The 144,179-nt window shown below is 35.3% G+C and overlaps 1 long non-coding RNA gene across 1 annotated transcript; it reads left to right on the top strand.

Annotated features, from left to right (window-relative positions):
• The first annotated feature begins 49,682 nt into the window (after positions 1-49,682).
• LOC308346099 lies at positions 49,683-139,049 on the top strand. The gene is made up of 5 exons (XR_013967140.1): positions 49,683-49,747; positions 75,140-75,198; positions 76,739-76,856; positions 133,764-133,843; positions 137,667-139,049. It is a non-coding gene; the product is annotated as an uncharacterized lncRNA (long non-coding RNA).
• The last annotated feature ends 5,130 nt before the right edge of the window (positions 139,050-144,179 follow it).

Genomic DNA, 144,179 nt, shown 5'->3' with positions numbered 1-144,179 from the left:
ATGCTATACCTCAGCATTTGATAATAAGTGAATAGCTAAGTATGCCTAGAACTTAAATTTCCTTATTCCTAGTTAAGTTTTTTTTTTTTTCAACTCTATCTCTATTTATACTACAAGGGTTGTTCTAGTACTAATTGTAGTGATTGTGAGTATTTCCATGATAAAACTAGCACTTGAATTTGGCAAACTCTGCAATATGAATTATCTCATCCACAACCACTGAGGATTTAATGATTAGCTGCTTTCATTAGAATCCCAGTGAATCTGATTCAGAAACTGAGGAAATTAAAAAAAAACAAAACAAAACAAAAACAAACTAATATATATTATGTGTGTATATATATATATCACAGTATGTGAGAGACATCACACATAAAACTATAAAATTTTATTCAATTTTCATAATAGTCCTGTATTTAAGTTTTTGTATTCATATTTTTATGCACAAAGGAAACAAAGTTCAGAGAAGAAAAATAACTTATCCAAGTCACATAACATGTAAATAATGAGGTGAATTTGAATCTATCTTATTGTTAACTTTCCATCTGAGCAAGCAAATAATTTGTCCAAGGTTAAACTGTAAGCATCAAAATGAAGTTTCAAATACAGGATTTCAGATTCTGTATCACTTGCATTTTCTATAGCATTGCACTTTAGACTTTTTCCAGAAGTTCCTCAGCATTTTTTATGAGGAGAAACTATTTTTCAATTTCTAAAACCTTGAAGTTCTGAGTGAGGTATACTTCTTGCCAATACGGATATTTGTGATGAGTCTCAGAAATGGGAATTTGGCAACATTAATCAGTTTGAAGGTCTACCCAATATAAAACTTAGATCTCCTTTTAATATTTCTATTGTTTGGTTAAGTGTTTTTATTATATGTACTCTCATGTACATTAAAATGGCATACATATATATGTATCGTGTGTGTGTGTGTGTGTGTGTGTGTGTGTGTATCTACCTCTCATCTACCTTTTACCCATCATTAATTTAAATCTAGTGGGTTGACATAGGATAAAAATATAAATACAAACACATTTCTTCATTTATTTTTAAAGATTTTATTTGAGAAACAGAGACCAGGAGCAGGGAAGGAGCAGAGGAAGAGGAACAGAGAGAAGCAGACTCCCTGCTGCGCAGAGAGCCCAATGCAGTGTTGGATCCCAGGATCCTGAGATCATGACTTGAACCAAAGTCAGATGTTTAACTGACTGAGCCACCCAGGCACCCTTCAAGGTCACTTTCCTGAAAAGGATGATCAAAAAATAGTCCCCAATATAGAGTACAATATATTGTGTGCCCCAGAATTAACAGGGCCACATCAGGTATATGGAGCAGAAACCTCTAGGCAGGAGTGATTTTGGGGGTCAGGTAAATCGAAACTTCCTGTTTCCAGAGCACTCTTTCTGAGTTTATTCACAAATGGGTGTATGGTAAAGATAAAAGGTTTTGTCTCAATCCTTTAAGCTTTAAAGAAAGAAGATTGGGAAATAAATAAGGGAAAAACCGGAATGTGGACTTTTGGCAATCATGTGGGGAAAAGTGCAGATTTTATGAAGGAAAAAGTGAACACTGAGTGTTATATGTAAGTGAGGAATGACTAAATTTTACTCTGGAAACCAATATTACACTATATGTTAACTAACTAGAATTTAAATAAAAAACTTGAAACAAAAGTAAAGAAGGAAAGAAGGAAAGAAGGAAGGAAGGAAAGAAGGAAGGAGGGATGGAAGGAAGGAAGATACTAATACTATTGACAGATGAATGAAGAAACCAAGTCAGAGTTGGAAATTATCCTTGCCATACTGAATATGAGACAGTAGGTTGATTTTAAATTCCACCTGCTGTTGAGGAACAGATTCAATAATCCAACGCCAGTCTTTGTTGTGTTTGGCTCAATGACTGGATGGAGCTTGCACCAAAAACCTTTGGAGCTGGAAAGGAGTGGGGCAAAGAAAGCCTAGGAAGCAGAATCATTTCATCTATGCCCTGAAACTCCTGGTGTAATGTTACTGGCAAAGCAGTCACCTGATAAATATTTGTTGATTGATTACAACTTCAATAGAATCATGGAATTTGCATATGATAATAGGGCTAAATATTTCATAGGACTCATTTGGAAAAATGAAGGGTAAATGATGTGATTAAAGTTTATGAAATTTTGGAGGATCTGAATTGAGTGAATGCAAATGTCCTCATTAAATGCTTGATTATTAGTATGTTGAGGATCTCCTTAAACTTGAAAGAGACAATTCTGAATAAATGAAGGTAATGAGACTAATGATAAAAAGGTTAATACACCTTTGGATCAAAAGTGGCAGGGTAAGCTGGACATATAGGAAGGTTGAGGAGAATTGAGATTAAGTTGATGAATGACATATCCAGAGAGGAATTTAATATAATTTAATTCCATACACATTTGGAGACAATCCTATACCCACTTGAGTCTGACATTATGGAACAAAACAACATCCTTCTATAAATTCCTCCTCATTTCCCCTCTTAGGAGCTTAATGACGTCCTGAAATGATAGTGGTTCTGTCATTTCTCACACACTTTCAGTGAAGGACAACTATTTAGAAGGAGAGCACAATTATTCAAGGACCTTGTAACCAAGAATATTTCTCCTCTGTTTGGGAAGACTGTTGTTAGAATCAAGGGCACAGATTTGGAGTGTCCTTAGCCCCAAATCAACTGAACCGAACTGGAGATGAATGAAGTAAGAGACATTATAGCCAAATAGCTTTTATCCACAGATGGAGGAAGAATATAGATTTTCCTCCTGGGTGAATGATTTGAATTCCACTGGGTAAAGCATCTTTGATGAAGAGAGGCGGTAGATTATTTCTATTGCTGATCTAAATCTGTGTCCAACTTACACCACCAGCTGAATGTATCCCCTCCCAATAAAATTCACTTCATTTTGAAATTGTTTTGCATACAAAATACCCAACAACTTGTTGAACAAGTATTTTACTGAGTTGACCATTTTTTTAGATAGAAATGATTCAATTTTATATTAGTTATCAGGAAATGGCATAAAATAGTATTTCATATTCTGTTTAGTATTTTATTTCATTAAAACTAATTTCTGTATTTTTACCTTGTAAATCACTAAGGAACAAGGGAATCCAGTTTCCAAATATCTTCAGTAGGGTTTTATGTATACATTTTTTAAAGATTTTATTTATTTGAGAGAAAGAAAGTGAGAGAGAATGAGCAGGGGAAGGGGCAGAGGGAAAGGGAGAAGCAGACTCCCTGCCGATCAGGGATCCTGATGAGGGGCCTGTTCCTGGGACTCTGGGATCATGACCAAGCCAAAGGCAGCCCCTTAACTGACTGAGCCACTCATGAACCCGTATGTATGTGTTTTATACAGGTAATTTAACACACGACTGTTTGGGATATTTAATAGCTGAATAGATATCAACTATGTCCATATTAACAACCACTCTTGCTAAAAAGCATTTTTTTTTTTGGTCAAAGTTGTTTCATCCAAATCCCCTTTTAGAGCCCAGGTACTTTTATAAAAAATATTACTAAAATACAAAAACCTCAGTCCCAGGGTCCTGGAATCTAGCCTCACGTTGGGCTCCCTCCTTGGTAGGGAGCTTGCTGCTGCTTCTCTCTCTCCCTCCTGCTCTGCCTGCTTGTGCTCTCCGTCAGATAAATAAATAAAATCTTTGAAAAAAAAATAATAAAATACAAAAACTCCAGTTGGTTTGCAATTCTAAAAAAAAAAAAAAAAATTAAGACTGTAGTTCTGAACCAATATGTGTGAATAGCTTCTATTCTTTAAAACTATCTACAGGAATAGATTCTTGCAACGAGCGTTAATTGCTAGTATTTTATTTGACCTGACTGGACAACCAATGTTTCTACAGTCCAGTGTCAATGTGCCAGCACCCCCTGGTGGGCACTGTTAAAAATAAAATTTAGTTCTACTGATAAGAAAGGTTAAAGGTGTTCACTGGTACTCGGTTTATTGTGTGGGAGTGCCTTTGCACAATTCAGATAGTTTTGTGTTTCTGACTGAATACTGTCAAAAGAATACTATGTAACTACAAAAACCCAAGTTAGGATGACACCAGCTCTCATTGCCCTGAAATATCTTTGTATTTAAAGAGTTCACATGTGCATTTTTGTCTGTGCGTGTGTGTGTTTGTGTGCGCGTGCATGTGTGTGTATAAAGTAATATGAGTTATACATCATGTGTGCTTGCTCAGCAAGCATTTTTTATTTAGGTTTGTGCTATGTATTCTTGCACTTACAGCCAAGGTTTTGACTCTTTCCCAGAGTTATTGTGGGATAGAAAAAAGCATGGATTTCTGCATGAGACTGATTTTATTTGACCTCTAATTCTCTCAAATATTAGCATTGTGACTTAGAGAAAATTACTTAGCCTTTTGAACCTAATTTTCTTCATCTGTAAAACAAAAGTAGAAATACACACTGATTGTTACAAAGTGGAAATGGTCAAGCCTCGCCCAAATAGTTTAGGGAAATTTTTCCTAGAGTCCTCCTGTGGCATCTGTTCTTAACAATACCCATCTTTAAAATGCATAAACAGGGGCACCCTGGTGGCTCAGTGGGTTAAAGCCTCTGCCTTCGGCTCAGGTCATGATCTCAGGGTTCTGGGATCCAGCCCCACATTGGGCTCTCTGCTCAGCAGGGAGCCTACTTCCCCCTCTCTCTCTGCCTCTCTGCCTACTTGTGGTCTCTGTCTGTCAAATAAATAAATAAAATCTTAAAAAATAAATAAATAAAATGCATAAACATGTACACCTTTTTATCACTGAACGTCAACAATGATGTAAAAAAACTAAAGAGTTTTAAGCATCAAAATACATTATAGATGGTGCTCTATATGAAACTAAACACAACGTAAACAACTGGATATTTATCTTGATAGGAATAAATTTTCTTTTTTTTCTGTATTATCCTTGGTACCTGACATAAGTAATTATTGATAATTTTACAATAAATATTTATCAATTGATTGATAGAATGTGCAGGAGCTCTAAAAATAGTCAAGTCAAGAGCTAGAACCTATTAGTGAAATGACATTAAACTTGGCAGGGTTTATATAAATGCTTTTCTGTGCAATTATTTATAGATGTGAAAAAAAATCCCTTTAATAGTCACTCCCAAAATATTAGACTATCTCTATATGTATGACTAGTTCTTCAAATCTTGTCTGAATTAACAGGTGATTTTAAATGGTGAAGTAAAATGAAAAGGAAAACAATAAAGGAAAATGAAAGAAAATTTAAGAATACTGGGCAAGTTGTTTCCGGATAGCAAGTTTTTGAGAAGGATTGCTGAATGCCCCAAAAAGTTGGAAAAGAAGGATTGCAAGGCACAAAATATTCAAAGAATGCAAAGTGCAAAAAGAACATATGAAAAGCAATCTCCATTTTTTTGCAATTATGCTCTGTGATATCTGGAAACTATCTGGAACTGTTGTTTTGGTGAATGCACTTCAGAATTTCTTGGTTTCATGCTTTAGAAACAATCTGGTTTATGGTTCGTTGAACAAAGTAGATCTTCTTTGACCACAATGGTCTGTGGTGAAGGCTTCCACCAATGGATTCCAATGCTCATTTCCATTGGCCATGTTCTTAATTTACCATATGTGACATGGTATATTTACATATACTTTAATGCTTCTATATTCTCCTCACGGCTAGATGGGAACTTCCTCTAGGCATGGACATACTTTTTCCTTTTAATGCCATGTGTTATAGATAACCAGGTCAGATTTTTCCAATAAGTTTGCAATTATCCTAAGGCAGAGTTTCTCAAACATTTGTGGCCATAAAACCACTTAGAATGGTGTGAAAGAATACAAATGACTCGAATTCACCCCCAGAAAACTGACTCATAATTTTCCTTTGAAAGTGCTTGGAAATCTATATTTATAAGAAACAACCAAATTTATTCTTATAGTTATTTAAACATGGGCCTATTCAATTGATTTGATTCAGAACAAATTTACTTAAAGGGAATGTAAGCACAGACAACTCAATTTAAAACATCAAAACAAATACGAGATAGAGGTTACTTAACGAACAAATAGTGAAATTATAGTGGTCATTTCTTTCCTATAACTTTAAACATCCTTGTTCATTCCTTAGGATAATGAAATGAGCTTTTTTTTTTTTTTTTTTTTTTTTCAGTTTGAGCTAGGTTTTATGTAGGAAATGACAACTGATACCTTAATAATTTGCCTTTCTTTCTCTTATCTCATTTTATTTTTGGCTGAGAGAACATTTCCTGCTGGAATGAGAAATCATTAAAATGTCAGCAGTTTTGAATTTGTTAAATTTAGGTATGTAGATATCCTGATTCTGTAAAAATAAATAGATAGATTGTAGATAGATAGATGATGATAGATGATAGATAGATAGGTACGTAAAGACAAAGTCTATTACCAAATGTATGAGTTTTCAATTGCTGTGTCACAATAATACCATAAATGTAGTGGCTTGAAATGAAAAAAAAAAAAAATCATTATCTCACAGATTCCTTGGGTCGGAATTCCAGCAGATTTTTAACTGGGTCCTCTACTAAGCATCTTATAGAGTAGAAATCAAGGTGTCAGCCAACTGAGTACTCATGCAGAGTCCTGACTAAGGAAAAATCTATCTTTAAGCTCCCTCTGGTTGTTGACAGAATTTGATTCTCTGTGGTAATAGACTATGATCCCCACTATCTTGCTGGCTATCAACCAAGGAGCACTCTCAGCTCCTACAAGCCACTCACAGGACCCTGCCATGCGATCTTCGCCATCTCAGCAACAAAGAATTTCTTTTACGTCATTACTTCTTATTTTTCAAATCTCTCGGGTTCCCTTTTACTACCAGATGGAGAAATCTCTGCCTTTGAAGGGCTCATATGTTTACATCCATCTCAATCAAATAATCTCTTCTCTGTATCTTAAAGTCAGTTGATTTGGGACTTCAACTATATCTGCAAAATTTCTTTACAGAAATTATGAAGAGTAGGGTTTGATTGAGAATGGACATCTTGGGATGCCACTTTAGAGCTCTGTCTATCAAAGCAGCTAACACTTGGAGCATTTTTTCCATAGGCAGATGACTTAAAAATACGGAACAAAATCTAGCCCTAGAGTTTTACTGGACTTCCACAGTTTGTGTGAGTCAGAATGAAAGAAACAGTAGTTCTAAAGAACAGTTAAGTCTCACAGTGCCATGCTGGATGAAGAAATGCTTCTGCACAGGGGTATGTAACCTATTTATCAAGAATTCCTTTGGGGATCTAATGAACAATTGGAATTTATTCCCCACTTCCACAAATGTCTACATAGATTTCAGGGGTTTTTGTATCCCAAATTAAAAGTTTCTGACCTAAGTAAAAGTGAATGGAAAGAGAACATAATTGGAGCAGTTTAGTAAAAGAAAGGAGGAATTAGATGAAAATGGAGAAAAAATATACAAAGGAGAGTAGGTCTTTATGTGGTTTCAGGTATCAATTTATGATGCAGTACCAGAAATTGCATGTTACTCTTTCAGTACATGATGGATTTAAAGATGAGTCAAGTAAAAATGTGCAGTAGTTTATGGGGCACCTGACTAGCTCAATCAGTTAAGCGTCTGTCTGCCGCTCAGGTCATGATCTCAGGGTCCTGGGATCGAGCCCTACATTGGGCTCCCTGCTCAGCGAGGACCCTTCGCCTTCTCCCTCTGATGTTTCTCCTGTTTGTGTTTGCTCTATGTCAAATAAATAAATAAAAATCTTTTTTTTTTAAGTGCAGTGATTTGGAAGATTTTATTGACAATTTAAGTCGACTTTCTCTTATACAAGTGAAATTTTCACTTTCTGTATATAGAACATGAGATCTACTTTCTGAAACTTCAGCAATAATTGAATGATTAAATGTCTAGCGTGCTCTTTGGCTCATTGAAAGTGCTTTGCAAATGTGTATCTCCTCTTATTTTCCCAGGAGGCTAAGTGCTGGTTAGTACTAGTCCTGGAATTTTATGATGGCTACGTCTTTGCTTTGAGTTTAATGCCTATCTCCAGAGGTTGTCGATTTAATACCTCCAAGATATGTCCCACTAATTATCAACAAGAGTCATACCTTATTTTGAAGTAGTCTCTTTTCATTCTTTAAAAGCTTTGAGAAAGTAGAAAACATCATATGTAGGACTAGGTACAGGAGAAGGCAGAAATCATAACCAAGAGTTGTAACAATAATGTACCTGGCTGGCTCAGATGAAGGGCTTTGAGGGCACATGTTACCTACTTTACAATTGAGCTCAGGGCCTTCCCTATCTGCTTTTGTCTAAGTGCAAATATGGGCATGGTTTAGGTAGTCTTTTTCTCAACTGTAATTTGTATTCTTCTTTTAGTAATTTCAAATGCATGTATTTTACCTTATTTTACCTACTTCCTTCATTAAAAAAATAAGCAGACAAAAATGCATGTAAGTTACAGCTTTGGGAACTGGGGTTTAGAAAATGTTGATCAACGAAGGTTAACATAAGACTGGATTCACTAGAGGTGCTGGTTGTGCTGAAACATATATTTTAATCTAGCTCTCTTAGAAAACTTTTTCTAGCAATGATGAAAAAGAAATCCCTATAATAAAACAAAACAAAACATTGGCTTCCAAGGACTATGAGAATCAGACTGCCAATTTCTAATGACTGTGTTACCCCTCAGGATAAATCTTGTACCCAGCTAAATTTGTACTCACAATTTTTTTTTTTTTTAAAGGAGAAAACAAAAGACTGAATATAGCCTGACTAACAAGAGACTAGTTATGGAGAGAGAAAAATGAATTAAATCTTCCTTTGTTTGCAAATGACTTTATGTGTCCATTTGGAGAAACTCTTTCTTTTCTGTTTCTACCTTACCAGTTAACATGTAGCTGTAATTCCTCACACCCTCACGACCCAAAAGAATTATGATACCTTGGAAAGTACCTGAACCAGACATAAAAGACAGCTTGTTCATCGGAAAGAATTGCAGGATCTGGTTCTCTGTTTATAAAACACTTAGGCTCTAAGTGCTGAATTTTCTCATTATGACCAAATAAAATAAAATAAAATATCACGTGGAACAAAGGCAGGGGATTACGCTGGAGAAGTAGATCAAATATCCTCAGTGGATAGCTAGTGCCTGCCACCTCCAAGATCTATGTAGGAAGCTTTTATTTCTTTCTCCCGAGACATAAAATGGCAGGCCCAGGATGTGTGTTAATGTGCAACAGTGATTATCTTAGTTCATTGCTCTGTGGCAAATGCATGCCTGGTTTGTGGAAAGTTGAAAATTAAATACAGGCATCAGAAGGATGAGGGTGAAAGGGATTTGTTAGGTGTTTGCACTGAGATACTAAAGAACTCCCATTAAGTTACATGTTGTAATAATTAAAACATTGCTTTGAATTGGTTTCAAAACTTAAGCAGATCCAGAGAAACTAGAAGGGGAATTAGGAACTAATTACATTAAAGTACTGAAGATCAAATTCTCATGGGTTGGTAGCTTCATGTTATTGTTTCTTTAAAACAGGAAGGCAAATATTATAAGGAAATATCAAAGGATGCTTTTCTAGGGCTCTGCATTATTCATCAGTATTAAGTATTTTTGTAATAGAGTTTAATTGAGTTAACTTATCTTGATTTTAATAATACATACTGTACCCACCGTGAAGTTTGCTGCTCCTCTTAACAACAAAATGCCGAAAGACATTTATTTAAAACATCACTTCAGAAGTGTAAAGGCTGGATTTCAAAACAGTATTTTCCAACTCCAAAAGAAAGATGATATTCATATATGATGAGTAAATTTAATCAGGAAGCATTTAGTTTTAGCCTTTAATTTTCTTCTTCTTCCTGAAGAATAACACTGATATTTGATCAGATCAAACACGTTAGTGACCCCGTGCCTCAAAATGAAATGAAATTTCAGTTAATTTCCTTGTGATTTTGGAGCCCCCTCCTGTCCTCCCACACTGGAAAGGAAGACAGGGTGAGTAAGACTAGGATGACTCCCGTGCTGAGCACCACCTTACCACTTATCTTGCGGTTTATTTAATTTTTTAAAATTTTATGAGCTCTACCATGCTGTGGAATTTCTTCCATCTTGTGGGTTTTTATTCTTTCTCTAAAAGGTTGATCTGACTTTGTCACATAAGAGAGCAAGGCTCAAGGGTATTTTCCAGAACAACCTAAACTTATAGCAACTACGACAATTTGCCTCCAGGCTTTCACCTAGAGTAACACGACAGAGAAAGGCTCCAGCTCCTTGCTGCATTGAACAGAAACTCATTAACATGTTGAACAGAATCTACATTTCCTATGGCCTCCAAGCTAGTGACTGAGCATGTCAGGGATATTATAGCAAGCTTGTTCCTGGAAAACTTAATACACCCCAGATGGCTGAGTAGATCTTGAGTAGATCAAAACTCTTTGATGGCCCTGCCACACCTTTCAGAGACTAGAACATTTAAAACATCTCTCCTTCCTTCTCTTCTTTATTCAAGGTTAGACCGACACTGTGGTGTGACAATTGTCCCAATACTCCATGGCTCCTTTTTTATATTCTTTTTTATTCTGTTCTTTTTATTTTTTTTTTTCTTGATGTTTTCTCCAAACAAAGTCATTGCATGTTTAATGTGACCTTAAAGCCTTTCTCACAGAAATTGGACTATCATGATCTTTTATTTAATGTTATATAATAATATAATTTATAAGGCAAAGAGAAGGAAAACAGGAGTATTTTCAGGATTTTTTTTTATAGAATCACAAAATATTTACAGAATTGTATATTTGTACAAACAAAAATGGATCTAATTATGGGAAGAAGATTGAGAAAGTTCAGTTGTATCTTAGAGTGCCAGATCCCTATTGTGACAGCTTATTTTTTTTTTAATTTTTTTTAAGATTTTATTTATTTATTTGACAGACAGAGACCACAAGTAGGCAGAGAGGCAGGCAGAGAGAGAAGAGGAAGCAGGCTTCCCGCCGAGCAGAGAGCCCGATGCGGGGCTCGATCCCAGGACCCTGAGATCATGACCCGAGCCGAAGGCAGAGGCTTCAACCCACTGAGCCACCCAGGCGCCCCTGTGACAGCTTATTTAAAATTATGAGTGATTCTTCTCCTACTTAGTGGACTTTATTAAGTTCCTTATCTCTACCTTGGCAAACTAAAGGCAACAAAACCGACTAACAAAAGAGATAAAAGCATCCCCATCTAATAGGCTCTATTGACATCACTCTCTTCTTCATATAGAGAAAAAAGATTTTCAGAGTAATGTGGAAAATATGTTTTCCTGCTGAATACTATGCAAGATAGTGAGGAACAGAAAAAAAAAAACTTGTCAAACTTATTATAAAGGTAGAACCCCATTTATAAATAAAATTGCATAATTATAAATCCCAAGAGTTACTTAAATAAATTGACTTAAAATATCAGGTAACTCAGATTGAGTATAACAAGACTCTCTGGTTTTGTTTGTTTTTTTTTGCTTTTGTTTTTTAATGGATAGTTTTGTTAACTCAAGTTAAAATAGTTAATGGATACTTACCCACAGACACATGCAATTTTGGCATGCATTACTTTGTGTATGATTTGTAATTATTCTGTTTTTAAATGATACAAAATTTAGAAATATTTACAATTAAATTTGAGTCAAATTTTAGTGGAACATGAATTTATACCTTATAACTAGGAAATCATAGTCTGAAAAATCACTGAACTATTCATATGCATGAATATATATATGAAGATATATATATATATTTGCAATACATACAGCAAACTTATATATAACAAATATTTATGATATTTTTGATCACATATTTTCTGTTAGAGAACTGTGATCTAGGCGTATGCTCCTAGAGAGAGATAAAAATATTGCCTAAAAATCAATTAAAAGGGGAAATGGAAAGAGGAACAGTAATTCAAATGGGCATTTTGTTTGTATTTTGCCAAATAATTGTTTCTTTAGAGTAAATTGACACTGAATATTTATTATATACATTTACCAAGCCAAAGTTTGATAGATCTTTCTTTATGTCACTGAATTAACTTGATTTCATGTTACTGTGGAAACGGTTTTGACTCACTTTTAGTGCTTTGCAAAGTGGTATTCTCTTTTTCAGATTAGTTCTCTACACATAGAAAAGACAGATAGCAGAGTCTGACCTTGACTTCCCAAGTGTATATATTTTTAATTAGGACATTTTTCCATACTTAATAATTATTTCAATATTGAATTTTATACCTAGCATATACACACATGTACACACACTGCTACTGACTGGTTTTGATCAATGTCTGCTTGTGGTTGGGAAAATGTATGCATCATTAACAATGCTTCCCACTCCAAACGTATTACGTATTTGAAGAGTTGTTGTAATTTGCTCTTGTCTTTCTCTGTTTGGTGTGAAATCTTTACCCAGAAAGAACTAATCTATATTGAGGTCAAGTCTATCTCTAATAGGGAATTCTGCCCTGTTACAATGTAGGGCATGCCAACTACTGGAGATAGAGAGAAAGGGCTGGCAGGATTGTTCCATTATTGTTGATCTTAATCCATCATTTAAACTGCAGTAGGATTTATTGGGAGATTTGACAAAACCATACAAAACAAATTTGCTAAAGTATAGCATGGGGAGATAGAAATGGGCGTTGATGGGAAGAGCAAAAATAACATGACACAGTCACATTTTGATGAAATAAAATATGATTAAAACTCTTAATTCTTTAGTTATTAAACTACACATCCAGTGAATGCACAATGAAAAATGCAGTGTTGATGTTATGTTACAATTATATTTTTGAGTCTTCTGAACTTCTTAGTTAATAGATAGACATTGAAAGTACTGCTATTTATTGGTGCTTTTTGGCAATGACTCTGCTGCTTCCACCTTCTAAACCCTCACAAATGTACTGTGAAGATTTACATTCATAACAAGTATGGAACCCTGGAGGGAGAGTTGTAGCTATGAAATTTACCTCTCAAACCCATAACATATCTTTGGCAAGGAAATAAGTTACATTAAGTTTCCCCCCAGACCCTCCTCACCTTTGAGAAAAATAATGTCCTTAATTCTACCAAAGCACTAGAAAAGCTAGGACAAGTCCAAGAATCTGCCAGGAGGGGAAAACTACCAGGTGTTTAAATGGCAAACATCCATGGGATACAGTTGAATGCATAAAGATGAATGGGGATGAAACATTTAGTTTGAAATGAATTCAAGTGAAAATTAAGCCAGACTATGACTGAAATATAATTTAATCTGTTCATTTTGCTCTAGTTAACCCCCACATATAAAAATATGCACTGAGAAAACAGGAACACGGTATAATATATATTGTAAAAACATATGGTAAGTATCCAAAGAGAAGTGTCAACCTCAAAACCAAGCAAACATAGTGCTCCCACTGGACACAAATTAAACCTGGGAAGCTTGTTAAATCCATAGCCAGGAAAAATATGACATATATTATAGGAAATAGGAAAGATAAACCAAAATAGGGAAAGATAAAACAAAGTTGCCAAACCTCACAAGACATTATACCAATGCAGGTCCCTTTGTTCACAGATAGGTAATCATGTCTGTAATGGAGAACTACAAACTAAGGATTGGCATGGAATAAAATACACTATAGCTTTTCTTTCTTTGTTTTTGTTTTCCTTTATTTTTGTAAGGAAACAAATTATAAATAGAAGCATAATTGGAGGTGAGATGTGATAAAAGGATGAATCCTTTCAGAGATGATGCCTGTAGATTTTTTTTTTTTTTTTGTCTCTAGTGGCAAATTATTGGAGGTGTTAATTGTGTTGAATTTTCTGAGATTTGTAATTTCAAATATTTTCCTCTATGTCAGAATTTCAGATTTGGTGCATAGAAAATTTAGTATTAACTACTTTTTGAGATCATATATATGCATGTATATATGTATTGTATATAATTATAATATATACATAAATATAAATAAGGACAGAGAGAGGAGGAGAGAGACTTCTTTATTTTAAGAGGTTATCTGCAGCAGGAGTTGAGTTAATTTGAATTTGAAATCCTTTTTTTTTTTTTTTAAGATTTTATTTATTTATTTGACAGAGAGAGACACACGAGAGAGGGAACACAAACTGGTGGAATGGGAGAGGGAGACTCAGGTTTCCTGCCAAGCATGGAACCCAATGCGGGGCTCAATTCCAGGACTCTGGGATCATGACCTGAGCTGAAGTCAGACGCTTTATGCTTGAGCCACCCACGTGCCCCTTGAATTTGGTATCTTGAGCATAAGGCAGTCTAGCAAGCAGAATTCATTCCTCTTTTATGGGACTTCAGTGTTTCTTAAGACTTTCAACAGATTGGATAAGGCCCATCCATATTATGTACAACAGTCTACTCTACTCAAGGTCCACTGATCTAAATGTTGTTCACATCTAAAAACAACAACATCACAGCAATATCTTTACAACAAAAGCTGGGTTGGTATTTCACCAGATAACTGGGTACCAGAGCCTAGCCAAACTGATGCATAAAGATGACCATCACAGTTGCATAAGGATCAGATTTAACATTGTAAGTGGGATAATCTAGAAAACAACACTGTTGTAAACTTGTCACCTTTTTTTTTTATTTTTTAATTTTTTAAAAAGATTTTATTTATTTATTTGACAGAGAGATAGAGAGATCACAAGTAAGCAGAGCAGCAGGCAGAGGGAGAGGGAGAAGCAGACTCTTCACTGAGCAGAGAGCCCAATGCAGGGCTTGATCCCAGGACACTGGGATCATGACCTGAGCCAAAGGCAGCCACTTAACCGACTGAGCCACCCAGGCGCCCCAACTTGTCACCTTTAATCCATAAGGTGTCTATAGAAAGAATAGGTGTGTGTAGCAGAGAGAGGTAATATTTTGCAAGTATGTAGGCAATTCCCTACTTACATGGCTCAACTCATGACTTTTCAATGTTACAGTTATGTGAAAGTCATACATATTCAATACAAACTGTACTTTGAGTTTTGAGTTTTGATTTTTTTCTTGGGCTAGTGATATGTGATACAATACTCTCATGATTCTGGGCAGTGCCAACAAGCCACAGTTTCCAGTAAGCCACATGATCCTGAGGATAAACAACCAATACATTTACATCCATCTACACCCGCATGGCCATTCTGTTTTTTGCTTTCAGTATAGTATTCAATAAATATTATATGAGATATTCACTACTTTATTATAAATTGGGCTTTGTTAGAAGATTTTGCACAACTGTGGCTAGTGTAAATGTTCTGAACACATTTAAGGTAGGCTAGTTTAAGCTATGATGTTCAATAGGTTAGGTGTATTTAATGCATTTCCAACTTACAATGGATTCATCAGGACATAACTCCTCATGAGATCTGTATTTGTTCCTTGTGATACCAAATTTCACAAGCACTGATACCAAATTTCACTACCAATACAGGCCAGTAGACTCTCTCTGTCACATCTAGATTGAGGTCATTAGGAACTGTTGTGTGTTCTCCATTTTTTTGCTATTACAAGATGGAGGAAGAGTGTTTCACGTGTGATAAAATTATACAAAAAGAAGTAAGCCTGCATTTTTTTTTTTTAAGGTAGCCAGATATCAAGGATTTTCTGTTGTATCAGCCTGGTTAAGATGGTGGCATACATTTCTTATAAAAATAATCCATTTTTATTGTAAAAGACATGTTCTTTGGTGAAATTAAAAATAAAAAACAAGAAATATTAAGAAGGAAATTAAGATCAGAGGAGCATTATTTAAATTTCACTGCATCTTCTGATATTTGAATCAGCATATTAAATTAAAAATTGTTATTCTTAAATGTGACATAATCACAAAGACACAAATATGAAACTAGAAAATATACACATGCATATAAGTTGTGTCCTTACATTTAAAGACATAAGATTGCTCATTGCCCTTAATATCATATTAAAATTCTTCAGAAGTAAAATTAGATGATCATGATAGGTATTCACAGGAAAATCTAAACCCCAATTATTTTAGATTTATGTGGTTTCCAACATTATTGTAATTAAAAAATTATCTGAAAAAACAAACAGTTATCATTGACAAGATCCTATTACCAATTTACCCTTAATATCCAGAATATCACCATTGCTCATTTTAGTCAGCTTTCTAACCTTATAATTAGGAATGCTACAGATACTTCTCCCGACCTCAAAGTATTTTTTTAAAATGTGAACAATTATGTACAGTTTTATTCTGCATTTGCAAAAACTGATACAGTAGTTTTATGTTTGATAACATGTAATGGTTTTCAAAACATTTTATGACTAAATATAAAACATTATTGTACAAGTTCAGTATTAGTAATATATTTTTAAAAACTTAAACATGAAAGGTCTACTTTATATGTATTGATAGCCAGATCTTATATGTTGAAGAAAGTTTTTCATTTGTAATGGAAGAGAGAAAGCTAAGCTTTTACCTGTGATTTAGTTTCTGCCTTTTAGCTAGAAAAACAAAACAATAGAGCAAAAATACTTTTCAAAGTGGATTGGTAAAAATTATATTATACAAATTGATGACACATTCATTTTCCCATGGTATCAAATAGGTTTCACCACATCACATTTTCCATATATTCCTGTGTTTTTCGGGAGTTATTTTTCTTTAGGGGTGCCTGGGTGGCACATCAGGTAAACATGTGACTCTTGGTTTCAGTTCAGGTCATGGCCTCAGGATCTCAAGATGGAGGACCAGGGTCTGGCTCTACTCTCAGTGCAGAGTCTGCTTAAGACTCTCACTGCCCTTCCCCCACCTCCTTCTCTCTCTCTCTCCCTTCAATCAATCAATCAATCAATCAATAAAAATAAGTTATTTTTCTTAATTTTCAAATATCCTGTGCTTGATGACAGAATTTCTTGTCTTCAAAAATTGATATATTAGAATTTTACAAATTACATTCTAAGATCTTCTTATTTAGACTTCAAACATTTTGCATCATATTTCACTTCAAAATCCAAAAATTTTATTGTTTTGAGAAAAATTTTAATTTCCAGAATTTTGAAATCATTATGAAAATTTCTCCTTTAGTTATTGTATTACTAAAAATGTGACAGATTTATAGTAGGTTTTCACGTGCACATAGTTCTTTAGGAAAAGTGTTCATTTTTAAAGCTATTCATATTTAACAGTATGTATGTCAGTATTTCTTAAACTGTTTCAAATGCAAATATAATTAAAAATCATAATTGTGTTTTTCTATCTGTGAAACAATTTCTAAAATATAGTTCAAGGAAACAAAGTTGTTTAAATACATCCTTAAAAAATGATTCCATGATCTCTTGTGCCACAATTTAAAATTTCAGCATGTAAATATCACTGGCTCTTTTCCAAGCAATGACAATTCACTTTAGTAATAAAGCTTTTGCTTGGATGGTTAAAACCTCCTGTTTGACATAATAAGAAATTTAAGATGAAAATTAAATAATTAGAGAGGCCAGTATTAAATTAAAAAATTAAATGAAATTCTCCAGTTAAACTCAAATTTAATTATTAAAACTAAATTCATCATGAGGATGCAGAAAGTTGTCAGACAAAAACTGCACACAACTGAATTTGTAGCTGAACAAAATGTTGTATTTACTTTAAGTTTAGTTATTTGGATTCTGTATACCCAACATATGTGGCATATATAAACAGTATATTTCAAAGTATGTGACATGGTATTGCCAGTTGTAAATGTAAGTACAGATTTATCGTCATCAGATGTATTCTATCTAATATCCAACTTAGGTAAATTTAAGATCTCTTCATATTTATTACAATATTATTAAAATAAAAACAAACTAAATGTTCTATACTTTATCTATGTAACAATTTAGTTATAAATGAAATATCAAAATGATTTAGGTAAATGAACTTTTAGGGTGATAAAAAAGTAATTCCGTGTGGTACTTATTTGTTCTTTACCTTGAAAATTTCAATAAATAAGCTCAATAAATAAAAATGAAATAAATAAACAAAAGCTCAATAAATAAGCACTATGATCATCACAGAGCCTGCTGTTCTTTCTCAGGCCCTGGATATTTGTATTAATATTCCCTCAATTGCACTATTAAATAATGAGAGAAGTAAATAGGAGATTTTGGTTGTCTTTGAAAGCTCAATAAATAGATTTCAAAATGGCCATAAGGCAAATCTTCAAATTATACACAATAATTTCACCAAGAAACCATGCTTCTAAATATTTTAACTATCTGGAGTGTTCTTTTATGATGACACATCTCTTTTAAAATAGCTGTAATTTGTGCATACATTAACACTAAAAAAATTATATCCAATTTTATAACTAATTAGATATTTACTGTCTTTGGCTATTGACTAACAAAGTACAGGCATCTGAAAGTGCTAGAAGCAAGAACCCCTTGAAGGTCACCCTGGAGATCTGTGTCATGGAGATGTTGCATGCGTACACCCTACTACAGGTGGTGGAAAAACATGTGTCTAATTTTCCCAGGAAAAGGCTATTGAAATAAATTATATTTTGCTAGGTGAGTGATATGTTGACACTTTATAAGTAGCTGAATAGAGATGGAGAGAGAAGAACGTGATAGAGAGAGATGTTCAGTGAATGGGCTCAGATGAAGAATGCCTCATTCATGTTCCTGTTGTAACACTCATACCTTGAGCATGCAGCTTGCCCAGCTTCCTATACAGATAGGACTCTAAAACCTATGAGATGATAGATGGAGAAGTAATCTAATACATGTGACTCAAAGGTGCATTCTTGTTTAAATAACCCTAATGCAGTCTGACATATCCTTTAAAACAAATAGGAAAGAGTAAGATAATGAAATTCCTGATTGCAGTTATAATGTATTTCTCTATTCAACTAATTATTCTTTTTTTTAAGATTTTTTTTTATTAACATATAATGTATTATTTCTTTCAGGGATGCAGGTCTGTGATTCATCAGTCTTACACAATTTACAACACTCACTATAGCACATACCCTCCCCAATGTCCATCACCCTGCCACCCCAACCCTCCCACCCCCCTCCACTCCAGCAACCCTCAGTCTGTTTCCTGAAACCAAGAGTCTCTTAAGATTTGTCTCCCTCTCTCCTTCTGTCTTGTTTCATTTTTACCAGTAATGCAATTTCTGGGTCATAGGGTAGCTCTATTTTTAACTTTTTGAGGAACCTCCATACTATTTTCCAAAGTGGCTACCTCCCAGTTTATATTCCCACCAATAATTTGGGAGGGTTCCCCTTTATCTGCATTCTCGCCAACACCTGTCATTTCTTGACTTAATTTTAGCCATTCTGACTGGTGTGAGGTGGTATCTTACCCTATGACTATTTCAGGTCATAGTCTCCTTGACTTTTCTCAGTAGAGCATGGTTCTATTTGAGTTTGCGGTTGTGGGAAGTGTTTTGGTCCTTAATGCATCCCATTGCTTCTTAAATAAAACCGACCTATGACATAAAGAGCTGCTTTTATCATTAAAACAAGCAAAAGACAAAGAAAAAGAAAGAAAGTAGGCAAAGAGAAAATAAAGAGGGAAAGAAAGAAGAGAAAAGAAAAGCAGAAATCATGGAATCATGATCTATGGAACTAATACCAGGAAAAGTGTCCTAAAATAAGATACAAACATCATTGCCTTTAATTGTGCTTGAGCACTGTTTCAAAGTCCCAAACTAATCTGAGAAACAAAATATAAAAAACAATATAGGCACACAAACACACATTTACAGACTTTGACGAAGGGGGAAAAAAAAAAACCCAACTCTGAAACAGATGTTTCTTTTCCCCCTTTTGAACAAACATTTTACTGAAATTCTTCACACCAGATTTTACTAATTAATCTGGAGAAGGGAGTGACGGGTGCTGCTGATGCTAATCACAGGAAACAGACACCAAACTGCAGTCCATTTTTCCTGCCTTTGATAGCAGCATCTGGCTCCTTGGCAGGCTCCCTCAACCTTTGCGTTGACGTCCTAGGAGCTGCCTCAATTCTGTCAGTTTCCTGGGATGTCGCCGTTGGGCTGAAGCTCACCACAATCATTTTATTTCGTTGTTAATCACGCCAGATCTCAAGGAAATTCTTTCTTCTGTTTCTGGAATCATAGCAATATTGTATATAAATTCAACTCAACCATGTGTTTCTGAGATGTAATCCTGAGATGTCCATAGATGTGTTTTACTTCTCAAGGCTGAATTTCATCTTGGATAGGTATTGAATTTTAGCCTAGAAGGAATGGCCAAATGGAGGAGAGTCAAATACTTCTCAAAGTAAATCAATAAATTATTTAGAAGATCATAAGAGTGTATTAGAAACCCATTGATATAAAACCAAGCTGAAAAAGGTTTGAAGGAAAGTGAGAAAGTGCTCCTAAATTAAGTCTCTCCTGAATTACTTTGCTAAGGAAAAAAAGGACAATCTCAAAGTGGAATCAAAGCCAATGGATCAAGAATTAAAAATCAAGTACAGCGGAGGAATAGGAACATAAAATGGATTTCTCTTCTTAATTTCAAAATTCACTAGTTATAATTAAATTTAATATACTAGTGGAATTTCAGAATCTTTCAAGGGGGAAGCTATGCATAGCAAGTTAAGCTGCAAGATATTAGTAGCGATCTTCTTGGAAAGCTTGTGTTTGCTATGTATTTTATAGCAGATATTTAACTTACATAATTGATTTAATAACCAGAGCCCTGCTCATGCTCTCCGGTAAGAAAAGTAGTATGACTTAAAGGGTAATTAGTTATTAAGGATCTGAATATTCTCACATCAAAGAAGGTTTTAATTCTAACTTCAAAATGTGGAAATGCTTTTTAAAGAACGTATTTTTGCCTTTTTAGTAATAAAATGCATATATTTCATGTTATAAAATATTCACACTATATTTTAAAACCTAAAAATGGAATATCCTTCATTTTCTTTGCCTCACACAATCCCTTCCAAAAAGACATCTCCAATTGATGGACTGGTCAAAATCCTTTCTATGCATTTACATGTGTGCATTTTACACAAATGACTTATTTTTTTAAAATATGCATAGTTTCATGATATGTATGTTCTGAGACTTGATTTTTTGCTGAATTATATATTCTGGAAATATTTTAATGTCATTTCACAAAGACTTAATTGTTTTTAATGGTTGTGTCATACTCTGTATAATGAAGATCTGAAAATATATAATACACAATTCCCCTCTTTTTTTTTTTTTTTTTTCACAATTCCCCTCTTGATGGGCACTTATGTTGTGTCACTATTTCAAAGTTATGGGACAATATCACAATAAACTTCATATTTATATTATTTTGCACATGTGAAAATATTTAATAAGGATAATATTGTAGAAAGGAAATTTCTGAACTTAAGGATAGAGTCATCTAAATTTTTGGTGGATTATTAGCCCTTTCTAATATACACTCCATCAACAACAGAGGACTGTTCTTATTTTCACACATCATTTTTCAGCCATTTGAATTTTTTTCATCTAATGAGATACCTCACTGTGATTTTTAATACACGTTTTCCTGATTATGAACAAAGACATAAATATTTTAATTTTTTGTCATTTGTGTTTATTTGTGAATTGACTAATTAAACCATACTCATTTTTATTAGAATATATGTAATTTTCTTATTTGTATATTTGAATGCTATATATTCTGCATATTGTTTTTTCTGCATATTAATTCTTTGTTTATTAAATGTGGTACAAATTACTTTTCCAATTGTAATTTATATCTTAATGTTTTAGAAGTTCAATTTATCATAATAAAAGTAATTATTTTGGCACGGTCAAATCTGTTGTTTATTCCTTTGTGGCTTATTTTTTTTAAGATTTTTAAATTTATTTGATAGAGAGAGTGAGAGACACAAGCAGACAGAGCAGCAGAGGGAGAGAGAGAAGTAGGCTCCCCAGTGAGCAGGACCCTGGAATCATGACCTGAGCTTGAGGTAGTCGCTTAACCAACTGAGCCACCCAGGTGCTCCTCCCTTGTGGCTTTTGATTTTGGTTCTTTTTAGGAAGAAGTTCTATAATTCAAAGTTATGTAAACTTTTATTTTACATTTTTCTTTAGTAGTTGTTCGGTTTTTAGTTCTTTAAACCATTTAGGTGTTTGTTGTTGACCTGAGGTATGATTCTAACTAAATTTTTAACTAAATTTTTTCTTCATTATAGCCAATATTTACAATAATTGTTGACTAGCTAATAATATCTCAAGTTATTTTTGAGGTTCTCCCATATCTTAAATTAAATCCCCTTAAAGCTGAGTGTTTTACTTTATTCTGTTTCATTTGTTGACTTTTGTATTACTGTACCTCAAAACCATAATTTTGTAAAAATGCCTAGTTCATTGAGGCTGCCTGGGTGGCTCAGTCAGTTAAGCATCTGCCTTTGGCTCAGGTCATGATCTCAGGGTCCTGGGATCAAGCTCTACATCAGGCTGTCTACTCAGGGAGGAGTCTGCTTTTCTCTCTCTCTCTGATCATGCACTTTCTCTCTCTCTCAGTTGCTTACTCTCTCTCTCAAATAAATGAGTAAGATTTTTTAAAAGTACCTAGTTCATAAGTGTTTTAAATAAAATATTGTTTTTATCATAAATAACTTTCCATTATTGCCTTGTGTTTTTTAAATAGTCTCCACACCCAGTGTGGAACCCAGTGCAGGGTTTGAACTCACAACCCTGAGATCAAGACCCAAGCTGAAATTAAGAGTTGGATGCTTAACCAACTGAGCCACCCAGCTGACTTATTTTTTTTTAAGTTAAAATAAGAAGAAAAATAAGTAGGCTTATAAAATGTCTTATATTTTTATATCTTTAAAAAATCATTTTGAGAGAAATATTATTATTTCAACCAAAATGGTAAAATTAGAGATGGTGCAGTAGAAATTGGCAAATTCAAATCAGTATAGCTTTCTTTTTCCTTATGCTGAATCACGTCTAGCAAGCCAAGGAAAGCATGTATATATCCTGAATGAGTCTGAACACTTTGAATGTCAATCTATCGGCTTTCTGGCATTTTCTGTTCAAGTGGACATAGTTTCCTTAATTGCCATATTTAAAGCTAAATACACTGAGCAGTTTATGAGTCTTTCGTGCATGATTTATAAATTAACTGCTGAGCCAGACAACTATTGTCATTTTATCAATGATGAAATTTCTCTAAGGGTAACTCCTGGCTAAGAAGAAACTTCAGTGGATGTTATTCATGTGTTTAAGTATGCCAGAGAGAGATCCAAAATACATCCCTACTTATCACACCCCATTAATAGTAAAAAGAAAACAAACCATTTAAATAGATTTCCTTATTTTTCTTAGAGTAACTGTTTGGAATAATATATATTTATTGGGATAATTTGATTACATCAGTCAAAACTAAATAAGACTAGTCGTCTTGGGGGTATTTTTATTTATTCATTTTTTCATTCATTGATTCATTCCCTTGAAACACATTACCTGAACATCTAATATGAATGAAAATGCAATCAGGTAGTTATCAGGATTGAGACAACTATCCATATTTGTATGGAGAAGAAAACGCTCCTAAAGAGGTCACCACTGAATGTTAGAATATATTTCTTGGGGTGTTAAAATGGCTTGGAGCACTTAAACTCTCAACATAAACTTCTGCTCCAGTAGCCCAAAGGAAGTCCTCTGGAAAAGCTCCCAATTATTAAAGCCATTAGAAAAAAATAATGAGCAGTTAGGACAAGGGCATACTAAATTGATAATGGGATAATGGGGTATAAAGGGATCTGCCCAGAGATAGTGTGTGTCACACCCAGAAGTATAACTTTATGTATAGCAATACCTTGTTTTTATTGCATTTGACTTTATTATGCTCTGCATATATTACATTTTTTTAATAAATTAAAGGTTTGTGGACCTCATGTACAGCCAATCGAAAGGCACCATTTTTTTCAACAGAATTTGCTTACTTTGTGTCTCTGCATCACAGTTCAGTAATTCTCACAATGTTTCTAACTTCTTTATTGTTATTTTTTATGGTGACCTGTGATCAGTGATTAGTGATGTTACTGTTGCAGTTGTTTTGGGACACCATGAGCTGCAGCCTTAGTATAAGGCAGCAAATTTAATTGGTAAATGTGGTATGTGTTCTGACTGCTCCACAGACTGACCATTCCACTGTCTCTTCTCAGGCCTCCCTATGCCCCAAGAAACAACAATATTGAAATTAAGCCAAATAGCCCTACAATGGTCTTTAAGTATACAAGTGAGAGGAAGAGGTACATGCCTCTCATTTTAAGTCAAAAGCTAGGAATGATTAAGCTCAGTGAGGAAATCAGGTTGAAAGCCTAGATAGACCAAAGCTAGATCTCTTGTGCCAGCTAGTCAAGCTATGGTTGCAAAGGAAAAGTTTTTGAAGGAAATGAAAAGAACTGCTCCAGTGAACACATGAATGATGATAAAGCAAAACAGACTTATTATGGATATGGTGAAAATTTTAGTGGTCTGGATAAATAAAACCAGCCATAATATTCCCTTAAACCAAAACCTAGTTCAGAGAGAGTCCTCAATTGCCTTTATTTCTATGAAGGCTGAGAGAGGTGAAGAAGCTACAGAAGAAAAGTTTAATGGTGGCAGAGGTTGATTCATGAAGTGTAAAGAAAGAAGCTGTTTCCGTAATATAAAAATGCAAAGTGAAGTAGAACATGCTGTTGTAGAAACTGCAGCGAGTTCTCCAGAAGATCGAGTTAAGATATTTAATGAAGGTGGCTACACTAAGCAACAGATTTTCAATGAGATGAAACAGTCTTCTATTAGAAAAAGATGCCAGCTAGGATTTTCATAGCTAGAGAGAAGTCAATGATTGGTTTTAATGATTCAAAGGACAGGATGACCCTCTAATTAGGAACTAATGCTGTTGGTGACTTTAAGGTGAAGCCAATGATCAATGCCCATTCCAAAAATCCCAGGACCTTCAAGAATTCTGCTAAATATACTATGCCGGTGTACTATTCTATAAATAGAACAACAAAGGCCGAATGACAGCACCTCTGATTACAACACAGTTTACTGAATATTTTAAGCACACAGTAGTTGAGAATGACTGCTAAGAAAAAACAAAACAAAACAAAACAAAAAACAAAAAAACAGATTTCTTTCAGAATATTACTTCTCACTGTCTATGCAGCTGGTCAGCCGAGAGCTCTGACGGAAATGTATAATGAGATTAATGTTGTTTTCATGCCTAACACAATGTCCATTCTATACCCCTTGGGTAAAGAGTAATTTCAACTTTCAAGTCTCCTTATTTAAGAAATACAATGGTAGCTGCAGCTGACATTGTACTGATGGATCTGAGCAGAGTAAATTGAAACTTTCTGGAAAGGATTCACCATTCTAGATGCCATTAAGAACATCCATGATTTATGGGAAGAGGTCAAAATATCAACATTAACAGAAGTTTGGAAGAAGTTGATTCCAGCCCGCTTGACTTTGAGGGGGTCAAGACTTCAGTGGGAGAAGTGCCTGTTGAAGTGGTAGAAATAGTAAGAGAACTAGAATGAGTAGTGGAGCCTGAAGATGGGTGTAAATTGCTGAAATCTCATGATGAAACTTTAATGGATGAGGAGTTGCTTCTTGTGGATGAGTACAGAAAGTGGTTTCTTGAGATGGAACCTACTGCTGGAGAAGAATTTGTGAGACTGTTGAAATAACAACCAAGAAGTTAGAATATTACATAAACATAGTTGATAAAGCATTTGCAGAGTCTGAAAGGATTGACCCCAACTTTGAATTCTGTGTGTAAAATGTGAATTCTACTATGTGTAAAATGCTATCAAACAGCATGGTATGCTATAGAGAAATCATTTATGAAAGGAAAAGTCAATCAATGTGGTAAACTTCGTCTCTGTCTTATTTTAAGAAACTGCCCCAACCACCCTAGCCTCCAGTGACCACCATGCTGATCCGTCAGCAACTGTCAACATTGAAGCAAGACCCTCCTCCAGCAAGATCACCAGTCACCGAAAGGTCAGATGGTGGTTAGCACTTTTTGACAATAAAGCATTTTTTAAATTAAGGTATGTACATTGTTTTTTAGACATAATGTTATTGCGCACTTAATAGACTACAATGTAATGTGCACATAACTTTCATACGCACAAGGAAACGAAAAAGAATATTTGGCTCACTTTATTGCAATATTTGCTTTATGCAGTGATCTGGAAGTGAATGAACAATATCTCCCAGTTATGTCTGTCTTGCAGAGATACACATAAAGATAAATCCTTTAATGTGCCTCTGTATTATTTTCCTATTGTAGTTGAAAAAAATTACTTTGAATGTAGTGGCTTAAACAACACATATTTATTATTTTTACAATTCTAGATATCAGAAGTGTGAAATGGGAGTCACTGGGCTGCAATCAAGGTGTTGGAAAGGCTGCCTTCTTCCTCGTGGGTTTAGGGGAGAATGTGTTTCCTTTCTTTTTCTGTCTTCTAGAGCCTGTCTGCATTCCTTGGCTTTAAGGCTCCTCCCTCCACCACTGACATCAGCAATTGCATCTCTCTGACTTGTGGTTCCATCCCCACAGGATCCCCTTCCTCGTTCCCTTCAGCACATCACCTTCTCTGATTCTGATTCAGCTGCTTTCTTCTTCCACTGACAGTCTCCGGTGATTATAGTGGGTATATCTGTAAAATCAGAATAATCACCCCATGTCTACCTCAAGATCCTTAATTTACATCTGCAAAGTCCCTTTGCCCATGTAAGGTAACAAATTCCTGGACCCCTGGGATTAAAGTTTGCATATCTCTGGAAGGCCATTTTCTGCTTGGACAGAAGTATTCTACTTTCTGATTACTTCAGCCAAAGTCAATTTCAGTTGTTGGCAATGAAGAACCATAAATAAAACACTAGTGTTTTCTAAACGTGTGTTCGAAGTACCCAAAGACTGCCTCGTATCTACTGAATAGGATTGTTTGAAAGTGGATCAGTGAATTGCATTTTGTTTGACAGGTAATTATGATGCACAGTAAATATCTGAGCCCATGATTTTAATGCTGCACTTACAAAAGAATAAATTTTAAGTGTTCTTGTCTTTCAAGAATGTCCCTATGATTTTATTCTCAGTTTAAAGTAAAAAGGTTTAGGAAAAAAGCCTGGGCTTTGGAACTAGACTTCAGATTGGATTTTGGGTCTCACACTTTTCAGGCATAACTCTTCAGAGCTCTATCCATTCACACTCAAGACTGACCAAATCATGTTCCCTCTAACAATCATTTTATCAATCACATACAGAGCAGGATCACTGATCCCAATAGACTAATATAAAGGTGGAATAAGACACTTCTATAGCAAGTAATAGTGCTTAGAACATGACAGGTAGACAAGAAAAGGTTCCCAGTTAAAATGCAGCACAATGATGCTATCCATAAAAAAAAAAATAATAATTCCCACATTAATTTAAGGCACCACTTAATATTCTTTTTACTGTTTCCAGGACTTTGCATTTTTCAATTCTTCTTTAGTCAGCACAGAGCTGTAGAGATTATTTTAACCCCTCCTTCCTGTCCAGATGTCCTTTCTCTCCACAGTTTTACTTCAACAACTTCCGGAAGCAGCCTCTGCTGCCCGTTGATTTTTGTTCAGGGTTTTTGATTAAGAGGTTGTGGCATGTTAATCTCTGTAATGCATTTCTCTGTGGACTTTTCCAGACAGCCCCTCTTTCATCTGGACCTCCTTTAGCCTTCAAAGGCACCGTTCAGGGCCAAATCTGAGGTAGGTTTAAGGTCTGGAGTAAATCATACTGGGAGGCCCCTTCTTTTTGGTTAAATGGAGAAAAGGGAAGTGATAAGACATAGGAAGTGTCCCTAGGCTTGAGAAACATACAGGCAAAGGGATCAATATTCCAGGTGTCCTGCCTCTGGGTCCTTTAAAATTTGTGAGATGATTGTTTATATTCACTATTGTGCTCTTTGATATTCAGCACTGTATAACTGTCAAATATTTCAATAAATAACCAACTCATATTGCAGTCTTTCTGATGGCATTTTTAGAAAACTGTTAGTAATTTTCACATTTTAATCCAAAAATTATTTCACAGTAAACCTTAAATTATTACCACTACTAAAAACTAACATATGCATTTATAGTTGACATCAGATGAGATTATTTTTATAAAGAGTAACTATATTAGCGTTGGAGGAAAAAGACTCAATCACAGTGCAATAATATAGCCAGCAAAATAAATAAAACATCTGGCCAAACAGCTGTATTTTGATGTATATAAGCCAAAAGATTGAATTGACTAATTTTTATGAATGATTTTTCTCTCCTTACTTAAAAATATTGATCATAATTCCATTTTCTTTGGAAAATGGATTTTCTTTTTTCTTTGGAATACATATGTATACAAATTTCAGCCTCTGTGTCTATATTAGGGAAGGGGAATAAAGATACCCTGGCAGGTGGGTCACTGCATTCCAGAATTTTCAGGTCAGATTTAGATCACAGAATATCAGCTATCCCACAGAAATTTAAGTATTTTTATAAAATACTTAATAAATCTCTTGAATAATAGATAACTAAAGTCCATCTCTGTTCCTGCAAAACCAAGTAACCTAAACAAACTTTTTTAAAAGAAGATTTTATGTATTTATCTGTCAGAGAGAGAGTACAAGCAGGGACAGCAGCAGAGGGAAAGGGAGAGGGAGAAGCAGGCTCCCCACAGAGCAGAGAGCCTGATGTGGGGCTTGATCCCAGAACACTGCGATCATGACCTGTGCTGAAGGCAGATGCTTAACCAACTGAGCCACCCAGTGCCCCAATCTAAGCAAACTTCTAAATAATCAGGTTCCCCTCATTTCCTTAACTCTGACCACATTGGAATTAAACGATGCTCTTTTGGTAAACATGGACAGAACTATCTATTTTGTATTCTCTAATTACTTCCATTTTCCTTAGCCCTATGTGTAGATAAAATGCCCACAAAGTGGTAACAGTGATTTTAAATTCTATCCCTCAGTGTCTTGCCTTGTGGAGAAATGACACAAATTGTTAGTTTCCATTTGTAAAAGGATAAGAGCTACCTCTTCTAACTTCTTTTTCTAAATTTTTTTTTCAAAAATTGAAAATAAAGCTAGTAAGCTAATGTAAGCATATAATGAGATATGAAAATTTATTATTTATAAATATAAAATTGACAGTTGCTCATGCTTTGAATATTCTCTTTCCTTAGACAAGCTCCCCTTCTTCATTTTTCTGGAATATATGAGAACCAAGATGTTATTTTTAAAACCCAATTAATTCTTTCTGCAACCTGATGTTGATTTGCTCCCTCTTAATTGTTAAATATTAAGCATCTGCCATATGCCCAACATGGTATGGGAGAAACAAAAAAAAAAAAAAAAAAAAAAGGTCACAAACTAGTTTCTTGCTCTCAGGGAATAAATAAATAAATAACTTTCTTCCTTATCCACGGACTCCTTCAGAAGTTACTAACAATCTGTATCATAAACTAGTAAAAAACTTATTCCAGACAGGATAGAGAGATGTTACCATTCCTGTTTTCTTTAATGTGACACCTCCAACGTCTGTAAGAGATTATAATCTGCCACTCTCCTGAAACAAATTTTAATCCTGAGCTGCCCGGCAAAGGTGGGAAGGATTCACTTTCCCAGTAAATATGAGCAGAGGGTATAATGTGAATAGTGTGTGTTAGCAAAAAAGAAGTTTAGAGAAGAGAAAGAACATCTTCTAACTTATACTTCACTATACTGAAACAGACAGGAATAATTGGGCGGGCAGTAGTTACCATATCCTTTCCCACTAAACCTGGGAGAACAGCATTATATAAAGTGCCACCCTAATGAAAGGAGAGGGTTCAGACCATCAGCCAAGATACAGCTGGTTTGCTGTTTTGGAGTGAATATAGCAGATGCCGGCAGCGATGACGAGGGAGGGAAGGGGTAGTGGCCTGCAGAGTACCAGCCCTCAGGGGAGGGGATGGAGCATGAGGAAGATCCAACAAGGCTACCAGAGGGAAGACATCTGCATCTCATATGTTTCTGTTTTCCTAGAGTTGCTGCCTTTAAGGGGGGTGTGTGCATTTGAAGTTGTATTTTAGCATGTAATTTCATCTAAAAATACAGTACACTGTTGGTATCTATGGAGTCAGGAGTTTACATAGATGTCAAGAGTCTACTAGATTCTATACCTATGTTTCAAACAGCCTTTGACAAGTCACTGCACTCACCCATCAAATGGATCTCTCAGTTTTATTGACATGTAATCCATTGCTTTTACTGTGTAAAATTTACACAGACATGCATGTTTTTCTGCCACAAGCTCAGTTTTAGGAGACAGAAACAAATTTGTCAGCACGTTTAGAATGAAAGAATAAATATGAAATGCCTCGCTCTTAACATGATGATAAAAAAGGAAATGTGAAATAAAAAGTGAAATATGAAAATACGTTGTAACTATAGTTGGCAAAGAAAAAGATTAAAATGTTGAAAAAAAAAAAAAAACAGCATCCTCAAGATTTGAGATCTAAGTGGTGAATCCTGGGTTTCCAAGTGGAGGAAGTGGCCCTCGTGCTCACAGCAAATAACTGGGCTTTCTGTTATTTGTTGAGCAAATTACTGGGAGCTGAAAAATAAGAGGCATGCAAAATCACCTTACAGCTGACTTGTTCTGCAAAGTTCAATGGATGTAAGGGGTGAAAGCTGTGCCTGGCAAGGAATAAGAGAAATTCAGCAGGTTAAAAAATAAAAAAAATAAAAAAATAAAAGGCTACCACCCACTGCTGCCTATTAAATAAGTATTACATTATTGGCAATGGCACCTGGGTTTTACTCAAAGTCAGAGAGAGAAAATGGAATCTTGGCAGATTAAAGCAATAGTCGTGCTGAAAATGTAAACACACATATGGAGATACACATGCACACACACATACTATATAATTTTTTTCATTTGTTTCTTTTCAGGCAAATTAGAGTGTGGACTTTCCAGCTAATTACCCTTATCCTGACTCCCAGAGAGCCGACTACCTTCTCAATAACTTACAGGTGACTTATTATTTTTTTTTTCCTGCCAGTTCTGCTCTGTGTTTAAATCAGAAGGGCAGATAACCCATTTGTATCAAATTATGCATGACAGTTTGGGGAGTGGGTTATATACTTCTATGAAAGGCACAAAACCCCCAAGCTGTTGCATTTCATTACCCACACCACTCTTTGTTCCGGAGGCAAGGGCTTTTGTAGTTTTTCAAGATAATTTCTTGCAATTCTGTTTGCCTCATTGTGAAGAATTCAGAGAGCTGTAAGGTGATTGGAAAAAGTATGCCTCCCAGATAGCCTATAGGTTCCTTGAACTTGGAGGAACCGAGAAAAGCAGAAGACAAAACAACAACAGCAAAAACCAAACCAAACCAAACAAAAACAAAAGCCACAGTAAGTGAAACCACTACAGTCATTCTGCAAATGGTGGAATTGTCTTTTTCTTCACAATTAACAGTTCCTTTTGTTATGATGTGAGGCTATAGATAGATGTGATTGGCTAGTGTCATTGACGTCTTCTTATTTCAGATATGTTTGCATTAATTCCTTTGTTTCTGGACATCAGACTAACCAGGTTGGGGAGATGGGGAGGAAAACAGCCAGTTCATGACAGACAGTATGGGCTATATGGAAATATACACAGCGTCTAGTAGAGCCAGAGTCTTGTTTCCACAGAAAAGTGTGTGTCCAAGAAAGCATAGCTTTGCCCCATAATCTTATAACCTTTATACTGCCTTCATTCAGCAATTTGATCTGTTGTAGAATAGTCTGGTTTGTAAGGGTCAAGGAGAAGGGCTGCTTATGCTTTGACCAAAACCAGCTGCAGATACCTTTCTGGTCTTTGGACACACCCACAGTTGACAGTCTTTTTGTTGCCTGGTAAATGTAACAAATGTGCTTACCTGGATATGGTTACATATTGGCTCCAAAGTCAAGTAGCCATGACATAACAATGGAGGTAGAAGAGGCAGCAATGAGTTCTTTACCTTCCAGTAATGTCCTGATTTCCCAGATCACTTGATCTCTAGAAACTTCAAGAACAGGAAGCTCCTCTATTTTCGTGGAATTTATCTCCCACCATCTTGAGGCTGACTAAGATATCTGCTTCTTCTTGTTCTCTGAGTCTAATTAACATGTACTTTCAGTGATGTGTACTTGGAGGCAGTTCTATGGATTGTGAAGTGGTCGGATTCTCTCCCAACTAAATTGTGTCTCGGAGCCTCGGGACTGAGAGAATCCTGAGGCAAAACAATAAAAGTATATGTTCCTTCAAAATTACAGCAAAGTAGATGGAGAGAAAAGAGCACACTTTAGATCAATAAGTGCATGCCAGGTATTGAGGTTTTAGTCATTTGCAGCATCAGCTCCAGTTGAAGTCTTTATTTGATTATGTTCATTGATAGTCCTCCGCTAGTCCCCCAAACTTATCTACTTCTGCACCCACTGAGTTGGAGAACTAGAAGGGATGCAACCAGAATCACTGCTTTTGCAAATTTCACATCTTTGACAGTGGTGGTGGTAATGACCGTGATTCCAATAGGAATGCTATAATTCCTCTTTATGTTGACATGTAAAGGAAGTTCCAGAGACTTCTATATGATCTTTCCTATCAAAACAGCCTTGTGGTCCACAGGATGCTGAAGAAGTCTGTCAGTTGCAAAGGGCATATTTCAGAGATGCGTTCAAGAACTGGGAAAGTAAACGTGAATATTTGGATCCTACAGGCTCTATTATGTTAGAGACAAATATTTAAATCTCATTTATTACTATCCCTTTTAAGTTTTGTCTCTGGATCACGGTGACTCTCTATATACCTAGCAATTAGAAGCTCAGAGCTACAGGAAGATAAAAAGAATCCACAATTTTCTGAGTTACTTCCCTCTCTTTTTGCTTATGAAGATTTAAAGAACTAGCAGTATTTGCAATTGTAGCAGTACCATCCTCAAGATTATCAGGCTGCTTCTTTATTTAAGAGTCTGTGAGTCCATGAAATAATTTAAGAACAGAAATTAGGGTGAGATGTCACAAGTCCCGACCATAGTTGGTTTTAAAAATGAAGTAGGATGTGAGTAGGATGCCCCCTATTTTTGCTCTTCGGCCCCTATGATCAGTTAAGCACTGTCAACTACCTCTTCCAATTACTACGGCAGAATGCTGCTCTCAAGACCCCCACACTTAGTGGTCCTCTGAAAGTTATACTGTCTGTGGCCTCTGCAACTCTGCTTACTGTCTTCTCATTCCCATTCTATTGGGAGAGCATCTCAACTGCCCCTTCTCCCACGAGCTCGCTCTCACGCGCTCTCTCTCTCTCTCTCTCTCTCTCTCTCTATATATATATATATTTTTTTTTTTTTTTAAGAAATGCTTGCACTCCCCCTCCCCAGTGTGTTTCAAAAGGTCTTGGAGTAAGGGTATCTACTAGGTCCTTTGTGAGTCAGAGTTTGCTTGGGTGGAGACATGAACAAGAAAATTTCACTCATTTATTTAAATCTGTATAGACGTTGGATTCCTTCCTCTGGAATCTACCAAAGTTTTTATCATCTCAGTGCTGTCATGGGCACTGTGCAATCTGGGTTTTAGCTACTAATTCAACACATGGGATCTAGCTGTTTGGTAAGTGCACCCATGTGGCTAAATCAGCTTAATCTAAAAATTACTGTTTTTTTTTTCTCCTTCATTAAGTACTCCCATGATCTATTTCAGGTACTTATCACAACGTTGTAAATTACATTAACTAACTTTTTGCTATGTGAAGCTTTGTTTCCTGGATAAACTGGGAGCTGTTTCTAGTTATAGAAATGGAGACCAAGGATAAGAAGGAGAGAAGGGTCCAGGAAGAAAATTCCTTTTGTGTTGCAGAATAATTCCATCAGCTGAAGAAGGCACAAGTATCTTCAAGGAAGGAAGAGGTTCTCTGGGAGACAAAGGCAGTTTAGGGGTGATTGGGCATTGCTGTACTGCAAATCCAGGGATTGTGCCCCATCAGTCTGCTTCAGGATCCTATTCTTTTCTGGTTAATGTCTTCACTTTCACAAAAGAAATTAAGAGAGATAGAATTTGGCTCATTTCAGAATGCAACAACTCTTAGGCTTGAAGGTGGCATTTTAGTGGTGCAGCTGCTAAAAATTAGTTTCTTTGTCATGAGTTCTAGAAAATTCCCAGGTTTTAGTTATTATTCTCTTACCCAGTATTCAAGGATTGCAGCATGCCATGATCTCTTTCTCTCTCTCTTTTAATTTAAGTGTGCAGTGCTCTCCCCAGCAACCACTCCACATTCAATTCTCCATATTTCATGTTCTTCTTACTTTTCTTATGGCAGTGACCACATTTTCTTTCCTTAAAGCCAACCCTCAATGTGCCCTTCATTTCAGACTACCACCAATGAGAACTTAACTTACTCTTCCACCTAATATCTCTGCTGTGAATATTAAATGAATTTTCACTTAGGCAGATAAATAATACCAGATTATCTGATTTCCCTGAAGGTTCCTTACCTGCAACTCACACCCTGTGCTGATTTCTATACCAGTTAGGGTCCTATAACGATGAAATCAGAAACAGACTCATGCTAATTTGAACAGAAAGGGTTTTTAAGTGTAGAACTTAGGTCACAGAATCTCTTTGAAGATTGAAGAGCAAATATCAGAAATTGAGAAAGAAACTAGAGGTGTTGAATTTAGGATAACTGGCTCATTCTGGTCTGTCTGGGACTCTCCCAGTTTTAGCCCTGAAACTCCCACATCTAGGGAAATCCCTCACTCCTGGGCAACCGGGAAAGAGTGATCACCCTACCTGGAGGGCTGCAGTAACCCCTCAAATCATGCCACAGGAGCGGCCTGGTTATTGTTACACTGACACTGGATTTTGTAAACTATCCGTGATTCTACTGGGACCACTGTCTTGAAATTATCCCACTACCAAAATTCTAAATAGTCCCGCCAAATCTTTTTTTTTTCTTTTTTTCTTTTTTTCTTTTTTTTTTTTTTTTTTTGTCAACTGGCTGTAGACTCAACATTCATGTCCAGATCATCTGTTTTGGTCTCTTATCTGACCCTACTAACTGTCAAAGGTCAGCTTTTGCAGGATTTTGAGCTTCACTTGGAGGCTTAGCTCTCAGATTCCATTAGGACTTTTATGAGGCTACGTAGACAAAGAAAAAAAAAAGGAAACAAATTGCATTAGAACACTAAGATAGGTTAAAGAGGGGAAACCAAAATAATGCTGGTGTCGTAAAAAAAAAAAACTCATGTCAGAAGGTGATAAGGAAAAAAGCATCAAAATTTGGGGAAGTTTTACACATCAGTTTGTTGCACAGCTATGGGAGCTAACAATATACTTATATGACATGTGATAATGAGCACAAAGATGGACTGACTGAGTATTTACCACCCAAAGCAAATTCCCCAAAGGATCAGAATATGTGGTGCTCAAACCTAGATCCTTGACATCTTGGGTCCACTTGTCTTGCCAGCATTTGGTAATGTTATTGTAATTAATTAATTAATTAATGTTATTTTCAATGAATATTGCTTAAATATTTAAGGAAAAGTAGAATACAAAATTAAAATTAAATTAGAAATAAGATAACCTATGTAATTTTTTGAAACATGGAATCTGAATTCTGAATAGACGGTGTTAGAGGCAAGCATACAGAATTGCCAATCAGCTTGAAAATACTCCCCTCTCAGTTTCACCGAGATCTGTCTCCACCATATTGTATATGTATGTTTTCACTTCTTTGACACTCATTTGTCACATGGTTCTAGAAGACTGGACAGGAAAAAAAAAATTGAAAGCCTTTTTGTTTTTTCACAACTTCTAATTAGTTTTTGTGGAGTTATTATGCTACTGGTCAGTCTGAATGAATTGTGGATTATAAGCAATAACCTCACTAAATGACGTACTTAAAACTGTGCACTTCATAAACTGAAATATGATAATGATTGTGACACAAAGAGTATCTTCAAACACTCAGACAAAAATACATTTACCCCATTTTCATATATTCCGTTTCTAAGACATTTTTGTTGTTGACTTCAGGGGAAAATAGTGTGAATATAGCAACAAACATGTCATACAACGTTGTAATGAAAATAAAATCTATAGCTATATTGTCAGTCTTTAAGTTTCAAAAGTGGGCATTTTTTAAAAAATTACATTAAGGAACAATATAACCCTTATTCAATTTTAATAAAATAACCTTCTTCAATCATGAAATCAGAAGACGTATTAATAGAACAAAGATGACCTAATGACTTTAAATCTTACACTTTCCTACTCGGTGATTTTTGTAATGAGAGTCTGATAATCCCAGCTCAACATTTTCAACCATAGAGTCCAGGTCAGAAAAGATTGCTCTATAATCTTTTCAAACATTCATGTAGATGTTTATTAGATCTTTTAGTTGTCATGGCCACTGTGTTCTCTGTTGCTGACCTCCAGCTTATATCTGAGAGATGTAGGTGAGATTTTGTTATAAATTGGCTTCAACCTTTGCCTGGGAGGACCAAAGGTGTTTATAAATAGATGTTCTATAGGGGCCTCCTGCACTGAGCTCCAGAAGAATGTGCATTTATTATCTCACTCACTGTGTGTGTTATTAAATGAAATACTGGAGAGAAGTGTAAGATATCAAGTATATGGTGGAGCCATTAATAGGCCAACAGCACAGGCTACATTTCCTTTTCATCAAATCTGACAGTTTTAGTGTCTACAATATCATGGCCTACTTTAAAAGAGTTGTACCTATTCAGGCTGAATTAAAGGTTACAAGTATCAAAGTGTAACCTATCAACTGTTAAATACCCATCATCAATCAACCAATTAATATGCTATACCTATGTGGACACATCAGCTTTCACTTGAGTGTTCCCCCTTTTTAACTGAGGAATCAATATAGCTCCTTGTTGTGGTAAAAATACTAATGAGGAAGGGAAAAAATGATCGACTGAATGTTTTTGCCCCATAAATCCTAAGAGCTGTTACTAAACTAATTTTAAAACATTCAGTATAACAATGGTTCAATGTTTACTAGATGATATTTCAGGTCAATTTTGTGAGTTTATCTTGCTTTCTGGGAAAATTCAGATTCATTTTACTTTCATGTGAAAATGATAATCTATTTTAGAATGATTATGTGGACAATCACTTAAAAATAAAATATAGCTATGAAAAATAATTGCTAGTGTCTGTTTTACTTTAACAAACTTAGCATGAGGAAAAAATAAAGCAAACTGGTCATGGGGAAACTATAATTCTTGAGATCAGAGTAAAACATATAGATTAACTTCCTTTCCATTAACTTATATTTTGATACCTTATTTCAGTGAAAACTTTCTATTGGAGCATGTTGGAGACAGTCTTCATCAACTTTGAAAGTTTTATGAGCATTCTTACATTAAAAATCCAGTAACATGTTCCCTAAATCCTAATGTACCATTTAGTCTCTTATTTTAAAGCATTTGTTATATTCCCATTCTCCTGGCATATAACTTTGTATTGATAGACGGTATTGGCAAGAAGATGTTAGGAGGTAAGAATGACCTCGGGTTAAGAGCAAGTGAGAAAACAGGAACCTTAGTCCTACAACCATAAGGAACTCAATTCTGCCAACAATAGTGAAATTGAAAGGATGTTGTGAACTTCAAATGGATTCATCATCTTGGCCAATTTCAGCATAGTGAGACAGAACAGAGGACTCAACTAACCAGTGAACCAGCCTCCTGACCTATAGTAAATTATGAAATAATACATTTGTGTGGTTATATGCTGCAAAGATTGTGGCAATTTATTATGCGATATAGAAAGCTACTACAAAATATACACTCCTCCATGTCTCATGTATACATTTACTACTTGTTAGAACACTGTTGGCCTAGACCAATGCAATAATAATTGTACCAAGACACTAAGACAAATGCAGCAGTAGTGATTGTTTTATTTGACTGTCATATACATACCATAGTTGTACACATATTTGCTATTATGTTGTTATGAATACATGGCAAAATACATTTTTAACAGCTTGTTACTTTGAATAATAACTTTCAAATATTAAGATATATGGCATATAGACTTCCATTTGTTCTCTATCTCTGTATCCTGCCAATGTTACTGATGGGCATGTTCAGTATCCTATCCTAATATTCACATTATTCTTCACTGTTTCTAAGTATAATTAGAAGCTCTGTCCTCTGTGCTTCTTCACAACACTGTTTAAACACCCTGATATTATATGAATCGTGTATAGTTATAATTTTTCCATTAGTGGGTCTTTTGAACTCTTTTAGAACAGAGACTTATCTCAGTATCTCCAATCAATAATACCAAGTCCAGTGCTTAACATCTGACAGATGTTTCATAGATGCATATTTAAATAAAAAGATGAGTAGAACTGACATAAAATGTTTAGTTTTATCTTTTTTTTGGTTTTATCTTGATTGTCAATCTATCACCCATTTTCTACTCCCAAATGCCCCAAACACACATTTAAAATAGATGTAATTATCTGTCTTAATAAAGGGCTGAACCTATATTTGCTTGCCAAACATGCTGAATATTTACATCACATGGTCCAAACCATATATTGTTGTCACTCTGGAATTTGGTTGTCTGGTATTAAAGAAAACATTTATATCTATTCCTTGAACATTAACAGATAATTAATATTTTTTAAGTTTAATTAATTTTCCATAAAATTAAAATTGAGTCTTTGATTGTGCTATGAATGCTTTCTTGTCAGAAAGAGAAGTTAGAGGTGGATATTAACTAAGTCATTGAATAACCCTATGAAATTGGATTGTGTTGACCAAGCTGGTATTGCCCAAGCCACTATTGTTCACTGTTACATAATACATATGTGTTCATGTACTTATATTTAAAAAATATATATATCTGGGGAATTTTCTGAGAAAAACCACAGTCAACAGAAATCTGCCTCCCTAAACTCGGGTATACTAAGCTATCCATCAAGAATTGGGCACAATTTCATTATCCTAAGTAATCTAGACCCAGAGTCAACCGTTAAAAAGCAGAGAGAAATAAACACCACTTGGGATAGCAATGGAAAAGATTTTTCCTTTTTTGTCTCAGAGAAATTTGTATGTGGCATTTTCTTATCAAGAATCTCAAATGAACTTGACAAATATTTAACATTGCTTAGAGCTCACATAAATGCTTGCACTAATTGAGGTTACAAATTATTCTTAACTATTACTAACATTTGTTGTGGTTAATAGTAATAGCCATTTATAACAGTAAAATGTCAACAATAAAACCAAAGTTATAATGAGGAAAATAAAGATCGTTCATGAAACACATGGCATTGTCATGGCTAGAAACATGGGTATAAGAACTTCTCTGCCTGGGTCCAACACTGACCTGAAAGAAATAATTTAAACTCTTTTTTTCCTCAACATTTAAAATAGTACAAATACTTGCATTATCTTAAGGATTTAGAACATGGCCTTACATAGAACAATTACTCAGTATGTTGTTGTTGTTGTTGTTATCGGAATTTAAAAATAAACTATTTTTCTTGAATTTAAATCAATAAAAGCTTTTTACTTAAAAAAATTAAAGATTTTTATATATTTATGACAGAGAGAAATAGCGAGAGGGGAACACAAGCATGGGGTGGGGCTGGGGAGGGAGAGGAGGTTCCTGTCAAGCAGTGAGCTTGATGCGGGACTCAATCCCAGGAGGCTGGGATCAGGACCTGGGCCATAGGCAGACGCTTAACAACTGAGCCACCCAGGCACCCCCAATAAAAGCTTTTTAGACTGTTATTATCATCATTATTATTGTCAAAAGTCCAAAAATAACTATAAATTAAACTATTTATAAAAATGACTATAAATTAAACAGTATTATTAGGTGTCTTAAAAATGGCTTGATATTGACTTTTCTACCAATGGTGACATGGAGAATTAATTACATTTACTTACTAGAAAGTTAGAAAAATCATATTTCTGAACATCTGATATATAAGTCTAAATTTCAAACCTTCCAAACATTTATCCCTGTTAATTATCTCACCACCCATGATTAAAATATTTCTCGTTGATATCCCATGGATGTCGTAAATACCTGCTAATGTATTACAAATATAATAAAAATGTATTGAAATGTGATGTTACAATTATTGCAAAATACACAGATTATTTTCATGGAGTTGATGTTAGAGGACACATAGGGGTACACACAGAGAAATCATTGAAATACATAATTTTGCTTTTTTTAAAGTGTAGTTGAAATACAATGTTACATTAGTTTCAGGTGTAAAACATAGTGATTTGACAAGTCTATACATTACGCTATGCTCACCACAGTTTAGCTACCATCTGTCACCATATGACACTAAGACAATTATCATCAACTATATTTCCTATGCTGTACCTTTTATCCCCATGGCTTATTCATTTCATAGCTGGAAATCTGTATCTCCCACTCCCCTTCTCCCCATTCCCTCTTTTAGACATCAGTTTGTTGTCTGTATTTATGGGTGTTTCTGCTGTTGGCTGGTTTACTCATTTGTTTTGCTGTTTATATTTTATATATATATATAAAATCATAGAGCATGTTTTTCTCTGTTTGACTTATTTAACTTAGCCTGATATATTCAAGATCCACCCATGTTGTCACAAATGCACAATCTCATCCTTTTTTTGGCTGGGTAGTATTTTATTACACACACACACACACACACACACACAAACACACACACACACATCCCACATCTTCTTTATCCATTCATCTATTGATAGTCATTTGGGTTGCTTCTATATCTTGGTGTTTGTAAATAATGCTTCAATAAATGTAGGGTGCATAAAGCTTTTCAAATTAGTGTTTTCATTTTCTTTGAGTAAATACATAGCAGTGAGATCTGTATCATACAGTATTTTTATTTTTAATTTTTTGGGGAACATCCATATTGTTCTCCACAGTGGCTAGACCAATTTACATTCCCATCAACAGTACCTAAGAGGTTGTTTTCCTCCTCATCTTTGCCAGCACTTGTTATTTCCAGTATTTTTTATTCTAGCAATTCTGAGAAGTGTAAGGAGATATCTCATTTTGATTTTGATTTGTATTACCCTGATAATTAGTGATGTTGAATATCTTTTCATGTATCTCTTGACCACCTATATGTCTTCTTTGTAAAAAGTGTCTATTCAGGTCCTCTGCCCTTTTTTTTTTTTTTTTTTGGTAATAGGATTGTTTCTTTTTTTGGCATTGAATTGCATAAATTATTTTTATATTTTGGATATTAACTCCTTATCAGATAATACTATTCACAAATATCTTCTCCCAGCCTTTAAGTTTTGTTGATGATTTTCTTAAGTGGAAAAACTTTATTTTTTTGTGTAATTCTAATAGTTTGTTTTTGTTTCCCTTGCCTGAGAAACAACCAATACCACAGAAATACAAAGGTTTATAAGAGAATACTATGAAAAATTATTTGCCAACAAATTGGACAACTTAGAAAAAACAAATAAATTCCTAGAAACATACAATCTTCCAAAACTGAATCAGGAAGAAATAGAAAATCAAATACGCCAATTACTGGTAACAAAATTAAAATGGTAAATTAAAAATCTCCCAACAATGAAAAGTCCAGGAGCAGATGAATTTTTAGCTGAGTTCTACCAAACCTTTAAAGAATTAATGCCTGTTGTCCTAAAATATTACAAAATTATAAGTAGGAAAATTTCCAAATTCATTCTATGAAATCACCATTACCCTGAAACCTAAACCAGACAAAGACACTACCAAAAGAAAAAGAGAGAGGGAAAGAGAAAAGAAGAGAAAACTACAGGCTAATATCCCTGAAGAACACTATATGCAAAGAGCTTAACAAAATATTAGGAAATTATAATCAATAATACATTAAAAGATTAAAGGAATGCTAGACATCAGCAAAAATGAGGGTGACTGATTTATTTTTCATAAAACAGGGACAGGAATTGTTATCTTAGGTAAGAAACATATTACTTGAAATATCGTTCATATTATTATTAATAATAGTTGACTTTTAGTGAATGATTATAAGGTACCAAGCATAATAAACATTTTATGTAGATATCATACAATAAAAATAGTTATCTTTGTGTAGTGATATTATGCATAATTTTACTTGCATAACATATGATTTTAGAATGAATATGAATTATTTGGTTAAAAAAAGTTTCTACAGTCATTCCAACCAACAAGGGATACATGACACTTCTGAGTTGTAATTCATATTACCCTTTTCTCTGTGACACAACACTGAATACCTGTTGTATTTTCAACCCCAGATGGTATCATTCACTGGTGTTTAAAAGGAACTCTCTTCATAAATTCTGTAAAGTACATAAAGATCCTTTCATAAGAGATATGGTTATGTGTTACTCTCTATGATAACTGTGAATGCACACATTTGTTTTTGCTGGGAAACCAAACATTTTTCAAGGATGTGTGAATTCATAATTTATTATGTGGATGAATGATGTTTGTACATTATATTCTTTTTCTTTCTAAAATTTACTGAAGGACAAAAAGTAAATTCCAACTCTTAAATCATTTGTGAGAACTAGAATATGAAATTATGGCATCTTTAAATGGTGCTTATTATTTAGGGAAAAAAGAAAAATGGAAGTGAAAATGTATTCCTGGGAAGTTCAATACAGTGACAAAATAATTCCTAACATGGAAGTTCCCCAGTCTGGTGATGAAGAGGTTGGAGGATAGGGTTACAAAAAAGAAAATAAAAGCTGAGAAAAAAAATCTTACTAGTAAACTTGCATTGGAAATGACTTATAAAAAGAACCTTAGAATCAGGACATCCATTTACCCACTGTTAAAATATAGAAACTATATTTCAACTAAAATGATTTACACTGTAAACTAGATCCCTCTGGATCCTTAAGTACGTATCTGTGCCCCAAAAAGCTTTTAAATCTGTAATACTATAAATAAGGACACAGATAATTTGGAACTAGTAATTTACTTACTTATTTTACAATATGGAGAAATAAAAAGGAATGATTAAAATATAATATAAACTTGTAAGAGGTGTTTCATATCATTAGTCTGTAGAAGTGTTGTTTCATTAGAAAGCTCATCTATTGATAGTAGTAGGAAAAAAAGGTCAATTTAACACAATAAATCCTAGAAATATATACATAGTAGAAAACACATTTTGGGATAAAATTTTATGTAATCTATATAAATATAAATATATAGTATATATTATTCATACCATGTACATTTTAAAGATAAATTAATATATTTAAATACATCTGTGTACATTATATGTCTATATATATGTAAATGCATGCATATGTATACACAAGTATATATGCATATCTGATAAAGTAATATTTTAATTATTATTATATTTAAATATAACACTACTAAATAAAATATGAGCATGTCCTAATTTTAAAAAAGATGTAAAATGTCCTGAATTCTGTTTTCAGCTTAAATAGCAATTCTCAGGGACAAAGTCCAAGAACATTCAATTACAAGCATGCCCTGGCATTCTTTACCAATGCACCTCACTTGATTTTCTTCAAAGTTATGGTCACTACCTAAAAGGCTTCTTTTCGGGATGCCTGGGCAGCTCAGTCAGTTGGGTGTCTGCCTTTGGCTCAGGTCATGACCACAGGTCATGATCCCAGGGGCCTGGGATGGAGCCCTGTATCAGGCTCCCTGGTTGATGAGGAGTCTGCTTCTCCCTTTCCCTCTGCCTGCTGCTCTACCTACTTGTGCTCTCTTTATCTCTCTGTCAAATAAATAAATAAAATCTTAATAAAAAAATAAGTAAACAAAGGCTTCTTTTCTTCATTTATTGGTTGACGTGCTTATTTTCTGTCTACCTCCATCTAAAATGTGAGCTTCCTCAGAATGTTTTTCCTCAGCAAATCATCAGCTCCCAGGATAGGACTTGGATTACAGTGGATGCTTTATAAATATTAGTTGAATGAATAAATACTCAGATTGAATATCAATGTATAAACTATCATTTGCGAGCCTGTATTTCCTGTGTCATTTTTTTAAATCCTTAAGGCATATTTAAGAAATCTTTAATTATCCAACACTTTTATCATTAGAGAAAATATTAATGAGAATATTGTGCTACTCAAATTATTTCCCACCCCACCATAAGGGATGAGTTGGTATTGGTATTGTGTCCCATTCATTTTAAGCATAAGAGAGGATTTTCAAATAGATCCGTTCAAAAGCTTAATATGTGTTCTTTGGAGGATGGGGACAATGGAGAAAGAAATTTAAAGACTGAGAGGCTGGCTGAAGGCTGGTTGTGGTAATAAAGAGTGGACTTTGGTTTGGGAGGTAACTGAATGATTCAATGGTAACCTGCCCAAGGTCCTGTTTGGATTATACCCGGAATGATGTGTTCAAGGAAGACCATTCCTGGTTGTAAAGCTTACAAAAAGTGAAGGAGTCAAGTCTGGGTCTGTAGGAGGTGAGATGAGAGAGGTGGCTATATCCAAATTATGTAGGGATATGCAAAGATTTGATTTTTACACTGATCATTGGAGGATTTTGAACAGATGAGTAACATGATCCAAATTGTTAGAAATAGATCACCCTGGTTCTATGCTGAGAACAGAATAATAAGAAAAAGGGTGGAAGGAGAAGACTAATATAATAACTCGTTCAAGAGACACTTATGATATCTTGTCCATGTGGGAACCACTACTGTCATGTTTCACCTGGATTATTACAAGTATTTCTGGCTCCCTTTAGTGGTCCTGCCTACACTCCTCTCCTAAACCAAAGAGGTTGGGTGGGAATGCAAAACAGGAGAAAGGGGACACTGGGGTAGCTCAGTCAGTTAAGTGTCTACCTTCTGCTTGGGTCATGGTCCTAAGGTCCTGGAATCCAGTCCCATATCAGGCTCCCTGCTCAGCGGGGAGTCTTCTTATACCTCTCCCACCTGCTCATGCTTCCTCACTATCTCTCTCCCTCTCAAATGAATAAATAAAATCTTAAATAGATAAATTTATTAAGACACGCACACACACACACACACACACACACACACACACAGGAGAAAGAATGAAGAAGCCAGTCACAGAGTTCTAGCCCAAGCAGAACCACACTGCCTTAGGTAGGTAGACAGCCCAAAGCACAGCCACAGTGGGGGCAGGAAAGAGCCTCAATTTATTTATTTTTTTAAAAGATTTTATTTATTTATTTATGTGAGAGAGAGAGAGAGAGAGAGAGAGTTAGAGAAGAAGAAGCAGAGGGAGAGGGAAACAACAGATGCCACACTGAACACAAAGCCCAACACCAGGGTAGATTCCCTGACCCTGAGATCATGACCTGAGCAGAAATCAAGAGTCCGCGGCTTAACTGACTGAGGCACTGAGGCACCCCAAAAGAGCTTCAAGTTAAAAGAAGTTGGATTAGTTTGATTATTACATTGGATTATTACATTGGATAATTAGTAACTGAGCTGAGACTGTTGTGAGTATAACTGACCAGATGCCTTTGTATTTCCTGAGAACAATATTTCATCTAAGGGCAGGGAAAAATTTAGTTTAAACAGGTTTACAAAGAAGTGAGGAGAAAGAAAAAAAGTGTGTGTGTGTTTCCACCCATTCTAAGACTGGCTAAATGGTGGTAGTATGTGCATAGTGCTGTTTTTCCTTAAAAATATACCAACTATCTATATGGGGGAATTAAACGTTCTAGGAAGCCTTGTAGCAATGCAACCTTGTTTTTCTCTGTATTACTATAACTCCAAATATAAGTATAATATTAGATAAATAGAGTGAAATGAGTAAAATCTGTTGAACTAGATGAGGGACATAAGATTACCCTCCTAGTTTTGCCAATTCTCATCTGGCGACATTGTATTTTAGATCTAAGTTTATCTTCTCTGTAAATGGCAGTTCATATATACATTACAAATATTTTTCAGAGAAAAAATATAGAATAAAATATATGTAAACTACCCAGTGCAGTAACTGAAAATTAGGCAGATGATTAATAAACATTATTCATGGGGTGCCTGGGTGGCTCAGTCATTAAGCATCTGTCTTTGGCTCAGGTCATGATCCCAGGGTCCTGGGATCCAGCCCTGTGTCAGGCTCCCTGCTCAGTGGAGAGCCTGCTTCTCCCCCTCCCACTCCCCCTGCTTGTGTTCCCTCTCTTGCTGTGTCTTTCTCTGTCAAATAAATGAATAGTATCTTTCAAATGAAAAAAAATATATTCATTTAATATTAAATAAAAACAACAACAACAAAAAACCTCATTGCTTTTTTTTTTTTTTTCTTTTCTATTTGGACCTCAGATGCAATTGTTTGACATAATTATACTCTCATTTCATGGAAAATTATCATCGCTGGTGTGTGCAAGGCCCATCTCCTGACTGATTGAATGTTTTATTTTCCTTTAACTGTGTCATTTCCTACTATCATTCAGTATTTACTTTTCAAAAGCATTTTATATGTGTTATTTAGTTGGTATATCCTTTTATAAAGTGTCTATTGTTTAAGGCTACATATGACTTTAATTTACACATATGGAATTATATTAGAGATTGCATCTCTTCCTTATTTTGTTTCTCTGTAGCATTTCCTTCTTTAGATCTATCCATGTCACTTTACGAGGACAATGTAGTTCTTTGTTTCATTATCTTCTATAGTATGCATCTACTACAGTTTACTAATATGCGTCCCTGATAATAGACACACATTACTTCCAACATTCCATCCCCCCACAATAAAACAGTGGTTAACATGCATGCACACATCCTCCAAAGAACATACGTGAGCATTTCTCTGGGATATATGCCCAGGTATAAGCAAATATTTAAATTGACCTAATGCTGCTGTTCCATACTTGTCTAGAATGACTGCAGCCACCAGAAATGCAGGAGGCAGGAGTGTTTTTGTATTCCGATAAACCCATCAACTTTACTTACTCAGTTTTCGGCAATCTGCCAGCTCCAGAAAGTGATACCTTCTTATTTTAATTTATACTTTTCTGTTTACTAATGTGATTTAGAATTCAGTGCTGTCTTGATGGTTTTAGTATTATAAATGGCTTTAATATAAATTAATATATATTGGGATGCCTGGGTGGCTCAGTTGCTTAAGCGTCTGCCTTCAGTTCAGCTCATGATCCCTGGGTCCTGGGATCGAGTCCTGAATCGGGCTCCCTGCTCAGTGGGGAGTCTGTTTCTTACTCTGCCTGTACTGCCTGCAACTCTCCCTGCTTCTGCTCTCTCTCTCTAATGAATAAATAAAATCTTTTTAAAAGATAAAAATTAATAAATTATATATAATAAAATAAATACATAATTATATTAATTAATGTAAGTATAAAACTGCTTTCATCCTTGGTATATTAGTCCTTTTTTTCATTGTATTGTTCTTGTTGATAATTTGCAGGACTTCTTTGTATATTCCATATAGTCAGCCCTTAATGGTTTTGATATTGCAAATATTTCTCCCATTGGCCAAGAGGAGACTGTAATCAAGAGTGGTAAAGAACATGGACTTTTTATTTAACTAACCATATGACCTTGGACAAATTACTTTATCTCTTTGGTTGTTGTTATTGTGCTGGATTCATCAGCAAAATGGGCATAATGATAGAAAAGGTTCTTGGTACACAGTAAACACTCTATAGGTATTAGCTCTTATGGTTCTTATTTCTATCCATGGTATCCTTTGTTTGAAAAAATCCTTTATTTTGAACTGTAATTGAATTCCCTATAGTTCAATGTTTTGTAGGTTTTACTTAGAAAGCCCTTCCCCACTCTTATATCAGAAAGGTGTTACACTACATTGTCTTCTTTTAAATTTATCATTTGACCCTTCACTTGTGAACCTTTAATCTGTCAGATCTATCAGGATTTCACCACTGAATGTAGTATTATATGAGGATCTGGTTTTCTTTTTCTTCAGGCTGAGCCAGTTTTGACAATCTCAACTGCTAATCCCCATTGATTTGTGGGGCTGTTCAACAATTCATCTTTTGAAAATGTAACAAAAACAAACAAAAACTGTAAACTCAGAGTAGAACAAGAGCTTCTATGTTAGTGTTGAAATGGAGAATAAAACTTGAAATAAACTCTGGGTTTATGATACAAGCCACTCTCAAAAATTAAGGATTTTGTGATCTGCATTTTCTGAATGTACTATTTTAAATAATCATTTGACCCCAATAAAGTTATCTTTTCTCTTTTCAAAGAAGGCTCTATTAAATGCCAAATAAGTGGATGCATTTGGTTGTGCAATTGCTATTGAGAAGACGAGAATTTTTAAAAATTTTTTTCAAGATTTTATTTATTTATTTGAGAGAGAGAGATACAGAGAGCACCAGCAGAGGGAGGGGAGAGAGAGAGGGACAAGCAGAATCCCTGCTGAGCAGGGAGCCTGACTGGGGGCAGATCCTAGGACCCTGGGGTTATGACCTGACGTGAAGTCAGATGTTCCACTGGCTGAGACACCCAGATGACCTGACGATGCTTTATTTTTTAAGATTTCTTTGTCGTCTTTTCATATCTCACCCCAATATAATCTGATTCAGTTATTGGTGGACATTAATGGGATTTTATGTTATCAAGGAAAGATGAAGTTCTCATTCATGATCACTAATTATCCTTTTGTGGGTGGAGGTAGACAAGAGAGGGAAATGCAGTGTTTATGAGTTAGGAGTATGGGCTTGAAACATAGGCCTTTGGGGTGCGAATCTCAGCTCATAAATCTTAATTTGCTTATTCACTTTGATACTCAGTTTTTTTTGTCTTTACTGATGGCATGTTATGTCATTTAAATGAAAGAATATATCTCTCAAGTTTCTTGCCAAATGTTTGATAAGTCTATATATGTTAACCCCATCTCTTTTTCTTTTCTAAAAATATTAAAGCTGCAATTTATTTTATAAAAATGAGGTTTTAACTGCCTAACACTCTGCAGTTTTTTTTTTTTTTAATTTTATTTATTTATTTGTCAGAGAGAGAGTGGGAGAAAGAGTGAGCGGGCAGAGGCAGAGGGAGAAGCAGGCTCCCTGCCATGCAAGGAGCCCGATGTGGGACTCGATCCCAGGACACTGGGATCATGACCTGAGCCGAAGGCAGCTGCTTAACCAACTGAGCCACCCAGGCGTCCCTGCCTAACACTCTGTATAGTGTAAAAATTATTTTGCAGACTTGCACCCTTATATTTTTAAATCATCAATAAGAATGGCAAAATTTGATTAACATGAAGACTTCAAATGTCTGCTTTTAATGGGAGACAAGCTGAATCCAAGAACAGAATCCCTTAAATTGTGTATTGAATACCAGAAAAGCATTCACACATTGGCTTCTTGGGTGCCAGGTAATTAAATGTGTAATTTGATCTTAATCAAATTACAGACTACCAAAAGGCCTTGATCGGTGAACTTAATGGCTTCCTCCACTCTGTGCAAAGAAAAAAAAAAAAAAAATAGACTTTAAAAATCTAGCTACTTAATTCTCCTTCCTCTTCCGCTACACCATCCCACCCCAGTAGACATACACTTCTACTGAGTACAGTGTCAACATACCTCAAATGCACCAATTAAAATCAGAGCTAGCTCTCAACTGCCAGGCCTGTCTTTTTTTATCTTATTTTTATTTTTAACTTGGCACCAGGGAAGTCTGGGCAGCATCAGTTATGTAATTCCTGTGCAACCCCAAGTCCCCACCAGCGTTGAGCTTGACCTTCAAAACACTCCCCAGGTATTGCTCTTTTTCTTTTGGCTTTTGTCTATTCTTACCCCCTTTTGCCTTCTCTCCTCTGGTTTTTGCTGCTTTTTATTTTGGTTGAAGTGTTTCTGATCAGCAGGAGAACTATCCTGGAGCTTTTCTATCTTGCAGAGTTAGTTAATGAGATTGTTGTGGACTTTAGATTCCAAAAGAGAATTTTTCAATTTATTGGGTGAGGTTAAAGTCAAAATCAAGAGAATTTATATATTTGTTGAATCTTCATGACTCAGTATAAAAGCAATGAACTTAGAGTCAAATACCTGAAATTGAATGTAGCTCTACAGACTATTAATTGTATGATTATGTATTTCTCAGTTTCTTCAACAATAAAGTGAGGGTGCTTGACTATCCCACAAGATACATATAAAAACTAAACTAAAGCATACATATAGAAAAGGAATAGCCCATTTATTTTGCTTAAATGACAATGAAATATAGCACTTTAAATTCTTGCCTTTTTAGAAGATGGCTTCACATTTATTTGCTCATTAAATCTTTCTTCTTACTATCCATAACTGTGTAATAATTTTAAGAACATAAAATATTGTTTTTCACTCCCTCTTTAGTTTATCATTATTCTTTGGTAAGCCACATCTTTCAAATTGAATTTGGGTTTAGATTTTTAATTAGGATTAGTACAAGTATATGTATTCTGAATTGTTGCAAGTTCAAATGGTATGTTTATGCTTCCTTAATGTCAGAACAAAATTTAAAAATTAAGTCATTTTAAGTAAAGTTTTCTAAAGTTGTAAATGAGTAATTATATTTGTATAGGTAAATAATAAATTTGTAAGCAATATAAGAATGAAAATAAGTTAACTATTTTCATGGTCATACTCTTAGACTAAAGAATGTAGAAAGAATCAAGTGGTTTTAATTAAAACACATGAGATTGTTTTCCTCTTTTTAATCTAAAAAAGAAATATATATCAATGTTGATGTTTTATTCAGAATGATCAAATATTTATTCAAAACCATCAGCTATGCATTACTTTAAAATCCTATTTAATTATAGGGTATGATTATCTTATTAGAATATTGATTTTTATCTTTGTGGCTCCTTACATTGGTTATGGACAGTGTTTCTCTGTCAAATATATGGCTTCTAGCTAGTAGAACTGGATACGCATACAATGCTTTATATCAACTCTAATATTTGCATTTTGAACACATTTCCCAGTTACTAAAATAACAATGCCATGTATTATGTCTCTAAATTTTGTATTTATCACTGTTTTCTTGGATGTTTGTTATATATTACATATAAATGGATTTAGTTTGGATTTATTTTCACACTCTTTACTCTATATCTTTAACATCAACTTTATTTTAGACTTCAAGAAATTCACAAAAATAAATTAGGTGCACATACAAATGCAAATTCATAGTCCTTGCCTAATTTAAGACACTTAAATTAGGGTAAGTTAAGGATGTATATTATAATTTCCAGAATAACCACTAAAATTTATGACTATTTACTAGAAATATAATAGAGTAATTAATATGAAATAAAAAAAATGATCCAAAGAAGCTAGGAATGTAAAACAAATGAAAAATAAGATAAGACAAATTAAATACCAGTGGCAAGTTAGAAGACCTAAATAAACCATGTGCCTCATTATTCAGGAGTTTTGCCATTTTTTTAACTGCCAAATGGAATTTAAGAAAAAGAGGGGGGAGAAAAACATCATCTATCTATAAGAGATACATATTAGATACATAGCTAAAAAAAAGGACTAGAAATAAAAGAATGGAAAAAGATAGAATGCAAACAACAGTATACTTAAGAAAGTAGGACAACAATGTTTTTTTTTTTTTTCTTTCAAGATAATATTTAAATTCAAGTTAAGTTAGCATATATTGTAGTATTGGTTTCAGGAGTATAATTTAATGATTTATCATTTTCATAATACACCCAGTGCTTATCATAATAAGTGCCTTCCTTAATGTCCTTTACCTATTTAGCCTGTCCTGTCACTTACCTCTCCTCCAGCAACCCTCAGTTTGTTCTCCATAGTTAAGAGTTTCTTATGGTTTACCTCCCTCTCTATTTTTATCTTATTTTATTTTTTCTTCTCTTCCCTTACTTTTCATCTTTTCTTTTTTTTCTTAAATTTTGCATATGAGTGAAATCATAGGGTATTTGTCTTTCTCTGACTGGTTTTATTTCACTTAAATAGGACCCTCTAATTCTTTTTTTTATTAATTTTTTAATTTATTATTATTTTTTATAAACATATAATGTACTTTTATCCCCAGGGGTACAGGTCTGTGAATCACCAGGTTTACACACTTCACAGCACTCACCATAGCACATACCCTCCCCAATGTCCATAACCCCACCCCTCTCTCCCGACCCCCCTTCCCCCTCTTCCGACCCCCCTCCCTGACCCCCAAACCCTCAGTTTGTTTTGTGAGATTAAGAATCACTTATGGTTTGTCTCCCTCCTGATCCCATCTAGTTTCATTTATTCTTCTCCTACCCCCCTAGCCCCCCCATGTTGCATCTCCACTTCCTCATATCAGGTAGATCATATGATAGTTGTCTTTCTCCGACTGACTTATTTCACTAAGCATGATACCCTCTACTTTCATCCATGTCTTCGCAAATGGCAAGATTTCATTTCTTTTGATGGCTGCATAGTATTCCATTGTGTATATATACCACCTCTTCTTTATCCATTCTTCTGTTGATGGACAACTAGATTCTTTTCATAGTTTGGCTATTGTGGACATTGCTACTATAAACATTCGGGTCCACGTGCCCCTTCGGATCACTATGTTTGTAACTTTAGGGTAAATACCCAGTAGTGTGATTGCTGGGTCATAGGGTAGCTCTATTTTCAACTTTTTGAGGAACCTCCATGCTGTTTTCCAGAGTGGCTGCACCAGCTTGCATTCCCACCAACAGTGTAGGAGGGTTCCCCTTTCTCCACATCCTCGCCAGCATCTGTCTTTTCCTCACTTGTTAATTTTAGCCATTCTGACTGCTGTGAGGTGGTATCTCATTGTGGTTTCGATTTGTATTTCCCTGATGCTGAGTGATGCAGAGCACTTTTTGATGTGTCTGTTGGCCATCTGGATGTCTTCTTTGCAGAAATGTCTGTTCATGTCTTCTGCCCATTTCTTGATTGGATTATTTATTCTTTGGGTGTTGAGTTTCCTAAGTTGTTTATAGATTTTGGACACTAGCCCTTTATCTGATATGTTGTTTGCAAATATCTTCTCCCATTCTGTCAGTTGTCTTTTGGTTTTGTCAACTGTTTCCTTTGCTGTGCAAAAGCTTTTGATCTTGATGAAATCCCAATAGTTCATTTTTGCCCTTGCTTCCATTGCCTTTGGTGATGTTCCTAGGAAGAAGTTGCTGCGGCTGAGGTTGAAGAGGTCACTGCCTCTGTTCTCCTCAAGGATTTTGACGGATTCCTTTCTCACATTGAGGTCCTTCATCCATTTTGAGTCTATTTTCGTGTGTGGTGTAAGGAAATGGTCCACTTTCATTTTTCTGCATGTGGCCGTCCAATTTTCCCAACACCATTTATTGAAGAGGCTGTCTTTTTTCCATTGGACAGTCTTTCCTGCTTTGTCAAAGATTAGTTGACCACAGAGTTGAGGGTCTATTTCTGGGCTCTCTATTCTGTTCCATTGATCTGTGTGTCTATTTTTGTGCCAGTACCATGCTGTCTTGATGATGACAGCTTTGTAATAGAGCTTGAAGTCCGGAATTGTGATGCCACCAACTTTGGCTTTCTTTTTCAATATTCCTTTGGCTATTCAAGGTCTTTTCTGGTTCCATATAAATTTTAGGATTATTTGTTCCATTTCTTTGAAAAAAATGGATGGGATTTTGATAGGGATAGCATTAAACATGTAGATTGCTTTAGGTAGCATAGACATTTTCACAATATTTGTTCTTCCAATCCAGGAGCATGGAACATTTTTCCATTTCTTTGTGTCTTCCTCAATTTCTTTCATGAGTACTTTATAGTTTTCTGAGTATAGATTCTTAGCCTCTTTGGTTAGGTTTATTCCTAGGTATCTTATAGTTTTGGGTGCAATTATAAATGGGATTGACTCCTTAATTTCTCTTTCTTCTGTCTTGTTGTTGTAGAGAAATGCAACTGATTTCTGTGCATTGATTTTATGTCCTGACACTTTACTGAATTCCTGTACAAGTTCTAACAGTTTTGGAGTGGAGTCTTTTGGGTTTTCCACATATAGTATCATATCATCTACGAAGAGTGATAGTTTGACTTCTTCTTTGCCAATTTGGATGCCTTTAATTTCTTTTTGTTGTCTGATTGCTGAGGTTAGGACTTCTAGTACTATGTTGAATAGCAGTGGTGATAATGGACATCCCTGATGTGTTCCTGACCTTAGCGGAAAAGCTTTCAGTTTTTCACCATTGAGAATGATATTTGTGGTGGGTTTTTAATGGGTGGCTTTGATAATATTGAGGTATGTGCCCTCTATCCCTGCAGTTTGAAGAGTTTTGATCAGGAAGGGATGCTGTACTTTCTCAAATGCTTTTTCAGCATATATTGAGAGTATCATATGGTTCTTGTTCTTTCTTTTATTAATGTGTTGTATCACATTGATTGATTTGTGGATGTTGAACCAACCGTGCAGCCCGGGAATAAATCCGACTTGGTTGTAGTGAATAATCCTTTTAATGTACTGTTGAATCCTATTGGCTAGTATTTTGGTGAGAATTTTCACATCTGTGTTCATCAAGGATATTGGTCTGTAATTCTCTTTTTTGATGGGATCCTTGTCTGGTTTTGGGATCAAAGTGATGCTGGCTTCATAAAATGAGTTTAGAAGTTTTCCTTCCATTTCCATTTTTTGGAACAGTTTCAGGAGAATAGGAATTAGTTCTTCTTTAAATGTTTGGTAGAATTCCCCTGGGAAGCCATCTGGCCCTGGGCTTTTGTTTGTTTGGAGATTTTTGATGACTGTTTCAATCTCCTTACTAGTTATGGGTCTGTTCAGGTTTTCTATTTCTTCCTGGTTCAGTTGTGGTAGTTTATATGTCTCTAGGAATGCATCCATTTCTTCCAGATTATCAAATTTGTTGGCATAGAGTTGCTCATAGTATGTTCTTATAATTGTTTGTATTTCTTTGGTGTTAGTTGTGATCTCTCCTCTTTCCTTCATGATTTTATTTATTTGGGTCCTTTCTCTTTTCTTTTTGATAAGTCTGGCCAGGGGTTTATCAATCTTATTAATTCTTTCAAAGAACCAGCTCCTAGTTTTGTTGATTTGTTCTATTGTTTTTTTGGTTTCTATTTCATTGATTTCTGTTTTGATCTTTATGATTTCTCTTCTCCTGCTGGGTTTAGGCTTTCTTTCTTGTTCTTTCTCTGGCTCCTTTAGGTGTAGGGTTATGTTGTGTATTTGAGACCTTTCTTGTTTTTTGAGAAAGGCTTGTATGGCTATATATTTTCCTCTCAGGACTGCCTTTGCTGTGTCCCACAGATTTTGAATCATTGTTTTTATTATCATTTGTTTCCATGAATTTTTTCAATTCTTCTTTAATTTCCTGGTTGACCCATTCATTTTTTAGAAGGATGCTGTTTAGTCTCCATGTATTTGTGTTCTTTCCAAATTTCCTCTTGTGATTGAGTTCTAGCTTCAGAGCATTGTGGTCTGAAAGTACGCAGGGAATGATCCCAATCTTTTGATACCAATTGAGACCTGATTTATGACCCAGGATGTGATCTATTCTGGCAATGTTCCATGTGCACTAGAGAAGAATGTATATTCTGTTGCTTTGGGATGGAATGTTCTGAAGATATCTGTGATGTCCATCTGGTCCAGTGTGTCATTTAAGGCCTTTATTTCCTTGTTGATCTTTTGCTTGGATGATCTGTCCATTTCAGTGAGGGGAGTGTTAAAGTCCCCTACTATTATGTGTTGATGTGTTTCTTTGATTTTGTTATTAATTGGTTTATATAGTTGGCTGCTCCCACATTAGGGGCATAGATATTTAAAATTGTTAGATCTTCTTGTTGGATAGACCCTTTGAGTATGATATAGTGTCCTTCCTCATCTCTTATTATAGTCTTTGGCTTAAAATCTAATTGATCTGATATAAGGATTGCCACCCCAGCTTTCTTCTGGTGTCCATTAGCATGGTAAATTGTTTTCCACCCCCTCACTTTAAATCTGGGGGTGTCTTCTGGTCTAAAATGAGTTTCTTGTAGGCAACATATTGATGGGTTTTGGTTTTTTATCCATTCTGATACCCTGTGTCTTTTGATTGGGGCATTTAGCCCATTAATATTCAGGGTAACTATTGAGAGATATGAATTTAGTGTCATTATATTGCCTTTAAGGTGACTGTTATTGTATATTGTCTCTGTTCCTTTCTGACCTATTACTTTTAGGCTTTCTCTTTGCTTAGAAGACCCCTTTCAATATTTGCTGTAGAGGTGGTTTGGTGTTTGCAAATTCTTTCAGTTTTTGTTTGTCCTGGAAGCTTTTTATCTCTCCTTCTATTTTCAATGATAGCCTAGCTGGATGTAGTATTCTTGGCTGCATGTTTTTCTCATTTAGTGCTCTAAATATATCATGCCAGTTCTTTCTGGCCTGCCAGGTCTCTGTGGATAAGTCCACTGCCAATCTAATATTTTTACCATTGTATGTTACAGACTTCTTTTCCTGGGCTGCTTTCAGGATTTTCTCTTTGTCACTGAGACTTGTAAATTTTACTATTAGGTGATGGGGTGTGGACCTATTCTTGTTGATTTTGAGGGGGGTTCTCTGCACCTCCTGGACTTTGATGCTTGTTCCCTTTGCCATATTAGGGAAATTCTCTCCAATAATTCTCTCCAATATACTTTCTGCTCCCCTCTCTCTTTCTTCTTCTTCTGGAATCCCAATTATTCTAATGTTGTTTCATCTTATGGTGTCACTTATCTCTTGAATTCTCCCCTCGTGGTCCAGTAGCTGTTTGTCCCTCTTTTGCTCAGCTTCTTTATTCTCTGTCATTTGGTCTTCAATATCACTAATTCTTTCTTCTGCCTCATTTATCCTACAGTAAGAGCCTCCATTTTTTATTGCACCTCATTAATAGCTTTTTTGATTTCAACTTGGTTATATTTTAGTTCTTTTATTTCTCCAGAGAGGGCTTTTATCTCTCCAGAGAGGGTTTCTCTAATATCTTCCATGCCTTTTTCGAGCCCAGCTAGAACCTTGAGAATCGTCATTCTGAACTCTAGATCTGACATATTACCAATGTCTGTATTGATTAGGTCCCTAGCCTTCGGTACTGCCTCTTGTTCTTTTTTTTTGTGGTGAGTTTTTCTGCCTCATCATTTTGTCCAGATTAGAGTATATGAAGGAGCAAATAAAATATTAAAAGGGTAGCAAAGACCCCAGGAAAATGAGCTTTAACCAAATCAGAAGAGACCCCAAATCATGGAGGGGGGAGAAAATTCAGAAAAAAAAAATTTAAAAAAGAAAACAAATCCATGCTTGGCTTTCTCTTCTTTTGGAATTCTGCTGCTCTCCTTGGTAGGTGAACTTGGTCTTGGCTGGATTTCTTGTTGATCTTCTGGGGGAGCGGCCTGTTGTAGTGATTCTCAAGTGTCTTTGCCGGAGGCAGAAATGCACTGCCCTTACAAGGGGCCGGGCTACGTAATCCACTCAGGTTCGCTTTCTGGAGCTTTTGTCCCCCGAACACTTTCCATAGAGTTCTGGAGGACGGGAATGAAAATGGCGGCCTCCCAGTCTCCTGCCTGGAGGAGCTAAGAGCTTGGGGTCCCACTCCTCAGTGCGCCCTCAGAGAAAAGAGCCCAATCACTCCTGTCTCCCTGGCCTCCGGCCACGGTCTGAGCTCACCCAGCCTGTGACCCGTTCAAGGTAACCCCGAGCTGAGAGCTCACTCCTCAGCTCTGTCTCTGTAGCCGGCTTCCCCGGTCTAATACCTGTGAGCTCTGTGACACTCAGACACCCCTGATCCTTCTGTGACCCTGCAGGACCTGGGGCAATGCTGACCCTGCGTGGGCTTCACCCCAGTTTAGCCTCTTGAGCGATGTCTCTCAGTGGTGCAGACTTTTAAAAGTCCTGATTTAGTGCTCCATTGCTCCGCCGGTTGCCAGGAGCTGGCCCCTCCCCCCGTGGTCTATCTTCCCGTTGCTTTGGATTCACTTCTCCGCTGGTCCTAACTTTCAGAAAGTGGTCAATTTTCTGTTTCTAGAATTGCTGTTCCTCTTCTCTTCGATCTCCCATTGGATTTGTAGGTGTTTGCAATGGTTTGATAAGCTATCTAGCTGATCTCCTGCTACCTGATGTAGTCTCAGCCTGCTACTTCTCTGCCATCTTGACTCCTCCCTCTAGGACCCTCTAATTCTATACACATCATTGCAAATGGCAAGATTTCATTCTTTCTGATGGCTGAATAATATTCCATAGAGTATCTGTATCTATCTATACCTATGTATTTTATATATATTTTATATATATCTATACCTATATCTATATCTGTCTATATCTACCTATATGTACACACCCCACATCATCTTTATGCATTCATCAGTCAATAGACACTTGGACTCTTTCCATTATTTGGTTATTGTTAATAATGCTGCTATAAACATTGGGTGTATGTGCCCCTTTGAGTTAATATTTTTGTATCCTTAGGATAAATACTTAGTAGTGCAATTGCTGGTCATTAGGTAGTTCTATTTTTAAATTCTTGAGGAACCTCAGTACTGTTTTCCAGATTGGCTGCATCAATTTTCATTCCCACCTACAGTGTAAGAGGCTTCCCTTTCTGCATATGCTTGCCAACATCTGTTATTTCCTGAGTTGTTAATTTCAGCCATTCTGACAGATGTGAGGTTGTATCTCACTGTGGTCTTGATTTGTATTTCCTTGATGATGAGTGATGTTGAGTATTTTCTGAGGTGTCTATTATTCCATTTGTATAACTTCTTTGGAGAAATGCCTGTTCATGTCTTCCGCCCATTTCTTAACTGGATTATTTGGTTTTGGGTATTGAGTTTGATAAGTTCTTAATAGATCTTGGGTATTAGCCCTTTACCTGATGTGTCATTTGAAAATATCTTGTCCCATTCCATAAGTTGCCTTTTAGTTTTGTTGACTGTTTCCTTTGCTTTACAGAAGATTTTTATCTTGATTAAGTCCCAATAGTTCATTTTTGCTTTTGTTTCTCTTGCTTCCTGAGATGTGTCTGGTAAGAAGTCCCTGTGTTCTAGCTCAAAGAGGTTGCTGCCTGTGTTCTTCTCTAGGATTTTGATGGTTTCCTTTATCACATTAACATCTTTCATCCATTTTGAATTTATTTTTGTGTATGGTGAAAAAAGGGATCTAGTTTCATTCTTCTGCATGTGACTGTCCAGTTTTCCCAACATAATTTGTTGAAGATACTTTTTTCCATTAAATATTTTTCCTACTTCATCTTAGATTAGTTGACCATATGTTGTGTATCCATTTCTGGGTTCTCTATTCTGTTCCATTAATCTATATGTCTGTTTTCATGCCAGTACCATATTGTCTTGATGATTACAGCTTTGTAATATAGCTTGAGTCCAGGTGCCTCCAGCTTTTGTTTTCTTTGTCAACATTACTTTGGCTATTCAGGGTCTTTTCTGGGTCCATACAAATTTTAGGTTGGTCTGTTCCAGCTCTGTGGAAAGTGCTGGTGTTACTTTGATAAGGATTACATTGAATGTGTAGATAGCTTTGGATAGATAGACATTTTAACAATATTTGTTCCTCCAACCCATGAGCAAGGAATATTTTTCCATTTCTTTGTGTGTTCCTCAATTTCTTTTATAAGTGTTCTATTGTTCTCAGAGTACAGATCTTTTACTTCTTTGGTTAGATTTATTCCTGGGTATCTTATGGCTTTTGATGTAATTATAAACGGGATTGACTCCTTGATTTCTTTTTCTGCTGCTTCATTATTGGTATATAGAAATGCACAGATTCCTATACATTGATTTTATATCCTGCAACTTTGCTGAATTTCTGGATCCATTCTAGCAATTACTGGTGGAGTTGTTCTGGTTTTCTGCATAGAGTATCATGTCATCAGCAAAGAGTGAAAATTTGACTTCTTCCTTATTGATTTGTATGCTTTTAATGTCTTTTCTTTCTTTCTTTCTTTCTTTCTTTCTTTCTTTCTTTCTTTCTTTTTTTCTTAGAAAGAGAGAGTGATTCAGGGGGAGGGGCAGAGAGAGAGGGAAAGAGAGACTCTTAAGCAAGCTCCACAACCAGTGTAGAGCCCGATGTAAGGCTCAATCTCACAACCCCAAGATCATGACCTAAGCCAAAATCAAGAGTTGGGCTCTTAACTGACTGAGCCACCAGGTGCCTGCCTAGTATTTCTTTTTGTTGTCTGATTTCTGAGACTAGAACTTTCAGTACTATGTTGAATGACAGTGGTGAGAGTAAACATTCCTGTCCTGTTCCCGACTTTAGGGGAAAAGCTCTGTTTTTCTCCAATCAAGATGATATTAGCTGTGGGTCTTTCATATGTTCCTTCTATCCCTACTTTGTTGAAGGTTTTTGTCAAGAAGGATGCTGTATTTTGTCAAATGCTTTTTCTGCATCTATTGAGAGGATCATATGATTCTTATCCTTTCTTTTACTAATGTGGTGTATCAGGTTGATTTATTCATGGATTGAACCACCCTTACAGCCCACTTGATCATAATGAATAATCCTTTTTTTTTTTTTTTTTTTTTTGACAGAGAGAGATCACAAGTAGGCAGAGAGGCAGGCAGAGAGAGGGAGAAGCAGGCTCCCTGCTGAGCAGAGAGCCCGACACGGGGCTCGATCCCAGGACCCTGAGATTACGACCCAAGCTGAAGTCAGAGGCTTAACCCGCTGAGCCACTCAGGCACCCCAATGAATAATCCTTTTAATATGCTTTTGGATTCAATTAGTTAGTATCTTGTTGAGAATTTTTGGATCCATGTTCATCAGGGATATTGGTTTGCAATTTTCCTTTTTAGTGGGGTCTTTCTTTGGCTTTGGAATCAAGGTAACCCTGGCTTAATGGAATGAATTTGGAAGCTTTCTTTCCATTTCTATTTTGTTTGAACAGCTTCAGAAGAATAGGCATGAATTCTTCTTTAAATATTTGGTAGGAAAAAAATAAAAATAAATGTTAGATAGAATTCCCCTGAGAAGCCATCTGGCCCTGGACTCTTGTTTCTTGGGAGACTTTCGATTACTAATTCAATTCCTTTGCTGTTTATTGGTCTGTTCAGATTTTCTGTTACTTCCTGTTGCAGTTTTCATAATTTTTATATTTCTAGGAATTTATCCATTTCTTCCAGATTGCCCAATTTACTGGCATATAACTGCTCATAATATTCTCTTATAATTGTTTGTATTTGTGGTGTTAGCTGTGATCTCTCCTCTTTTTCCATGATTATATTTATTTGGGTCCTTTCTCTTTTCTTTTTGATAAGTCTGGTTAGGGGCTTATCAATTCTGTTAATTCTTTCAAAGAACTATTTCCTAGTTCCATTGATCTATCTCTTTTTTTTTCTTTATTTCTATATCATTTATTTCTACTCTAATCTTATTTATTTCCCTTCTGCTGATTCTAGGCTTTGTTTGCTGTTCCTTTTTCAGTTTGCTTGGTGTAAGATTAAGTTGCGTATTTGATACTTTTCTTGCTTCTTGAAGAAGACCTGTATTGCTATATACTTCCTTCTTATGACCACTTTTGCTGCATCTCAAAGGTTGTGAACTGTCATGTGTTGATTTTTATTTGCTTCCATGTAATTTTTTGATTTCTTCTTTAATTTCCTGATTAAGTCATTCATTCTTTAATTGGATGTTCTTTAACCTCCATGTATTTGTTGCCTTTCCTTTTTTTGTTGTTATTGTTGTTGTTGTTGTTGCTGTTGTTGTTGTTGGCTTCAAGTTTCATAATGTTGTGGTCTGAAAATATGCATGGTATGATCTCAGTCTTTTCCTACATGTTGAAGCCTGATTTGTGACCTGTATATGATCTATTCCAGAGAATGTTCTATGTGCACTCAAAAAGAATGTGTATTCTGATGCTTTGGGATGAAATGCTCTGAATATATCTGTTAAATATATCTGGTCCAGTGTGTCATTCAAGGCCATTGTTCCTTGTTGATCTTCTACTTAGATGATCTGTTCATTGCTGTAAGTGAGGTATTAAAATCCCATACTATTATAATATATTATCATCAATGAGTTTCTTCTGTTTGGTATTAATTGATTTATATATTTTGGTGCTCCCAAGATGGAGACATAAATATTTACAATTCTTAGATCTTCTTGTTGGATAGACCATGTTATTATAATATAGTACCCTTCTTCATGTCTTATTATAGTCTTTGGTTTAAAATCATGTTTATCGTATATAAGCATGGCTACTCTGTCTTTCTTTTGATGTACATTAACATGATATATGGCTCTCCACCCCCTCACTTTCAATCTGGAGGTGTCTTTGGATCTAAAATGAGTCTCTTGTAAGCAGCATATCTATGGGTTTTGTGTTTTCATTTGTTTGTTTTTGTTTTTGTTTAATCTATTTTGATATCCCATGACTTAATTGGAACATTTAGTCCACTTATTTTCAGAGTCATTATTCATAGATATGAATGTAGTGCCATTGTATTCTCTATAAAGTCGCTGTTCCTGTAGATTATCTCTGTTCCTTTCTAGTCTTTTTTGCTTTTGGTCTCTCTTTCCTGCTCAAAGGTTCCTCTTCATTAGTTCTTGTGGAGCTGGTCTTAGTGTTCATGAACTCTTTTAATTTTTGCTTGTCTTGGAAATGCTTGATCTCTCCTATCTATCCCTCTATCTCATTTATCTATCTATCAATCCAAGAACCTTGCTGGATACAGTTTTCATGGCTGCATATTTTTCCCTTTATCATATTGAATATATCATATCACTCTCTTCTGGACAATCAAGTTTCTGTGAACAGGACTGTTGCTAACTTTATGTGTCTATCCTTGTAGGTTAAGGAATTTTGTCCTTACTTACTTTCAGAATTCTCTCCTTATCTTTGCATTTTGCAAGTTTCACTATGATACATATGTCTTGGTGTTGACCTGTTTTTGTTGATTTTGAGGGGAGTGCTCTCTGCCTCTTGGACTTGAATGCCTGTTTCCTTCTCCAGATTATGGAAGTTCTCAGCTATATTTTTTTTTCAAATAAACCTTCTGCCCCTTTTCTCTGCTTTTCTTCTGACACTCCCATAATACAGACATTATTACATTTTGTGGAATCGCTGAGTTCCCTAAGTCTATATTCATGATCTAATAGTTTTCTTTCCCTTTTCTTTTCAGCTTCATTATTTTCAATAATTTTATCTTCTGTATCACTTATCCAATCCTCTGCTTCTTCCATCCTCATTGTGATAACATCCAGTCAGTTTTGCATCTCAGAGTTTTTTTTTTTTTTTTTTTTGGCATGGCTAATTTTTAAGCCTTTTATCTCTGGAGCAAGGGTTGTTTGGGGTCCTCTATGCTTCTTTCAAGCCTGGCTAGTTATTTTATGATTGTTGTTCTAAATTCTTATTCAGATATATTGCATATATCTGTTTTGAGCAAATCCCTGCCTGTGATTTCTTCTCAATCTTTCTGGCCCTGTTCACGTTAAGACAAGAAGCACTGCAGGCAAAAAAAGTGAACACTTAATAACAGTAAAAGGATCAATATATTCTGAAAGTATAACTACTATAATTATATATGAGCCTATTGAAAATCCCTCAAAAATAATGAAGTCCAAATTGTCAAAACTGAATAAAAATGTATAAAAATTCACAATTATAGTTGGAGACTAATTCCCGTCATTTAGCAATGAAAAGATTAACTAGAAAAATAATCAGTAAGGATATAAAAGATATAAATGACACCACAAACTCCCTTAACTTAATTTGCATTTATAGAAAACCACAGTCAATAACTGTAAAAAAGAACACTTCTTTCAAGCCCATATAGAAATTCAGTAAGAGAGACCATGTGATGGGCTATAATAGATTTCATTTCAAAAGCTCAAAATGTTAGAGTATGTTTTCTGATCACAATAAAATTATATCAAAAAATTATATCAGAAACCATAAAATTTATTGAAAGGAACCAAATATGTAGAAATTAGTTAATTCATTTCTAAACAACATGAAGGCAAACAGTTTTTAACTGAATGACAATGAAAACACAATACATCAAAACTAGTCTGATGCTGCTAAAATGGAGCTTTGGAAGAAAATGTATGACTTCAAATTCTTACATTCAGAAAATTAATACTATAAAATTGAAGATCCAAGTTTTCATTTTGGAAGTGAGAATAAAGAAGAGCAAATTAAACTCAGGTGAAAGGAAGAAAGTAACCAATAAGGAGATGAAATAAACGGAACAGGAAGAAAAGCATGCAATAGAAAAATATTAATAAAAATAAAGGTGGTTCTTTGAAATATTTAAAAATATATGTGTAAAATTCTAACTAGACTGTTCAAGAAAGGGGGAGAACACCAAATACCAACATTAGGAATGAAGAAGGTATACCACTACATATCCATAGTCATTAAAATTAATAAGTAATACTATAAATAGATTTGCATGATGAATTTGACAACATAGACAGAATGAATAATTGCTGGAAAGACACACTTAACCAAAACTCACATGATAAGAAATAGAAAATATCAAGAACTTTTATATTAGTTTTCTATTGCTGGTATAACAAATCACAACAAACTTGGCAACTTAAAACAACATAAATGTATTATCTTATATTTCTGGAGGTCAGATGTCCAAAACGGGATTCACTGAACTGAAACCAAGGTATCAGTAGAACTGTCATTCTTCAAGAAGCCTTAGGGAAGAACCTTTTTCCATCTTTCAGAGGACACATGAATTCTTTGGTTCATGCCCTTTCATCTGTCCTCTAAGTTAGCAATGAGCAGTTGAATTTTTTCCAAATTGCTTCATTCTGAGTCTGGTTTTTCTATCTTCCTCTTCTATGTTTAGGACTCTGATGATTTCATTTGGTCTAAACAGATAATAAGGATAATCTTGCCATTTTAAAGTCAGCTGGTTAGTAATTGTTATCTTAATTCTCCTTTGTCATGTAAAGTAACATAGTCAGATGTTTAAGAACTTAAGATGTAGACATCTTTGAGAGACCTTTATTCTGTCTATGACAGCTTTATATCTATTAAGTAAATCAAAAGTAAAAAAAAAAAGTAGTTGAAAGAATTCTAGACTCAAATATTTTCAAGGAAAAATTCATTAAATATTTAAGGGAGAAATAATAGCAAACTTACAAAAAATCACTTTGAATAGGGGAATATTTCCCAACCTATTTTATGAGATCGGTATTCTCATACCAAGATTATATTAAGACAAGAAAAGCATACTATATACCAAAATTTCTCATAAACATAGATATATAAATCCTTATCAAATTTTTAGCAAAAGATATCTAACACTACATGAAAGATACTACACATTATGACCAATTGGGATTTATTTCAGGAATTCCAGTTTGCTTTATATTTGAAAATCAATTAATGTATGTTAAAAATTTAATAGACTAACACAGAAAAAAAAGGAGCATGCCAATAAATGAAGAAAAGTATTTAACAGTGTTCATTTATGGTTAAAAAAAATTAGTAAACTAAAATAGATAAGAAATTCCTCAACTTCATAAAGAGCATATATACAGGTAATATACTTCTCAATAAAAGACTAAAGATCCTCCTTCTGCCCACCTCCACCACAACTGAAAACAAGGCAAGGATGCTGTCTCTTCTTTTTTATTCAAAATTGTGCTGGTGGTACTGGTAATTGTAGTAAGAAAAAAAGGGGGAAGGCATACAGATTGAGAGAAACAAGTAAAATCTTCTTTATTCAAAGATAGCATAAGTGATCCTATTAAGTAGCCTAAGAAATCTTTAAACAAAAACTACTAGACAGTAAGTTTAGTAAGATTGAAAGGCATACAGTTACTATTCAAAAATAAATATCTTTAGGTACTAACAACAAACAATTATAAAAGAAATAAAAAAGTATAAAAGTATAATTCCAAATAAAATTGTATCAAAATATGAAATACTTAGGGATAAATTAAAATATATATGTATAAGAACTGTACACTGAAAATGATAAGCTCTGCTGATTACTGTTAAATACATAAATGAACATAAAGACTTACTATGTTCTTGGAATAGAGAACTCTGTATTGTTAGGATGAAAATTTATCCTAAATTGAATGAGGGATTAAATGTAATCCCAGTTAAAGTCGTGGTATTTTTTGTTCATTTGTAAACATTAATAGGTTGATTTTAAGAATATATAATAGTGCAAAAGGTGTAAAACAGTCAAACTAATTTTTAAAAAGGAGAACCAAATTGGAGGATGTGTACTATCTGCTATCAAGATTTACTATAGATCTAAATGTGAGAGTTAAAACTATAAATGTTTTAGGACAGAATGTAGGAGAAAAAAATCTTTGTAATCTTAAGAAGGTTCATGTATACTTAGATAAAACACAAATAAAGACAAAAGTATCAATAAATTGGACTTAATATAAAAGTTAGACTTTGAATTATAATATTAGAGAACAAAAGGCTAGCCAAAGAATGAGGAAAAAAATATATAACACATACATCTGATAAAGAACTTTTCCAGAATGTATAAATCAATATATATAACTCAATGATAAGATGAAAAGTAATCTAGTAAAAATGGGCAAAAGTTTTAAAAAGGCACTTCACAAAAAAAGATATATAAATGGGCCCCAAACACATATAAAGATGCTTACACCTGTAGCCATCAGGAAAATACAAATTGAAATCAAATTAGTTACCAATTAGTAACTCATTACAAGGGCATAAATATATTTTTTAAAGGTAGTATTAGGGATAGCAAAATGGAATCTTCATATGTTTCTGGTGGAAATGTTATATGGTAGTTTATCTTTCCTCAATTTCACTCCTAATTATTTACCAAAGGGAAATGAAAATACAGAGGCTTCTACTTGAATGTTTATAGAAACATTATTTATAACAGCCCCAAAAGGAAACAATAAAAGGTCTATAAGCAGGTGAATGGATAAAGAAACATTAAAATATGCATACAATGGAATACTCATCAGTTACCTAAAGGATCAAACTACTGATGCACTCAATAATACGAATAAGTACTTTTCTGAAAATGTATGGTGAGTGAACAATGCTAGACTCAAAAGATACACATATCTTGAGTTCATTTATGTGCATTTCTGGATAGAGCAAAATCATAAGTGACAGAAAGCCAGTTAATGGTTGAACTGAGCCTCATGGTTATGGGAAGGACGGTCTGAAAAGCAACAGACCAAAAACTTCTGGAGAAAGGAAAATGCTCTGTGTCTTGAATGGGATGAAGATTTCATGTTTATAGGCACTTCTCAAAATTATTAATTTGTACATTTTCAGTGGTCTTAGTTTGTTGTGCATAAATTATGTCTTTTAAAAGTTGATTTAAAAATAGCAATTTCCTCTAGGAAGTGGAGTCAGGTGTGAAGTCACACCCAATTTGAGGCTGAAGTTGTCTTCTAAGTAACCCCACTACTATTGTCTTTTATGTGATATGCCACTTGGAGTCGTGCAATATGGTGACCCTGGGTGGAGAACTGTCATGGGCTTTCATATTTACTAATATCTTTGTATATCATTTGAATTGTATAACCATATGAGTTATATTTTCAAAAATAAAGCATAAATTCCATTGTACATATACAGAAATTATGTGGAACATGATAAAGGGCTACAAGTGTCATCCTTAAGGATAAAGTTAGACTCAGTGTGATTGCCAAATCCATTAGATTTCTGAAGAGGAGACAGACTTTTTCAACAGTCACAGTAGAGGTTTTCATTTTTTTAACTTTCTTTTTTAGATTGCATCTTATCTTGATAAAGGCAGAAAAAAAATTTTCTTTTTAAAATTATGTGAACTCTATAGGATAACTATTTTTGGTAATAATTTGAAGAAATGGAATCTAGGTGAAAATCTATTCTATTACAAGCTCAAAAATAATGGTTACTTTTTAGAAAAAAAATAAAAATGGATGATTTCTTTTTTTTTTTTTTTAGATTTTATTTATTTATTTGACAGACAGAGATCACAAGTAGGCAGAGAGGCAGGCAGAGAGAGAGGAGAAAGCAGGCTCTCCACAGAGCGGAGAGCCCGATGCAGGGCTCGATCCCAGGACCCTGGGATCATGACCTGAGTCGAAGGCAGAGGCTTTAACCCACTGAGCCACCCAGGAGCCCCAAAATGGATGATTTCTATTTGAGAAAATACCTAGCTAAATATTTGGAGATGGAGAATAGTGGGTGTAACAGGCTTCACTTGTAAAAGAAAAATAGATACATGAATTCTTCTGCATAATAAATAAGTAAGCATTAGGGATAAGAGAAGAGAGTGGGTGGAGAAAAGAAGTTGGGAAAGTCAGACAAAGAATAATTTTCATAGCTGGCCCAACTGGATTTGAACAGGGCAGTCATATAAGATGATAAGGTGATCTGTAAGTGGAATTATTTTAATATATGCAGAGCTCAAAGTCAGAGGCATGTAAGAAAAAATATAAACCTCTCACTTAGTATCCCCAGGTAAAGCAGATAGAATATGTGACTCCCATCTCAATAGCTGTGAATAAAGCAAAATTTATGTGAAGCTCAAAGGACTGCATGTATTTGATGACATTTTGAATACAAAAAGAATGCAGATTTGTAATCTCTGCTCTGGCACACATATTTGTGTATTTTCTCAACAAGTCTCTTTCCTCTCTCGGTTTCTGATTCCTTTGTGACATAAGAAATTTAAATCACGGTTTTCAAGATATGTTATATTTAGATATTTTTTATGCCCTCTTGACATGCATGCCACTAAATTTATCTTAACTGTATTTGAAATTCCTTTCATATATATATATATATATATATATATATATATATATCCCTCAGTTTTGAAAAGGGCAAAGTGTTTGGGTTTTTAGGATCTTTCTTGCTTTGTTTTAATTGGTTTTATTTTAAGTTCAGTAAATACCCACAGACAACCTTTGACATTTTGAGTACATGCTGGGGCTACAATGACGGCCAGGTTCATGTCTTCATGAACCATTTTCCTATGGGGGAGACAGATGCAATTCAAATTTCAAGTTGCCTAATTTTTTAATTCTTTCACAAGAATATTCATAGGATTTAAGAAAATCTCACAGCTGACAAAGAAAAAGAAAAAGAAAAGAAAGAAAATCTCATAGTCAATTAGAAAAATAAAAGTTAGCTTTTGGATATTTGAAAACCAAATGATCATAAACCCTATGTTGCCAACATTTCCTCTTTACAGATACAATAAAATGGTAGAGAAAAGGGGTAGAGAGGAAAACCTACTCTCTCAGCACGATAAGACAGTGGGTAATGTCCTCTGCCCTGTTGTGGCCATGTCTTTGAATCATGCAGGTATTCCCTTCCACTGAAGGCAGTTTAACTAAAAGAACAAATAGAGGGGCACCTGGGTGGCTCAGTGGGTTAAGCCTCTGCCTTCTGCTCAGGTCATGATCTCAGGGTCCTGGGATCAAGCCCCGCATCGGGCTCTCTGCTCAGCGGGGAGCCTGCTTCTCCCTCTCTCTCTGCCTGCTGCTCTGCCTACTTGTGATTCTATCTCTCTCTCTGTCAAATAAATTAAAAAAAAAAAAAAAAAGAACAAATAGAACCAGCATATGGTCAGCCTAATCATCACTGGAAAAACTAAAGTTCATTAAATCTTTGATAATACATGATTAAGAAAAAATTACTTTTTACAAAAGTAAAAGGAACCTGTTACTTCCTGTTATTTAAATTCAAAATAATAACTACTAGAGATATTACATTTTCTTATTAGTAAGTTCTGTTCTGCAACCAACATAGCTAAAATAATATTTAACTTCATAATCAAACATCTTTTTTATTTTTGGATTATTTTGATTCACTAAAAAAGTCATGGTAATAATTCATGTATTCCTACCCGCTGTTTCTTCCCTCTGCATATTTCTTTCTTTGCCAATTTGAATACCTTTTATTTCTTTTTGTTGTCTGATTGCTGTTGCTAGGAATTCTAGTACTATGTTGAACAACATTGGCAAGAGTGGACATCCTTGTCGTGTTCCTGATTTCAAAGGGAAGCTGTCAGCTTTTTCCCATTGAGGATGATATATGCTGTGAGTTTTTCATAGATAGATTTTATGAAGTTGAGGAATATTCCCCCTATCCCTATACTTTGAAGGGTTTTAATCAGGAATGGATGCAGGAAAAAATATACAGTGGAAAAAAGTCTCTTCAATAAATGGTGCTGGGAAAATTGGACAGCTATGTATAGAATAATGAAACTCGACCATTCTCTCACACCATACACAAAGATAAACTCAAAATAGATAAAAGACCTCAACGTGAGGCAGGAATCTATCCAAATCCTAGAGAAGAACATAGGCAGTAACCTCTTTGTCTTCGGCCACAGCAACTTCTTTCAAGATGTGGCCCCAAAGGCAAAGAAAACGAAAGCAAAAATGAACTTTTGGGACTTCAAGAAGATCAAAAGCTTCTGTACAGCAAAGGAAACAGTCAACAAAACAAAGAGGCAACCCAGAGAATGGGAAAAGATATTTGCAAATGACAGTACAGACAAAGGGCTGATATCCAAGATCTATGAAGAACTCCTCAAACTCAACACTCACAAAACAGATAATCATGTCAAAAAAATGTGCAGAAGACATGAACAGACACTTCTCCAAATAAGACATACAAATGACTAACAAACACATGAAAAAAATTTTCATCATCATTAGCTGTCAGGGAGATTCAAATCAAAACCACATTGAGATATCACCTTACACCAGTTAGAAAGGCCAAAATTAACAAGACAGTAAACAACAAGTGTTGAAGAAGATATGGAGAAAGGGGAACCCTCTCGCACTGTTGGTGGGAATGCAAGTTTGTGCAGCCACTTTAGAAAACAGTGTGGAGATTCCTTAAGAAATTAAAAATAGAGCTACCCTATGATCCTGCAATTGCACTAGTGGGTATTTACATCAAAGATACAGATATAGTGACAAGAAGGGCCATCTGTATCCCAATGTTTATAGCAGCAATGTTCATGGTCGCCAAACTGTGGAAAGAACCAAGATGCCCTTCAATGGAAGAATGGATAAAGAAGATGTGGTCCATATATACAATGGAGTATGATGCCTCCATCAGAAAGGATGATTACCCAACTTTTGTATCAGCATGGATTGTACTGGAGGAGATTATTCTGAGTGAAATAAGTCAAACAGAGGAAGTCAATTATCAGATGGTTTCACTTGGAATATAACATAAGGAATAATGGAGGACATTGGGAGATGGGGAGGAGAAGTGAGTTGGGGGAAATTGGAGGGGGAGACAAACCATGAGAGACTGTGGACTCTGAGAAACAAACTGAGGGTTTTGAAGGGGATGGAGGTGGGTGGTTGGGCGAACCTGGTGGTGGGCGTGTATTGCATGGAGCACTAGGTGAGGTGCATAAACAATGAATTTTGGAACACACACACACACAAATTAAATTAAATTTATAAAAAGATACAACATTTCATTGTGCATCTTTTGTAACTGTAACAACATGTGGTTGGATGAGTTTGTTACTTGTCTGGAAAATTTTTCAGTATCCATCAATACTTTCTTATATTTTTAATATTATTAATTCTGAAATATTTTAAGTACAAGGCAACATAGTATGATAGGACACCAGTTACTGTAAGATTCAAATACAGTTTCTCCTTTTACTACCTGTGTGACCAAAAGCAAATTACTTAGGTTTTCATGTCTTTGTTCCTCATCCATAAAAGGGAGAGGATAATACTTCTTTCCTCATCAATTTATTATGAAAAAATTCAACAAACTGATATAAATAAAGCCCTTACAAAGGTGTCTAGCAAAAGGCAAGCAGTCACAAATGTTACCATATTGGGGTTTGAAATAAGAAGTTGGTTATCAGGAACATGAAAAACATACAATGCAGAAACTATGACTCCAGTTTATAAGTGAATCCTGTGGTGACTCACAGTCATGTTCTATGGCTGTGTCCACTCAAGTCTCTCCTCTGACAGCAAAGTGTTGTGAGTGCTCTGGGCAGAGGTGATTCTGTTGCTCTTCCTATGCAACTGTCTGATTTATCAGCTCTTCTACTCTCACTCAAGTCACATGAGGTGTTCACACTCTGCTTTAGCACAGCATCTGCTTATAAGAACTTCACTGCTCAGCCTGCATATCTTTATAAAATCCCTTTTTTATGGTCTCTGTTTCCTGTGCTGTTTTACTGGACACATTTCACTCCATTTTCTGGAGAAGGTGATTTATTTTTCTTTTACAATGGTCTTTTCCGGTCCTGCTGTGAGTCTCATTCCTTCCTCCATGGCATAATTTCCTGTACTTGTACTTTAAATAATTCCTCTGACGTATGTGCCCTGCGTACTTTCTGCAGATGCCCATCGTGACATTTGCTCCATGTCACTGGTTAAATCATCTCATCATTCAATAAATACTTATTAAATAACACTATACTCCAGGCATTGTCCCTGCCTTTTGAGTCTAGTGCTGAGAGAAAGAAGACAAATATCAAATTAAAAATGCATAAACATGTACTTAAGGGAAAAACACAGGACCATAGGAAATTATAATGGGGAAGTACAATTTAGGTAGAGTTGAGTGTGGTCAAGGGTGGATGTTCTCAGGAGGTGTGGTCTGAGGTGTCTCTGACATCAGGAGTTAACTTATAATGTCAGGGAAGCTAATGGATATAAATTTGAAGATTTTGAAGATGATGCTTACTACCACATAATTGAATGAGATGACTGTGAGAGGTGTAAAATGAGGAGAGTGACCAAAGCTTAGCTCTGATGCATTCTAATATTTAAAATTTGGGTGGAGAAAGAAGACCTTGAATAGGCGACAAAGATAGAAAATACATGTATACATAGCTGAGGAGTATTTTCTTCCATGAGTCATAAAAGAAGCTCTCCCAGGAAATAGTTAATTATCAATCTTGTATCTACTGAGAACACTAGTTGGGTGAGGAGAGAAAGGGGGCATATAGGAGTAGATTTCATTGATGACCTTTGCAAGAAGTTTTAATGGAGAAGTGGAGATGAATGCCAGACAACACATCAGAGTTGGGAAAGAAAAATTTAAAAGATGGGTTTAAAAAGGTATGGGAGGGAATGACGGGTGCCACCTTCATAGCTCCTCTTCTTCCTGCAAAATTAAACCCTGAAATTTGGCAAAACCCATGGTTACTTGGAATATAGCAACTTCTCCATCCCCCTCTTCACCTTAGTAACTAACATCTGGCACTTGAGTTATAAAAGGATGTGTTTGATGGGCAGGAAGTCTTCTTAAAAGAGTGCTGCCAAACACACATTGGTGTCTTCTGACTTTGTCCTGTCTTCCTTCCTGTGTCCTGGACTAAAGCACAATGGCTGAAAGCTTCAGCTGCTATTTTTAGCCACAGTGCTGAGGGCTACACCCTGTTGATGTTACTACAGTAAATTGGAAGGACCCAATTTGTTACCAAATAACTGAACTGCAATACCAGTCCCAGATTAACAGCGTTCAGGTTTCATTTCAAAAGATAGAAGTAAATTTCTGGTAAACCACTCTTTTTTAAGTTTTCTAGCCTAGAAACCTGAGCTTAATTACAACTGAAAGAAGATACCTAGCTGTAAAGAGGAAAAAAGAAATTGTAGATAAAATTTTTCAGTGTATTTAAATATACAAAGAAAACATTAGAGTAAGAGTTCAAAGATAAAGAGGAGTGCATTCCTTAAAATAAATACACAAATAAATGACAGATGATAGTGATGATACAGGTTATTATTGGAGATAACCACATGTATTCTAACAAAAAAAAAGATGTATAAAAATACATTTAATACAATGGATAGATAAATGATAGATGGTAGATAGATGATAGATGATAGATAAATAGATGATAGGAAGGACATAGAATCCAGAGAAAGGATAGAGGAGTTGTCTTAGGAAACGATAGAGATCATTCCTTAAGGGTAATGGAAGAAATAAATATGAGTTCAGAAATAAGCAGAATTATAAATTTGATGGTTGGAAAACAAGGGAGTTCTAATTTGCTAGCTTTTAATTTTTTTAGTGAAGATATTTAGCTGATTGGTACAGAGCGAGAGAAATTTGATGAGAGTGAACTAGGCATGAAAATGTTAGGGCAATTCCACTCTGAAGCATATACACAGAAGAAATTCTTACAAGTGAGCAAGGAAAAAATGAAAAGAATGCTCAATGAGAATCACTGTTAACTCTGTGGTTTATGAATTTCTGATGGGATTATCTTCTCACAATATTCTCCAATTGCAGGGTCATAGGGAAGCTTTATTTTTAATTTCTTAAGGAATCTCCACACTGTTTTCCAAAGTGGCTGCACCAACTTGCATTGCCACCAACAGTGTAAGAGGGTTCCCCTTTCTCCATATCCTCTTCAACACTTGTTGTTTACTGTCATGTTGATTTTGGCCATTCTAAGTGGTGCAAGGTGGTATCTCAATGTGGTTTCGATTTGAATCTCCCTGATGGCTAGTGATGATGAACATTTTTTTAATGTGTCTGCTAGCCATTTGTATGTCTTATTTGGAGAAGTGTCTGTTCATGTCTTCTGCCCATTTTTTGACATGATTATTTGTTTTGTGTGTGTTGAGTTTGGGTATTTACTCCAAAGATACAGATATAGTGAAAAGAAGGGCCATCTGAATCCCAACAATCATAGCAGCAATGGCCACAGTCACCAAACTGTGGAGAAAACAAAGATGCCCCTCAGTGGACGAATGGATGGAGAAGATATGGTCCATATATACTATGGAGTATTATGCCTCCATCAGAAAGGATGAATATCCAACTTTTGTATCAACATGGACAGGACTGGAAGAGATTATGCTGAGTGAGATAAACCAAGCAGAGAGAGTCAATTATCATATGGTTTTCCTTATTTGTGGAGCATAAGGAACAACATGGAGGACATGGGGAGATGGAGAGAAGTGAGGTTGGGAAATTGGAGGGGGAGATGAACCAAGAGAGACTGGACTCTGGGAAACAGAGTTTCAGAGGGGAGGAGGGTGGGACGTTGGGTGAGCCTGGTGGTGGGTGGAAGGCATGTCTTGCATGGAGCACTAGGTGTGGTGCATAAACAATGAATTCTGGAACACTAAAAAGAAGTTTAAGAAAATAAAAGGTTTTAAAAAAAAAGAAAAAGAAAACATATTTAGTAATATGGTAATATATGTATATATATATTCTCCACAGTTTGTGAAAAAATTTTTGTTTTCTGTTAGGAAATGAATCAAGTTAAAGGAAAGTCTGAATTTCTGGTCAATCAATGCCCCCAAGAAATGTAAGTTCGCCTTTTTTATATTACTGGTAACTCTGCTTTCCAGTGTCAATGGGCCAATCATTTCCTGGAATAGCAGAGACAAAAAGAAGATGACTGTTGTGTACTTTTGTTTACTTCTTCTTTGCTATTACATATAGATTACATGGACCAAAGAAACCCTTAGATTACATTTTGAATGAGTTCTAAAATACTAGGAAAATGATATTTTTTTCAGATGAAATTAATCATGTTGTCCCAAATATAAAGATATTGAAAAATTAGAAAACAATCTTATATTCAGAGATTAGGAAAGAATCTTGTAACCTCTTTATGTGATCTTTGATAATGAGAAAAATGTAATGAATATCTTGGCTGCCTTTCCATTGATAATACTGCATAATGGTAAGTGGCTCATTGGCTGAGATAGTGGTTTCTGTTTCCCTTGAATTGAATCACACCTTAGACCACAAACAGTAATTTCAGCATCCCATGTAATATCAAGAGTTTTAACTCATAAGAAGGATCAGGGAAAATGAAATAGGGTGACAATAATTTTCTCTGTTAAGCCCTTAATAAATATATATTGTGAACAGGTGCTTCAATTTTAGTTCAGTTCAATTTATTTTCAGTAGCAATAGTATTACCTTAGTATTTATGATTACTGAAAATAAAAGAATATTAAGTAGAGTATGGAAAAATATCAAATGATTAGTCACTTAGAGCAGACTCTTTGGTACCTACACTATTTAAATTGCTAGGATTTTAGAAGGAAAACTAAGATAAAAAAATAAGTTCATATCTCAGAAGGGTTCACCCTGGAGGTTTCAATCTAGCCATGACTAAGTTTTTCAGAATATCATTAAAATGGTCTTCATCTTTGTAGGCCCTGAAATTTAGTTCTGTCAGTTTAATCAAGGGTGATAAGTTCTGGACAATTAAGTTAGCCAAATAATCCCAGTGAGATACTCTTTAATAGAACACTGAATAATATTTTATAAACTATACAGAGTTCACTAAATTGTTACCACCATACAAAAAAGCAGATATTGACAACCATCATGTGTTTTGTGTGGCTTACATCCTGATTTTCTGAAAGAATACATTTTTTTTTCCACACGTGAGCAGTTACATGTTAACAGTTCTGGTAAACTATCATCAAGTCAATGTCCATTTATGGTAATGCCTCTACATCATCTCTTACACTAATGTCTTAATCTGTTAGATATGATATCTGAATCAGCTTCCAACTTATTCATATACTTATCCATTTTGAGTATTTTCTTTATGTAAATCACTGCTTTCGGCTCTGGGGACTGTGAAAAATTGGACAGCAATACCACATAAAATGAGGGATGCTTCATTGACAATATTTTTTTTTCCAAAACTACAAAACAGAATAGATTTCCTTGGATAGAAATAGTTGAGAGAGTCTTTCCATTAAGTCATTCAACAATTAACGTTGAGGACCAACTACAACCCAAACAGTGTATTAAATCTTGAGGAAACAAAACAGGATAAGGTATGGAAATTGGGAAGAATTTTTATTTTCTTTCTGTTACAGAGATCTTATATATCAATGGACCTAGAGTATGGTGGCTTGACCCTTTTTTGGTATTCAATATTGGTTGAATAAATTAATGAATCTCCAAATGTCAGTCATGCTGAATCTGGTTCTAAAGGTAAGATTTTTGTTTAAACATAAGGATATGGTCCAATATTTGTACCTTTGAAAAAAATTGCAAGACCTCTGTAAATTAGTTAGCTAGTGCCTGGCATTTAATAGGAACTCCTGCTCATGTCCTTCTTTTTCAAATATAATAGAAATAATCTGTATATATTTAACATGATGAACCTGGCTAAGGATAGGTAAAGATGGGAAAGGGAGGGTCTTTAAATATATTTTAGAAATACAAAATGTGATGTAAATGTCTAGTGTAATTTCAATGCTATATAATTCTTGTCATTTATTGACTGGCACCCAAAACTCCAGCCTTATGGTTTGCCTTCCCCCACATATCATTTGTTCTTCAGTTATAGAAAACCACTGGAATCCTTGTGTACACCATATTCTTTGTCCTTCTGTGCTCTTCTGTGTTATTACATCTGTTTGGGGACAATATTTATTGGTAAAAGTTATTATTATAGACAATGGGATCTACCCTACCTAAACAAATATATATATATATATATATATATATATATATATATATATATATATATAAATGTGGGTGACACAGAATTATTGGAAAAGCTAAAGAATAGATTTAAGGTGACACAGAATTATTGGAAAAGCTAAAGAATAGGTTTAAGGCTGGTCTTTCAGAAAATTCTTCAAAGGATTTCACAGATCTGGCCATCAGGGAGTCATTGCTTCTGATCCATGAGGAGAGTTGCAGAATGGAAGGCTGAGTGCTACAGCAGCTGGCTCAAAGTCACCTTGTCTTTCTTCAGTTATGGGCCAGAACCATGAAGATACAACTTCTGCTTCTCTTTCCCTAGAAATTCAGTGGCAAAGTGGCACTTAGGGCATCTTGCAGGAATAACCTAAATCCCATCCAGAACCTGAATTGCAAGAGAGTCTGCAAATTATAGTTCTTGCTTCCCAGATGTGGCACCTTTGAAAACATTTGGCATAGGTGTTAGTAAGCCAATTTAAAATATATCTTACAAACTCACACTTTCAATGAGTTTCATTTTTCCAGTTTCATTCTTCTTCCTTCATATCACTCCTTGTTATCCACCCAGATTCACTCATCTGTTTATTCATTCGTTGTTTGTTCATTCATTCAACCACCCCTTCCTTATGGGGGACATAATATGTTTTCTGGTTGTACTGAGGAGTTTCTTATAATGCATTTCTCTCACAGTTATCATTTAGATTATGCATGTTTCTGTAAGAGATTTTATAAAAGGTCATTGTGATTCTTTTTTTTTTAAGATTTTTATTTTATTTATTTGACAGCCAGAGATCACAAGTAGGCAGAGAGGCAGGCAGAGAGAAAGAGGGAAGCAGGCTCCCTGCTGAGCAGAGAGAGTGATGAGGGGCTCAATCCTAGGACCCTGAGATCATGACCTGAGCCAAAGGCAGAGGCTTAACCCACTGAGTCACCCAGGCACCCCAGTCATTGTGATTCTTAATTATTTATCTCCCATTACACTGTAGAATCAGTGAGAGTTCACTCAAGAGAGGAAAAATCACTCATTATTCCAAATAGAAAATAGAAATACGATGCATTAAAAAAGCTTGCACAACTGTGAAAGGGCCAGAGCAGCAAAGGCCAAGAAGGTTGCTGCTGGAGTCGTGCAGTCATTAAAACAGGAATTGCCAGAATTTCAGGGGAGACTTTGGATATAAGCTCAGCTGCCTGCTGTAGGGAATGAGAAAGCTGACGATGAGTTTGCAGGGAAGCCTCTATAAAGCTCAGGAATCCCAGAGAAGTTGCCCCCATAGGTCTTAGCTTCTTACCATTCTGGGTCAGCAGGTTCAGAAACGCTTACCTGATATTCTCCTTAAGACTCACCTCTTCCTTCAGCTTCAGCCAAAGAATAATGACCCCTCTTCCCTTCCATCTTCCAACTGCTGTTCATTAGCATAATCACAATAATACTGGAGAGAAGTACTAGAAAATAAATTGCTGGCTTCCCCCTTAGAATGAATGGATGAATGTAAGGGAAGACAGATATCATTTTGAGTTAATAACAAATGATATGTTATAGTCCACCCATTTAATAAATCAAGCATTTCCTTCTACCAAATTAAACCGGTAAAGGAATCATGACAATGATTTTGTCCTTTCCTTTGATATGATGAAACTGTCTTTATTCCTCTGAAGAAGTGATTATTATTATCCCAAAAAGAGTGTTCCTCTGTGGAGATGGTCATTCCTTTCCTAACTGAATCACAATCTTCTTTAATAACCTGCAATAATTTATTACATTGATAGCTGTAATTATAAAGTTGTCAATTTTAATTATAAATTTAAACACAATGAGCAAAACTTGCTTAAAAGAAGAGAAAGAAGGTAAAAACCATTGACTAATGTGTGATATAATGTAACAAGAAATAAAATAGGCATATCTCTGTTTTCCTGATTACTGAAACTAATTCTGGGGTCATAGTTGTTATTACTTCCTTCTCCCATCAGCTGTTATCTGTCCATTTTTCTCAATACCTCTACTATTTGTGGTTATTTTAACCCCATAAATTGGCTTAAGCTTTCTTCTAGAAAATTCTGAACCATTTTTGGTTCTGAGAATATTTAGTTCTTTCATTAACATTTACTACTTGTGATCAAAGTATTAAAAGACACCCTAGAGATTTCCCTCAGATACAGATGCACTCTTTTATTCTTCTATCAGGATCAATCATTCTCAAAAGTCTGAGGAACCTAAAGTAGTCAGGTGACAGGTTCAAGTTCAAAATCACTGTAACCATTATGTTGTCCGCTTGTAGAAGCATTCCACTTTTGTGCAGTAAGCCTTCTAACTAACAGGATCCAGAGTAGCTGGAACATGTAGCAACACCTTTTGGTTTGGGGGCCTCTGTATTCTGGTAATGGACCACTTAGAAAGTCCAGAATAAATTTCCTATGTCAATATTCTTCATTTAATCACATCCACAAGTTGTCTTTTGCCATATAAAGTAACATTCACAGGTTCCAGGGTTAGGAAGTAGACATATTTGGAGGCCATTATTCAGTATTCCACATCATGTTAATACCAAGTGATGGTAGTAGCCAGCTTTGGAGAAAAGAAATATAGGTTTTTGAACCCATGAATAATATCTATCTCTGCTATCAATATAATTTTATGAGGTCATTATGCAAGCATGGAGTGGGGGTGGGCTGACAGCAGGAAAAGAAGCTTACATCCATAGAATGAGCTCTCTTGCCACCATTTACTATAATGGATGTCTTTGGGGATGGCTATTGTGGAGAATCAAAATAGGACACAAAGTCCTCACACCGAATTCTTATTATAGAATGTCCGTTCACATATATCTTCTCCAGAGCTTCTTGTTATTAACATTTCAACTTCTCTTGCCATTTCACTGATAATCCAAACATTATTCATTCATTATCTATTTCATGAATCAGTGAAATTTATCTCTGGCTGTCTCTCCTTTGCACTGATCCAAAGAGAGGGGTCAGCAGGTCCTGCTGCATAAAATTCTCCCAGCTGTTTCTCTTCTCTAGTGTATTCTATGAAGTTGAAGTAGACAACTTTTGGGTGATACCAGAATGTTATCTGTATTTTTTAAGTTTTGTTTTTCTTCAATTAGCCAATTTATCATAAGGAACTCCCCAAGAATCCATTAGGTATGGATTGAAGGAGATATGACAATTTTGCTCATTTAAGAACTATCAGAATCTAAGACAATTGCTTAAGTAATTTACTTGCGCCTTAGCCTCTGATGAAACCCACATATAAAGGTGTACCTATTCATTAGTTTCCTATAACGCCCAGTTGAATACTACATCAAAAATTAATGATGTACTACATGCTGACTAATAAATAATGAAATAATCCGATAATATAAAAAAGGAATTACCGGGCACCTGGGTGGCTCCTGCCTTGGGCGTCTGCCTTCGGCTTGGGTCATGATCTCAGGGTCCTGGGATCGAGTCCCGTGTTGGGCTCCCTGCTCAGCGGGGAGCCTGCTTCTCCCACTCCTACTCCCCCTGCTTGTGTTCCCTCTCTCTCTCTCTCTCTCTCTCTCTGTCAAATAAATAAATAAAATCTTAAAAAAAAAAAGGAATTACCAATAAAGAAAATGTTAAATTGTTCAAACTATAAAAAAGACATATCTATGAAATTATCCATCAATCAATCAATAGATATACCATTATGGTTATATGATTGTATATGCCATTTCTACTTTAGTGATGGAGTTCTGTTGCCATATTTAAATTTATAGTTTAGTGGATCAGATTACACTCCACTCATCATGGGCAGTTCAGTTTCCATAATTGCTTGGTGTCTCTTAGACGAACAGTCTTAACCAGGACCCAGTAATAAGCCAATTGCTAGTTATCAAAAATTATTGCAATATAATATCTTCAAGAAAAAGAGTGGACTCCCTATTGTGGCTTTACAGAAACATCTATATCTGCTGGAGATACTTGACCATTAGTGAGTCAGCTGGGTTATAAGGTCTGGATAAAACTCATTTGCACTGATCCTGAACCTGCTTCAGTCTCCTCTTTGTTCTCATAGTGCATTTGGTTAGTCAGCACACCAAAATGGAATATTTTTAGCCATCAGACATACTTCAAAACCATCAAACATTGTGTCTATGTCTATTGATTATAGAATTTGAAAAGTACATCTTGCCCTTCACTTTAAAGAATATCTCTTAACATGCCCCACATCAACACGTATCTGGAAACTTTACAAATGACAAGACCTTTAATTTGTTTTAGTCCATCTCCCATCTCTGGCACCTGTGTCTTATAGAAACCATCTAGGGGCACCTGGGTGGCTCAGTGGGTTAAAGCCTCTGTCTTCAGCTCAGGTAATGATCCCAGGGTCCTGGGATCGAGCCCTGCATTGGGCTCTCTGCTCAGCAGGAAGCCTGCTTCCCTCTCTCTCTCTGCCTGCCTCTCTGCCTACTTGTGATCTCTGGCTGTCAAATAAATAAAATCTTTAAAAAAACAAAAACAAACAAACAAACAAAAACCCCTACAGTCTCTTATAAAAAAAAATCTAAGATTTACATATAATTTAGGATGCAGAGGAAGAAATAGAAGAAAGAGCATATGATATCTATAATACTGTAACCTACAGGCATACATTTTTGGTAACTGAAATGATCATATTTTATTTATTTATGTATTTATTTTATTTACCATATATCTTTGGTTTTTGTCCACAGTTTCTGGCTCACAGCTCCCCAAACCCTCAGAATTTCCTTAGTGTTAAAGGTAAAAAAGATGTCTTTTGTCACATTAATGAATGTGGTTTTTGGACTCCACCCAAGGGCAAATATTGGTTGTCAGGAGGACCAACCATATGATTGGAGGGATGGAAATTTCAGTCTCATCCCTGAACTCCAGGGAGGGGAGAGAAGTTGCAGGTTGAATCAGCCAATGGCCAATGTTGTAGTCAGTCATGAATGCAATGAAGCATCCATAGACACCCATAGTTTTGGGGTTTCCAGGTTGGTGAACATTTGGAGATGGAATAAGACTGGTCCACCTCAAGAGGGCATGGAAACTCAATACTCTTTCCCCTTTTCTTGTTCTATGTGTCTCTTCATATGGCTGTTGACTCACATCCTTTATCATATTCTTTAATACACTGATAAACTTAAGTGTTTCCCTGAATTCTGGGTACCACACTAACAAATTAATCAGACCTAAGGGAGGAGGTTGTTGGATCCTCCAATCTGTAGCTGGTTAGTTAGAAACACAGGTAAGAGTTTGGAGCTCACAAAAGTCCTCTGATGCTGGAGTAGGGGGCAATGGGAGACAGTCTTGTAGGACTGAATGCTTAACCTGTAGAATGTGATTCTATTTTTTGGCATAAATAGTGTCAGAATTGAGTTGAATTCTTAGCCACTCTACTGGTGCCCGAGGATTTCTTGGTGTCTTATGTGGGGGCAATACCATCTGCCATGTTAGAATCGAGTTTGGGAACACTTAAAGAATACCAAGCTGTCAATAGACAATCTATGGTTCAACCATAAATCCTTAAGGAATGGGACATTCTTTTAAGTGTGTTCTCAGACTTGGGGTGCCTGGGTGGCTCAGTTGTTAATAAACATCTGCCTTCGGCTTAGGTCATGATCTCAAGGTCCTGGGATCGAGCCCCGCATTAGGCTCCATACACAATGGGAAGCCTGCTTCTCCCTCTCCACTCCCCCTGCTTGTGTTCCCTCTCTCACTGTGTCTCTTTATGTCAAATAAATAAATAAAATCTTTAAAAATAAATAAATAAATAATGTGTTCTGAGACTTAAGTGAGTACAAGAGTGAATAAATGAAGGATGAATTAGTGAATGAATGAATGAATAATTTCCTAGGTCAATTTGTTTATAGTGGGACTTAAGCTTTATTCTTGGAAAGAAGAGTGACTCATTCCTCTAGATTGCCTTCGTAAGAACTGGTATGCAGCTTTTGAGTTAATGACTTTATCCCAGTGTTTACCAGTGTAACAATTAAATGACTCAAATTCATGACACCTCAAGGCCTATGAGAAAGCCAAGATGATTTTACTGTCACTTTGACATTTTGTCAATGTCTGTGAATACAAGGCACTTAGGTCAGCAGTGGAGTTGCAGATTCACTGTCTAAATCAAGGGATTTCATGTTCAATTAAGTTGATGAACCACTGAACCTGAACTCAGTTCTTGTTACCTTACTATGTTTGGACTGGCTGAAATGAGCTTTAAGCATTCGGGGCTGCATTTAATATATACCTAACTTTCATCATCATGCTAAATTTCTGGAAATTTCTGGAATTTGGGACCTGCTATTTCTCAGTTTCTCACTAAACTGTTTGTTCTGCCTTCCATTTTGTTTCTTTAATACATACTCTTGAGAAGTCAGTTGGATTAAAGCAACATATTTTTTCTAAGATGTCAGTTTCTTCTTTTCTACTTATTTATTTATTCAAAAATATTTGTTGAGAATATGCTATGTATTAGGCATTATTATAAGCAGTTATGAGAACCAACAAACTTCTTTCTATCAGAAAATTTATATTCCAGTGAGAAGTGGTAACACATAAATAAATGAATAGTTGAAAATGCTAAAAATAACATATCAGATAGTTATATATCCTGTGAAGAGATTTAATTTAGGTAATGATGGGATAAGGAGCAGCCTTATATTAGTTATTCAGAAAAAATCTCTATGGAGCAATACATTTGTCAAGGAATCTGAATGAAACAAAGGGCAAAAATGTAAATATTGGAGGAGAAGGAGCATTCAGAGGAACCAGCTAACACAGGGCTTGGCAAACTTTTTCTAGAAAAGGTCAAATATTCTAGGCTTTGTGTAACAGGGTATCATGACAACTACACTCTCTTGTTGCAGCACAAAATGAGCCACAACAAAAATACAAATGAAGGTAAGTCACTTTGTTCCAATAAAACTTTATATACAAAATCAGGTGGTAGGCTAGATTTGGCCCTCAGACTGTAGTTTTCCAATTCCTGTGCTAATACAAGGACCCTAAATTGTAACTGCACAAACTGGGCATGTTAGAAGAACTCAAAGAATGGCCTGATTATACCCTTATGGATAGGGTGAAGGGTGTTATGAAATAAAGCAATAGCTGTAATCAGCATCAGCATCATATAAAAAAATAAAGAGATTGGGTCATATTTTAAGCTTATAATAAATTATTAATTTGGCAACATATTCTTGCTGTACATGTATCCATACATCATTTTGTATATTTAGTGTGCCCTCACAATCTGATTTTGGGCTTGAACAGCTTTTATGTACTGGGACTAGTTTTCATTTCTGTTTTTAGGATAGATTTCCTTTCATAAAATTTCAAGTTCATTCAGGCTTCTTCATAAAGAATAGATTATAAAGTGACAAGAAAGAAGATAGGATGGCTTATTAAAACCATGCCAGTAGTACAGAATGACTTGTTTATGTCAGAGGGATAGTGAAGGTTCTAGACATGTTTTGGGAGTGGTTTCAACAGAGTATCATGTGGGGTTGAATGTGGGGAGTGAGGAAACAAGAGAAGTCTGGAATCACATGTCAATACTATAATTAAGATGGGAGAATGGTGGTATTGGACCGTGAGATGGGGAATGTCTGAGAATCAATTATCTCTGAAGTGAATGACATTCAAGAGGTTTGTTCTGGCCCATTTCAGTTTAAGGATCAACATGATACCTAGAACCAAAGAGATTTCTAGTTTCATGGCTAATTAAATCTTCCTGCTTAAGCAATCAAGGCCAAGGCTTTTAGGTCTTTACTTGAAGTTGCCAAATTGAGTCTAATACCTAGAATTGCTGGGAAAATACTATTAAGACATAACAAGAGGGACAGTGAAGAGAGACCAGATGCAGAGGTAGAAAAATGAGAAAACCCTTTCAGAATTAGACCTAAATTTTCTGGTCACTTTAAATCAGGTTTCACTTCTATTTTGGGCAATATTTATCTACCTCAGAACACCTCCTGTATCTTAACTGAGCGGATCATCAGGGAATGAAAATTTTCTCTCCTTCTAAAAGTGCTGGAGTGGAAAAACCACTGCATTATGAGTTGAGCAACGTAGGGTTGGAATTGTGGTGTCACCACTACGGGTTCTGTGATCTTAGACAGTCATAAAACCTCTCTCTTCAATTTTCCTCTCTCTATATAGTACAATTTAACAATTCTTATGCAAAGGCCTTTTGAGAGGATTTAATTGGTTTAGATTAGTTTCACTTTTGCTAGTATTTATGATCAATTACTATAAAAATATGGTCTTGAGAGGTCTTCACGATCAGGCCTGTGTACACGTTACAAAATTCAACTCTACCACTGTCCTTTCTTACTGTCCTTCAGCCACAGAAGTTTAGGAATTTTTTTTCCTGCATCTGGAACATACCATGTCACCCTTATCTGAGACTTTGCATTTACCCCACTTCATTTTCACAAGGCCTAATCCTCTCTGGTCTATAAGATGGCAGCCTAAATGTCATCTACTCAAAAAGGTATTACCTCAGTGGAACACTGAGTTTCAGGATTTTTATTTTTTTCATAGCACTTAAAATTTAGCTTAAGTTATTTAATCTATTTATTGTTACTATCTTTCTTCCCTACTAGAACATAAGCTTCATGAGACCAGGGACATTTATCATTTTTTTAATCAAAAACCAAGCATAGCACAAAGTCTGCCACAAGGTAGAAACTCAGTGACTGTTAGACTGTAAGATAATTGATTAATTAGCTCACTTTTAATACAGAACTTGGCACTCTAAATAATAGTTAATATTATTGTGATTTTATTATGGTCTCATTTTGAGAAAGGATTTCTGAATCCCTCAGTAGTCCTCTGCTTTCAGTAGACTGTCAAAGCAAAATCTCTCAAATAAGCTTTTATGAATTTTTCCAACTTATCCAAAAATGGCCCCAATGGAACTGCCTTCCTCTTTAATAGGACCAATTAGTCTAACCAGTTTGTGTTTGACTGAAAGGTGTTCCAGTTTCAACCACTTCTACAATTAAGCTGCCTTAGATATCTAGGCCTTGATTTGTATTTTTCTGGCACAGAAATTTGTCCTGTAGTCTCTTATATAACTACAGAACAAATTTCCACTCATTTACTCTATTTTTATTTCTTTCCCTCTCTTCCTCCTTTCTCCCTTTGCTCCTTCCATCTCTTTTTTTCCCCTTCTTTTCATTATTCTTTCCATTTCCCCTGCCCTTTTGTCTTCCTACATTTAATCAACTAATCAGGCATTAATCTTAATTCTGGAGGTAGAATCACAAACATGACAGAAAACCCTGCTCCAAAGAGCTCACACTCAAACACGGAAGACAGGCAATAAATAAGAGACCAGGTAAGTGAGGGATTTGTGTAGCTCTATTCATGAGGAACATTCCAATCCAAGGGGGCAAGAAATGCAAATGTCCTGAGACAGCAATATGCTTAGCATGTTTACAATGAATAAGGATATCAGTCTTATAAGTAAGGAAGTTGTTGGAAATTACATTTGAGGATTAGACTAAAGTAAGACCATTGCAGCCCCTATATTTTACTCTAAATATACGGAAAAAAAGATTGAAAAGTTTTGCCAAGATAATGGTTTAACCTGATTTACATTTTGACCAGTTTGCTCTGTTTTGTGTGAACCACAGAATGTAGGGGGTCAAAGGTGGTAGCAGGGAAACTAGATGATGATGGTTTGGAATGTAGTATAATCATAAAATAGTGAGTCTTGGGATCTATTTTCAAGGTGAGGCCAATAGAGTTTGCTTGTGGTTTAGTTACAGTGTATGAAAAAGAAAAATCAAGCTTGATTCTACAGTTTGTTTTCTAAGCAGTGCTGTAAATAATAATGCTATTTATTTGGAAGGGGAAGAATTAATTAGGATAGAAAATAGAGTTCCGTGTTGACATGTTAAGTTGGAGATGTATCAAAGGTTTATAGTTCTATATGAATCCAGAGTTCAGAAGAAAGATGGGAATCAGCTATAAAATTTAAGAGTCATCTGCATAGTGATGATGATGTTAAAATCCATGGCTTGAATAAGGTCATGAAGGGTGTAAGTGTACTCAGGAAAAAGGCTATAATATTGATTTAGGAGTGATCCCAAATCAGGAAAGAAAATGATACTGAATAAAAGAGATTGAGATAAGGAGTCATTGAGATTAGAGGAAAACCAAGAGTGGCTTTCTGTTATGGTAAGGGAATAAATATGGAAGGTGAGTACACCAGGAGAGACCACTTGATGAAAAGGTTTTCTTTCTCCCTAGGTTCTATCTAACCATGCTTCCCTCCTGCTCACTACACAATTACTATGGCTAATTCACCTTGTGGTAAATTCCATGTTCACTACCAAAATGATCTGTTGACAAATGCCCAATTATCTGACAATTTTATCTGACATAGGTTCTCATCACACCTCACATAAGAACATAAGATATCATTGCAGACAACTGGATTATTACCTCCTCTGTAAATTGAAGATAGTATTTATTTACTTTTGTAACTAATCCTGTTAGTCCAATGACATGATGCACCTTAAAACTCTTTGAACATTATACAGTACTCTATTAATGCCAGTTTTCTTTGCTATCATTTGTAAAAGAAGCCGATGGTAGTGAGGAAAGACAAAGAGAAGGAAGGATAAAGTTTGTTTTGTTTCCTTTTCGATTTGGCATGAATCACTGGGTGTACTTAGTTTCTATCCCTTTTCTTTAACATGAGTTTTCAACTTTGCTACTCATAAGTTTAAGTCTTATAAAGTGTTTCCTGCTGAAATGCCATGCTGACTGTTATTCAGCAGCAAATAAATATTGCTGTCCTCACTAATTTGAAACAGTATGAGTTTTAAACCTCTAGCTGTGGGAGATTTATTAAGATTACAGTTTTCATCACCATCCCTTCAAGTCCATCAAGATAGGTCAAAGCTGTATAATTAAAAAAAAAAAAAAAAAAACAACGGCAATTTCCACTCTTTTTAGACTATGCTTTCTGAGCCAGCAATATTGTTAGAAACACACGCTTGAAGTAAATGAAACAGATATCCACAAATCCTTGTAAATAGTTTAACCTGACCTCTAATTTTGGATGTAAGAAATTTTGTTGAGTATTTCATTTAACAATAACTATGAACACAAAGCATTCCTTGGTAAAAAAGCATACATTCTATATACTAACTTATTTTTATGCTTTCTTTTCAAATAGTTATTTTATAATAATTAAGTTAAAATGAAAACATGTAATCTTGCTATTCACTCTGAAATGGTGAATATTGGTAAGAAACTCTTATTTAATCTTGTAATTTTCTAAGTATCATTTCAATAAATTGCCTAATTGTTGTATTTATTGATTTAGAGTAAGTGGCCTCTGGCAAATGATTAAATGATAAATGGAACCATTTTGTTCTGAGTTCATTAATACTCAAGTAAACTGAAGTTTGAGAATACTTTAATAATTATGATGGTCAATGCATAGAAATAGCTTGAGAAAAATTTGAGAATGTTTCAAGAAATACAATTTATGGAACAATAGTCAGCAATTGAAATGACCCTTCTCTTGTTGGATAGATTTTTTTGTTGTTGTTGTTGGATAGATTTAAATTAACACTCAAGTGAAAGTTAGTATCTTGCCTAATAGACCAGCCATGACCACGAAATTTTGAGAACGGATTATATCATTATATAACAAATCCAATTTTAAAGGCATTAATTGAGTCATTTTTTTCTAAGAAACTACAACGAATATTTTTATAAGGAAAAAAATGACTCCTCTATAGCTAATGACCAATTAAACATTACAGTAACCCTTGCTATGCATAAGTTTTCACTCAATATTTATTCAGTGAATAAATACATCTATTATATAAGTCCAAGTTTTCAGATTAGAATAATTTACTTTTAGTGATTTTGCATATTTATTCATAGCAATGAGTACTAGATTTTAAGTAACCTTATGCACTTTTTTTTTAAAAGATTTTATTTATTTATTTGACAGGCGAGGATCACAAGTAGGCAGAGAGGCAGGCAGAGAGAGAGGGGGAAGCAGGCTCCCTGCTGAGCAGAGAGTCTGATGCGGGACTCCATCCCAGGACCCCGGGATCATGACCTGAGCTGAAGGCAGAGGCTTAACCCACTGAGCCACCCAGGTGCTCCTAATGATTTCTTAATTCAAAAAATGTACTAGATAATTCTTTTTTTTTTAAATTTTTTTAAATTTTTTTTTTTTTTTTTTACAGTCAGAGATCACAAGTAGGCAGAGAGGCAGGCAGAGAGAGAGGGGGAAGCAGGCTCCCCGCTGAGCAGAGAGCCCGATGCGGGGATCGATCCCAGGGCCCTGAGATCATGACCTGAGCTGCAGGCAGAGCCTTTAACCCACTGAGCCACCCGGGCGCCCCTGTACTAGATAATTCTTGTAGAACATTAAAAAAACAGGTATCTAAACCAACCAAAACTCTCAGTAAGTTAATAAGTGGCCTTTAAAACAGATACCTAAAGTTATATCTTTTCTTTAAGTAATGATAGTACTTGAATGCAACTTACAATTTGAATATATTGTGTATGGCTTAAAAATACTAGTGAATAGAATAATAAATATTTTGCTACTGCACATATATGATGACTTCATCTTCATGCTAGAAAATCCTTCTCTGGATTTTATAGCTCCAACCTATTATTCTTGTTCCCCAACCTGATTTTTCACCCACCCTTTTCTTTTTCATTTGTCTTTTTTTTTTTAAATTTTTCTTTATTTTTTAAAATTTCTTTTCAGTGTACCAGAATTCTTTGTTTATGTACCACACCCAGTGCTCCATGCAATATGTGCCCTCCATAATAACCATCACCAGGATCACCCAACCTCCCACCCTCCTCCCCTCCAAAACACTAAGTTTGTTTTTCAGAGTCCACAGTCTCTTGTGGTTCTTTTTAAGAAGAATATATTCATTCCTCTAGTTCTGAGTAAAGATATACCTGCTAACCCCCTTGTAATCCTCTCACTGTGTGCCCTTTTTATTTCTAGCATTTGAAAGAGATAAATTTCTGCCACAGACTATGTAGCTGTCAGGATGGGGCAGGAAGTGTTCCAGGGGATTCCAACAGGCTTGTGGGAGCCAGGTGTGTATAAAGACTTCAAATAATTAACTGAATCTCTCAAGTCTTTTTGAAAATGAGCCACCTTCCTATGTTGCTTTATTACATCTTCTTTTCTGTCAAAAGTTTAAAATGTGGTCCCCTTACCCAAGTTTCCTTCTTTATCTGCTACCTAGTATAGAATGTTCCAAGTATAAAGTGCATTGAACCAAAGGATTAAATATGAATTATTAAGCCCACATTTACTACCTTATAACCTTAGATAGGTTTACCTTTAGTCTCATCTCATTATATGATGTTATTACTGCCCCACTATATGTTTTTACTCCGTTAGATATTACTTCCTCATTATGTGGTGTTACTACATTTATTGTGAAAATCTATATTAAAGATCCTATCTGTTTGTTAGTGGATGTTAGCTGGTGGATGTTAGCTGAACATAAATAGGTGTTGGTGATTACATATGTAAATGAAGTTGGCTACATTTGAAAAGAAACTATTGTTTCTATTGCAATTTTTGATGAGTTTCTAATTATTTATCTTGCAGAATTTTAGGTCACTTTAAACATTGATTTACTCAATGAGCATTTCCCATGTGTCTAGTATTTAAAACATTGTGCTAAGTATCATGGCGAATGGGACTCAGATTGGTGAAATGGTTGTGAGACCTTATTTCCCCTCTTTGGTTCAGCTTTACCTCTTCTTTGCTCCCACAGCTTTTGTGCTTAGTTCTGTTTCCTTAATGAATAACAATTTTATTTATTTTTTTATTTTATTTATTTATTTATTCTTTATTTTTATTTATTTATTTATTTATTTATTTAATTTTATTTTATTTTTGCAGTGTTCCAAGTTTCATTGTTTATGCACCACACCCAGTGCTCCATGCAATATGTGCCCTCCTTAATACCCATGACCAGGCTCACCTAAACCCCCACCCCCCTCGTCTTCAAAATCTTCAGTTTTGGGCGCCTGGGTGGCTCAGTGGGTTAAGCCTCTGCCTTCGGCTCAGGTCATGATCCCAGGGTCCTGGGATCGAGCCCCGCATCAGGCTCTCTGCTCAGCGGGGAGCCTGCTTCCCCCTCTCTCTCTGCCTGCCTCTCTGCCTACTTGTGATCTCTGTCTGTCAAATAAATAAATAAAATCTTAAAAAAAAAAAAATCTTCAGTTTTGCTTCTCAGAGTCCACAGTCTCTCATGATTCCTCTCCCCCTCTGATTTCACCCAATTCACTTGTCCCTTCCTTCTCCTAATGTCCTCCATAGTATTCCTTATCCTCCACAAGTAAGTGTAACCCAATGATAATTGACTCTCTCTGCTTGACTTATTTCAGTCAGCATAATCTTCTCCAGTTCCGTCCATGTTGATTCAAAAGTTGGGTATTAAAAAAAAAAAAAAAAAAAAAAAAAAGTTGGGTATTCATCCTTTCTAATGGAGGCATACTATTCCATTGTATATATGGACCATATCTTTATCCATCCATCTGTTGAAGGGCATCTTGGTTCTTTCCACAGTTTGGCAATTGTGGCCATTGGTGCTATGAACATTGGGGTATACATGGCCTTTTTTTCACTATATCTGTATGTTTGGGGTAAATACCCAGTAGTGCAATTACAGGGTCATAGGGTAGCTCTATTTTTAATTTCTTAAGGAATCTCCGCACTATGTTCCAAAGTGGCTGCACCAACTTGCATTCCCACCAGCAGTTTAAGAGGGTTTCCCTCTCTCCACATCCTCTGAACACTTTTAGCTAAGAGACTTATTTCTTTCACCCCAGATTTTATCAAATAACACATTCTCAAGAAGTATTTATTAAAAGAAGGAATGGTCGAATAAAGCAGGAAGAGTTCAAGGGGGTTACCGACCTAAGAGTGGATGTGAATGGATGCTCAAGCAGAGCTGGTGTGACTAAAGATTTCTTGCCCAAAATGCCTGACACTTTTTCTCTGCCATGAGTTTTGGCATCCAATTCTATGAATCATGAATTGAACATCATCTTTTAGAAAAAGGTATCTGAGAGGGAATTAAAGGCTATTGTTTTTGCATTATTGTTATAAGCTAATGATTTTGTGTGCATTGATTCTCCAAGCCCTAGGCTCCAAAAGTATTTTTTTGTAATTAAAATAAAATCAGTTTGTTTTTCTCCCACATCTAACTAAGCTTAGCTGCACCAATTCAATGGGAGTCTGGGGAGGAGATTAAGACTCATTTGAGATCCTTGAAGGAATTGTATACACTTTTCAGTGAGCTTGAGTGGGGTACTAAGTTTGACTGATTAAAGATAATTGAAAATATTTTGTGAAATAGATTTTGCCATCCTGGCTTGAGAATCTAATTACCAATAAGAACATTGAATACATGGAAAACAAAAATATAATCCAGATTTCTACTTACTCCAGATTGCTTGAACAGGTCCTTTCTGTAATTTTATTTTTTTCCTCATGCAGCGGTAAAGGTATATTATGCTTTAGGTGATCAGGGCAATATATGTTACATGATAATTAATTGCAAAAAGGAAAATCAGTGGTTAATAAAATAGTTTATTGCCTAACAACTGCTGAAGAGTTTCACATTATCTCCTTTAGTTCTTACCAAATCCTTATGAGATTAGTAATACTATCACACTATTTTATATACAAGGAAAGGGACCTGGAAGGAGGAGAGAAAGTCAATAAATGTTAGAGTCACAATTTGAAACCAGGTCCCTTGATGTACTTCAACACTGCTGCATTGCACTGAACCCATATTTATCTATCCATCAAGAATCAGTGGGTCCTGTCTTTGTGCCTGGCACAGTTCCTAAGTAGAGTTGTGGGCAATGCAAACATTTTTGTTCTTGTCTTACAGAGTTTAGATCCCAATGCAGGGAGAGAAATTACACCAGTAAACACACAAATATGTACTTAGATGTTACCATCTATTATTTGAAGTAAAAAGGTGGGTATGATGAGAGAGAAAAAGGGATGCAACTTAATTTAAATAATGTAGTGATGATTGGCGTGGTCAAGAAAAGCTACCCGGGTAGGTCTAATGGAGGCAGGGTTTATGTGAGGTCTTGAAGGATGCATATGATGTAGACAGACTAAAGAAAAGGGTTTGTAAAAAGACAAATACTTTAAAGGTCCGTGAGAGTAAATGAGGTTGGTTCTTTCCAGAGACCGTGAGATTAGTCTGGGTGGGCTCTGGGTGTGCTTGATCATTGAGCTGGCTGTAGCATCAAAGTCAAAGTGTTTTAGAGATCCTGCCTGAACTGGTCTGCCAAGCCCTTCTCTGGATGCCCTTATACCACTAAGTTAAAGCAGCTGAAGCTGACTCACTCCCATCTTGTCTCCCTTTGGTAGGAAATTATATTTATCTAAATTTCCTGGAAGTTTTCTCTTATAGACATTTTCAGAGTTTTCCAGGGTCTTTTCTGACAACAGTTTTCTCACAGCTTGAAAAGAAACAGGTAAACTCTAATTTGAGTTCCACCAAATAGTTTCATTATCCACTAAGCTTTAGGAAAATGTCTATTTCATGGATTAGAGTCTGTGGAATATGTGTTTATATTTCATGGAATATACTCCATGGAAAAATCAATTTGGAAAGCACTGTATAATACACCTCTGAGATCATGGTCTCCAGTAATACATAAAAAACAAACAAACAAATAGAAACTGATCAAAGTTGCACCAAAAATAATGTTTCATTTTCTTCAATGCAGCATTTCTCTAAGTCTTTTGATCATGGAAAACTTTTCTGTTGCTGTTGAGGGTTTTTAAGAACTTTACCTTCTAACTCATAGTTTGGGAAAAGCAGCTTCAACTCCATCACATAAACCTTAATACATAGAACTCTCTCTAAGGAAGGCATTTTACTTCTTAAATTAACACTAGACAAAATCAGATATGAGTAAGCAACTAATAATTCAACCACTTGATGTTTTGTTGGCACATAAATCAATTTATATGGCCCTGAAGCTATTCATGGGTTTAATCTCATCTCTTTTGTATGATTTTAACTGACCCACCTATTAACCAATTTGTAGGAACCGATCATATTGGGGGGAAATTTGTACATTTATTTCATTTCAAAGTCTCTCCTAAAAATAGATCCTAAATATAATGATCAAAAATATGACCTTATATCTTCTTAATATCTACCATCAATGTATATTTTTGAATTAAGATTCTCTCCTACAATTTATCTAACATTTTGAGGAATTAACAATTTTTAATAAATTAACCTAAACTTTCTTTTTTCAATATGTAAATTAATTCCAATTCTTAATTGTCTTCTTAATCCAATTTTCTTCTCTTTAGCCATGTGTACACATATGAAATATTTTAAAGACTGTCTTGAAATATAGTTATTAATATATCTCAATTTTAGTTTTAAAGGTTACTCTCTTACAAAGTCATGGAGTTCTGGGAGCAAATAAACTTGGTAATACTTGCTTTGCTTTGTTCATTATATCTTGAGGTGCCCCCTAGGTTGCCCTGGACTTCATACACTCCATGCTGGGATCATCTGTTCTTTTTTCTAATTTGAGTTTTCCAGCTCTTTTTTTCCCCCCCTCTTAAATTTGTTTTAAAATAATACCACCATTATTTGAGGCACATGGAGAAATGGTAGTTTTTGATGCATTTAATCTTTACTTCTGTCAGACTTAATTATGTATTATATTATAATTTTTTTTCTAGTCCATGTTTGGCTAAAACAATATTTGTCGAGACAGGGACAATGATACTCAAGATACGTTACTCAAGAATGTTTCAGAACACCTCCTAATACTTTGAAATAATGTAGATGTAAATCTGGAGCCCCAGAGTAACTTGCCTAGTATCATCCAGCACAAAGAGGCAAAGCCTCTGTTTTTTCTGGTCCAAGTATGTGCTCATGCTTCTCTACCACAAAATCTCACTTCATTAATAAAATACTAACGATGACTGGCTTGGTAGTAATCCATGCAAATGTTAGCTGCCGTGATTTTCCAGATGTTTCTTTAATAATCTAATTAGCACCCCAGTGGATAAATGTTATGCAGTAGGAATATGTGTATGAGAGAGAAAAAGTTAGCTTTTATTTAACAAAGACGAAAATGATACCATTGTTATGAACAGATATTAGCTAATAGCTAAATATGAAAAATTGTGTTTAGAGGCACAATGCACTTGGATTAGCAAGTCTATGCTTTTTATTTAGCTGATTGTTTTTCTTATTTGCTTTTTATTTAGCTGATTTTTTTTCCTATTTGCTATAGGCTAACAAAATGTGCATGTGCCTGTGTGTTTGTAAGACAGGCAAAAATTATTATCAGATAGCACTCTTTAATGAGAAAATATGTAGAACTTTTAAATTTGGCTTATTCCCTTAAAGAAAAACAAAGAAAGAGATATCCTCAGATAAATCCATATCTAAAATAACACCTTAATTTATACTAATCCCTTTTTAACCACTTCAGTCAATAATGATACATACAATTTATTGATTTGTATTTTTACTTGACATATATTGGTGGGGTGATTTTTTTTTTTTTTTTTTTTTTTTTTTTTTTAGGTCAGGTTCTAGTCTATGCACTGGGGACAAGGCTTAAATCAGACGGAAATGGCCCTTGCCCTCATGAAGTCTTTTGAAGGGTTTGAAGACAAACAGTAAACTTGTAAACAATTTACAGATTGTGAACAGTGATGTATAAAACCGCTATACTGGAGAGTAAAGTGTGCAGATTGACATTTCAGTCGAGTCCTGAAGAATGAGAATGAACTAGTCCTGCAAAAATCTCACTGAAAACAGTTCTACTCAGAAGGAATGGCAGGTGCAAAGCCCTAGGTCAGGTAATATCTTGGCATGTTTGAAGAACATTAAAAACAGAAACAGAAACAAAACACCACCCACAACATCTTGGACTATAGTGAGCAAGAACAGAATTGGTAAGAAATGAGATTAAAAGATGGCACCACAGATCCTTTAGGATCTGGTAGGCTGTAACAAAAGGTGTTGGTTCTATTTTATGTGCACAGGGTACATCAGAATGTTTTTAAGCATAAAAATGATATAATCTGACTTATGACTTGTATGTATTAATCTGAATGAAATATAGAAAGCTGAGAATAGGAAGTGTGGCATAAGCAATAGTTGAAGCCAAATATTCCATTTTTCATATTTCTTGGAGTTGAATGCAGCCGTGCCGTGTCACTGGTTGGCTTAGTCAGTAAAAACCCCACAGACAGGTCTCCAGTCCTTCACGTTATGCACCGCAGCAATGGAGGAGGCTAAATTTTCCAGATACTATTTCTATTAGATGGGGAGTCCCAGCCAGCCTGGGCCCCTAAATGACTATATGCAGCAGAGTCCCTCAAAATTCCATAAGAAGCATGTAACAGGAGCATGAAATGAATACTAGTTGGGTTAAGCCACTGCAATTTTGGAATTGTTTGTGACCACAGCATAACCAAACTTATTATGGGTAATACAGAGAGCAATGTGGGAAGAGGAAACAAGATAAATATTGTACTAGTTTGCATGAGAAGCAACGTTGTCTTGAATTACTGGTGGTTGTAGTGTACAGTTATCAAACTGAAATAGATTTGAATTCCATTATGTAGGTAAAACAGACAAAACCAGTGGACATATTGGATGTTCTGAATGTCTTCTAAGTGAAGTTAGTCTATTTTATCAATTGTCTGTTGGAACCTGAAACCCATTCCCACACTGATCTCTAAGGCCTCTGTAGCAAGAGCTGGAAGCCAGGAACCTACATTCTCTAGACTCTCTCAGAGGCAGGGTTCCAGTTTATGCCTTGCAAATGGAAAAGTCCTGTTAAAGATTTGATAGGATGAGAAGAGTGGAGAGTTGCCTTAGCTTCAGTGTGGAGGTGTGAAAGCTTTGGAAGATGCCAAACAGGAGATTTTTGCTAATAGATTCCAAGCATCAACATGTGAATCAACCTATTTGATGTTGAGAGCCTTGTTTGGGGTTGACAGTGATCTCTGCTTATCAGGATTTCTGGAAAGGCAACAGCAATATCCTTGATCTTCTCTGTCCCCACTCACTCAATAATTTCAAACGCTTCTAATTCTTTGTATTAAAATCCCTTCTTAATGGAAATACCTACAGTTGTTTCTGTTTTCCACACAAACTGTTCATTACCCAGTATGATATAGCATATCTATTTTCTAATAAATCACCTTAGTAATCAGAGGAAACCGAGGCTCAGAGAGTTAAGGGCATTGTCTAAGATCCTTTCATTATAATTGGTGTAACTGTCCCATAAAGCCAGTCCATAACTTGTGATTCATAATTTGTGTTCCTTCTACGATAGCATGTCTCTCTAAATCTTAATATTCTTCCCTACAAAATGGAATTTTAAACAATCCCCTTGTAATCTCTGAGCTTATGATCGACACTATCACAATTTATGCATTCTTATTCCAGCAATGAAATTTCTGCTTATAAGGAAATGATACCTACTGGTGCATCTCAGCACATTTTTATTTTCCATCTGATTTTCATTTTCACATAAAGCTACCAAATCAGATTTCATACTTTGAAACTCTTTGAATTTGCTGGTTTAGCTTACAGGTAAATGATACTATGCAGAATTGCTGTTATGAATCCAATAACACCACAGTGAGAAATGAGAAAATAGACATTATTGAAGAAGTGGGGAAAAGGTTTTAAAAAACTGATTTTTGAGTCAAACGCCTTTCATCGCAGAGAGAGGGACATTAACGAAATGCCTATGGTAAGCAGAATGTTGCAGCTGTAGGTTTTTGGTTTCTTTCTTTCTTTTCCTTTTTTTTTTTTTTTTCAAAGATATTTTTGTTTTTCTCAAATGTCCTGGGAACACTTATGTTTTTTAACTTTTTAACTTCTCAAAATTAACTTTAGTCTTTCTTTTTCATAGTCAGGGGTGTCCTTTTCATTTCAGACAAGTGTTAGGTATAAATAGAATGGACAAGTACTTGGTTAGAAATAGTTGATTAGGCGAAGTAAAGAGAAGCGGACACACATACACTTAGACCCTATAAGTAAATTACATGTGAGTCATATAAAGAAGACAATTCACCACGTTTTAGGTTTCACTGAGTAACACTTTCAAAAGAACAGAGAGGTCCTAAAAATCAAGTGAAATTATTCAAATATCATTCTGTTATTTATAGTATATATAGCATGTTAGTCTGCTCAGGCTACCACAACAAAATATTGCAGTCGGGGTGGCTTACACAATTTAATTTACTCACATTCTGGAGGCTCTTCTTATGAGGATACCAGTCCTATTGAATCAGAACTCCACCCTTAGGAGAGTATGCAACGTTCATTAACTCCTTAAGGGCTCTATCTCCAAATATAGTCATGTTGGGGTTTAGGACTTCAACATGTGAATTTGGGGGGAAACACAGTTCAGTCCAAAACCTATACATAACAAGGATTCAATAAATACATGTAGAAATGAATTTGAGACTAATAAATTATAGATAGAATTTATGATTTATATCATCATCTCCATTTCCAAGTGACTATTACAAAGTACTGGCCTAAAATATGGATGGAAATACCTCTTCAGTTACAAAGTCAGAGGACTCAAGAGAAAATACCATTGTTATGCTTTGACAGAAACTTGGTCAATATTTTTTTCTTATATTTTTATTCACTGAATTTGTGAATGAGGCTACTGTGTGATTTTTATCTTCTATTGGGTTCATTCTCATGGCTCATTTTAAGTATAATTAAACAAAACAAAAACAAAAAACAAACAAACAAAACCCAAAAGCAATAGTATTGGTCTTCAATGCCCCTGCTCTCTGGAGAAAAGAGGTACTCCTAAGCTTAGAAGTGAAGGGCACTAAGGAAAGGATAAAAGCCTAGATCAGTCTATGTAAAATTAAAAGGTTCTGTCAATAATAATCCATTTTAAAAACTGTACCACGTACTGAGGAAAAACAGCTAACCAAAAATATAATACTTAAAATGCAGAAAATTCACAAGGAAGGAAACAGAAAAATATTCCTCCTTACTAATAATCAAGAAGATACAATTCATATCCTATTTCTCACCTGAAATAGTAGTTCAAAATGCAGACAGCTTGTCAGTAAAAAAGATGCTCTCATATATTGCCAGAGTGGGTGTAAATAAGAACACTGACTCTGAAAAATATGATGACAATATTTATTGGAGTATTTAAGTTTTATCCCCATTGATCTAGTTTTGTTAATCTTGAGAAGAAATTACAAGTAAAACTATAAATATTGTGTAAAAGCCCAAATCATGATCCCCAAGGATATCATATCCCAATTCCTGGAACTTGGAAATATTGCCTTATGTGATAAAGATTTTTCAGGTGTGATGAAATTATGGATCTTGAGATCAGAGTATTATCCTGAAATATCCAGCAGGCCCTACATCTTACCACTGACATCTTTATAAGAGTGAGACAGAGGGAGACACACACACACACACACACACACACACACACACACATACGAGCATGTGCACACATGGGCTGGTGGAGTGGCCACAAAGCAGAGAAAGACTTGAAGATGTTCACCTTGAAGTCTGCAGTAATATGGCATTACTGGGGAATGCTGGCTGGCAGACCACACAACGCAAGCTGCAAGAAGGAAGGTATGGATCTTGTCTTAGAACCTTCCAAAGGAGCACAACTTGAAAGCACTTGGAATCTGACCCAGTGATACTGATTTTGGATCTCTGACCCCCAGGACTGTGAGAGGATGAATTTCTGTTGCTTTAAGCTGACAAGTTTATGGCACTCTATTACACAGAAAACTAGTACATTGTAGATTAAAAAGAAGAAGAAGAAGAAGAAAAAAAACAGCTCATTGCAACATCATTTCCAAATGATGGGAACTCAAATTCCAAAACTATAAATCAGCCATGGTACATTTATCCAATTGAGTATTATTCTACTTTGAAAAGGAATAGCTGTAATTTTAGACAAAATTTCCAAAATTAGTGATGAAATGGACAAAAAGTTATGTAACTGTAATTATGACCATAAAAATAAATGAAACACCCTTTATTTCAATTCTGAACACTTAACAAGATGGAAATTAATCATGGGTTAGTATGACCCTCTCTGGCCTAATTCTAGAGATACTGCCCAAGTTAAAAGAAAGTGTATGAGTCAAGAAGTCATTGAGAAAAGCAAGGGATAAGGGAAATATCAAGCAAGTGACATTTGTTACCTCCGACCAGAAGGAGCAATTCCAAGATGACAACCTCCTTCATGGTTCACAGGTATTGGGGATACCAAGAAAGATATGATTCACACAGGCACCTGATGGAACAATGCTTTGCTCATATAGAGCAAGACAGAGCATGATCAGCATCAGGAGTGAACATAGGTCATCCACAGACAGTGGGTCTAACCCCACAGCCACAGCAGGGAGATGCTCTGCACATCCCTTTCTTATACCGCAGGTGAAGGATCATGTTTCCTCTCTGCCAGGAGCAGATAGAGCACTGAGTTGGACAGGTGCCATATAATACACACATTTAAGCAGAACAAAGAAAGGGCAGCCTAGAACACAGGACAGTATTCCCAAGGAAGGTGATAGGCACAGCACAGAGTTATAAGGGCTCCCTCTCTCCCTGTAAGGAAATGTTCCCCTCTGCTCTCCTCTGTTCTAGGTAACACTCTACATACTGGTATATTTAGGCAGAAATGTAATGAATCGGCAATGGACTTTGAAATGATCTCAACAGATGATAGTTTAATGGACAGATGAGAGAGATGAATAGATGAACAGAAACTATTAATGGTTGAATCTGAATAACAGATATAAGGACGATCAACGTAAAGTCTTAAGCTTTGCAGTAAATACTGTTTGAAATCCTTATCATTAAATATTGAGGGAGAAAAGGGAATACATTTTGTACCACAATTTTATTTATGTAGACAGTTGACCCTTGAACGATGTGGAGGGAGGGGTTAGGGTGCCACCCCCCACAGTGGAAAATCCACATATAACTGTGACTCCCCCAAAACTCAACCCACTAATAGCCTTCTGTTGACCAGAAATTCTATTGATAATGCAGTTGATTAACACATACTTTGTATGTTATGTGTACTATTACAATAATGTAAACTAGACAAAAGAAATGTTATTAAAAAATCATGAAGAAAAGAAAATATATTTACGGTATTTATTTAAAGAAAATCTGTATATAAGTGTCCCTGTGTAGTTCAAGTTCGTATTGTTCAAGGGTCAACAGCATTAAACACATACTCAAAAGGCACATCATATTATGCTGCAATATTAGGAATGTATGTGAAACAATCAGAGTGGTCACTTATTTGAGGGACAGGAATGATAGAGGTGAATGGAGATGGTAAGGGGAAAAAATATGAATTTCTTTGCAGAGATTGGAGATGACCAAGGCCAATGAACCAAGGAGTGAAATTAGATCAGCTCTTTGTGCTGAGGTCCAAAATAATGAATATTGTTTTGAAAGCCAGTGAGAGATAATGTTGTAAAGAGCAAGCATCACATGTTCCCTTCCACATTACGTAACCAACTCACATGTGAGAAAGGATGGTTGACCCACATTTCTCTGACATAAAATGGCTGCATTTTGTTATCAACTCCATATTCCAGGAAACCAGCTATCTGTATAATGGTTCAATTCTGGTTCTACATAAAAACATTTGAATCTCCAGGTACCACCCATGTTAAAAAGTATCGCAAAAAGAAATATGGTTCCTCTGAGGAAGTCAAAAGAACAATATGTATCCTGATACTGTCTTGTGACTTGTGTGCAATCACTTCAGCACCTGCTTCTGAAATGTCTTCAGGTATAGAGTGGGAGGGATAGGACTGAATACTTTCTCCAAGCCTTTTTTTCTAGCTGCATCATTTTCTGGAAAGATGTTAGAACAGAATAAGTGCAAAATCTCTGAGGTCTGGTAGTTTCTAATTCTAGTTCTGCAACATGCTCATGAGGTAAACATGGGCAAGTCTCTGGATTTTACACAGCATGTTTCCTCTCCTATAAAATGGAAAGAAAGCATTCAGGCCAGGACAATTGTGAGGATTTAAATAACAGCATAGGTAAGACACTCGGTAAGATATTCCTCATCTCATATGGTTTCAACAAGTGTTTTTGCTAATAAAAATTTCAGTCTAGTTTTTCTCTATGAGTAGTTTTCCCAGATCATCAAAAACACATATTAGCCTTTTAACTTAGGTCTGATTTGAACATGCCTTGGAGAACTTGATAAATACTTGGTATTAGCAGTTCATTAGATATCATTTTTCTCCTGCTTCCCATAAGTGGAACCCTTGTTCTGATTCACCTGACAGATGCTGAACTCCCAAAGAAAATCTTGTTAAACATTTAGCCAACTGGAGCATTTTTGTAATTTCCATGGCAAATGTACCAATCAAATAAGCATTTGTTGAATAAGGAGCGCAAAGCATGTGTTAGTAGTCACTGTCACGGGAGTCCTGGAACAATCTTTCTGCCAAAACCAACTTGGTCTGTCCCACAATGCTGTTCAATCCTCCCACGTTTCCTTTGCTCTTAATTTTTTTTCTTTTACATTTTTCTTAATTTAGTTTTAAAATGCAAGAACCATTTTATCAATGGTGAGCTTTATGTAGTTTCCCCCCACCCACCGGTGTTGCTGGAGTGCTGACTGGAAACTGACAGCTGGGCGGTGGAAACTAAAACTTTTTTTGTTACATTTTGGATTTTCTTATTAAGTAGCTAGGTAGACCTTAGTCTATCACTCATCCTCTGTAGATTTAAAGATCTCTGTCCCCATCTTTGAACAGCAGGTCCATTGTGATCATGCCCTGAAAATAGAGTCTTTGTTTTTGAACTGACACTTCTGTGCAAAAATATAAGGGTCATATTTATATCCATTTCTCCCTGCCCTTATAGCATTGTAAGTCACAATTGATGAAGGCACAACACTCTGTGATCTGATGTAATTCACTGTGAAACCACTATCCATTTTTGACACTTAAGCTCTGCTTGCCAATTTGCAAGTCTGCTTACAGACTGTCCAACCGTGGGGTCAAGCAATTATTCTGTGGGCCGTTGTGAATTCTCTGATGTGGTTGCTCTCTATGTGATTTGATTAAGAGGTGGCCTGAGGCCCTATCCATACACTTCTTAACAATGAACAATTAGGTAGAGAGTGTTTGAGCACGAATGCTGTGATTTTAAGGAACTGAGATGGCCCTTCTGTCCTTTTCTTAACCTTCTAAATGTTGATACTCCAAATCAAGTTAACAGGTAGAAAAAAGCATTTTATTCCATGGTTAGAGGTTAGAATTTAAAAGCAAATGCCTGGGGTTAACTAAGACCATCTAGCTAAGTTACTTCTTGTGCTGGGTTTGAGACTCACTCTCTCTCTCTCTCACACACACACACACACACACGGATATACTGCTAAATCATATCATTCCTGGAATTCAGAATGTGACCTTATTTGGGAATAAATTAATTGAAATTTAATTAGTTAAGTAAGATGAAATCATAGAGATAAGGTGGATCCTTCATCCACTATGACTCGTGTTTTAAGATGAGAAGAGACACACAGGCATGCAGGGAAAATGCCCATGTGACAAGAGGCAGAGTTACTGGCAAGAACTGCAGCTAACAGAAAGGCAGGGAACAGAGTCTCTGCTGAAGCTTTCAGTGAGAGCAGACCCCTGCTGACACCTTGATTTAGGTTAGATTTCTAACCTCCAGAACTGTGAAACAACACACTTACATTGTTTTAAACACCCATCCTGTGGTCATTTGTTATGGCAGCCCTAAGATGCTCACGCAGTATATTATATTTTGGAATTTTCATAACATAAAGACACTGAACCCTAGGGTGAATGAACACAGGAAATAGATGAACATAGTCAAAAGTAGCGTTTTGTGCCATTCCTCAGTAGCTTACCAAAACATTTTAAAACTGGAAAGATTGTCCACATAAACTCTAACAATGAGATCTGGGCTTTCCTCTCCTTACATTTTTATTATGTCTGCTTCTTCCCTTTTTTGTGTGAACTTCATTAGCCTTCATTCATACACTTTGAAGGTCATTATGTGCCTTGTTTTAAAAACTACGTTATTTCTGTCTCTAATTCTTTGAGCTATCAAACGTAATTGTCCCCACGGTCTCATTGATTAGTAAAACCTTGCAAAACAAAATAATATCTCTGTTTCTAAATTAACTTCCGTCATTGAGTATAAAAGAAGAACTGAAATTACAGTGTGCGTGACATTTTGAAGAAGCCATTAGCAGTGGCCATTTTGATGTAGACAGTTTCAGGAAAGCGAAAAGTTAAAGCTTCTCTTAATTAGTCTTTAGGATATTTTAATTTGCACAACACACAAATTCATCCCCATCCTGAGTCCTTTCCCATCTGGATTTCTGGCAACCAGCCATTATCCTCAGCCAAACAGTAACATGGGTTTGGACTCAGGACCGGGTGAGGGATGAGGTTCTTGTTGGGTGGCCAGTCATGGATACAGTCTGAGAGAAATGAGCGTTAGAGATGGGATGAGGCCAAGGAACAGCAGCCCAGTGTTTCAGTTTTGCACACTTTTAAATTTATTTCTCATGAAGCACACAGATTGTGTTTTGTTTGTTAACACAATCACACAGTCCTTTAATAGGGGGAAAAGAGAACATTTTCATTGGATATTTTAAAAATTGCCTTATTCTTCCCATCTTACTGGAGGTTTACTGTTTAGGTTTTTGTTTGTTCATTTTCCTTTTTCTTTCTATTTATTTTGCTCATGTTTTCAAGTTACTGTTTACTCTGTGGTCTTTTATCCATTTACTTCCTTTTCTGATTTAAAGCAAGCACACATTTCTTTACCATTATATGAAAACAAGATGCCTTCTATCCCTTTCAGTAAAAATGCTCTATTTTTCCTCCTACTGTTCTCTCCAGACTCATTAAAATAAAAACTTTAAAATATTTTTACTCTCCCCATTTCTCCTTCCCACTTATTCTTCAGTCCCTATGAATCAAAAGGATTTGAACCATGTGAAATTACCAATATCTGGGCTTTTTAAAAATGGAAATTGTATATAGATTAACATGTATTTATGTTCTGGTCCCCCAGGAGTTGCTCCTTCATAGCTTGTCTGTTCTCTATACTTCTCTATATGGAGCTTTTTCCCCCTCATGATATTTTATAGAATTCATTCTTAAATATTTTCTTCAGGTCAGATATATGGGTCACGCATTGCATGAATCTTTACAAATACTGTATTTTTTTTTTTTTTTTCCACCCTGGCAAGTAAATGATATCTTGGCTTGAAATGAAATGCTTGGGTAATAGTTCTTTTTTTTTCTTAGGCTTTCTGTGAAGACTTTTAAATTGCTATTGTTTTATTTTGTTTTGTTTTTAATTATTGAAATTTAGAAACTTTACAGGGATCTGCATGGAGCTTTTTTTTTTTTTTCCTGAAATGAAAAAAGCCTCTAAACTATGTGTTCTATTTTTAGTTATTTTTATTTTCATAGTTGTTTGGGAATAACTTCTCTTCAGTTTACCCATTTTTTTTCCTTCTATTTCTGGTTCACTTCTAATTATTTGGAGGTCTCTTATATCTGTCTTCTTACGTTTTCGCCTTTTACTTCATAGTTATTTCTTTTTGAATCTTGGTTTGGTTTAAGTTTTTTTTTTTTTTTTTTGTAATATTTGATATTCCAAGCCACTCCAAAAATGAGCCCCTTTCATTTAGTTAATTTGCTTAATTCTATAGTTTATTTATTTTAAGATTTATGTATTTATTTGAGAGGGAGAGAACATGAATAGGAGGGACAGAAGAAGAGGGAGAGAAGAGTTCACGCTGAGCTCAGAACCCAAGGTGGGGAGCAGAGCCCGAGGTGGGACTCAATCTCACCACCCCGAGATCAGAACCTGAGCCAAATGCAAGAGTCCGATGTTTAACCAACTGGGTTGCCACCCAGGCGCCCCAACAGATAGTTTAAAAATACTGTGGGTTGGGGCATCTGGGTGTCTCAGTCGGTTAAGCATCTGCCTTAGGCTCAGGTCATGATCCCTGAGTTCTGGGATGGACCCTGCCTCGGTCTGGTCTCTGGCTCAGCAAGGGGGTCTGCTTCTCCCTTCCCCCAAACCGCCGCCACCCCCCACCCCCCCTCACCCTGCTCCAAGGTTCATGTGCTCTCTCTGTCTCTCTCCTTCAAATAAATAAATAAAGTAATAATTAAAATCTTTTAAAATTTTTTAAAAATACGGTGTGTTTAGCTTCAAAAAGACTTTTTAGAGCTGTAATGGAACCACTTTATTTTCATGTTTTTTATATTCTTTTTTTGTTTCTGTTGTTGTTATGTGTCTTCTTCAGTTGTTTATTTTCCCCATAGAGAACAGATTCTTCTTAACTTTTGCTGAGTTGACAACTCTCTGGTTCCCAGATTCCTGTAGCAACAAATAAATGTTCTTTTGCTTTCTCCTTAAGGCTCCACCATGCCTGCCACCTCTCAGGAGAATAGAGTTGACCCTGGGCCAGCATTGGACAGCCTTGACTTGAGTTCTCAAATCTCTATTGAGGCACTAGGAAAGGCTTGTCTGTGTCTCATTTCCAAGCAATAGTGCTATCAACATCATTCTACCTGACATTTTTCCCCACAAGTTCTGAAGGGAAGGATGTTAGTGACTCCTCCACTATGGGGTGGCCATTCCTTTCTAAAGAAGTTTATAAATCCCAAGAAGTCAAGCTCTTTCTGGGATCCATCTTCTTACATTTGTTTGCAGGTTCTCTGGCAAGAGTCCTCAGACTCTCTTCCCGAGCAGAGGGGAACAATCCTGCATTAACTCTCTGGTCTGAACATTAGCAAGTCCCATGTTCTGTTCACAGTCTCCCAGCCCTGTCTGCCCAGCATTTCCGGCATCATCTTGGCCAGACAGAGAACCAATGCTTGGACAGGAATTGGGAACAGGGGCTGCAGGGGAAAAAAGTCAAGTCCCTGTTTTTTGTTTTTTGTTTGTTTGTTTGTTTGTTTTGGAATTCATGCAATATTTTCTGTACCAAATGTTTCTGATATATCACCCCATTTAATTAACCACTTTCCAATACACTTTTTTGTGTCATAGACTAATTATTAGTACAAATAGATGTATTCCCATGTGCTATATGGTTGCCTCTCTGAGGTAAGAGACAAACTCATTCTTTTTTTTTTTTTCCCCCTCTTGTATTTATCGTGGTCAAATGATCATTGCCACTGCAATCCAGATGTTCAATAAATACTGTTTGATTTGATAAAATCATTTTAGAAAGTCAGAAAAGACATACATCCAGAGTTTAATAGTGCTTTAAAAGAGGAATATTACTTCTGTATTCTTTGAACATTTTATAAGCATGTTTTACTTATTTTAACTTAAAAAGACACACACATACACAAAAGAGTAAAAGTAATGACCAAAGCCTTTCAAGTTCAATTCACTGGATTCTTGTATATTTAACTTTCTAGATCTTGAGTTACACTGAACATATGTAGAGTGAAGAAAAGAAAGAGAAGAGAAAGAAAGGAGGGAGGAAGAGAGGGAGAAAGGGAGAAAAAATAGAGGGTGCTACAGATAAATTAATTTTCTCTGATTTGGTTTATGATATAACCACAAACAAGAAATTCAGTTTTGTAATATTTTCATGACTCAGTTACAAAACCATATTTAAATGAGATGTATTAGAATTTGAAATATTTGGACAGTTACTAAAAAATCACAATTTCACTTGTTCTCATGGAAATGTTAGCCCATAAAAATCTATGATACATCCATAAAAGGAGTCAATGGTCTCTCCCAAGCATCTTTGGTAGGTGTCTTTAGTATTAGTAACCATATCTAATAGCCTGCTTCTTAGTTGTTTAATAGTTTTATTATTCAGGAGCTGTGTAAGTTGCATATAATGTAGATCAGTTTAACAGTTAATGTCTTAGCTATGTGACATGGGTTTGAAGAGACGGCCTAGTATTGAAAACAAATTTAAAAGGAGAATTTGAGCAAGAATGGAACACTTGCATATTTTTGTAGTTTGAGTCATAATTTCTGTGTTTTGCTAATGGTCAAAGGTAAGGCTTTGAATGGAGAGAGGTGAAGTCTTTCACTTGAAGAATCTGTCCAAGCATGTAGGTGTTCTGCAGTTGGGCCGTAGATGAAGGTAGGGGATTATCTCTGTATTAGAACAGAAGAGAAAGTGAGTGTTTTTCCTCTGTTGACTAAATGTTTGGCTCTCCCTTCAAAACATGAATAGACTGTATTCATATGATGTTGAGCTTTGGTTGAAAAAGTGTCTATAAGGCATTATCCATAGCCATGCTAGATTTTATCCAATACCCCATCAAAAGGAACCCATGCCAAGCTAAAAGTGCTATAAAATGGTAATTTTCCCATGCTCGTAAGAGAGAAAATGCCCCTCATTGTGACTTCTTCTAATGTTTCTGTAGCATTTAGTGTGACCTCAGAATAAAGAACTTGTAAAAACAATGAGAATGCAAAGCTTTGTCTTACTTCAGATTCCACCCAGTGACACATATTCGGCCAGAGATAACGTTTCACAGACATTTCTGTCTCTTGACATCATTATTTCATCTCTTCCTAGTCATTTTTGCTAGTGCATAAACTCTAAGATTTCTGTTATTAAGGTGATTCATTATGTTTTAATGTAGAAATTAGCTGAGGAATCTCGACAGCTTGGTTCTTGTGTATATAACTATTACTTAAGTGCAAATTTATTAGCATTTTTCATTAATACAGATGTCAGTGCTTCTAGTGACACATGTGTTAATATTTGTGATGTGTGTGTATATGTGTTAGCTTCAACCATGTCTATGTTGTTATGGGTGAGAGTGAGGAAATGGATGTCAGTGGTTGGGACTAACAGTGATGGGTAATTCATTGTGATAAGTGAAGGAGGTCACTGATGGATGTGACTACAACCTGACCATGAGCTGGACCTCATCATCCCTTCCCCTTTCTTTACAATATACCCTCTGCCCAACTGAACAGTATATATGAATGAACCCAAATAAAGCCTTCAAATAAACTTTTAAGATTCTGGTGGGCCAGTGCAGAAAGCTACTCATCTTGAAAGTAGACAAACATCGCTCCTCCCAAGACAAGCTTCACATGCAAATTCCCTTGCTTATTAAACCTGCCACCAATCTGGAGTGGTCTCTTTCTTCAATCTCTCTTTGTCCTCTGTGTATGAAGCCAATTTTCAAACCAATAGCAATGTAGTTAAATGTAATAGTTCATATAGTGAAGTTTATCAGACTATATTCCTCCCGTGTGATCAATTAGCTAACATTTCCCATTTTACTACGTAAAATGGACCATCAAAAACTGTCTAATGTTATAAGAATTTTAATTTAATCAATTAAGAATTAACTCATTAGTTTAGTGTACATATGTCTAGAACAAAACAACTGGAAAGTTTTTCTCTTAGATATTTTTTATACATGATCCTTCGAGATCTAGGTATTTGATTTATTAACAAGTAGCATGTTTGAAATCCTCTACCTAAAATTAGAGTCTACAGAATTAATGGAAGTTTTGCCAAATCTTGAACAAAGTTGGTGCTGACACTGGGAGGTACGGTCTTCACAAACAGATTTCTAAACCCCACCCAGATAAAATAAGTAATAAACTTTTTTCAAAATCTCAAACTATAAGAGAATTCAATTTACTAGTTATGCAGAATTCTTTGATGATAAGAGTGAATAAATAACGATAAAAATACAGGATTTTTGGTAGATAAAATTCTGCCTGTCTAGGAGGAAAACAGTCATAGCTAATTGTTAAGACATAGTCTAGGTTGAGTCTCTGCAACATTTCCAATGCAGACAGATAATAAAAGTTACTAATAGTTTTTTTTTTTTTTGTACACCAGAATAAAGATGAAAATAATAAATAAGTCGGAATAAATTGAAAAGGAATATAATAAAACAAAATATAGATACTTTATTTCCATTTTCTCTTTGTCCTTGACTTGTCCTTATCTGCTCTGAACAAAGTATCACAGAGACCTGTTAAACTCTGGAATGCTAGTGCAGAGATAAGCACAGAATCTCTGCCTGTGGAGACCCTAAGGCTCCCATTTTTCAAAGAAGTTTAGATGTAATTGCTGACAGTAGGAAGGGGCACCATCTGTGTTTTTCTCCTCCCTTCCTCCCTATACCTACCTCTCTGCCTCCCTTCTTCCCTCTGTCCTTCTTCCTTCTCTCCCTCTTTTCTTTTCTTCCTTTCTTTTTTTTTCTTCCTTTCTTTATATTCTCATTCCATTAGTCTTGAATAAAAAATCTATGGCTTTATTTATTTGTACATCAAATTTAGAATAATATAAGTAGTCTTATTTTAATGTCTGCAGCCTTCCTATGGAAATCATGTAGATACTCAAATGGCCTCATAAAGAATCTAAAAAGCGGAAATTAAAAACCTTTCAGAGTTTGCCTCCTGCTTTCCTTATCACTATTTTCAGAAACATCCTCACCCACCTTCATCACTGTCTTCCAAGGCCTAGAAAAATTCTATCTCCCCTAGGAAGTACTATGTTCCTAGAAGAATTTTAATGAACACAAACACAGGTATTTTTTTAAATGTTTTTTCTTCTTTTTCTTGTGAAATAAATTCAAACTTATAAAAAGCATCTAAAACAATACAAAATTATCCCAAATATCCTTCACACATATTCTCCAAATGTAACCATTTATAGCATTTGCTTTTCTTCTCTCTTCCTCCTTCCCTTCCTCCCTCCCTCTCTCTTTTTCTCTCTTATTCATTTAATTATCGTAACTCTTTATCCAACTTTACTTTGGAAGTGTCTTTCTGTTTTTGTTTTTAAAGGTCTTGTGGTTTTGAAGAGTATAGGCCAGTTATTTTAAACAGTGTCCCCCAGTTGGGGTTAGTTCACTATTTGCTCAGGATTATATTCAATCTATGTTCTTTTGGGGCAGAAATATCAGAGAAGTTGTGTCCTGTCTTTCTTAGTGCATCACGTCAGGAGGCACATGGCTCTCATTTGTTCTGACTTTCATTTATGGTTAATTTTGATCACTTGAGCAAGGTATTGTCTTCCACATTTCTCTTCTGTAAAGTTCCTCTTTCTTGCTTTGCAATTAATAAGTACCTTGTGAAGATATTTTGAGATCATGCAATCATTTTATTTATCATCATACTTTTTGTCACTAGTCTTACCATAACAGTAGTCTCACCATTAGAGGTTCGATGTCAATTTTTTTATGTATTACTCAGATCACATGAAATATATGGTCACATACCAGGTTTATCTAGACCATGAGAATACTTCTGCAATCAGAAAGCTAAAGTCTTACTGATGAACTCCCACCATAACTTTAGAAGGTCAAGGAGCCCATGGATAATTCTGTTTTGACTATTACAACAGGCTGAAGAATATTTGAAGGTATAACTGATAGTCTTTTGGGAATTTTGCTTAATAGTTTAGACAACTGTGCCACCATATGTTTCAAAATTATTTTTTAAAGAATTATACTTGTGGAATTATTTATCCATTTGTTTTTGATTTTTTGTTTTGTTATTGATTGTCTTTGGGCTTATCAGCATAAAAGATAGGATAAAACAAACAGATGTGCAGATACCTTTTCTTTTTTCTTATATTTAATTAGATTCCATTTTTAGAGGATATAAGCACATTTTTACCCTTTTATCTTTGATGCAGACTTTGTAATGTTACATTGCATCCTGTCGGTGTTTTTGCCATGAGTTTTGATAAATAAAGATGCAAATCTGTACATTATTTTGATTTACCAAAAAAGTAAATAATATGAGCTAATACTTGGTTTACTGGCCACTGGCAAAGATTATAATTTTCCTTCTTTATTTTTTTTCTTTAACTACTCATTTGAACACTGACACTTCTTGTCTCTCTTAAATACTTAATTAGTGAGGTGCAGTTAAGGATAGCCAGAATATTTATAATGCAGGAGGCAGATTGCTTTGACTCATAAGTTGTTGTGAACATCAAGGAGTCTGAATAACAACACAAATGATCCCTCAAAAATATGGACAAGTATAATCAAATAAGATTTGATTTAAAAATGAAGAACTAAGCTGAATTACCTGTGACCCAATTATCCAGGAAACTGAATAAAAGTCAATATACTTCTCACAAAGCAGATGACAAATCATGTTTGTAAAGTGACAGAAAAGTTTAAAAAATAGTTCAATTGTTAACAAGAAACTATTAATAAAATAATACTTGTATAAATATTATTTGGCAAAGTTTTATTCTAGATCTAGCTTACTTATATCATCTTCCTGCATTTGGCATGATTTCTCCAGATTTTTAACATAGCTGTTTATTAATAACAGTAATAATGGTTGATATTATTTTGAAGATCTATTTGAAGAACAGTTTTGTTTGTTTGTTTTTTTAATGTGTCACAGTCGGAATCACTTTTTAGGAAATTTAATTTAATAGTTCTTATGTTAGTCTGGTTTCTCCCAAGAAACAGGACCAGTGGGGTGGACAGATAGATGATAGGTAGGTAGATAGGTAGATAAACAGATAGATATATTATAGACCTACTATAAGGATTTGAGAAATACTTTTTCCTTACTCAATCTTTTATTCTATTTAGGCCTTGGGAATTGATTAGTGAGGGGTCTGCTTTACTCTATCAATTCAAATGTTAATCCCATTCAGAAACTCCTTCACAGACACCTCTGGGCACCCCATACCCAGTTGACACATAAAATTAACCATCACATTTGTGTTTAATATTATTTTGGTACCAGAAAAAGAAAATATTTGGGGGCATGTGAAATTTGAAGTGTTTGTTCAATATTAAGATGACAATATTTTACAAGTTTTCCAAAAGAAGGTTTACGACTTGGAAGATAATTTCTGCTGGAGCTTAAAATTTGCTGGTCATTTTTCCAAAAGTCATGGCAGATGTTCTAAGATGTATTTGGGATTGTTACAGGAGATAGTAAAGTCAGAGATGAAGTAGTCTAAATATGGGTCTTTGAGTTAGCACATTTAATGCACAGGGCATGTACAAGCCAAGGCTTCTGTGCAAACTAGGGAATTTGGGAAAAATTTTGATGACAAAGAATCTTGATTTCCAGTATCACAAGAGTCAGGGTGGGAGGACATGTACTATGTAGTGCAGAGCAGTGGAAAACTTTGACTCCCAGAATTGGCATGCAGAACAATCCTGAGAACAAACTCAACAGTCTGGTTGGATTGGAAAAAAAAAAAAAAAAAGATGGAATAGTCCTAGATTTTGTGCTTTAGTCCTAAATTTTCAACCAATATAGTATGATTTGGCTTCCATACTATCAGAGGTCTTTCCCTATTTTCTTATGCTAAAATGAGTTAATACCGTGTTTTTAAATGTTAACTGCAGCAAAATGGATTTAGAAAAAGTTGTCTTTATGGCAATTTGTCATAGAAACTAACAAATATAAGTGGCTTTTTTGTAATAAAGCAAAAAGGGATAAAAAGTCACTGATTGGAATGGAAAAAGAAAGAAAATATATTTTTCATTTTGATGTGAATTTCACTAAGGCCTAGATTGATTTTAAAGACAATGTAGATACAGAAACAAATATATATCTTCTATATACATTTTTATTGAGCTATAGCTATATGACATATTTTATCAAATTGCACCTTAAGTATGAGCAGCTTATTATATGTCAATTAGACCTTAATAAAGGTGTTAAAAACAGTAAACCAAATCATATATCTCTATGGAAGGCATCATGATGTCTTCAGGTAGTGACTGTCCACTTACATTGGATTGCATCAGTGGATTGTATCAGTTAACCAAGGAACTCAGTAATATTTTGACTGTCTTTCCACTGGGTTAACTTATCATTGTTAACTGAAAATTTTGTATTTCACATAGCCATAATCATAGCAATATTTTTTGACATTGTGTCCATGTTAGCTCTGTCTCCACAGTCTGACACTAAAGAGACTTTCTGACAATAAGCACAATTTCTAGGCTTCATTGGCAATAACAAAATTGGAAGTATAGGATATACAGAACGAAGGTAGGGAGAGGGGGCACCTGTGTGGCTCAGCTGGTTGAGGGTCTGACTGTTGGTTTCAGTTCAGGTCATGACCTCAGGGTCTTGAGATCAAGCTCTGCCTTGAACATTGTGCCTGGTTCCATGCTCAGCTCAGAGTCTGCTTCTCTCCCTTCTCCCTCTCCCAGCTCCCCTTGCTCTTTCTCTCTCTCTCTCTCTAAATAAACAAATGAAAAATCTTAGGAAAAAAGTTAAAGAGAGTATGCTAAAAATCCAGTAACCTTGTCCATGGAATCAAAGAAAGGATTTATTATTATTATTATTATTTTAATGTCCAGGCCTTGCTTTTTTTTCCACTCCCTTTAAAAAGGGCTTTAAGGGTATGTTCACACATTTATCTTTCAAACTTTAAAGAAACAAAATACATTGGATTTTTAAAGAGTAAGATTGATTGCACCATGTCTGATTCATCTGAAAGAAAGAAAAAGTCATTTCTATTCTATTATGCTTTACAGTTTATAGGTATGTTCACATATGTAACTTCATTTAAGTATCCTTAGGACCTAAGGCACTGATGTTCTAATTTTTTAATCAAGTAGCTGAAACTTGGAGAAGTGAGTGACTCATGGTCAAGAGATAGTAAACCAGCTGAAACTGACAACTTCAACGTATTTCCTTGATGCAAGGAAACTGTCAAAAATATGGTCCTGCATTCCCGTCCTAAAGAGAAATTCTTAGAAGTTCAGTTTCAGGGCAGTTTTTAAAAAGTTGGAATATTTAGTGGAGAGTGACAGCTGCTTATCTTCATTGACCTGGTTTATTCATCCATAAAAATCATTGAAGGCAGAAGAGAAATAGGCTTGCGATGCAAAATAAAAAGTAAGCACTTTGGTTTAGCACAAATGAAAGCCCTAAATACTAAGAATAGTGAATGGCAAACGGCCAACAAGAACTGCCAACTCAACATCTTCAGCAAATGGAATGAAATTCAGAAGTCTGCTCACAACCTGTGTGAATATTACACCAGGGAGCATTCTAATATCCAGGCTCTCTTTGAATGTAACTATCCACTGAGATTATAAGATCACCTGGAGGAAGGTTAGGATAGTTTTTCTGGAGAAGAAAATATTGTCATTGTCTGTCTCAAGACTCAAAGAATAAATAAATATGTAAAAAAGAGAAAAAGAAAGAAAGAAAGAAAAAAAAGAAAAAGTAAGAAAAACAAGTGAAAAAGCTGAGATGTTTATAACCTTAATAAATACACAGGTAAGAAAGGACAGAAATGATTTTGCTAAATCCTTTGATGAATGATATGTATGGGGTTTCTGACACATTGGTCTCCAGATATAACCAATAAGATGTCTCTGGTAGCAACAAACTTTATTATTTCAAGATAGACAACAACCTCCTTTTAAATCTATTTTTGGGGAATTATTTTCTTTGATGATTAATTGGATTAAAACAGATTTGCTAGGAGACTTTTTTTTTTTTAAGATTTTATTTGTTTATTTGAGAGAGCAGGAGAGGAAGCAGGGAGCAAAGGAAGAGGAAGAAGCAGACTCCCGCTGGACAGGGAGCCCATGTAGGCCATCCCAGGACCCCAAGATCATGACCTGAGCCAAAGGTAGCCACTTAACCAGCTGAGACACCCATTGCCCCGCTAGGAGACTTTTATAAAACTTTGTCTCTGTTCTCCTCCCCGTTACTATTACAATTATCGTTTTTAATAACTAACAGCATTTAGTATGTTCAATATAATGTTTTCTTTCTTTCTTGGAAACAGGAAATAGCTCAAGAAAAAATAGGAAAGAATGAGGGGGAAAAATTATAAACACACACACATATATATACACACACACACATACATATATAATTTACAGACATAGTTAGCATTGATGGGAGTACTATATTTCAATTTTAGTTTTTTGGCTGTCTAAAACTATTTGACAATAGAAGATAAACAAATATACTAAAAGTTGACTGTATGCTCTTTAAGGTACTAAAAATATTTTCATTAAAAATAACTAACTTATGGGGCACCTGGGTGCCTCAGTGGGTTAAAGCCTCTGCCTGCGGCTCAGGTCATAATCCCAGAGTCCTGGGATCAAGCCCCGCATCAGGCTCTCTGCTCAGCAAGGAGTCTGCTGCCCCCCCCCCCTCTCTGCCTGCCTCTCTGCCTGCTTGTGATCTCTGTCTGTCAAATAAATAAAATCTTAAAACAAACAAACAAACAAACAAACAAAAAAAACCTAAGTGTTTTCTTCATCTCAGTTCACCCTAACTAAAGATCTTAGAAGAAAACACTAGAAACCTTAAAAAATTAAGTAAATAAATTAAATGCAAATTTATTCATTCAGCCTTAAGACTAATAGGAAAGACATATTGATATTGTTTAGTTTGTAAGTGAATTCACTCTATAAGACACATACCTGTTCTGGAAACAATTTCTGCTGTTGAAATTGCTTTCAAAATGTTCTCAATCAATTATCTGTATCAACAGCACTAAAAGACCATTTGTGATTACTTAGCATTTTTTAACCATGGTTTTGTATTAAATAATTAGCAGTGATATCCTAAATCTAACTTCCTAAAAAAGTTTCACCTGTGTTAAAAGGTTATCGTGCACATACTTAGTGACTAAAAATAGCAATAGCTTCTCAAATTCCCACAGTGTTAATATTATTAAATTCACAGTTTCCATTCCACCAGTGTAATTGCTTTCCTCCATTCAATCCTGATTTACTTTTCTTTCTCTTCTCTTCTTTCATCTTCCTCTCTCCCTTCTTTCCTCACTTACTGAGTACCAAGGAAGGGCTTGCACAACATAAAATTAGATTTTAGAAAATCAAAAAAGGAGGAGGTATACTTTGCTTTTTGAAAAGTATGATCCATGCAAATAAACAATTACAATATGATTTGATAAATATTACAAAGACATCTGTTGCAAAATAAGACCTAGAAAGGAACAACTAACTATTCCTATAGGGATATGGTGAAACAGATCCCTCCTAGAATGGTGTTTACTATGAACCTCGAAGTGTGACTAGACACTTTCCAAGCTACAAGGGATATAGGGGGAAAAGAATCCCAGCAGAGTGTGGAAGAAATAATGTGGTGCAAATGAACTAACATTGAAAGAAAATTGTGATTTTCTTTGGAAAATGTAATTGATTAACTATAATTTTAGGGAAACTTTTTCTTCAGGTTGGCACAGATTATGTCTGATTTCTCCAAGCAACACACATTTAAAAACAAAAATCTGGGGAGTCTCTTAGCTTGGGTTGCTATAACAAATTACCACAGACAGAATGTCTTAAACAACAGAAATGTATTTCTCATGGTTCTAGAGGCCTTGAAGTCTGAGAGATAAGGGTACCAGCATGATCTGTGAGTGCCCTCTTCCTGCTTTGTAATGGCCATCTTCTTGCTTTGTCCTCACATGCAGAGTGATCATCCCTCTGGTGTCTCTTCTTACAAGAGTCCAGTTCCATCATGATGGCCCCATTCTCATGACCTAACTCCTTCCTAGAGCCTCCACCTCTAAATAGTCTCATCTCGGGGGTTAGGGCTTTAAGATATGAATTTGGGAGGGACTCAAACATTCTATCCATAGCAGGAGAATACCTTCATATTTCTGCAGAACAAAAAATTATTTTTATTTATTTATTTATTTATTCATTCATTTATTTTAAAAATTTATTTATTTATTTGAGAGAGAGACAAAGTGAGAGAGAGCATGAGAGGGGAGAAGGCCAGAGGGAGAAGCTGACTCCCCATGGAGCTGGGAGACCAACGCAGGAATTGATCTCAGGACTCTGGGATCATGACCTGAACCGAAGGCAGTTGCTAAACCAACTGAGCCACCCAGGTGCCCAATAAATTGTTTTTAAATGACATAAAGATAAAATGAGACAAAATATGTGCTATTTTAAAACTGATACCTCCTACCTCAGTCAACATCCAAGGTGGATTATTTAGCTTCCAGAGCAAGTTTCAATAAACTACGGCTCTTGGGCCAAACCAGGACTGCTGTCTATTTTTGCAAATAAAGTTTTATTGGACACAGTCATAACTATTTATGTAGGGATGTATGTATTGTCCATGGCTACTCTTGGGCTACAACAACAGAGTCAGTTTGTAGAGACAAGGATAATTTGGTTACAAAATACTGAAATATTTATTATTTGGCCCTTTATGGATGAAGTTTGCTAATCCATGTATTAGATCTGAAGTAATAATCCCATCTCAGATTTTCTGATTTATCTCATATGTGTCTGTTTGGAAATTACATGTATACACACACACACACACACACACATATGACATACTTAGGACCTGGTTCTCCTTCTGCCTCTCTCTCTCTCTCTGTCTATTATGAATAAATAAAAACTAAATGCTTAAAAAATATATTTAATAATATGTAAGTTACATGTATAATAAAATAATTATAAATAATGTAATGTATGTTCTATTGGGAAGTATGTATTTTTATATATAATAAAATAAGTATAAATGATATAATTTATACATATATAAATATGTATTCATACATATGTATCTACCCATCTAATTATACACATACATACACACATAACATCAAGAAGTACTTTAAGGGGCACCTAGGTGTCTCAGTTGGTAAGGGTCCAAGACTTGGTTTCAGCTAAGATCTGATCTCAGGGTCTTGGGATCCAGCCCCATGTCAAGCTCCCCACTCAGTACAGAGTTCGCTTAACTTTCTCTCTCTTCCTCTGCTCCTCTCCACTTCAAATGTTTGCTCTCTTTCTCTCTCTCACTGAAATAAATAAATAAATATTTTAAAAAAAAGAACTAAGTATTTTAAATTACTAGGCTTAAATGATCCTTTACAGTTCCTTTTTTTATATAAGAACTAATTGTATTTAAATATGTTTCAATTAGTTTATAAAAATAAAATGTGGGGGGCACCTGGGTGGCTCAGTGGGTTAAAGCCTCTGCCTTCGGCTCCAGTCATGATCCCAGGGTCCTGGGATCGAGCCCTGCATCGGGCTCTCTGCTCAGCAGGGAGCCTGCTTCCCTCTCTCTCTCTGCCTGCCTGTCTGCCTACTTGTGATCTCTGTCTGTCAAATAAATAAATAAAATCTTTAAAAAAAATTAAAAAAAATAAAATGTGGTATAATTAATCTTTTTTCCCTGTGTCCTCTGCTGAAGTTATTTTTTATTAAATATTTGTTATTCCTTTGTCAGTCTTGCCCATTCTGTTCCTTAATATTATATTGCATTGTGACTTAGCATTTGAAATGTGGTCATAGTCAAGTTTGCTTCTCACAGGTTAGTTATCGGACACTGCTAACTATACTTCATCCTTCTCTAGCCCAAGCCTCCCCTATTTGAGGCAATTCAACCAAGACTTGTATCAATTGGCAAGTATTTATGGAACATAGAATATCAGTTGTATCTCAACAATTATTGACATTCTTAAGAAGCATATTAAAACATCTGTCCTTCTTCCTTCTCTCTTCCCCACCAATCCTTTTTCTTTCTTTCTTTTCTTTTTTTTTTTCCTTCCTTCCTTCCTTTCTTCTTTTCTTTCTCTTTCACTAAGTTTAATTTTCATGGATTTAATGCAATTGATTTTTGTACTAAAAAATATCCCCACCATATATCAAGGCAAAAGGAAACAGAAATATGTGGTACATGTTTTCTGAGTGAATGTACACTTGCTTTATACAACAGTGTGTCTATAGAATCAACATTCACTAAAACTAAATTTATTTCAAGGGGTATTAGGTTGTTGGCATTTATTAAAATGTTAAAGGGAAGAGTAATTTAGGTAGTGGTTGATGCTGGCATTTTCATGGGAGAAAAATGGGTTGCGGATAAACATTGGAGGTATCCAAGCTAGAGAAATCAGCTTGAAGATGTAAAGGTGTAGGATAAATTCTGCTTTACTGACTCATTGGTTTTAAAGACATTATGGAAGAGAAAGAACATGCCTGTGTAGTATGAAGTGCCAAAGAAAACACATATTTATTGTAAAGCACATGTATATATTATATATGTAAAATTAATAAGGTTATCAATATTAGAAACCTACATTTCAGTTTCATGTTTTGAAATGAAAGAGGAGTATTTAATGCTTATTAATTTTTCTTTTAAAGTCTAAAAGTCATAGAACCAAGTATGAGTTGTATGAGTCATACAACCAAGGATATGTGCCTTAAGTCCATAGGTAAGAGGTCTTAGGTATCGATTAGAATGGGGATAGTTTCCGTGTGGGTGATAAGGACTGGCAGTGGTCCTAAGGTCCCCTTTGTTCAACCAGGGTCAGTGCACAGAGCATTGGACCCAGCAGGGTGTCCAGCTGCCATTGTTTTCTGAGACTGCCGGGTCCAGCCCTACAGTCTTGTCTTCTCTGGAGGCTCCCTGAGTCAGAGACCAAAGCCTGGGGCCCTTTAAGGCTACATATATTTACACATGATACTAACATTCCCTTTAATGTTGAAAGATAATCAGGCCTTACTGTTTCAAATAAGTCTGGGGAGCCATCAGTACTATAGTACTATCAGTACTTCAAATAATTTGAAAAGGAATCTTTGCAGAAAGTTTTCAGAGCATTTTCAAATTATATAGTGTTCTAGACCAAACTGGAAACTGCAACTGTGTACAGTTAATTCCAAGAAGAGACCCCTTAAACTGAATCCAGTGATGGGCTAAACATGTACCTCAAAATAATTATAGTGTTTTGATCAGTGGCTTGAGATTTAAATTATATGTTATCCCCATTTGTATTGTTGGCCTACAGGTAGTAACAGAAATTGAAAATGAGGCCACCCTCCAAGTGTCATCACTAATTGAAAGTTTTTTCTCATTATTATTTTTGCTTTATTTTGTATTTCATCTCTGGACTTCATCAGAAGTTGCTATAGACACGCCCCAGGGCACGTTGTCGTGTTTAAAACTGCAGGGCCCCTCTGGTTAGAATGTAGCCTTACTTCTAAGGGTAGAATGACAAACTCAACTCTGTTTGTCTTCTTTGCAGCAAATTAAATAACCGGCACTTACAAGCTTTTGGAGAGCAGATCACTCATTATTAAAATGTGTATTTCAGACCACCTTTAATTCAGCTTTGCTCTCCAAATTTGCAAATTTTCCCATCCACCAACCTGAATGCAAAGATTAATTCTCTGCCATGTTTTCGTTTCATGTCATCTAACAAACTATGTTTATGTTTACTTTATAACTTAGGAAGGGAAGCTATTTTTCTTCATCATTTTCATTTGCATTATCATTATATCATCATCACCAGGGGGATAAAAAGTCTTCCAAGCACTGACTTGTGTCCGGGGTTAACCTAAGAATCTATAGGAAATGCACATGTAAGGTCATAGAATTCTTTCCTTTGCAAATATGTCAAGCTTTACATCTCCTAACAAGAATTTTATTTTATTTTTTCCCCCACTGGCTGAAAGTAGACATTTATTTCAATAAAGCTGTTCGTGCTCTGAAACTCTGCTTTGGTCATTGTCCTCAACAAATTATTTTTAAAATCTTCTAAGAGGGTGAATTTTTGTCTTTAATTTGTAGTTCATTATGGGTCCCTTGAGGCAACATAGAGATGAAATCAGAGATAGGTCCCTGGCTTCATATTCTTGGGGCTCAGCCCCAGTTGCTATATGTACTAGCTATGTGATCGTGACACTCCCCAGTTCAATTGTCTCACCTACAAAATGAAAACATTAAGAATAGTTAACTCAGTGAAGTTGTAGAGAGTAATAACAGAGTGAATGGTGCCTAATCAAAGTAAATACATGTTAGCTGTTATCATTCCAAGTCAAGTTAGGTAACACACGGCAGGCTCGGTAACAATAAGGTTGAATAACAGATATTTTTATTTTTTGAATTATCTTGTAAATAAGAGGAATTTCTTAAGAGTAACACCCAAAATGAGTTATATAATTGGAACAAATACATGAACTTCCAAGATTATTGTCCTTAATAGGATAGCATGGATTATAATTAACATATAGGTTATAGATAATGAAATATGATGTATGTATATGTGTGTATATGTGTATGTATATATGTATGTGTATATACACATATATGTATATATCTATGCATGCACATGTGTATATATACATGCGTGTATATGTATGTAGGTATATGTATGTATGTAAATGTGTGTATACATATATACACATATATATAAATATATATATATATATATATATATATTTTTTAACCTTCTAGTTACAACTTCTCATTGCTTGAGAGGCTGCTTTGCCCTCTTAGAGTTGCCAGTCTAGAAGGATTTAAACAGATTTGAAATGTTTAATGAAGGAATTGGGTGCCTGCACTTGATAGGTGATAAAAGTATGTGCATCTTTAGAAGCCAGAGAGGAGTCATCTTTGCAAGAGAATATTTGACTCTTGAAGGTTTCATAAATTTATTTAATAGCAGTTCTAGATAGTGTTTTTAACATTCCATTTTATCATAAATTTTGCTGTAGTATGTTATTTCTCTCTGGACACCTTGACAGCTAAGTGCAAAGTTCTACTCTTTCTAATGGGTATTCACAGGGCAGTTTTCTTTAACACATCCTGGTTCTAACACCGTTGGTATCGTTTCCTGATATTTTAAAAGTTCTTTGGTCAAAGAGGTTGCTTATTATTTGCTTAACTCCCTGAGAACTATGTACTTAAACCATAAAATCCCTCTCCACTAAACAGGGCCTCACATTATCACCTTTGCCAAAGGCCAGGAAGGATTTATCATGGTGCTACATCATGCATTTGAATATGAACTGACATAGATCTATAATATGGTTTAGTGGAAGTAGTTGATGTTGTCTGAATGATAACTCTTGACCTGAGAAGCTCAGAAGTAATGAAAGGGGGATAAATTTGCATGATTTGTGCCATAAGCAATATTTATAATGTAAGAGGGCTTTAAAGATTAATACATTCCCAAGGCAACACATGAAAGAGACAGGAAAGGTTATTCGATGATCATTCAAGCGCACTATTTATTTGCAATGCTTTCATCTGAAAGATTTTCTTCATTTTCCCCCTTTCCCACATTAATTTAGTATACAAAGGGGACATTGATAACTCCCTAATTTTAAAATATTCTCTGTAAGTTTAACTCTTTTAATCAAGGAGAGGAGGCACAGTACTGCTTGAAGAAATAGTTGATTGATTGTCTCTCATTAGTTAAATGGCCTAAAGTATTTTGTAAGTTCTTATATCATTAACTCCTTATTTTGAGAATCAAATAGCTTAAAGTATTTTTCACAAAATAGTTACATTATTGCTTTATCTAATTATCAATTTGTAGAAGAAAAATTGATTTGTAAAGCCCCTAAGAAAGTATATAATTACAAAGTTTGAGAATTCAAGTCTGAGGTTAAGTGACAACACACTTAAAGATAGTCCTCAGCCTAATTTCTTCTGAATTACTTGTCATGAACTTTTACCTTTCTATCTCAAAATATGGAAAGTTTTCAAAATGGCTTCATACTCCTTATTTTTCCCATCTTAAAAATTAAATGATTCTTGGGGCGCCTGGGTGGCCCAGTGGGTTAAGCCTCTGCCTTCGGCTCAGGTCATGATCCCAGGGTGTTGGGATCGAGCCCCGCATCAGGCTCTCTGCTCAGCAGGGAGCCTGCTTCCTCCTCTCTCTCTGCCTGCTTCTCTGCCTACTTGTGATCTCTGTCAAATAAATAAATACAATCTTTAAAAAAAAAATTAAATGATTCTTGGTGCAGTGCTAAAATGAAAAGATCGGTGGGAAGAATCACAAAAGAAAATGTTCAAGAAAATTTAAGGGTTAACTTAGTTTTAATATCTACATACATTGTATTTTTAATTCCTTCAGCAAATGATGTTGTGACAGTATAGTTGTGTCTACTCATTTCTAAAACAGTTGAAACTAATTGATAAGCAACAAGTTCTGTCAGTCAAACATTAGATTTTCTGCTAAGTCTCAAATTGCATTCAGTGAAGATACAGAATAGGATGTTTATTCTAGAAATGTGGACAGAGGTTGAGCAGCCAATAAAAAGATTCCCTGCTGCATGGGCTTGCACTCTTGCCCTGCTTCCCATCACAAGCTCTGTGTAGGAGACTTATTTTCTCATTCTCTTTTTGGTAGATTAGATCTCAATGAGAAAAGAGTTTGGGATATTATGACTTACTTGGTAATATTTCTCTGAGGGAAAAACAAATTCATTCTCTCTTATCTCATGTCTCATGAAGCATGATCTAATACTGCTTCCATTTACAAATGAGAGAAACTATTTAGGAAATTTAGACAAGGTAATACAAGAAATAAGTAGGACCAAAGCTAGAGGTCTCTTGCTTTTTAATTTTTTCCTTACATATTTAACAGTAATTTTCTTTGAGATCAGCTGCAAAAATTTGAAGAGTAATTTGGAGAAAATATTTCTATTTTCCTCTTAGAGGCACACAAAACATAAAAATGGCAGTTGTTTAAGGATGATCACTTGGATCCATTCTTGAGTTTTGAAGAACAGTAAACTTTGTACTTACAGTGTAAATATAATTTATATATTTATATTTATATATAACATATATATAAATATATTTAATAATTAAGTTATTATAGCAAATTAAATGGATCCAGATAAATTACTTCCTAAGCATTATGGTCTTGACTTAAAATCAAGTTCTTCCTGACTGTTCTTCCCCAAATGGTCTCTGTTCCATCCTAATAGCTTTGAAGGATAAGCCTGCTTACTTCCACTTTGAAGATCTATTTTCAGTTGAGTACCATAGACTCACTGGAAAGATCTCTCTGCTTTACTAACCTCAACTGAAGAGGAAAATTCACATTCTCTTTACATTATTTCCCTCACACCTGATAGGATGATTACAGGCTATACAATCAATCAGTTCTAAAGCGGTAGAGTTTAGCTGTATATTGGGTACATCACTGCCCTCTTGAAGCCTAACTGTATACATCTTGGTAAAACAAGGATAATCCTGTTCTTGTGTTACAGAATTATTGCTAGGGTTTGAATAATAAAATGCATGATAAAATCCCCAACACATTGTGGGTGGTAAATGTTTGATATTACATGATTACTTGTTTAACATCTTCTGATATTCTGCAAGCAAACATGGAGTGGGTTATATTGCAAGGTGGAGGTGGAAACTACATGAAAATAATAATAAAATCTTATCTTACCACCCGTGGCATGAGATTCCTTCCTTTTCAGAATATTCTTTTTTTAAAGATTTTATTTATTTTTGAGAGAGAGAGCACACATGAGTGTGGGGGGGGGGAGGCAGAGGGAGAAACATTTCCCACTGAGCAGGGATTGGAGGACCCTGGGATCATAACCTGAACTGAAGGCAGATGCTTAACCCACTGAGCCACCCAGGTACCCTCAGAATATTCTTGACTCGTATTTGCCTATTAATTTACCATTGACTGGTTGCTTGTTACCATAATTATGTCTATGTCCAATTACTCCAACTCTGCTACAAGCATCTTGAGGGAAGGTGTCTGGAGTTTTAATTCAATCTAAATATATATTCTATGTAATAATACATAATCCATAAAGTGTATTTTGAATCCAAAAGAATTTCAGGAAGTGTTTCTTTGAAAGAATAGGCCATGTACCTAAGGTCAGATGATCGTATTTCCATTTGTGTTTCTTAGTCTCTGCAAGCTACCTTTTCTTAGGAAAATCACTTAAGCACAAGGAGCAGCATTACCCTCATCTATACAACTGTGGTAATGCTACCTCCCCACCACTTAGAATGATGTGAATCATACAAGAAAATGCAGATGAAAGTACTCTAAACTTTAAGCATGTGTCAAGTTAAGAAGTTAAAGCCCTAAGTTGGAAATGAGAATGAAAGTTGGCTCTTATTATGATGTCTCAATGCATAATACTATAATATTTAGTTGCATGTATGTACTCGAAATGACAATGTGATTTTGAGAATGCCCTCAAATACAGTAATTTGCAGATGGATGTGATCTGCTCATAAACAAGAACACTGTTAGGAGTATTCTGTGTCTCCTAAAATCTGTTGTTGTATATCATGCTGACATATGAATAAATGTAAAGAAAATAATTAAGGGAAAAAAAATCACTAGCACAAATGTCATGTTGCCAGCATCATGGATCCTCCTCCCATGGACAAGGAGATAAGCTTGGAGAACTGAAGTGGGATGAGAATAATTTTTATTATTTCTTCTCACTCCCAGACTGAACTTTCACCCTTCTGAAAGAACAGTCTTGAAATTCAAACTCCCTTCTCGAGCTTTAATAAACATAGACAAGGTTTATTTCCATTTCTTTCAGAAACTGGAGTGAGAAATGTTGAAATACCACATGAAAGGCCTTGCTTAGAGGGTTTCCAGCTGAGACTGGAGACTGAAGTGGTGAACATTCTCACAAGGGATCCAGGCCTTCATGGTATTTCCAGACAAACCTTGTGGCCCTGCAGGGACAAGGGTAAACTTATGGTGCGTATCCGAGGCTCTTCCTGCTAGACCCAGTTCCTTTCGAAGTTGTCTCACACAAATGGTGGTAATGAAGAGCTTTAGACAAGTTTTCTTGATGATATTTTGCATTTTCTACATTACTTACATAATTTTCTCTGCTTTAAATAGGAAAGGAAAGGCTATTTTTCACTTAATGTCAAATGTTAACCACATTGTGGAAGATCCAGCTCCTTCTTCTTTTTCCTTCTTCTTTTTTTTTTTTTTCCATTTTTAAAAATTTTTCAATGACCTCTCCTCAGGAAGAGGCTGATGGAAAATGAAGCATTACCTGGCTTAATAGGTTTCAATCTCCTGCGCGGGCAGCTTCAGTGATATTTTGGAGTTTGTTAAAAGGGACTAAAAATTGCACAGTAGGAAGGAACTACCAAATAATTCCTTGAAGCTCTGTTTTCTAGATTATCAAAAAAGAAAAATAGGAAAAATGCATAATATCTTACTTTCTTTGGTTGTTGTTCTGTTGATGTAAGATATGCTCTCCCTTACTAGAAAATTACAAGGAATACCTATAGCATATCCAAGTAAATGGCCATAAATGATAAATGAGATCGAAATAAAAGCGTAACTATTGAAATAATAGGGAAATATAGTTTTTAGTTTAAAAAGTAAGATATTGTATTGTGACAATCTTTCAAGTTATTTGGGTACCTTATTTTTAAGAAATAATCAGTATTCACTTCAAATGATTGGCATCATTTTTAAAATAATGTGAAATGGAAAACATAAGCACTTGATTCCATTCCTATTAAAACTTCTTTGGGGATGTATGTATCCTTGCATCATGAATTTCTTATTGATACCTGATGTTAATACTCCACTTTCATCTCCTATACATTGACTCGGTCCAGTGCAAAACTCTGGGGCAAAACAGGGTTTTCCCTTGTGATGTTTGTTTTAGAATAAAAAACAGAGAATTTATACATAAAATTGTTTTGTTGATTAGTATTTGTCATTGAGTTGTACTAAAAATAGAGATGTTCTAGAAGCATACAAACACTGCATCAAAAACTAATGATGTATTTTATGGTGACTAACAAAACACAATAAAAAAAAGAAGCATACAAACACTGATTTTTATATGGATACTCACTATATAATTTCTAATTAAATCTTTTCTTTTGAAAGATTGTTCTTTGGGTACCTGGGTAGCTCAGTTGGTTAAGCATCAGCTTTGGGTTCAGGTCAAGATCCCAGGGTCTTAAGATTGAGTCCCGCATCAGGCTCTCTGCAGGGAGCCTCTTTCTTCCTCTCCCTCCGCCTGCAGTTCCCCCTGCTTGTGCTCTCTCTCTCTCTGTCAGATAGATAAATAGATAGATAGATGATAGATAGATAAAATCTTTTAAAGAAAGAAAGAAAAAAGAAATATTGTTCTCTTCCTATGATATGTTGAGTTGATTTTAAAGCAGATTTTCAATTACACTTCTGTAGCACCAAATGCATACTACAATGTCTGAACCGCATCCTGCTGTTACTTTGGGCAAAAACACGAGTAAAAGGACAGAGAAGAGTGTCACAGTTGTTTATATGTATAATCTTCATTATGATACAAAATTATCTTCTTGTTTTAAACTTTTCTTTTAGTCTTCCCAACATGGCTCATAGCAGGTTTGGTGAATGGATGGAGTGGACAAGTGGAGTGGTTTTTGAATGTGCTGGTACAAGCAGAAAGCAAATTTATTTTTATGACTTCTTGCTTAACCCCTTCCTCTTCATTCACTCTTTGACCCCATATATTCTCACCATCCTCACCCCATATGTTGCAATATTAATTCTCATAGTTTTTCCTATTACTTCATTTAACAAAATAGGGTAACCAACAGCCCAGGTTTGCCCAGGACTGAGGAGTTTCCAGAGATGTAGGACTCTCTGTGCTGAAACCCAGAATGACTAACGGGGATGATCTGTCAACCTAAATGAACAGCCTAGAAATCATGTGACTCCAAACTTCTTCAGGTCCTACTCAGACTTGAAATTCTGCTGTGCAAGAGGCTCTTGTGGTCAGATTTTGCACTATTTCTCATTTTGCTTTTCTACTCTTCTTTGTCCACTCACAAAGCTGCACTTGGCTGCTCCAGGTTTGATTTTGGAAAGGGACAGTAAGGTCAGCCAAGATTGGTACAGGTAAAATCTATATCAGTAACCTCTGAGAGGACTCTGCCTTTTCTTAACATCCTTGAAATCAATTTCATCAGATGCAAAAGAAAGATCTCTCTCATTTATTCTTCCTAACTCTCCTCTGCAGAATGTCAAGGATTTGGGCTGAATTTGCTTTATTTTGTCTTGTAGTAGTTAATTCTTATGATCAGGAAATGCCATACAAATGAACTTTGTATTAGCCACAAGTTATGCTGCCCTAATGTGAGCCTTCCATAAGACCTCAAAAACAGAGGATGGCAAATTGAGATCTATTATTGAAACTGTTGGAATTATTCCCTTGATAAGTTTACAGGAATAATGTGAAGACCTTGTATTTATTGGGGAAGAGGAGAGAATGGGGTATGATTAGGGAAAATTGTGGGTTCCCAGATACAGTTCTTCCATTACCAAACAAGGGATGATCTGAGGTAATGATTGTATATATTGCCTTTCACTGGTTGAAAAAGAAATGTCAGTGACTGATAAATAATCATAAGCCCTTCCTTCTGGACCCATTATAAATTGCCTGTGAGGTTTGTCAGTTCTCAGGATTTGTAGACAATCCAGGAAACTCACTGACCATGGAAAGACACATATTTTAAAATATTATCAAAGGCATACACGCTTTACTGTCAGGATAAAAGTTCTCTAGAAAGGTAAACAATCAAGTCCCAGATTTCTGAGGGTCTCTTCATTCTTTTCTCCACATTTATTCCCCACTCTTCTAAACTGATTCAGGATTTTATATGTCCTATTAATTGTTTAACCACCCTGGCTTTACAAATTCACAATACTTCCACAGTCTGTGTTCATGCTTGGATATGAATCTCTTTGAGTGATCAGGATACTTCCTATAATGAGTGAGGGAGATCTAAGATAAATCTTAGATAAATCTAATCTCCCTCCATGAAATGGAAAAACAAGGCTAGATCTCAACTTATTATATTGACTGTGTTTATGCCTAAATTGATTTCAGCCCAAGTTTTGACTAGTTTCTATTCTTATATAAATAATTGGAAATCATTACAAAATGTTTTCTGCTACAGGAACTTAAATCACACTTTATAAAAATAGACAATATTTGGAAATAAAAATGTATACACTCTTAATCTGATTACTACTTACCATTCAATTCTTATCACTCAATGTGGAGGTGTTTATCTTTGGTCCAAAAAGTGGCCTAAACTCTGACCTATAAAATATGTCTAAAATAACTAGAGTAATCCTTTACTTTTTTTTCTCTAAACCAAGACAGTTTTAAAATGAGTGGGATCATGAAAAACATTTAAAATCAAATAATTTTATAAAATCTTTAAAAAAATAATCAAATACTCCATAGTGTATATGGACCACATCTTCCTTATCCATTCATCCGTTGAAGGGCATCTTGGTTCTTTCCACAGTTTGGCGACCGTGGCCATTGCTGCTATAAACATTGGGGTACAGATGGCCCTTCTTTTCACTACATCTGTATCTTTGGGGTAAATACCCAGTAGTGCAATTGCAGGGTCATAGGGAAGCTCTATTTTTAATTTCCTGAGGAATCTCCACACTGTTCTCCAAAGTGGCTGCACCAGTTTGCATTCCCACCAACAGTGTAAGAGGGTTCCCCTCTCTCCACATCTTCTCCAACACACGTTGTTTCCTGTCTTGCTAATTTTGGCCATTCTAACTGGTGTAAGGTGGTATCTCAATGTGGTTTTGATTTGAATCTCCCTGATGGCTAGTGATGATGAACATTTTTTCATGTGTCTGGTGGCCATTTGTATGTCTTCATTGGAGAAGTGTCTGTTCATATCTTCTGCCCATTTTTTAATATGATTGTCTGTTTTGTGTGTGTTGAGTTTGAGGAGTTCTTTATAGATCCTGGATATCAACCTTTTGTCTGTACTGTCATTTGCAAATATCTTCTCCCATTCCGTGGGTTGCCTCTACAGACTCTGAAAAACAACCTGAGGGTTTTGAAGGGGCAGGGGGTGGGAGGTTGGGGGAACCAGGTGGTGGGTATTAGGGAGGGCACAGATTGCATGGAGCACTGGGTGTGGTGAAAAAACAATGAATACTGTTATGCTGAAAATAAATTAAAAAAAAAAAGAGAGAAGTAATAGTAGGAACTAAAAAAAAAATCAAATAATTTTTTAATGTTTGGTGATCAAAATATAATTTTAATATATTAGTAGATCTATAAATTAGTCTTAATAAAATTTTAATTTCAGAAATAAAAATACCCATAACATAAATTTTTATTTTTAAAAAAGCAAGAAAGCTCATTATATTTATATTTATGTCATATATTACATGTATATAATATATACACATATGTTATTTAATATATAATTACTTATTGTTATATTAATATTATTTATGTATTTCTATTTTTATACTGATTTTCTCAATGTTTAAGAATAAGTAGACTAATTGTTCTTAGTCTGATTTCTATGATTTAAACAGTATCTTAATCATATCTTAGTTTCCTAGCCATTCCAACATATCTTAATGGCATTTTTTGTAATTAAAACATGTTGATACAATTTTATTTTTTAAATATTTTTGAAAATCATTTGCAATTTTCTTCAAAGTTGCACTTTATGGCTAGTAAATAAATATGAACACACACACACACACACATATATATATACACACACACACATATATACATAAATGAATGAGCAAATCTTCAGTTGATTCTTTTCTAGAGATCATAATATTTTAACTCATAAAATATTCATTCTAGTAGGTGCTAGTGGGGAATATTGCTAAGTGGGGAATATTCTCCATTCTAAATTGTACTGAAGTATAAACATTTTTTGGCTGAAATGTTTTTATGTTACTATTTTGTTTCAATTTAGACATTTTTTTAAAGATTTAATTAATTTATTTATTTGACAGATCACAAGTAGGCAGAGAGGCAGGCAGAGATAGGGGAGGAAGCAGGCTCCCTGCTTCGCAGAGAGCCCAATGCGGGGCTCGATCCCAGGACCCTGGGATCATGACCTGAGCCGAAGACAGAGGCTTTAACCCACTGAGCCACCCAGGTGCCCCCAATTTAGACATTATTAATTCAATAATTATTTTTATAAGGAAAACTTGCCAAATTAATTGTTGCCATTTATTCTTTTGAATGTTTTGCCAAATACAGATACTGCAATATCAAAGTCTTTCTCAATTTCAATCTAAAGACAAGCAAAAGAGCTTTTGGCTTTGGGCCAGGGAGGAGGCCAAGGTGCAATTCCCTTTGGTCCTGCTGAATCCGGGTTTATCTGACAGCATACCACTTAAATTCGACCCCAACAAGATCGAAGTACTCCTGAGGTCACTGGTGGGAAAGTCAGTGCCACCTCTGCCCTGGCCCCAAGATGGACCGTCTGGGTCTATCTCCAAAAAATCCTGGTGATGACACCACTAAGACAACCAGTGATTGGAAGGGTATGAGGATTCCAGTGAAACTGACTGTTCAGAGTAGATAGGCCCAGATTGAAGTGGTACTTTCTGCCTCTCCCATGATTTTCAAAGCCCTCAAGGAACTCCAAAGAGACAGACTCAGAAAAACATTAAGGACAGTGTAGCTATCATTTTTGATGAGATTGTAAACATTGCCCAACAGATGCAACACCAACCTTTTGCCAGAGAATTCTCTGGAACCATTAAAGAGATGCTAGGGATTGTCCAATCTGTGAGCTGTAGTGTTGATGGCCACCACCTGCATGACATCATTGATGACATAAGTAGTGGTACAATAAAGGGGTGCCTGGGTGGCTCAGTCATTAAGTATCTGCCTTCGGCTCAGGTCATGATCCCAGGGTCCTGGATTCAAGCCCTACATTAGGCTCCCTGTTCCTTGGGAAGCCTGCTTCTCCCTCTCTCATTCCCTCTGCGTGTGTTGCCTCTCTTGCTGACTTTCTCTCTCTCTCTCTCTCTCCGTGTCAAATAAATAAATAAAATCTTTTTTTTTTTAATAAAAATCTTTAAAAAAAATAGTGGTACAATAGAAAACCCAACTAGTTGAGAACTCCAAAGGAAAATATTTCAATGAAGCTTTTGTTTGACAACCAATAAATAAATAAATAAATAAAATTTTAAAAATCAGGCAAAAAGATGAGAAAATAATAATGTATTTTTGAAATACGTTTTGGTATTCAATGTCAGCTTCATCACCAAACTTTTCTGGTTTAGTTGTCTTAAGCTTATACATACCAAATAATTGTAAATATGTACAAATATAAGTTAGTTATTAGAGCACCTCAGATTCTCTAGACACAGTTATAAGTTATGTCTACACACAAAAAAAATCAATTCTTAAGTACATTTCTGCTCCAAAATTTCTTAAGTTTCCTATACTCCATCATTATCAGACTAATTTTCTGAAAATTTTTACTTTAAATTTAAAATGCATATTTCACCTCAAAGCCAAAAAATTCTATCATTTATTGAAATTTTTAACTGAATTACAACATTCATGATAATGTTTTGTCTTCAGCAAACTGCATTTCAAAAAAATCTAATTCTTCCATTAATATAATTTAAAAATATGACCATTAAAAATTAATTAATTTTCTACTCAAATCATCTCATAGAGTGGCATAAAACTGGTATATCTATTTGCAAAGTTCTTCTGTTAATGATCTAACACATTAATAAATACATGTGTGTGTATATATATATTTTTTTAACTTTCTTGTACATTCACAGGAAAACTTGAAGTGGAAAATAACAGAAATTAATTTAGAACAGTTGCTTGATCTAAATGAAATGTCAAGCTTCACTGGATGGTATGTAAATGCACTTTCCACACTAAACATGTTCAATAACTGTGCTTGTTATAGTCTCTTTTAAACATAGTCTCTTTTAGTTATCTATTGCTGCATAACACATTTTCTTAAAATTTAAGTTCATACCACTCAGTTTTTGAATGCTGAAAATCTAGGAGCAGATCAACTGGATGGTTCAGGCTCTGATCTCTCATAAGGTTGCAATCAAGCTGTTGGCAGAGTCTGTAGTTCCTTCAAGACTCACCTAGGGCTGGAGAATTTGCTACCAACCTCACTTCTATGGTAGCTGGCAGACAACAGTTCCTGTCTGGCTCTTGGCCAGAGGCTTAGTCTCTCCCATGTGGGCCTCTTCATGGCAGCTATTTTCCCCAGAGCAGAGAGATAGGGAGAAGGTGCTCAAGATGAAAATCAGTCTTTTATAACCTAACGTTGACTGCAACATGTCCTTACTTCTGCTGTTTACCATACTGACCAACCTTTGGGTGGAGAAGACTATATGCATGGTAGAAATAGCAGGAGGCAGAGATCACTGGGCACCTTCCTGGAGGCGTGACCATTCTGCATTTCAAGTAATAGATATCACCACACCCTCATGGAGGATGGGAAATGTTAACTGACATTTGCACAGAAACCCACTCATCATCAACTTTCTAGAGAAATTGAAATTTGGCGCCTAATTTTTCCTCAAATATTTTTGCTTTCTTGAATTCGTTGCGATCAGAAGAGTTCTTGGAAAAATAAAATGTGTTAGCGCACAATGAAATAAATAGCTTTGGAATGATGTCATGTAAAAAGTGCCAAAATAAGCACACAGCAACCGTATTCCGACAGCTCTCTCTGGTTGACAGCAGAACAACTAAGACTGTATTTCCACACATATCTCGGAGAAAACAAGTCTGTAATTATCCATATTTACCACTGTCCCATAGAACAGTGACCAAGCAAACTTGCGTACCCTGCAGGCTGTGACACGGACAGTGATGTAAGTAGCTGGTGAAGTGGCCAGTCAGGGTGAAGAAAGGATTTCAACACCCCCCGCCCCCCGCCTCCTAAGAAAACACAAGAGTTCACTCTCTCTCACCGCTGCTCTCGGAACACACTAGTTCTTTTATTCAAGTGTTACACATCCTGTCCTTAAAAAGGAAATTAGTATTTTGGAGAAAGGGTGGAGAGAAAATGGGTAGATATAGATAATCATCCTTTCGATATAAAAGCCCGTTAAAGTGAGAAATGTACTTAATGCATGCGAGTCTCCCAAATTATTAATGGAGACCATGTGAGACACTTGGAGTATTACCAAGCCCATCTTAATTCATTATGGTGTAATAATAACCAAAATACAATAATGCAATAATAATGCCTTATTTAAAAATAATAAAAATCCAGAACAGATGCTAAACTGAATGGTATCCCAGGCCAATAGAAACAAACCCAGCTTGTCCTGGCAAAGTCAGTGTACCGTCACTGATCACCTTAATAACTTTATATGTAGGTTAAGGAGTGTGGGTGGAATGTAGGTTACCATACATATGATGAGAATAGCATTTCCAAGCATTTCATGGTAGTAAAAATCTATCATCAGTACTGTTCCTGAGAAATACGTTGTCACAAACTGAAAGTTATGGGAAAAGTGGCAAAGATTTGGGGCTGGAGGTGTCCTAATTTTATTATCACTTTCTTGTGAAAATACAAAAGAATCAGTCCTATTATACTATGTTGGTCTCAGAAATAGAGATATTTTCATACTGTGAGAGGATGCTGTTAATAAGGGCATAAATATTAGGTTAGTGGAAAGATGGTAAACAATTTGAACAAACACCAAGTAGTAAAGGGCTGTTTGGGCAAATGTTAATTACATACCTATTTCTAATAATTTAAAAAGTCTTTAATAAGCCTGGAGTCATTTTGAGTCTTTTCCATAAGCATCTTGGTATGTCCCCAAAGAGGAATTAAGATCAGGGATAAGGATTCCTACTGCATACTCTTTCAAGTCAGGAGACTTGAGATGAGCACCCCCCTACCATTTTACACCTATTCAGTCAAGGAATTAGTGCATTTCCTCAATCTAATGGCTCATGAGTTTTAAAAGTTGGATGTTTAAAAAGTATCATTATGAGAAATTTCAGGCACTGAGAAAACCTATGTACCTACCATTTAAATTTAACAAATGCAGAAATTTTGTCATGGGAATTGGCATGTTATTAGCCTTTTCAATATTACTAGCTATTAAAAATTGCACTCTAGTTTATATTGCAGCAATATAGTCTCATTTGGTCTTTCTAGAACTTGATTTTCTACTAGTTTTTTGAGTATAATGTATTAATTTTAATTTACCTAATACTAGAAAAATGGATCACATACTAATACAGTTAAGGAACTGTAGCATTTTCATTTTGTTTTAACTGATCATATCCTTTTAATGATTTTATTGACCTATTTATCTATTTCTTTATGTGTAGATTCCTTATATGTGTTGCATAGTAAGTATCTTTCCCAGAAACATTTCAAATATCCTTTCCAAGTCTGTGATTTGTTTTCTAACATTGGTTGTACCACAGCCTTTTGTTATCAAGAACTCCGCCATTTTAATGTGGCCCAATATGGCACTTTTGTTTTCTTTTATGATTTGTGCTTTATGTGTTTTCCTTTTGAAATTCTTCCCTCTACTCTGAGGTCATAAAAATAATCTTTTATGTTATATTATGCAAATTTATCTTTTTTCTTTTCACAGTTGTATCTTTATTTAATTTGACATTTATCATGAATAAAAATTGACATTTTATCCAACAGAGAAACAATTTCCCATACATCACATTTTGTTTTCCTAGCTTTCTTGAGATAATATTGACATTTAGCATTATGTAAGTTTAAGGTATACAACATGTTGCTTTGGTGTATGTATATATTGTGAAATGATTACCACCATAAAGTTAGTTAACAGATTCATTAGTTCACATATTTGCCTTTCCTATGTGTGTGGCTATAACATCTAAGTTCTACTTTCTTTGCAACTTTTAAGTACACGATATAACCATTAACTACAGTCACCACTCTGTACACTAGATCCTCCATACCTCTGGAATCAGTTATGCTAGGTTGAAGCCAGTTTGCAAGGCTGTTACTGGATCTATAGTGGAGTTCGCAGTTGGCAAGTTTGTTACCAGGGACTTAGGCATGTGTGGGTCCTGTCTGGTCTCTGTAGGGGATTCAACTGCTCCAGGACTTTGGTCAGCAGGATGGCATTGGGACAAGTGTCCACTTCAAAGTCCAAAAGGAGGTACTCAGACAGTAAAACTATTACCAGATGCAAAGATGGGTGTGGCTCCCAGCAGGTCCTTGGGAGGAGCCCTGCCAGGTCACCGGGTGGGTCCCAAGGTGGGAGGAACTTCCCAGGTGGTGGCTGAGGGGGCTGGGACTGAGTCCAAGCAGTGCTTCAGGGTCCACAACTGAGGTCTGCATACCTGGCTCTGGAGGCATAGACAAGAATGTCTCCCACCAAGTTCCTGAAGCAAAGGAAGGGGCCCATTACCCACGGCTGGGGGGGTGGGTAGAGCCAAGTACAGTGCCCTTTCAGAATCTCTGGGGATGCAGATAGGACCCTGTGCTGACAGGACTGCACGGTGGCTGGGAGGGGCTGCAGCCTGGTTATAGGGCCATATCAGAATCTACAATTGCACCAAGATCGGTAGGCTTACCTTCAGGGGTTCCTGGACTGTGGCAAAGAGGGACTGGAGTTGAGTCACAGGTCACTTCAGTGTCCATGTCCAGAAACAAGTTCTATGTGTCTATTAACTGAGCCATGTTTGGTTGTGACTCTCCTCAGGTCCTTTTGCATAACTGAGGTATGCTGGTGACAGGATCAAGGCCAAATGGGGATGTAACCAAGTCCTACCTGAACTACAAATCTCCTACCTGGATCCCACAAAGGCACTTTTGACCATGGGTGGCTGCCAAATTATTGCTGCTGAAGAGAATCTCTTACTGTGCCATTTGGCTGACACTACTGCACACATCACATACTGATTCATCTATCCTTTTGTTAGCTGTTTGTGTAGATATAGATATTTAGTGTATTAGCACCTGTTCTTATACCTACTTACATAATATCCGATATATGCTTGGTTCTGTGTTTGGAGTCTTTATTCTGTTTCACTGTCTATTCTGAACAGTGCTATGCTACATTAAGTGCCATATATCATAGAGACCTTGAGTTCTGGTAGGTTAAATGCTATGCCCTTATTTTTTTTCTAAATGGTTTTTAGCGGCCTTAGCCCTTTATTTTGTTCAAGTGCTTTAACAAACCCCAGTTGGAATATTGATTAGAATCACATTAAATTTATATGTTGGTTTGGAGAAAACTGTTATCTTTGTAAAGTTGATTATTTTCATCCATAAACACAATGATTTTCATTGATTACCTTATATAACACTATCTTTTTTTGAGAGAAGACCTGTAATTCTTCAGTTATTTGTTTACTAACTAATGTATAGATGTTTTCTTATTATAAAAAAGACTATTTTATCCATCTATCATCTATCTATCATCTATCTATCTGTCTATTGAAAAAGATAGTGTGTATGCATGAGGGGAGAGGTTGGGAGGGGACAAAGGCAGAGAGAAACAGAACCCTAAGCAGGTTCCATGCCCAATGTAGAGCCGACACAGGGGGTGATTTCACAACCCTGAGATCATGACCTGGGCCCAAATCAAGAGTCAGACACTAACAAGACTGACCCACCCACACGCCCTGAAAAAGAGCCTACTTTACATCACCTTTTTCTAATTTGTTTTAATTCAGTTTGTTTTTATATACTGATCTTGGAACCAACAACCTTGCCCAACTGTATTATTAGTCATATTTTGTCTGTAAGTACTCATGGATGTTCAATGTCATTAATCTTGTCTTGTATAAATACTAGCAAGACCATTTCTTCTTGTTCCATTCTAATACTCCTTACTTGTTTCTTTTTTTTTTTTTTCTTTTTTCTTTTCCTTTCTACCTCACTGGCTAGAATTTCAAATATAATGTTCATATCATAGAAAATTGGCTTTTTCCTGACTTTTATGAAAGTATTTCTAATTTTTTACCAATAATATAATGCTTGTCATATTGTTTTGGTTATCTTTATCATGTTAAAATATTTCCTTATATCACAACTTACAAAATTATAAATGGATATTAAATTTTACTGAGTGCTTTTCTGCATTGAAAGCAATGTTTTGTTGTTGTTGTTGTTGTTGTTTTAATCTTTAAGAGTTTTATTACCATTACTGGCCTTTGTTTACTATCACTTAGCATTTTAGGATTTTATATTATGCTTGTGAAATACTAATTTCAATATAATGCTAAACTCACACAAATTTGAAGAGACTTCCCTCTCTAGTTTTCTGGAGGAATTTGTGTATATTAGGGCTTAGATGGTCCTTTAAAAAGTCCCTATAAATCTTAGTTGGTTTATTAGATCTCTGATGCACTCATCTAAATATTTCCTATATACATGTTCAAATTTATTACAGATAGTCTCCTTTGACTTTATGGTGTTGTGAAAGTGACACGCATTCAGAATAAAACTTACTTAAAATTTTAATCTTTTCTTGGGATAGTGAGCGATATGCAGTATTATCCTCTTTCATGATGCTAGGCAGTGGCAGTGAGCCTCAGCTCCCACTCAGCTACACGACCACAAAATTAAGCAACCAATATACTGACAACCATTCTGTACCCATATGACCATTCTGTTTTTCCTTTTCAGTACAGTATTTAATAAGTTACATGAGATATCCAACACTTTATTATAAAATATGCTTTGTGCCAGATGATTTTGCCCAATTGTAGACTAACGTAAGTGTTCTTAGCTTGCTTGAGGTTGGCTCGACTAAGCTGTGATGTTCAGTAGGTTGGATGTATTAAAGGCATTTTCCACGTTATGATGTTTTCAATTTACAGTGCTTTTATTGGGACGGAGCCCTATGGTAAGTCAAGAAAGATCTATAGTTACATCAACAGTAATGTTTTTCTGAATTGTCTAACATACTGTTATCTAGAAATGATACTCTCACTCGTGTTACTTACAGCCAGCTCTTTTTCTTTGTTGAATTTCCATAGCATTCTGTGAACTTTTTTCAACAAAATTTTATGAGCTGTAAACTCATTTTAGATATGTATGTGCACTGTGTTAATTTAACTTCCATTCTAGAATGATATTCTAACTGGATACTAAATTCTAGACTGATATGACTGTATTTTATTATTAAATCTTTTATTGTAGATGTAAAGTCAACCATTGCTTTTATAAATATTTTTTTTCATCTCTTCTTTATTTGCTTTATCAAATATATTGTCAGTACTTTAAATATCTCTTTTTATTATCTTCTGGACTCGATTATTGGTAAGAAGTCAGTGATGTTTGGAATGTTTCTAATGTTTCAATTTACACTTCTAATTTCAATATAAAAATATTATTAAAGAAAAGTTTCTTAAAAAGGTGAAATTTTGGTATTTTGGGGTTGTAGTTATGATCTCTATTTTCAAAAGTTCAACTGTTCGTCTTTTTTTAACCACTTTTAACTCCTCTTGGACAAAGTGATTTTCTCTTTGCTCAAATTTTCAACAATTATCTGATGCAAATTTTCATCACACCTCAATTTAGTGTGTTTTTCTTTCTTTCCTTCTTTCTTTTCTTTCCTCCTTCATCCCCCTTTCCTTCCTTCCTTCCTTCCTTTTCTCTCTTGCTCTTTCTCTCTTTCCCTCCCTTCATTCCTTCCTTCCATCTTTCCTTCCTTCCTTCCTTTCTTCTTTCTTTCCTTTACATTATACATGTATCTTCTTATTTTTCTTTTAGATCATAATTTACATCAGAGTGGGGTCCTTTCATATGCAGACCATTGAAAAACAAAAAACAATGTAACACTTTATTTATTGGGAAATGTACTTTTTGTCATTAAAACATTTTGGCAAGTTAAAGTGACTTTAAGACTTGTTAAAATTAGATCAGTGAAGCTGTTAATGACCTCAGTACCTTTACCTTAACACTGATGCTTTGGAAGCTGTGGATTTACAGCTATACATGCAGTAGATACTGAAAAAAAGAAAATGCATCTCAATGAAACATTTTTCTTTTTAAAAGGATATTTTATTTTACTCTTAAATAAAGAGTAAAAGAGCTTTCTTGGGGTATAATTGATATACAAATTGATATCATTGGTATATAATTGAGTATAACTAGACATATTTAGTGTGTACAATTTCATGAGTTTGGACATATGCAAACATCTATGAAACCATCACCACAATTAAGGTAATAGAGGCATCCAACATCTCCCAGAGTTTCCTTGTTTCCCTTTATTTTTCTTTCTTGTTTTTTTGTGGTAAGAACACATTACATGAGACTTTGCCTCTTAATAAATTTTGGAGTGCAAGATACCATGTTGTCAACTATAGGCACTTTGATGTACAGCATATATCTAGAAGTTCCTCATCTAGCATAACTAAAACTTTAAACCCAATGAAGAACAATTTTTCTTTACTTTCCTCAGTCCCTGGCAATAACTTATATTCTCCACTTTATGAGATTTTAGAGATTTAATGTAGGTGGAATTTTGCAGTATTTGTCCTTTGTGACTGGCTTATTTTACTTAACAAATGTCCTCCATGTTCATGCATATTTTCACAAATTAAGGGATTTTCCTTTTTTTTTTTTTAAAGACAGAAGGATATTCTTTTGTATTATATACCACATTTTCTTTATCCATTCACCCATCAGTGGACTTTTAGTTTGCTCCTGTAACTTGGTTACTATAAGTAATGCTGCAGGAGATATAAGAATGCTTATATGTCTTCCATATCCTGATTTCAGTTCTTTTGGATTGTACCGAGAAATGGATCACCAGATCATAATATTTCTATCTCTAATTTTTTGAGAACCCTCTGTATTTCTTTCCACTGCAGCTGTACCATTTTATATTCTCACCAACAGTGAGAATAGTGAGTAAAAGGGTTCCAATTTTTCCATAACCTGATCAACATTTGTTATTATTATTTTTTTAAAATAATATCCATTCTAAGTTGTGTGATATGAGGTGATACCTTATTGTAGTTTTGGTTTGCATTTCCCTAATAATAAATGATGCTGAACATCATTTCTTATACCTGTGGGCCATTTGTATGTTTTTTTCTGGAGAAATGTTTATGGTTCCTTTGCCCATTTTTAAATTGTATTATTATTATTTATATTGTCTTGCTATTGAATTATAGGAGATTTTTATAGATTTTGCAAATAAACTTATCAGGTATATGGTTTAGAAATATTTTTTCCCATTTTGTAGGTTTCCTTTTCATTTTGTCAATTGTTTCCTTTGCTGTGAAAAAATTTTTCAGTTTGACGTAGTCCCACTTGTCAATGTTGCTTTTGTTGCCTGTGCCTCTGGTATTATATTTAAGAAATCATTGCCAACACTAATGTCAAGAAAAAATGTTTTCTTTTTTTAAGATTTTTTTTATTTATTTTTTTGACACAGATCACAAGTAGGCAAAGAGGCAGGCAAAGAGAGAGAGAGAGCACGGAGGAAGCAGGCTCTCCGCCGAGCAGAGAGCCCGATGCGGGGCTCGATCCCAGGACCCTGAGATCACAACCCGAGCCGAAGGCAGAGGCTTAACCCACTGAGCCACCCAGGCGCCCCAAGAAAAAATGTTTTCTTATAGGAGTTTTACCATTGCAGATCTTACATTTAAGTCTTTAAACTATTTAGAGTTGAGTTTTTTATAGGAGAGAGGCCCAATTGTTTTTTTGTTTTTTGGGCCCCTTTTTTTTTTTAAATCTATCCAGTAGTTTACCGATACTGTTTGTCGATGAGAGTATCCTATCCATTCCCTAATGTGTGTTCTTACTACCCTTGTCAAAGATCAGTTGAGCATATGTGCATAGTTCATTTTTGGCTCTCTATGTGGTTTCATTATGATTGCCAGCATTACCAACTACATTTGTTGGCAGACAGATAATGTATATTTATTTGCAATATGTTTTATGCATGATCATGATAAGTTTATTACTCCTATCAATATGAAATATAATTTTCTGTGACTCTTGCCTTTTCTCATTATTTGGACACAGATGTATAGAAAATAATATTTATATCTATTCTCCACCCACATCCTTCTCAATATCTTTGACATCACTGCTTGGAAGATGATAACCAAAGAGATACCCATAATGGTAAAAATATTGGTGCCCAAATCCTCACCAGCCTCCCATTATTCTGCTTGATCTCTCTCAAAACCTGTCTTATTTTGGCTTGGTCTTAAATGACATGTATGGTTTTAGAATCATCTAATTTGTTCTCTCTGCTCAATGATTCTCCTCTCTCTGGAGGCTTTCCCTCTTGCTGTCCTCTTCTCAGCCTTGATGATGTGAGGTGGCATTTGGATCACCTCATTTTTCTCTCCTTCACCATTATTGGCTTGTCAATACTTTATTGTTTCTTCTGTACACATCACTTCTTTTACTCTCTCATGATCTTATTGTTTTCTACTCCTTTGTGACTGTTTTGGGGTGACAAAAAATTTTTTATAATGACTCTAGTATGATAAGACTTCACCTGGATGTGTATTTTCACATTTTCACAGATAATCTTCCACTTCACCTTCTCATTTTTTGAACTTGTCTCCAGAACAAGCTACTGAAAATAAAATTGAATTAATGCAAGTGATGAAACAAATTTGCTTAGTTCTGTGGCAACAGGGTACCGTGCCAACTTTTAGCCAGAACCTGTCATAAAACCTACTTTCACAAAATACCTTTAGTGACAGCAGAGTGAAAAAATTGTAGGTTAGAGAAACTCAGGCATAGGATCTCAGGTGGGTTGTTGAAGGATGCTAGAAGTCACATAATAATGATCACTTAGATCAGGGTTTGTAAATGAAAGAATCAATCTGGAAAAAAATATGTAACAGTTAATATCGTAGTTTAGTGAATGGTTTCATGGAGAATGGTAGAGAGAACTGATATCAAACTGTCTGTCATTCAAGTTTCTAGTGTGAGTAACATGGAAAGTAAAATCGGAAAGAGAAACAGTTTTAGTTTGGAAATTACAACTTTATATTTTTAAATATTTCAATTTTTGATTGAATGATCCATATGACCTTCAGATATAGATAACCAGAAGATCATTACAGTTGTAAGCCTGCAGTTCAGTAGGAGAATTGTAGAGTGTAGTAATAAATTTTGAAGTCACCATCATAAATGTGGAAGAAAGAAATAGGTACTTAAAAACTTATATAAAGAGAACCACAGATCTAAGTGTCAGTGACTTGTCAATGTTTATCTAGAATGTTTTTGC

Source organism: Martes martes, assembly GCF_963455335.1.
Source record: "Martes martes genome assembly, chromosome: 7".
Taxonomy (NCBI): Eukaryota; Metazoa; Chordata; class Mammalia; order Carnivora; family Mustelidae; genus Martes; species Martes martes.
Note: the sequence above shows the minus strand (reverse complement) of the source record. Positions and strands in the feature narration are given on the sequence as shown.